A 144,179-nucleotide genomic window follows, 5' to 3' on the forward strand; every position below is an offset into this window, starting at 1 on the left:
CTTGAATGTGATTGTATGAATTCTGAGAAGTATTTATTTCAACTGTAGTCAGCAGCCATATCACCCTGCAACTCACAACTGGCAACCCACTGAAGCCCAGCAGGTGTGAGCCTGGCCAGTACCTGGATGGGAGACCTCATGGGAGAAACTAAGGTTGCTGCTGGAAGAGGTGTTAGTGGGACCAGCAGGGAGTGCTCACCCTGCAGTCTGTGTGGGTCCTAATGCCCCAGTATAGTGACAGGGACACTATACTTTAAACAGGCCCCATCCTTCGTATGAGATGTAAAACTGAGGTCCTGGCTCTCTGTGGTCATTAAAAATCCCAGGGAGTTTCTTGAAAAGCATAGAGGTGTAACCCCGATGTCCTGGCAAAATTTCCCATTGGCCTTTACCAGTCATGGCCTCCTAATAACCCCTTCTCTGAACTGGCTACATTACTCTACTCTCTTCCCCACTGAGAGCTGGTGTGTGGGGAGCGTTCTGGCGCACTATGGCTGCCGTCGCATCATCCAGGTGGGGCTGCACACTGGTGGTGTTGGAGGGGATCCCCATTACCTGTAAAGCGCTTCGAGTGGAGTGTCCAGAAAAGCACTATATACAGTACAGTAAGTGTAAGCTATTATTATAATTCCCTCAGCTGTTTAGATGAACATAAATGAGATGTGGGGGTATTTCTAGAAGGGCTAATGCTCTTCTTTAACACCAAATTAATATATTTTGAAAATGATATATACAGTATATAGTCTATTTCTGGCATCCCTTAATTTGCCAAATTTCTTTTAGTCTGTGGTGTAGTAAAAGATATTGGCTGATTGAGTCATAAACAGCAGGGGCAATACCAGAAAAATATATTAAAATATAATTGAGAACTCTATAAAACTTAAATTCATGTGTACTTGTGCTTCTTTGATACACACAATTAAAACCACAGACATATTTAATCATTAAAAAAATAAGGAATGTTGTGTGGAAAAAGATACACGAACATTTATTGTGGACTGTATAACTGTAGACTTTATGTACCAAACATCTCACTTGAAGTTAATCTTCTTTATGTATAAACAGCCATTCAGCACCTAAGGGAACACGGCCTATTTCAGTGAGCTGCAAGGCTAGGGGGTGATCAAGTTGCAGCAGTGCGAGGTTCTACAGGAAACAATAACAAACCAAATTAGAATTTGTAATTTTAATTAAGTAATGTTATCACATTCATTTTACAATTGAACTGCTTTCAAAACACATACTGTAAAGTGCTGATGACGGTCTGGTCAAGAGATTGAATTCACTTTGTTCACACAAAAAAAACTAACAACAACAAAGGCGTTTCCATGTGTGACTGTGCTGCCATCTAGCAGATGTGTGACGGCTGAGCTTTGCCAGGGGAAAGACTGTATTTTATACATTAGAACCAACCTAAGACCCAGGCTGGTCTCCTAGCAACCCCACAGAAGTCGGCCTGCCCAGGGGGGATGGGTAGGCCACATCACAGGCCTTCTCCAGGCCCAGACAACGAGCGGAGGCCTTCTCCTTAACCAAGAACATCCTGACACTCTCCCAGTCCGAGCACCTAGCCATGTCTCCGAACACCGTGCGCGAAGCAAGATCAGCTTTTCATATCTTTACAGGTTTACTGCAGTGCTCGTGTCCTCACGAAATGGCATCAGAGCAGATCCAGTAAGATTTTTTAAATTGCTGTAATGTGGAATGTAAGTCCTGTATATGTTGCATGATTGCACAGACTGACACGAAGATGGCACGCAAGCTCAATTTTGTTTTGCTACTCGGATACAAAAGTGAGACAGAAGGGTATCTAAACTGACAGCAGCCGCTTTATGCAATGGATGTTTGACCTTTTCCTCAGATTGTGTTTCAAACTGAAGGTGCAGAGACTGCCGATGTATGCTGACGCAGCAAAACAAGGGTTTCTGTTAGAGTGACGCATGCTTTAACAGGAGGCGTGGTCCTAGTAGAGGATCGACGTCTTGAGAAATCAGAAAGCAAACCAGGATAAATCTGCCTTCTCGAGAAGGGTCAGATCCAGCCACAGGCTGGCAGGGCTCAGCTTTCACCAAAGAGGCCTTTTCTCTGGCACAGCGTAAGCACTTGCCTGTTGCTGTCCGGACCCCACTTTAACATCTCATCAGACGGCCGCTTCTACAGCACAGTGTCCCTGACCACCGGACTTGGGCTTCGATTTGGAAAACCTGGTCCAGAGGGAACAGTGACTCCTTTGGTCCAGTTCATCTTTGGCCCAGACTTACTTAGCAGATAGTATCAGCCCACGAGATAGAACCACCGCTGTCAGAATTGACGTATAATAAAAATCTCACACACGCGTTCTTTTCAATTCAGCTCTGGTGTTCAATAATGTTCCAACCTGGCCATGTAGAAAATTTTAACTGCAGACTCTTGCAATAGGAGAGCAAGATGTGAGGTTTATTCGGTGCATTTGTGTGCCCTCTAGTGAATAATTAAGGATACAACACATTAAATCCTGAAGTCAGTGCAGTTGTGAGGACTGTATACGCAGTTACAGTGCGTGACGGAACAGACGGGCTCTGTCTCTTCTCGGCCATGGCTGCTATAATTCCCTAATGACTTCTTGATCTTCAACACCACGGACAGACTGCATTCTGAGAACACGTGCTCGGGGAAAATATTTGCACAAACCCACTTCAGAGGCATTCGTTGACCACTACAGCCCTTCCAAGCCAGGTGTTAAAATAAAGGCCGGACGTGTTAAAACTGAGGACTTTGTTCTCTTCTCTCTTTCTCACCAGACTGTAGATGAACAAGAGGAAAGTGAACAACATTATATACCAGCGAAACCAGCCAAACAGGACATCCGTCAGTTTTACTGCAGCAACAGTGATAAATAAACACAAAAATGACAAATTTTGGACCTTTTGTACTACCAGTCAAGGATGGCAAAAGGCAAATTCAGTTTGCCTGTGAGCCGTTACCTTCAGAAGACTTGAATGAAGATTGGCCAACATTTCAACTTTGTCCCAGTTGGGTAGAAAAATTACTCCTTGTGCTCCAGCCCTAGATTGCTCAACATTTCTTCGTAAACCATTTCAAAAGACTTCTAGAAATAACCTCACATTTTGCACTCTTCCCAGTTTCTGCCAATGTATTCTGGCCCTATTGAACAATGACTTTGGCTCTAATTTCCCAGCTAACATATTTATCATACATAATTTTAGCATAAATGGAATAATGCTTTAAAAGTGTGCAAATGAGTTTTTTTTATGTTTTATCATTAACATTTCAGTGTCTTTAAGTGTACTTCACTAAGCAAAAGACATCTAGTCTAGACATCTAGAGTAGTATACTACTTTAATGGTATTAAATACTGAAATAAATAAAAAGCACAGTTATGTTCTCTTTGTATAGGTTTTGTTCTCTATTATTTTTTAAAGACATTTAAAGTCACCTCTATTAATAAGATGAGGGAAAACAAAACTTCTAAGCCGGAAAACACAGTAGACCATGAATAAATACTAAAAACCTTTTTGTTTTATGAAAAAGAAAAGGAAATGATAAAAGTTTAAATACTGTATTTATTTACAGGTCATTTACACAATACAATTGAGGAACAAAGGAACAGCAACAGTCTGATTTGTGTACAGAGACGGCAAAATGAACAGTGTTCAACAGTACAGGGATAAAAAAGATCTTTAAATCTGGAAGTTAATGTTAAGTAAACAATATAAGCAGGTTACAAGATTATAATAACTGCATAAAATTGCTTGGCTTCAAAACAATAAGCCTAATTTAATAGACAGCGTATATTTCCACAGAACAAACCTCAGTGTATACAACAATACAAAAATAGTGGTAAAAATCATTTTCACAGGGCAGCCGCCTGCCTTCTGTTTAGCATTTTGGAGACACTTTTTGCTAAATTATTGTTAACAGCATATTAAAAGAAACTTTAAAAACTTGATTTGAATTATTCATACCAAGCACAAAAGCCAACATGCTGTCCTGTGATAATATTCAAATATTTGAACATGGTAAAAAAATGTTTTTACAATATATAGGTTAAAGAAATATTGGACCTGTCACCTACAAGTTCTTCAGTTGTATCCTTTTGCATAAATCTGTACCGCATCCCTGATCCTCACATCGTATAGGCCTTGTTATGACAATATCTTTCAAACCTTCCCAAGATCAGCACCAGAAAAATGTGCAAATAAGTGGCATTTTAAGCAACCAAATGGATCTATGGACATAAGTCAAATCGGAGCCGAAAACGGCTTTAGATGGGCAACTTCTAGAAACGTCTGCTGCAACTCGTCTTTGATCAACCACAACGATACGAGACGCCACACCTAGGAAGACAACACTCCCCATTCCATACGTCTTGTTTCCACTCCTGGGAAGGGTTGTGGAAAGGGTTGCGACTGCCCCCTTGCTCGCCTCTGAAAACGCGCAAGAGCCTTGCTCACCGAGAGCAGCAGCTCCTACCGGGGGGGATAAGACAATGTAAATGACTCACTGATAGTTGCTTAACAAATGAGGTAGATTTTAAATCTGATTCAAAATGTTGGCAATATAATACCAGTGGAACTGTCGGAGGCAGCACTTTTCCCATTTCAATTTGAACTAAAAATGGAAATAGGCTCCTGAATGGTCCTATGATCTTCTGACAAGAAGTAAATATGGTGGCCAAAGCAGAAATTGGACCATTTACTGTTTCACACAGCCATTTGCAGAAACAAGACATGGAGTAGCTCGATCTAGGCAATCCCTTCAATGGTCTTATGAAGCAGTAAATACGGTTTATTATCTACTGCTATAGTCACCCATACTATTGGCACAAACAGAAAAACGTTAAAACCAAATCTTAGATTTTGCGAAATACCTTATACAGCCTTGTTAAGGATTTAAGTGCTAATTTATCATCTATAACCTCAGAACGTCAGATCTAGATCAAAGTAAAATATATTAAAATATTTTCTATGCAATTTGTATTTGTATACACAATATAAAACAACATATTTACAAAACACCTTCTAAAATGTTGGGTAATTGTGACTAACTGGACAACTCCTACAGTTTGAAAAATGTTGAAGTCATTACCTCACGTAAATACATTATCATACAAAGATAAAGATAAAGCTGTTTAATGTGGAAAAATATGAACTCTCTGAATTCTTTTTGTTTCTTTAAATAGACCTATGCTTACATAAATATTGCATTGAAAATTGGGACAAAAGCCCCAGAAAAAATAATCTAGAAATATTTATTTGCCTGTTTCCACACATCTTTTCTAACCTTGCTTTACCCCGAAGCAAACGGGTTTCATAGGCAAGACATTAGAGAGACATATAATACAACTGTAATGCAACATTTTAGATACGGCATATTAAAACCCCTCCAGCATTAAACTGGAGCCCCGTATGTGTTTGACAAAAGTGGTCTGCTAAGTAGTTTGTACCAAGGGACCAGCTACGTAAACGTTTAAAAAACAAAACTATAGTGACTTGAAGACAAGCAAGAGTGTTGTGGTTTCAGAGAGAGATGGAGTTTACAGGAACAACTTCAGCTCTGATCAATCACCCATTAAGTGTTTTTTATCCATCTTCTACCACGTAATTTATTATTCTGACTCAGGATTATAAAGAAAATATTGGGTTGCAAAGAACTACTGAGCTCTGACATATGACATTGCGATTCTCTGCTTGACACACACATACGTCAAGCAATGCTATACTTACTAAGGTTATTTAATCATAATTTTAAAACAGCCTAAATATAAATATCTCTCAACAAAACGGTAAGTATTATTTGAGGAGGAATACGTAGCAGTGAACCAATAAGGGCTGAAAGTTAATAATGCATTATATTCGGATTATCAATATTGTGGTCCATGATATACAAAGTGTACATGATATAACACTTCCTTTTTTCATCACAACATAGCAGTAAAAATGGAGTAAGCATACCTTATAAATAAGAATTAACTAATGAACTAATGGCTTCACGGGCAGCCCATTATGATTGTATATACTGCAAACTTATATATATAATTTCTAGAATTACTACAAAATTCTAGCAGAAGCTTTAGGAAACTCAACAGACTATAGTGTCATCTTTAAGTCTCCCTACCTACCTACTCTCCAGTCTTAACTTATAAAACAATATTTCCTTATTTCAAGTTGAATAAAAATTCCCAAATCTACCCGTCATAATTGCATGCTCACAGAATAAATAAAGTACTGTACAACAAAGGCACTATCCAGACAGGCGTCCGTGTCGGGCTCTCTGGTAAGAGTGCAATGCGTGGGGGATATGGGATATTGGAAGAGTTAAATTTTCTCTAGCGGCTCATGTCCCAGGGAGTGTCTTTAACAGGCAGACGCGGACGAGTTAGTCTTGAAAAGGGACGATTATTGCTGGGTGCCGCAGCGGAGCAGCCTCCTTCAGTCCAAAGCGCTGCAGATTTGTAGGACTTTCTGATTGAAATCCTCGGACTGATCGGCGTAGACGTAGTGCCCTGCCCCCCGTACGGCCTGCGAGAGGGAAGAACAGAGGAATGGAAAACAGGAGCCCTTCACGAACCTCCTCGCAAGATTTTCAGAGGTGTTTCAGCTTTAGAAAACACGGCACGATGTGATTCGCCCCAGACAGGTAACGGGGACACCAACAGACCTTCTCTTAGTGATTATTGCTACTACTTTTTTTGTGATCATATTCTTTGTTTCTGGGTAATGGCAAAAAGTACAACAAACCAAAATCCCTCCCTTTTCCCCCCAAAACAGTAGTTGTAGAGGCCCACCCCCAAATATTCTTACTATCATTTTGTCAAGCTTGGAAAAATGATTTCTTACAGTTCTCCCCACAACATCACAATGCACAATGTTTTAATCACTGAAGGCTGTCAGGCAGACTGTATATAACTGGCACATCTTTACATGTGCGGTTAAGTTCATTTTACCAGCCCCCCTAGAACTCTGACCACTTACGATCGTCTCCACGTGCGAGTTCGGCCTCATCTCTTTAACCGTGCTGCCGGAGTTGCCGTCTATACAAGAGCGAGCCCCGTAGATCACCGCGATGGGGATGTCGTCTCGGATCAGGCCGACCCGCTGCAACATGGGCCGCTTGGCCCACCCATATGGGACGGTCATGTTCTTAAAGGCCGTTTCTCCGCTACGAAAAAGACAGAACCACATTTCAACTCACAGCAGCATGCTCACATGCATTACGGAAAGAATAACAGGTTCCCTCTCAACAACACAAACGACTTCCCCAAAACAGCTCAAGTGTTCTTGAACACAATATCCAGAAACTACTTTCCTTTTATCAATGACCACCATGCCACACGTGCTATGTAACAAGTCTGTTGCAAACTAAAAACTTCAGGCTTTTAGACTACTTTCCCAAACACTTAAAGCAAACACTACTAACTACTGAGAGAGACATCCTCATATACAGCCCACTTGACCCATATGAAAATGTGTAGTGAATGATTAGTCTTTGAAGCTCTATTAGGCGCACTCTAGTGGCAAGCCAATGGAAATGCATTCACACACTAACCCATGACGTGCTAAGGTCACTTCTAACAAGCATAACACAGCATAACAGAATTTCACTTTCACTGATGAGAACGTGTTAAAAAATTGAAGGAGCAGGGATCATAAGACGACAGCTTTCCTTCACTTCAATTCTGGCAACATTCAAAGATCAATTTCTGCAAATCAGAAAATCCCGATGACACAGAGAATAAAGGGCACCTTGAATGTTTGTGTCCTTGAATGCATTTTATTTACATCTACTGAAGTACACGAGTACTTCATTCTTTATACACGAGTCCTAGTTCATTTCTTCATAAAAAGGAACTGATTTTGCTCAGGTATCACTTAAGAACCGCAACAAAGTGGAGCAGAAAAACTCACCTAGGAGTCTGAACGTTACAGTGATAAATATATTCTGTCACTGTGTTGTCATCAAACAAGGAGGCGTATTTCCTTTTGAAGTCCGGTCTCAGTCTCTGAACCAGCATCGGACCTGATTAGAAACCAGCAACACACACAAGTGAGAAGACTTCCAGCAGGGTTTCAAAATGTGTAAACATTTTAACGTTTAACGTTTTAATCCTTACTGACCTAGGATCCAGTCTGCAGATTGAGCACAGAAAAAATCCAAGAATAATAATAATAATAATAATAATAATAATATCTGTGGCTTTACTTTTGGTCTTGATCTTCTGCATTTTTATTTCTTGCATGTGATTTGATTTTTTTTAAATGACCATAAACCTCTCTGACTGATCAATTGCAAATTAAACAAGAATACTCATTGTCGTTTAAACCGGATGAAAGAGTGCTCTTAAATTTGTGGATACATTACCTGATAGCAGGAAGGACAAAAACGAAAGAAGGAAACTGTGATTAGATAAGAGGAGGGGCTATGGACACTGGACATACCACACACATTAGTCTTAAATTCTTTAGTCCTAAAAACTTTAGTCCTAAATTCATGTAATTGTCGGTCTTGATAATCATGGAGGCAGAGAGAGACAGTGCAGGCATCCACTAGATGCAAAGGAGGGATTCATGTTGTTTATTTTAGCTGATCAATTTTATTTTAAATGCCTTCAAGCCAATGTGTTGGTAGTTTAATTATACTTGTGTCTTGCCACCACGCATACTATATGCCGAAGTGTTCTGTGCCACGGTATACTGGTGGGCCTGGAAACGTGAATTTATCTGCAGCAGTTCCCTGTACCCAACCCTCGTGGGTAAACAGGAAAGACACTCTTCACCAAACCACCACTCACCCAAAGGGCCTGCCAGCCTAAGCCCCGCCAGTGGGTTAAAGGGGCTCAGCATTGCTCCCAGTGCTTTGATCCAGACTGGAATCGGCCTGTCCTGCTCGGGACTGTTAGGCCTCTCGGGAAACCCCCACGGCTCCACCAGTATCAGGTGCTTTACCCTGAAAGACAGCACAACTGCCACCCTCAGCCCAGTGCCCTCCAGGTTCATCCGTACCCCCCAAGACATAAGAACACAAATATCAGAGAACGACTGAGTAATGGACTAGTTTCCTGATTGCAATAAAAAACAAGAAACTGTATCGTAATCATAATAGAATTGCAGAGAGTAAATGTACATTTTTAATAAAAAACTGAATTCAGGAGAGCAGGAAGGGTTACATTTATTCACTCCTCTAAGTAGTCTTTAAATTACATAATAAAATCAAAATTTACAGTAACATTTAACTCTTTGGATGTGCAATGGAACCAAAAAAATGCAGCCAACAGTTTCCCGGGGCAATGAAAGGAGGTGACGCACAGAAGGCATTCAGTAACCATATCTTTATAGTCCAGCTCAGACAGCACTCTGACAACCGCCGGTGAACTGTGCCCCAAAGGTCAAAAAGATCAATCTACCACTTATTATTTCATATTATGCTCTTTATACAAGGATTGAGTTCCTATTTTATTAAGGGTATGAATATATCCTGAGGGCACTAAATTTAATCAGCACAACAATAGCCATGAAAGCAATATTTGCACAAAACACTTTTATGCATGTAGCAGGTGATCCCACTACAGTTTAAATTTACATTTTTTAAAACCAAGAGGTGATTGAAAGCATACAAAAGAAACTAGACCTACTCAATGTCCAGACAAGACATGGTGAACGATCAGTTTATCTTTCCACAGTATGATATCATGTGAATGTTTCTGTGAAGGACTGTTTGGTCATCCTTCAAAAGCAAAACTGCAGTAAAAGGCCAAAACTCCAGAGCGACAGTGTTACTCCAGAAATTAAACCTCATTAAGATGCCAGGGCTCTACACACAATACTCTTCCTGTTCTCAATTAGTGACCATTAACTAGTAGGAAAACGCAGAGCTTGTTTTCCCTACTTAAACCTCAATAGCCATGAAAGCATTTCAAATTCGTAAATGTCATTAATCCGTTAAATTAAAAAAAAGTTAATAATGCACATGTTTGCCCTAGAGATATAAAAGTTTCTGTGCGTGAATAGAGTGTAGCGGGAAACTGATTACGTCATCCATCATTTCTCACAACACTGTTCTTGGGGAGATGGAAAAGATTTCCACACACCAGAATAAGGTTGTTATTAAGTGCTAATTCTGCGGTTATGTTTGGTCCTCTGTTTAAAACACAAGACACTAGTCAGTAAAGTCTACGACATGTACTTACACACAAGACTTATTAAAAAAAAAGTTAAATTTTAAATCTTAAAAATCAACAGCAGAGGAGATGACATCAGGTTTACTTCAGCCCATCCCATTAAACAAGCAGGTACTGAGATGTGTTTTACTGGGCAAGGGGTAAACCAATGTCATCACACTTTGAAAACAAGGTAGAAAACGGTTTTGATTAGAAGGAAAAAGGAACGGAATGTTTCCACCTTGTGGCAGAATTCATGATTCGGGTCTTTTTTTTTGTGTTACTCCTGACATTAATTTGACCTTTTGATGCAAAGTCTAATTTTTTACTTTACTGCTTACTTTCCTACAACAAGTTGGGAACAAATGACATAGGAAAAACAAAACAAACTTCACCATACCTGTTTATTCAAGGTTATTAATTAATTTTTATGATTTTGCGCAACTATGCATTCGAAAACTGAAATGTTTGTCTGACTGCCTGGTGGGTGGTGAACAGTGTGGAACATGCCTGTGTCCTGTGCCCATCCAGACATGTAAACCGCAGAGCTAGTTTCTGTCCTTTTACTCTCAGTGACGCTTTCAAACGCCACAAACGAGTCTCCTAAGCAGCATTACAAATTATTTTGTCCTTACTTAGGTTTATAGGTGATTATGATTTCCTGAATGTTTCAATTACTTTATTTATACCAGAGGAATTAATGATTTTTAAAAAATTTAACGAAGAATTTGTTTTTTAAATATTTTGAATTGACAAATTCTTCGCAATTTTCATTTTTCACACAATACTTTAATTTATAATTTTATTGATTCCGTTTTAGATTTGATACAAGACAAGTTTGAGGACTAAGACCAAGACATCTTCAGGACTGATCTACAAGCATGAGACGATGGGACACGAAAGAAGCAGGCAGAGACGTTCAAGCTCCTCTCTTCGTCTCTGGGCAGACTGCGCTGTGCACTGGCTCAAACACTCTGACAATTTCCCTATTGCTGGCTTCTCCAAAGCACGTTAAAGGGAAAAGTAATTTGTTCAAATCAGTTGTAGTATATACGTTATTGAAACACATTAAACCAAAACCATGCAAATTGAAAACTACCTGAATCTGCATATCGCTGCCATCTAGTGGGCCGATATAAAAATAAATCAAATTGGCCATCGTGCACAATCTGGTGCGAAAAATGTCGATTTGGACAGTGATAATGTATTGACCACGCATTCAAGAACTATCAGATTATCACAAATTACTGACAGTTCTGACCATGTGGTATTATCAGACGCCATGTAAAGTACACAACAGAATATTTAAAAAAAGAAACCTTTGGTTACAAACGCGTTAACAGATAGATTTACCTGTAGTGCTTGATCTGTGCCGCTGCAAAGAATTTCACATTTCGCAAAAAAGGCAGAAATGCTTAGAATGAAATCCCAACTGAGTTCAGATAAAGTCAAGAGCTTGAGGTGGGTTAAGAAGATGAAACGGGTACATGAATTATGTAAAAAAACGGCAATATGAGACGCAGCAGTACAGCGAGGATTAGTGCAGACTCACTGACAGCAGTATACTAACCTTGATGGGTATCTCAGTGTATAAGCAGCTGCCAAATATCCGCCAAGATTGTGTCCCAGCAAAATCACTGTCTCCACACCCACCTTTGCCCTCCACTCCTCTATCGAGTCCACAAACTGGTTTTCCGCCTCCTCTGCATCGCTGCTGAATTCCGGCCGACTGCTCCTCCCAAAGCCCAGCAGATCGAAAGCATAGACAGTGCGCTGCTGGCACAGAGCGTCCAGGTTCAGCACCCACAACCCCACACCTCCTCCAAACCCGTGGATGAGAACGAGGGGGGTCTTCTCGGGGACGCCCTCGTTGAACGTAAGGGTCCACACAACGTTCCCATTGGATATCGAAACATACTGTTTCACGAACTTGCTTGTAATCGCTGCGGGGGAAGGAAATGGAGAAATCGAACTTAGTCCCCGAGGAGTGGGGGAAGTTAGTAAAAAAGGCAAAGTATTGTTGTAGCATGGAAATCAGTACAGCCACACCTCAACTGTTTCAGTGCACCTTCTGATGAAATTATTTGGGAAATGTTTTGCTATGGAACAACCTGGGTGCTCGACATTCAAATTTCCCCATCATTAGAAACAATGCAATTTAATCGGAAGTCCGCTCTCCAGCACTTACTCATTTCTGTTTACTGCGGGATTGAGTGATGGTTCACAACTACTGTATATCTGGCCATGTGCATGGAAAGAGCTTGTGAAATTGTCCCACTTTAGGATGCAATCTGTGTAAAAGAACACTACAGAAAACCTGACTTTTCAGACATCTTATGAAACATCAATTTTTATGCACAGGAAGGGATTTTTGTCACTGCTGCTGGTCTGATAGTTTCTACATCTAAAACAATCACTTGGGCAATGGATCTACAGCAGAACTGATTTCAAGAGTAACAGTGTTCATGTTTCAGTTCTGTCAGGATGTCGTTTTGGGTTTGGAGAAGGAAAGGGGAAAAAGGCAGGAAACAAGAGCAGAGCCTTACATTGTAGCATCTTATCTTCTGCATCCTTGAGATGTGACAATGACGTTGGGCACCAAGACGGCAGCCAGCTGGTAATCCACCAGGACCTGGAACACAAAGCTCCGATAAAGTGGATGAAGAGAAAAAGAAAGACCTAGCTCACGGACAAAGAGCTGCATTCTTTGGTTGGCATTTAGCACATTTCTCGCTTGCAAGGATCTATAATCCATTTACTCTAATATTAACTAGAAAAAACAGCATTATAACTCGAGAAGCGACTGGTGCATGCATACAGCAACTCCTTTGGTCAGCCATCATGTACAGTAACTGCTTGGGAAAGGCAGAACTGGAACAGTATGGCGATCTGGGAATCTCAAGAGACTTCTGCACAGAAGAGAGTGCTTCCTTAGCTGAACAAATTAAACATTTTTTAGATATATAACCAATGCAGGACCATCCCACTCAACCGATTTAGATAAACACACAAGGAAAGATTTTCATTTCTATAATAGATACCCTACCTCCCAGGGTCAGCAGTACTACAGGTGCTGTTCTAGTGACATACAAGCAGGTGTACAATTGCTTGGCTCCATATGTACTACACAATATCAATGGAAATTATTGTTCTGATCAGCAGGCTTAAGACATCTGTATAACAGCAATTCAGGTAACGATCACACTGTGCCTCATAACTGTAAATTCAAAACGTTGTGATAGAGCATGACAGCCTTTGACCAACAATGAGTCTCACATTTTGCTGTCTGCACGTGGAAGCTCTCTGTTACTGTAATGAGCAAATATACTGCATGTTTTCCTGTACGAGCCTATGTTGTGGCCGTGACAAAAAGTACATTTTATCATAAAAGTGACAAGAAAATTGTCATAACATAGGCCAGCCGATGAATTGGACACTCCTATTCAAATCTCAAATTCAATGCACTCCTACTGCAACATGAAATGAAGCAAAGATTCAGACCACAAGGGATTGAGAAGCCATGTAAATTTGCCTAAATGCACAGTAACCCTGAATAGTAGCAGTTCTTTCCTGGAAAAGTAGATCATTCTGTTCCAGTTTTATCTATAGTACACAGAAAAGCACGACAGGGAGGGATCATGTGTGTAGTGGCGATTACATAATCTTCTTTTAGACTACATGAGAGGAAATTTGAAGGTGGTTTTTAAATTGTTTCCAGTTAAGAAAAAAAAAGTAACATCTGATGAAGCAGACTTCCAAAGAAGAAAACCTTAAAACAAACATTTTCCAGAAAGCTATTAGCATTCGTACCAGAATTAAATTAAATACAAACCTCAAGTTAACTTCAAACCAGCTGTACCTCTTTGGATACGAACAATAAGCCACCACCAAATACTGGGGTTTTAACGTGTCTGCTGAGCTGACTGAAGCTTTATTTTACTCCAGACTTCAGCTCCATAAAAGAGATGGGAGTTACTTCCTTTTTGCAACTCGAAAGGAAGTGCTGGGGGGGGGGGGAGGATGTGAACAACTTTATCTGATAATACTTAATAGGATCAAATCCAATGTTTTCTGATTGTGTTTTCAAAGTGTTGGGAAAAGGTTTCTCGTTCTTAGCTGTGGTCTAAAGTACACTGAAATGCAATCACACCTTCTATTGAAGTCCTAAGAGACAAACGCATTAAAAATATCAGAACAAAATCATGAAGCAGCTGAGCCCACCAGAACAATTTCCCTCATTTGTTCTAAAAGTAACCTGAAACAGGCTGTGTTCTAATGTAGCAGTGGTGTCTCATTAACCCCGGAGGGGGAACTTCAAGTCACTTCATTTTATATCCGCAAAGCTGGAACCGTCTTGTATGAAGGCCAAAATGTAAAACTAGCAGACATTCAAAACTGGTTTCAATAGGTTGCAAATGAATTTGAAAGGCTAACGAGAGACTTTTAATAAGGTCTGAAGCCCTTGCTCCAGTCTATAGATTTTGCATTTTAAAGTGGAAGGAGTTTTCCTTTTTTCTACAAAGTCAATTCTTTCCATTCATCGGCGATGGTAACATATCATCTAAATTGCGATGACCTATTTTTTATTTTACCGTTTTATTCTCAGAAAGGAGTCTCATCTAGTACCTGATACTTCCAACAGATGACATGAGGCGGCGCGTATTGATTTTTCTTTTTCAATCAATCACACCAGACGTGCCGAGACAGGCAGGAGATTACCTGCTGCCTCCGCAGTCAATCCTGCCTCCAGACAGGGCTGGCAGGAGATGCCAGTGTCTCCAGCAGGGCTTGTCCTTATCCAAGCTAATTTTATTATGCAACGGGACAAGAAAAGGTTAATGCCACTCTGAAAGTCAGAAAGATGAAACCAGCGTTTCTGAAAGGTTGTGCTCCCTCTATGTACGTTTCAGAGTCGAATTAATCTTTACTTGGCTTTTGCAGACAGGGCACGCCGACGCCGAGAGCAGCTCCCCTCGCAGACCCCTGTGCCTAATTTGATTAGGAGTTTGGCTGTTATTTCTACCCAAAGCGGCTCTCTCCCCTTTCCCCCTGGAAGTCACAGAAAACACGCTCACAAACATGCAAAATATGCATCTGAAATGGGGAACAGGAGGCACGTTCTTCACACAAAGAGCTGTGTAAGTCTGCAACAAGCTGCTGTGTTCTAGTCAAGAAGAAGAGAAGGACAAGGTATCACCACCTTAGTGCAAGACACTGTATGGCAAGAGTAGGAGCAGCTGTGAGAGAACCAAAGCACCGTGGTTCAAATCGAACTATCGCTATAAAAACCATGAAGAATTTGTTGTTTGTACGAGGTAATATCAGTTGCTTAATCTTTGCATCTTTATACGGTTACATCTCAAAATTTGGGCCCACTATTGTATCTCAAGGGGTTAAAACATATTGGCATTTGACCAAAGAGCAAGGCTGGGGGTAGGGGAATGTGCTCATTACGCAGAATTAGTCTGTCCAGCACCGCGACTCGGCCCGAGCTCCGTTTCACTGCATTCCACAATCACTTTCCTAACACGCTAAGGGACAACAAAAAAGGCAACAGATGAGTACTGCAACAGCAATTTGCTGCATTTTCCTCTCACTAAATTTAAATATATACAGCACAGAGGAAACAAAATAATAAGAATCCACTTTTCTTACGCACCACTGAGAGCATAAAACATGTTTTATGCAACTTTCCTCTCTCCCCATTTTATGTTACTTTTGATAATTTAGTAAATCAACAGGTGTTCTTTCAAATTTCTCCTGAACATTTTTTTGAAAACAAAACAGATAGGCAGACAGTAAGATATATCATTATCATATCTTATCTTTAGGAATATTAGGATAATTATGTGATTCATACAGGGACAATTTACTACCGATCACCTGAGTGTCACACAAAACGCATGCGTAATACCTTGAAGAAAAAGCAAAGTCCAATCAAAATAATTACCACACCACACACGATTGGACTTTGGTCAATGAGTCACAGAATAAAAAAGACTCAAATTCCACGCCTGTATTCGCATGACAATCCAGGCCAATAAACACTAGATTGCTTAACATTAGTGAGGTAATCAACTCCAATTGCTTGATATGTCAGCTGAACAGAATCCAGGTTAAAAGTGATATAGTAAAAATATTGTGCAGAGTGCCTTAAATAACATAAATCCCCTTTGACAAGCTAATAGTCTTAAAAATTAGAAATTTAGCATTAACAATTAAGATGTTCAAAACTAATTTGAAACATAAAAACTGTCCCAGTGTCTCTGGTCTCTTTATTGAAAAGTTAATAGGTAATGGACATCTTGCTTTTTCTCATTAAAGAATTAGTCCAAATTATGTTTTGGCTCAGTTGTGGTCTCCAATTTCACTGCAACATATTTAAAAAATGAAACAAATACCTTAGGTTATCCTATCCTTAGTTCCAGAACTAAAATTATGTTATTTAAGATTCCCCAGGGCCTCTGAAAGAAAATACTAAGAACATAATCCTTCTTAGGGGGAGTAGTGAATTCAGTTTCACTTACAAGGATTTGCCAATACTATCAAACAGCAACACATCTGACATTGAAATCCAAGAGTTGTACTTCTCGCTCTCGCTTGTTGTGACACTGAGAGTGTAACAAAGGTGCAAGCCATCAGCTGGGGATGTACAGGGGTAACGCACTCGCCACCACTCAGAAGAATGAGGTCCCAGCGCTCACATCATGGCAACCATGACCTACATTCCGAAACAGAAGTGCAAAGCTTCACGATAATCAGAGTCCTACTTACTGCCATTCTTTCCCAATCAATGCCGTTATGAAAAAGGAACTGCCACGTTAAAATATATTCAGAAAATGCTAATGAAGTGCTACTGTACGTTATACCACAGAAAGATGTCGATTGCCTTCAGGAATTCACATGTGTTTTAAAGAATGTGAATTCTTAAGAAATCTCAGAGATGACAAGAAACCAATCACCCCAACTACAGTCAGCACAGATCTCTGCGACTCCACACACTGTACGTCCTAAGCTGCACCTAGCTATTTTGAATTGTTTATGAAAACAGATTGCAGGATAAAATATCTAAAAAAAAGGAATCAGTAATGCGGAAAGTAATTTTAATTTCAAGGTCTCAAGCTGTTTTCTAGCTTGTTTAATAAGAGAGTAAGCAAAGCTAAGTAAGACGAGGAACTATCTCTGTTCTTTCTTATCTACACACGGCTAGAGACGATATGCTGAGGAAGAGCTGAAACTTTGTATTTTACCCTTTACTTTTCGGCGTGGAATTAACTTCTTGTTCCCTTACAACTCTCAGCTCCCCACTCTCACCTCTTCATTGGTAAGGTGATCAAATCCATATCAATTGCTGGAGGTGATACAGTGTGAGCAGCTGCTTAAATGGCAGACAGTGGCACAGTATGCAGGGCAGACACTGATAACAGGTGCTATAGGGATACATCACAGAGAGCTTTTGATTCACAGTAGTCAAGTACACTGCACGTGTTCAGGAAGTGGTTCTTCAGAAGACATTTCTGGGGGTTACAGGACCAGCTGCATGGTTTGTTTAACAGCACATGTAATTTCGAAATATTTTATGACAAAACATGTATTTAAAAATACATCTTCCTGCCATACCTTGTGGCTGTGCAAATAAGCCATAAAACAAAAAGTGCTTCCTTTTTTTAGTTTTGCTTTTGACTCCATCTATTCCCCATTCAGATCAGTCTAAAGTGGAGACCATGGTGTAAAACCCTACTGTCACAGGCCTTTGTTGGCTCTTCTGGAACCTTCCAGGTAAATGTTTGTCCCATAAAACTGCTGGGTCTTTTCAAAAGGGAAGCAATTGAGTTTCTAAATCAACTGCCGTCAGACCCTTCACCTTGGAACAGAAATGCAGAGGCTCGGAGCAAAACAACATTGATTATCGCTCAAAACCTCAGAGAGGTATGTTTACTTTGCACTGTCTTGTTGCAGTCCAGTGACCTGTGACTAATTGATTCTTGCCTATTTATCGTGTCTTCCTCAAATAGTTCTGAACAGCAGGATGTCCCTCATAAAGATTTTGATACAATGCAGCAGACATTTCTAACAGATTTTTCACTTGAGTGTAATCTATGTATTGAAAGTACAGATGGTCACAGGAAGGGAAAACACAAACACAACTGCCGTTTAGGTAAGCTCTTCAACACACATTAACCTCTTCACCTCACTGTGCCTTCACATTAAAACAACAGACTGTTCATAACACATGCTTTACCCACATACATTACAATACCTTAACAACAGTGCAAGAAGCTCTTGAGATTTCTTTAACAATGCAGTGAAATTGCCACTTTCCAAACGTGGGACACAAACAGAAGTGACAGGAGAGAAAAGGCTCATTTTCAACCTGACTGATGCAAACTGTCTGTACTTTTATAAAAGTGCAACTCTTTTTCCACACATGACATAAATCAATTAAAGTGAATGAGCAACTTAAAAAAAGAGGTTGCACACTAAGCCTGTATGTGTTACTCTGCCATAATAAGATGGCAATGGCAGTGAACTGAACCCACAGTAAAGAGAGAAGCCTATATCTACTAAAGAACTGAATATCAAATTGGGTTCCATGGGCAGTTAAGGTTGAGTGATAAGCCAGTTTAACTGATTGTTTTTTTTCTCTCAGTCAATTAATGTAAAGTGGTTTGTGAATTTACTTATAAATGGCAGCAATCGCTGTGCCATGAGATATAAACCTTGTCTTGATATAATGTCACGCTGTGAAATGGCCAGGCAGAGTTTGTCACAATGAATGCAGTCAGTTATTCTCTTTATTAGTAGTATTAATCACAAGCCAGAAATCATGCAATACGGTAGGTGAGTTTGTTACCTTGAGGTAGATTCCAGGAACCTCAAGAATTTGTAGTACAGAATATGAATACCAAGATTCATCACAACTCGATGGGCAGTTCTGAAGTAAAAGAAAAAGATGTCTTTCATTCATTTGAACACAATATTGTGCCCTGAATTTTGTCACTGTTAAAGACGAATCCCAGTACAACATTTATGTAGATTTTTTATGCCCGGTGAACTTGTCATACATTTTATATTCACATGATAACACCTTTTTACCTACAAGTGCTCGCAAACACAAGAGGAATGAGCCTCTTATTCTGCTTGTGCAGTACTATTCTGCACTTGATGGCCAACAGCATGGGACACACACAGGTAAAGAACACAAACTGAGACTGTGGGGGAACACGAATTTCAGCCATGTGTTTGGGATTTCAAGACAGAAGCACAGTTACTATCAGCATCTGTGCAACATATTAAGAATCTCAACTATTAAACAACTGAAGGCCAGGAGTAGTTAACCCTAACCCTGGGGAGCCACTTAACATCAGATGTATATGGATTACCCTTAAATCACCAATTTCTGAGATCTTGGGTCAATTTTCTTGTTAACCCTTACATCACATTCTGCAAGTAAATGATTAAATGAAGGAGTTTAGCATGGAGCAGAAAATGAAAATGCCATCATCATGAAGCTCTGAAGGATCAGAATTGGCAACTCTTGGTTTAACTGAATTCATTCACTTACAACATCAAGACTCACACATCCCTATACTTTCCAGAGGGAGCTGTGCTGGACTCTTGAATGTGATGTCAGGTAGTTGACATTTTTAAGAATGACTTGTGCGCAGCAGGGAATGCAGACACTGTTCGTGAAAACACTGCATTGATTTCAAAACAACAAAAACCTTCTGGTGATCTTATAACTGCAGATATAGTATTCTGCTGCTTCCCCTCAAGACAGGAAAGCAAACACAGTGAAAAGTCCTGATTTTGTGTTGCACTTTTCGTATCATTTTTCTCACAAATTACACTCAACCGTTAAAGATCCTCTAATTCCAAGAAAACACAGCAAATAAATGCAGGCACGTGTGTCCCCCTTGAACCATTCAATAATTGCAATAAAGGATTTTTAATGCTTTTGAAAATGTGTAGTGTAACGCTGTAACTATAACTTGACCTAACCCAGCATGGCCAGTATATATCCAATTAATTAACGGTTACAAATGCACTAAAACGTAGCTACTTATACAGTTACTTACATTGTAACTTGCCATACATAAACCTGAATATAATGTAATTCACAAGTATTTAACTACAGACTCTCTCAGATGAATTTAACCAGTTAATACTCCTGACTTCTAATTAAAATCATCCACAGTGGAATTTATACACTACTCACACCTGCTTGCAGTGTAAAAGAAAAACGCCCCAACATGAAGTCCCTTTTACTCCAACAGCTAATTTGCAGAGCAGTAGTACTAACACTTCATGATTTCCAAACCTTTGTACAGCTACTTCATTTTCTGAACGGGGCTGAGACAAGATCAAAATAAATGTGTTGAATGAAGCGTGTGGTGTCTTCCAAAAGTATGTTTCCAAACATGTGACCGATCGACAGTCCAGCAATCTGTACCTGTGATAGTGAGGCAGGTCCAGAGATAGCCACTCACTACCTACCCAGGCCGGGACATTCCCCGATCCTCACGCCCGAATCCGATCGGATGAACAGACACACGCATGGCCACCTCTGGAAGTGCCTCTCGACTGTGTTAAGGAAGTAACGCTGGCAGTAGCACTGTTTTCTGCAGCCTACGAAACATTGTCTGCTTACGTAGCGAAAAAGTTTCCATTCCAGGGGATAGCACTTCACCAGGCGGTTTCATAACGTCCCAAAACATATGGTCAACAACCAAGGCAGAGCTCAGTGGGTTGCAGACTCCATGTAGTTATTCCCTCAACATCATACTGCCTTTTCCACTCTGAAGTCTACCCACAGGGATTGTGCCCTAATGCTTCGGATCACTGATACTGGGATTTGCTGTCCCAGTATTTTTTTATGAGATTCTGATATGGAAAAGGGGAATACCATATGTCATTTTAATTAGGCACTGATTTCAAAAATTAGGTGCAGTCGACTTCATGTTCTGAAAAAAATGATTTTTTCCAATTAACTTTGTGCAAATGTGACTGAAATATACAACGGGGGTCTCTATCATGACTGTATAATGTGATTGGGCTACAACGTCGCACAACAATACAGGAAATGTAATTTTTGAAAGCACTGACCACAGCATTTGGTAAAAAGTGACTACTTAACCTCATACAACTAGCAGCTGTGTGGGTCTGTGCAGGAAACGTGTTTGGTAACAGCGGGCGGCTGCTGAGAGCTCTTGCTTAATTTCCAGGCTCTAATGCAGCCCAGCAGGCGAACTTCACAAAGCCAGACACGGAGAGCCCGTTCCGATACCACGACCTATGATCCTGTTCAATATACCTCTCTTGAATACAGACATTAAAACAGCATATAAACGGTCAGTAGTGTCACCCATCACTTAGTTCAGACATCAGTGCAACTGGCAGAGTAGGGACACACACATACCGCATCAGGCTAGTAACACAGCAGCGGGTGAATACAAACCGCAAGTAAACATGCACCCAGTTAGCTCCACTTCTCGTTAGTCAAAGCATTGATACACTGACACGTGAAGATGTACAGTAAGTTTGCTGCTGTTATTGCACGCTGTCAAGTTTCACAACCCAAGGTCCCGGAGATGAACAGTCCCAATACGCATCACAGAAGCGGCAAGCGATTCGACATCCCAAACAGTTCTCGCTTTCACCCGCTGTTGGTTAAGTTCGAGATTCTGAAACACCCGAAAGGGCCATCGCACTCAAAAGTGAAGGCTCCCGAATTGTTAACCAAAATAAACACACCGCACTCACCCTCTCTCCACTGACATCGCCTCTTCGGCCATCTTTCCCAGCGCCGACCTGCAGTGACGTCACCTCGCCGCGTCACAGCGGGGGGCGGGGCCAGGGAGGGGGCGGGGGCGGCGCGTACGCTCTCCGGGAGAGCAGGCGAGGGGTGACCTGCCATCTAGCCGGGCGTCTTTCGTGCGGTTGGGCGGGACGCTCCCCAGCCTGGCCCTCCTCTCCCCATCAGAGCAATGCAGACTCAGCACAGAAGCAGGATGATCACGCAGCCTTGTCTTCCGTGCTTGCGGAAGCGGGAGGACCCGCTGCGACCGCCCCTCACAGGGGTGTACGTGAATAAACATAAGCATTGGTTTGTTTGTTATTTTCCCTTTTTTAAAAAATCTTTTTTATTGCAATAACAAACGAAACAAGAAAAATACACACAACACAAGCCAGAGTACATATAAAGATCATCAGGGGTACTCAACACAGGTGCATTGTGCGAAAAAAAGAAAAGACGAGTTGAGGTAAATCAAGATGGGGCGCGCCCAGCCTTCACGTTCCTGCGTTCAGAAAGCGTGAGGCCAGTGAAGGCCAGGGACCTAGATGTCTGCCTCAGGTTTCTCGTTCCATTTTCAATGCTGCTGCAGTGATGTTATGTCGCCTTTCGCCAGTACATGACTCTTTTCGGTCAGTACTAATCCGGTTGGAATACTGTAGTATTCAGTGAAAGGGAATATCCAAATAAATAGTGACTGTCCTGTCCAAATTGCATCTTTCTATGGAATATAGTTCTAGTTCAGGAAATCGCGCAAACCAGTTTTAAAAACTCACAATAACACGAACTTGCACTAAGAAAAGGTGATTGCACTTTCTGCTTATTACTATGAGTGATTTTGTCTCTCTTACCTTAGTGTCTGAATATTGAGATGTTTTGGTGATGAGGAAAGAGGGACGAAGCAAATAAGCAGAAGGTGTGCTATTTTGTTGATTATAAATCCTCACATGCCATGTTCACAGGCTCATATTAAAAATTCAGTGAAATTCCCTGAAGTTCAGGATTTTGAAAGTCAGTTACATTGTCTCTCACACCTTGGTGTCAGCTTTGTGAAACGAGTTTATAATCAGGAGGGAGGGCCACAGCGAGACAGCAGAAAATGCAATCACCATTTGCCCATCCATTCTCTCATGCCATGTTCAGAGGGTCTTATTTAAAAAACGGAACAGTAACATTTCCTGAAGTTCAGGATTTTTGAATGTCTGTTCCATTGTTTCTCACATCTGAGTTTCAGAATTTGGAGACGTGTTTATAACCAGGAGGTAGGTTCATAGCAATAAGCAGAAAGTGCGATCCCCCTTTGCTCGTCCTGGGTTAACCGTATATTCTCATATGCCATGTTCTAAATATCCCATTTAAAACGGCCATATTCAAATTTCTTGTAAAATGCAAGATTTTGAGACTAATAATGATCAGAAGGCAAGGTCGTGGTAAATATGCAGAAAGTGACAGCGAATTCACGTTTTGCCTTTGCCTTATTAACTCGTTGTCTAACACGCCAGTTTGTGTTATTGTGAGTTTTGAACGTTGGTTTTCGATTTTCTGACATGTGTTTCACACAAAAATGCAATTTGGACAGTCACCGTTTACTTACATATTGCCCTTTACTGAGGATATGTACAGTAGTCCATCCGGATTAGTATTTAAAAATGACCGAAGAGAGCCATCTACAGGCGAAAGGCGGCATAACGTCACTGCAGCAGCATTTAAGGTGGAACAACTCTCATCGCCGCAGAACGGACAGGACGGACAAGTGCACTTAAATATACAGGATAAAGGCAGTGACCAGGTCCCACATGGTCTTTGTAGCTATATATGGGTTCAAAGGGGGGGAGTATATTCTGTGTATAGTACAGTATCCAAAGTACTGTATACTTTATATATTAATATGAAATAATATGAAACGTTTATCCTCAGATGGAAAATAGGAACAGAAAATCCGGTTACATTGGCAGTGGGATCCTTGTCTGCAGGCTGCTCTAGGTTTAGAACGCAGTATGTTTATTTACTAAACACAGAAGAACTAGGAACACACAAAATACTACCCCACTATACCGTTCCCTACAACCCTACTGTAGAGTCGGTGCTAATTATGCATAATGAGCATTTATGTCATTAGCCTCCGCTGAAATTGTGAAAACGATGTTTTTTGCAGGTTTTGTTTCAGAAATAGAGTATAATGTGTTGGTAAAACTGATGGAAAAAGTCAGATTGAAATAAAAAAATCTAGTTTTACATTTATAGAAATATTTTGGCTTCAGAATATTACTTCTCTGCTCCATGATTGAGAACAAACATTTCTTAAAATTGTTCTACACTGCTCACTGCCAATGGCTACCTTAACACTGCAATACAGCTACGGAGATTTCAATAAATCACTGTTCACCCAGACCACAAAAACATGTCTTGTGAGCGGGCATTACATCTAGATAAATCCATTGAGCAACGTATTTCCAGTTATGAAATAATGTCGATGTTTCAGACCCGTTTTACAACAACACCCTCACATGACTGCAGGATGAGCCAGGGCAGGCGGTCTGGACTTTTTAAAGAGAGAAATTGACTCTCTCTTTAACCGAAGAAGAAACAAAAACTCTCCCAACACAGGAATGCAAGGTAAAGAAGAAGATCACATGATGTTATTTTTGCTATACTTGTAAACTGCAGGCATTATTTTTCTTTTTTATTACAAAAAAAAACTGAAATAAAATGTGTACAACTTTCCAGGACAGACTCTTAAACCAGCTTCAGTTCTTGGCAGGTAGATAAAGTTGTCTTAGTCCAGTCTTGCCAGAAAATATGCAAACCCAGTTCATCTTTCACAAACATGAACAATCCTCTTTAAAACGCTTTTAGAACGAATTCCTGACCCCCAAACAGAGCCAGCGTTGGCCCGCCTTATTATTCACATACGGGGACATTACTCTGCAACCACCTTCAGCACGTTTTCGGAAAGGAAGTCACTAGCGTGTCAACTGCGGTGCAGGATTTCCCTCCGAGCTGCTGAGCTGCTGAGCTGCGGTCCGGGCGCTGCAGGCAGGCTGGGTGGATGTGTGTGTGTGTGAGTGACTGGACCAGCTCTTCTGCTGCGCCTCCGCCCGGCTCGGCGCACGGTGACGTGGAGAAGCAGCAGGGCGCACCACCAAGCAGAGCTCGGTAAGAGCCGAGCACAACAGCCGGGAAGTAGCCCGTCCGTCTCATTGTAACAAACACTGATACAGTGGTCACATTTTATTACTCTGTAATCATTTCCTTATCGCAGACCTGGAAGAAAAATCTGGGAACGGGTAAGTCTTCTCAAGCAATGACAGCTGACATTTACTCAAACACGGGGCCTACGTCTCGACATTGAGTGTTTACGTGCTATAATGGGGTCAGGACGCAAAGAAGGTTTGTGGCTGTCAGTAACTATCTAGGCTTGATATCTTCTGAATGTTTTACACATATGTGTCTCTACGGCAAGTTATAAGGTACAATTTAGGAAAACTCCGCCCTGAAACAAGTCCATGCAGTTACTAGCAGCAGATTCGGGTATCTTGCATGTCCCCCGTATTGTGAGTTGATTAATAAACAGCGCTTTGTATAATATTGAATTATTAAAATATAATGTTTGGTCTCAATTTAAAATATCAAGATGTAAAGGCATGACAGTCTTCATTTGAAACTACACTGAGAGTTTCACGCAGTTTATTTCTTCAGTGCTTATTTTTATTTGGAGAATTGTGATAAGCATAACCTCGGTTACTAATCTAGTTTTAGATCGAGAGTTGTTGATATATTTCATTTCATATATAAACGCAAAGAAGCCTTTTTATTGCACAAAGACATAGAACAAAACATAATGTACTGAATATGATATGAACAGTGTTGCACTAGGAAAAGGCTTTAAGTGTATCTTTTTTCAAAATTCAGGTTCCAATTGTTACTTAATTTTGAGGATCAGTAAATTAAAAAATCAATGGCCCTGTTTTTAAACGGCTAACTAGGGAAAGAGCAGTCTAAAATTCAATATTAATCTTAGAGGACACAAACCTATCCAGTAGTGTTCGGTAAAAAATAACTTTACTGAGATATTACGATTCTAGCTAATTACAGAGACAGAAGGAAACATCCAAAATGGTTACAATGCTGTTGAAGAGCATATTAGTTTATAATAATACCCTGCCGACTACAGCCCAGTGTTAATTCCCTCTCCCTATGATCCCGGATGTCCAATATTCAAAGGGACTCAATCTACCTGATTTAAAACCCATCACCAAATCAAGAACAGAACAAGGTCCACTCCCCTACTGCCTCTGTTTCCGTCTGTGAATTCCCTCTTCCTTTCTCCATTTCTGCTCTGTGACCTTTCTCTCCCCCGTGTCATTTTGTGTCTTTTTTTATGTGTCTCTCTGTGAGTCAGACGTCTGTTCTTCAGTTGTGATTGACCAGAGAAGAAGATGTCTTTCGACCCCCTGTCCCCCGCAGCCCGCCCACACCTCGGGAAACAGCTAGATTTCTACCTCGTTTTCAATTCTGTGACCTCTTCAAATCGTGACGATATTGTCAAATATATCCTGACAAATTAAATGACGAAAGCATCTTTTAGGCATTCTGTCGCACGCACATGCCAGTTATAAAAAAGAAAAGTTCATCACTATACTGGTCACGTACAGCCAAGGTTCAACAGCACTCAAAGGTTCTCGCTCTCTGGATTATAATCCTGAAAGACGCTCTCCTGGGATCTCCCTGGCTCCATGGCTGTGACACAGGCCCCTTCGCTGGGCAGTCACGACGCGCTGAAACTGAAGTTCATATCTAACAGTCTTGTAAGTGCGTTTGAGTCATTAGGTAACACTCAGAAATCCCTTACGCACCTATATTGAAATAAATATATCGTCTTTTTTTATTTGTCTCTTTGAGTTTTTAATTAAAAAAAATGTTTTTAAACTATTTTACTCGATGCTCTCGGCGACTGCCTACAGTAGTTCGTCTGTTTGGGCGTGCCGGCCTGCATGTACAGATTGGGGCGGCTTGTCACCCCGCGGCGTGATTGGGCGCAGAATGGCAGGCAGGAGAAGTAGCTCCAGCCTCACTTGGGATTGTTGCCCTTCAGGAGAACAGGGGGAAGAGCTAGTCCTGGAGAGAGAGAGCGAGAGATTGAGGGATTCACTCAAGGGCCATGAGGATACAGAGGAAGAGCGCTTCTCTGTTCATCAGACAGTCCTGTGATACTGCCGGTCTTAGGTTGTGATGCGATTTGAGCTCGAAAGTCTTCTCTCACCCAAGGCAGGGGTGACCAGTAAGGTCAGGAGAAGTCACAAGACAGTGGTTAAACTGGCATCAAGGTACAACACATGTGCTCTGTATACTGTGTGTAAGTTAGAAATCTCCAAGTGCAGTTTGGAATAGCTCATTTTGTTTAGGGAGGAGCAGCTATCTGGAAACAGTTCTTATTCAAATGTGTTCGCCCTCCCTTTGGTCACTGGGACTCCCCCAGCTCTTGTTCTTGGGGTGACCACCCCATAAGTAAGACCCCCCTAATGGTATCAATTTAACAATTTAACAGTCCTGCCAAGTCTCCCAGACCAAACCACCTGTCTTGCCGGCAGTTTGTGTGAGTTTCCCCTGTTGTGTTGTTCAGGAAGCCTGGAAATGAAAAGAGGCTTGTCGAATTCTCCCAGTGATGGCGTCTCATTCACTCCATTGGTGGTCCTTGAACTGGTCGAGGACACCAAAGAAGAAGCTGTGACTTGGCTACTTGAGAAGATACGGGACAAGCAGGAGAATGGAGGTAAGAAGTGCAGACACTGGTGTTCATGTCTTCCTCTTCTCTATCCTGTGGAAGCTTCCAATTACACAGGGAGCCAGTCATGTGCTGTTTCTGTCTCAGTCGGTTGTTATGCTTTCTGGGGTTATGTTTTTAGCTGACAAACTTATCTTTTGGCCTGACCTGTTTTCGCCCGTTTCTGGGATCGGCCTGTACTGGACAGGAGTGCCGCGTGGACGCGTCTCTCTGCGTGTCGGGGCCCGCCATTTGTTCGGTGTCGGTCGCCGGCTGGGCCCGCGCTGGCTGACAGTGATTCTCTCGAAGGGGCGGAGCTGCTGGTGGGGCGGCTGCCGAAGGATGGCTGGGGCGACGGCGGAGGGAACCCCAACGTGTTTGTCGTGGGGGCCTCCAGAGACAGGCTGCTGAGTGGCGCCGAGGACGTCGGCCTGGTGAAGGAAAGCAACGACGGGTCGATGCGAGGATTTACGTTTGTTAACAGGAACAATTTTAAAGATTTCAAGGGTAAGGGCATCGGCGCACATCAGTGTGATTGAGGACGGTATTTCAGATAAGTGGACTAGTTCGACAGTTAGGTTAGAGCAGTCACGGTGTTGTTCAATATTATGTTCAAACTAAATATCGGTAGTCTTCAGCCGATAGGTCTGCGACAGGACCTGATCCGGGTTTTCAGAATCACTGAACGAGGTTCCAGTGGGCGTCTTCAGAATCAATAGTGAAACTGCAGAACACAAGTCCCCAGGTGGAGACTGAGAACAGGAGGCATTTCTTAATGCCAGGCAGTCTTGTTATTAAACACAGGCAATAACGCAGCTGGATGAGACCCTTGGATTCCAAAAGGGCTAGATCAACCAAATAGCCTTTTTATGTTGTCTAAAATCAAATGTTGTCTTTGTATGCACGGATTCTATACTTGTAGACGTTAAAGACTGTCGTTGTTTTTCTGCAGGTGACAGTGATGAGTTCCTCAGTGTGGCGGAGTGTCAGTACATTATTAAGCATGAGCTGGATACTCTGAGAGCCAAGGAAGAGAACAGTGTCCCAGGCTATGCGAAAGTGAAGCTGTACCCAGGAAAGTCAATCTGTAAGTGCTAGTCACAGAGCTCTTTGTCTTCTTTAGAGATGTGGGGGGAGTGCTTAATAATATTCCTTGCACTTGTTTAGTGCTTTTCGCCCCAGAATATCGCACAGTGTTTTACATGTCTGGGAGGAGACACTTCTTGTGCCACTGAAGTACAGCACCTGCTGGGTGGAGCCCTTCTGCACCAGCAGCTTCACCGCACAACACACCAGTAGAGAACTGAGGAATGACTTGGAAAACCAGGGAGGACACAGTGCAAACCCCACGCAAACAGCACACCAGGGCTAGCACCTCCACTTGTACCCTTCAGTCTTTCATGATCAGTGACAAGTAGTCAAGACTCTGGCTTAATGCCTCATCTGAAGGGAAGCTCTTCCTATGATGTTGTTTTTGGTCACCAAACTGAGGTACTGGCTTGGGAATCCTGATCCTGAGGAACAAGATTCACCTACTGGTCCACACAAGCATCTCTTGCAGCTGCATTTCACGTCCAGTTTGTGTCTTTCCATCTGTGCTTTAAACTTGAGCAGTTCCAAGATTGTTTGAAACTGGCTAGATTGCCATTAAGTTTTCAGCCAAACATTTTGTTGGACACTACAAAATCCAGCATTCATATAAAATATGGAGAATAATGTCAGCCTCTTTGACTCAGTCATAAGCGTGTAGTTGCCAGCTCTGTTAACAAAGCAAACTGAAAAATTCCATCAAATTCTAAAGAAAACAGCCATGATTTATAGGAAATACTGGCAGTTAAAAATTCGGTTTAAAAAAAAACTAAAAGAGCAGAACACAATCTCCTAAACTGATCTAAAAAATGCATTGGCTACTGTTTCATACAGAACATGATTTGGGCACTTACATGAGAGGAAGTTACAGTATGTGAGCCCGAGTTAGGGTTAGCGTCTGAGTAACACCTAGAGATTTTGTGATGCGTGTGCTGTGCTTTAGGATGTGTTTGAAATGCAGGAGAAGCGTTGTTTGGTTGTTTTCTTGAGAAAAATAATTGTCCCAATTTTGCAGTTTTTGGTAGTCAGCACGCGCCTGTCAATCAAAAACGGTCAAAAATGAAAAATTTCCTATCACACTTTCTACATGCTAAACTCTCGTTTTTTTGCCTTTTTAAAGCAAATAAAATGATATGTTTAACACTGTCTTCCAGCAGTGTCTGTTCCAGTCTTTAACAGAAATTATCTTCTTTTTTATGAAGTGCGTAGACTGCTGTCCAAAGGGATTTTGGTCCAAGTTTTTCCGCTACATGACAAAGAAGAACTGAAAAAACTTTCTCATTCATGGTATGGGAAGCTTAGGCTTAAATATCAACCTCTAGGTAAGTGTCCTGAAAAGTCATGGTGGAGAGTCATACATTGTTTCAGTTGAATTGTCTTCTTGTACTAAATGCCATTATAAACATAGTTCAGAAAATATAGAATATGCAAAAATTGGAATCTATCACAGTGACCAGCGTCGGTATTCAGGCCCAATAAGAAAGCAAAAGGTTTCTTATAGAAAGTTAATCGTCTGAGTTCCTGTAAGTACTGGTGTCATGAATGAAACGAGCACTGCCTGTGCTTTAATTCTCATCGATCAAAAGCGCTGCTGCCTCTGTCGCTGATGCGTCATGTGAATTCATACAACCATGTAAGCACCTCCGTCTCGTGACGGTGTTGATGGCTGGAGAAACTCTTTAGGCTCACGTGGAGAATACGGGAATTGTTTTGGTCCTTTTCTGGGCGGTGCTGTTTAACTCTGAGTTGTTCCCACGCAGATGAAATCCGCCGGTACTTTGGGGAGTCTCTGGCCCTGTATTTTGGGTTCCTGGAGTATTTCACGTTCGCCTTAGTGCCTATGGCCCTCATCGGAGTCCCTTATTACCTGTTCGCCTGGGAGGACTACGACAAGTACGTGCTCCTGGCCCTGTTCAACCTGGTGTGGTCCACGGTCGTCCTGGAGGTGTGGAAGCGGTGCTGCGCCTCGCTGGCCTACCGCTGGGGCACCCTCTGCCGCAAGAAGGCCTTCGAGGAGCCGCGGCCGGGCTTCCACGGCGTGCTGGGCTACAACCCGGTCACGGGCCGGCAGGAGCCCACCTTCTCCAGCCTGAGGCGGCAGCTGCGCGTCTACCTGGTGTCTGTGCCCTTCGTCCTGCTGTGCCTCTGCGGCTCCCTCTACGTCATGATGATCTACTTCTCCATGGAGGAGTGGGCTCTGAGGCTGCACGAGGAGGAGCAGTCCGTGTGGAGCAGCGCAGGGCTGTTTGTGCCCAGCATCATATACGCCATCGTCATCGAAGTCCTGAACAGGCTGTACCGCTACGCGGCAGAGTTCCTGACTGAGTGGGGTGAGCGCTTCTCTGGCTGCCTTGGCACCTGCAGTCCTGTCACCTGAGGTTCTTCACTGGGAAGTGCGTTAAATCTGAGCTTTTTGTTTAGCCTGAACAATCTTTTCTTCCTTAATTCTCAGTGCGTCGTCTTGAATTAAGCCCATTGGCGCTCGACGTGCCGGGTTTTCATTACCTTGGTTAGTAATGGAATTGAAGTCGTTGACGGATTTTGATGAGTTCTAGGACAAGCCTAGTTCAAGAGCCTAGTTTTTTTTCCCAAGTTGGAGACAGAGGGGAATGACCATGGTTCCTAAAAAATGTCATTTCTTTATGTGGTTAAAAAGCCAGGGCTGTGTGTTATAATATGTGGATCTTTGACAGGTATGTCGTTTCACTTACCAGATATCTGTGATTAGTGTCATGGAAGTATTCATTTTCAAGGAAGCCACAAGAGAGAGTTCTCACCTGAGTAAGGTCTTTATTTCAGTATTGCAATATTGGGAGCCCTGTTGCCACCCTGCAAAGTGCATCAGAGACTCAATTTGTTACAAGCAGGACAGGGTTTTTATAAGATGTTGCGCTGTAAGAGAAATCTCAGCACTTTGTCCCTTCTAACACTTCCCCTTTCCCTAAGACAAAACAGATTACATCATAAAACGAAAGGAGAAGCACCACTAGATTTGTTTTTCAAAGCTTATCAGTTACTTTCGCCTAATCTAATGACCGAGACAGCATATATTGTTTTGGTACATTTTCTTCTAAAGTAACCTAAACAGGGCATACTTTGTTGACGCACTGTTTTCTAAAATTCTGCCCATAGCACATCCTTGAAATATATTTTCTAAAAGCACCAATATATATTTTTTGCAAAGCTCTCTACATTTTAAGATTCAATTTACTTATTAGATTTCCATTTCAATTCTCTGATGCACTTTGCAGAGTGGCAACAGGGCTCCAAATATTGCAATATTGAAATAAAGACCTTACTCAGGTGAGAACTCTCTCTCGTGGCTTCCTTGAAAATTAATATTTCCATGACATTAGCAACCGAGACTGATTGCTGCCAAGCATTACATTCTGAATTGATACACTTTTATGCACTTGTATAGTTCACCTCTCATTCCTACATGCTCTTTATCCAGAATAGTGTGTGTGTGTGGAGTCAACAATGCGGTAGACTTGTAGAATGTAGCCTTTCAATTAATAAATTAAACAACTAGTGACCCTATATTTTTTCACCTAGAAAACCATAGATTGGAGTCATCATACCAAAACCATTTGATCCTGAAGGTTTTAGTGGTGAGTACTTGGATCTTCACCTTTCCTCATCAGTGTGGTGCTCTTTTTAACACCTGTAGTTTTAGGCTGTGTAATGGCTGAAGTCCTATAGTTACCTGCCATTAATATGACACCCTGCCCGTCTCGTGTATTTCTTCTAGAAAATAAATTTTGTCTAGAATTTGTTTTGTTTTTCAGATTTCAAAAGCAGAATTTCATTAATTGTCCATCACAGTTCAGACTGTATGCTGTGACTGTTTCAGTCCTGTTCTTAATCTCTTTTTGGAGAATTCCAGTTGGTGGAGAGTTAGTCTATTTTAATATGCTGTATGTATGTTGTATTTTTAGAACCATTACAGTTTGAAACACCTTTATTATTTTTACCTGGGGCATCTCATATGAATCACACTGTCTCAGTGTATATGTACAGGGACCTACTGTACAGTATAAATTATGGAAATGCTATTGCACTTGTCTTCCCTATTAATTTTGTTTCTGTTCTTTTGCAGTTCAACTTTTTGAATTGCTTTGCATCTCTGTTCTACATTGCGTTTGTGCTTCATGACATGAAGCTCTTGAGACAGGTGAGGAGCAGTCACTGATGCCACATGAGCAGCAGAAACCAGCAGCAGCTCAGTAGGTGCTGGAAGGCTTGACATGCATGTCCTGGTGACACTTTGAGATTTTCCAGCTGCCTTTTAACTGAAACCTGTTAATTAGTAACTGTCATTGCACCTTTGCAGAGTTAAGAACTGGTGATTTAGTGTTTATGTATAATATATATTGTTCCAGTGAGCTGTTCACTGTTTGCACACTACAAAATAGATTAGACCTCACATGCAGCTGAAAGACAGTAATGCTCCTGACTCCTTGTTTGACTTGTCCTGATGACCTTGCGGCGTCTTTCTTCCGGTTTCAGAGTCTCGCGACGCTTCTCATAACATCCCAAATACTCAATCAGATGGTGGAGGCCTTCCTTCCTTTCTGGCTCCAGAAGAGACGCAACACGAAGGTGCAAAAGCAAGTGAGGAGAGCCCCGGTGGAGCTGCCCTGGACCGAGCAGGTGAAGCTGGAAGTGGACATGAGCACGTACTTGGTGAGTTCAGGGGTCACGATGTGGGGTACAGTATGCAGAGTCACCCTTCCTCAAGAGTGTCTCTTGAAGCATTGCTGGTAAGGACGGCTTGTCTGTCATTGTTATACCATAGGTTAAGTTTGGAATTGTCTGTGAAATTAGAACCTACTGTACAAATTAAAATGTGCGCACTTCACTTCCGACTGATTTTATTTTGCCTGTTTCTCATTTCTAGGGAACGTTTGATGATTACTTGGAGCTCTTCCTGCAGTTTGGCTACGTCAGCCTTTTCTCCTGCGTCTTCCCTCTTGCAGCTGTGCTGGCAGTTTTGAATAATTTCACAGAAATGTATTCGGATGCTTTGAAAATGTGTCAAGTCTTCAAAAGACCCTTTTCGGAGCCTGCAGCCAATATGGGAGTTTGGCAGGTAATGATGCCACATTCACGATCCATCTACCCGTGCATTTCATCAAGTACTGAACACGAAGTCTGTGTGAATGTGAATCATGACCTTTTGCACTCTGCTATATGGATTTAGAAATAAGAATGATAAATGTTTCATCTTCCCCGTTCAACATGTGATAATCAACAGAATTGGGTCGTGAATGCTTCTGTCCTCTGGCTCCTCTGCTGTGTTTGTATATCACACAGTGTTTCCTTGAATTAATAGCACCTGACATATTAAGAACTTAAGATAAACGTATTTATCTTAAGATTTATTTTGATACCAGTTGCTAATTGGTCTGAGGCTCTTCTGGAAGGAAGCCGGTGTGTCAGCTTCTAGAACATGACTGTGTAGCTTGTTCCAGTCTCCCGCAAGCCCTTGTGTGAAACCTGCCTCCCGTTCTCCATTTTCAATGCATTTTGCAATTATTTCTTTTTAACAAACATTAGTACTTTTTCCCACGACTGTAGCTGTGAATTACCGTTTGTGAAAGTAAATCTCCGTTTTGAAATCAGGTCACTGATGAAAGAATTTACATGTGATGTGGCCGAGAACAGAAGGAGCTTCTTTACATCAAGGCTAAGGCCATGTTGTCTGCACCAGTAGCCTAGCTTTCATTAACACTTGGATAGCTGAGATCTCTGGAGGAATGAGCTGCTAACAACCACACAGGCTTAGTGAATCTAATGGCCTCTTCTTCATTTATTACCTTTTAGTTTCAAGGACAGTCATGTACCAGGAGAACCAGACATTTTGCTGAATTAAAGCATTTCAGGGTGTAATTCTTTTTAGAAGTAATTGTAACATTTACTGAACCATTATTATAAAAAGGTTTCTGTTTGCATTTTAATTCGATAGAAGAAATGTGTTCATGCTATATTTACTGTTTTGAGTATCAGACACTAATGTAAGCTCATTATTTCTGTGGGAATCCCTGGTCAAGAACACCAACCTTAGCTAAACGTTGCTTCTGCTTTATTTAAATATAAATATTTTAGGTTTTAATCTTACTGTTTTTAAGAAGTGCATCCACAAGAGTTTAAGAAGATTCTGAAGTTTTTAAAAGTGGTTCAGAATAGGAACCTTAACTAGGTGACATGGTGTACAACATTATTGTATGAGGCAACAAATCCTTATTGCATTTTCAAAGTCATCTTTTGATGACTGGACCTTAAGTTCTCTTAAAGGATTTAATGGAGATGTAATGCCATTCGTGTTCTGTGTGCTTTGCCATTACCTTTTGAATTATAGTATTTGACCTAGTAACAAAGACATGATGAGATGTTTATTTGCTTCCTCTGTATGTTTCCTGGCAATAAGCTTTAAGAAACTTTCCAGAAACTGTTTTTGCTTGAATATTAAATTAGTGTGAAATTCATTTAAACAGGATCAACAGCATGGAAGCCATTTAGAAATTATTGGAAATTTCTAATGATCTAATCAGCTCTTTAAGATAAATGAACTACTCATCTATAGGAAGAGGAAATATTTTATTTCTTCTGGACATTTACTGACATGAAATATAGCAGATTTAAAAAGGCAACTTTGCAGTACTCAGTTTTATAGGAAAGCAGAGTAATTTGTTATGCAGGAATTTGAGAGAGTATACTGTCAGAAAATATAGAATTTGGTTCTGCTGTGAATGTATAGCCTGTACAACTACTAGAGTGAATGAAAGTTTGACCTGCTGCTCTTCTTTAGTGTTTTTTCCTTTGGAAAAAAAAATAGTTTTATTTTCCTACACACCAATGTATTTCTTTTGATAAATGTTTGCTGTGGGAAATAAATCTCAGTGGCTTATCAATGTCTCTGTCTAAAAAAACTGCAGTCGTTCGAACTATAATAACTGGTACATAGTTATAATAGCTAAAGAAGTTATTATCCAGCAGTGCAGATGACTTCTGGTATGTCTTGCACCCCGCAGCTGGCGTTCGAAACGATGAGTGTCATTGCGGTCATCACCAACTGCGCCCTCATTGGAATGTCTCCTCAAGTGAAGTCATGTTTCCCGGACTCGGAGACACAGCTCATCCTGATCGTGGTGGCAGCAGAGGTAGGTATGGTCGTTTCCTGAAGCGTTCAGAACACAGTGCAGTGGTGTGAACTCCTCTTTTTACGGTCGGGATATAGGTTGGTGCTTTGGAAATCTTCAATTGTTGTTTATTTATGCCCACCTCATAAACCCAGTTGTGCGTTTTTTTGTATGGCTTTGAACCCTGCAGCTGCACACAGGGGAGGTTGAGGAAGTTCAGGAAGACTCCTCCTACCCGCCCAGCTTTGAGCCAGCACGTCATTTCACACATCACAGGCAGCGCAGCTCCTTTCTGGAGGTATATATCGCTGATGGGATAAGAGGCTCATTCCCCACAGACAAATCCACATGTCTGCAAGCCCGCGGGAAGCCAGCAGGGTCAGTGTTTGCCAAGAGCTGGGAGATCTGGCTGCCGGATCTCGGCCTGCTCCTGGAGGCAGTCATGCAAGCCCGCTCTGAGAGTCCAATCCACAGCTGGCTTTTCATTAGCCGAGCCATTCACGAGGCCCAGAAGTCTCCTAACTGTAGAGAAACATACGTTCGGTCCGCTCAGATTTGAGGAGTAGAACGTTGTGAAATGAGCGAACATATCCATCTCGCATAGTGATGGTGATTTTACAGTTGTGCCTTATGAAAAGTGAGAAGAGAGAAGCTCTTTAGGATCTTATTTTGCCAGCTTAATTGTTCTACAGTGTGGTGAGCTGGTGATAAAGGAGAATTGAGTAAACCAAGGCTTTTGTGGTAGTATAGTACTCAACCCCTGGCTTCTGTCAAGGAAAGAGGTGGATGAGATTTGCAGATCAATTTGCTATTGAAAACACAAATGAGCGAGATGGGGTACATGTCGCTCTCTCCCTTGTGAACACTTATGTTCTTATGTTGTTTACTCCCACTTGTAAATGTTTTTAATGTTTTTTTTAAAGCCAGTTGGTAGTGTTGCATTTTCAGTAGATCTTCAGGAGTATTGGTGTCACAATCTGTAATAAAGAATGTGTACAGTAGATAAGGTGTGATACTGTCTTGATAGATTCATGTACGAAGTCTAAAGAAAATCAGTGACTAAACAGGACATTGATTATATTTTAACAGTTAAATTTTTAAATGGGCACTATTATATTGAAAACATCTTAATCTGATACATGGCAGATTTTAATTATTTATGAAGTGTTCAGTGTAGTGAGCTAACTAATAACATCCATTGCTTCATGAGGTTATCACATAACCATTTTATGTCTACCCTGGTTTATAACTCATTACTTCTTCTTAAATTAGATTGTGCTGTAAGCTGTGAAACAAAAAACATATCACTGCAGATGTACAGTATCTAGACTCTCTAATTTTCATGTATAAGCACCATCCTGTAGTTCCCCTGTAGAAGAAAAGGGCTGAGAAAATTGGAGTGTGACATCCTTGAGGAAAGATGAAATTGAATGGCTGCTTTGAAATTCCTCCAAGCACTTTTCTTAAAGGACTAGTAATCTGGAAAAAGAAGTTGAATAACTGCAGACGACAGCTGCCACAAGATTCTCCCGCTGTGTGTTTTCTAGGAATAATGATATTCCAGCATTGGTTTTAGGTCTTTGTGTGTTTTCACAGGGCTTATTTTTTATTGTGCGTAGGTGCAGTTTTCAATATGTGCCTTACAGTTGTCTGATTATGACATGTGTGCATTACTGTTTGTGAAGAGCCGTGTTTGCTTTTGCTTTATTGTATTATCCATTGTTAATTTTAGAGGATGTCTCTGTGAAGGTTTTAATTCAAGCATTCTTTTTTAAACAGGGAAAGTAAAGGCGCTGCATAAGGCCTGTTTTGTAGATCTGCGTTCATGACTGAAACATGTCAACATAAACGGTGATTTTTATTTATTTTTTTTGTATGTCATCATTTAAGAAGTAGCGGTTCTTCATCTTATTCACGAGAGGCTAAAATACCACATCTTATAAAGGTGACTTAGTTCCTCAAGTAAACCTTTATTTTGTTTTATTTGGTGGGGCAGTTTAATCTTTTGGACACTGTGTGTTTATCCTAATTGTACTGAAGAGATCTTCAGGCGCGGGTAGCAGATGCCAGTTTGGTTAAGGAGAGCAGTGGCCCATTAGTTCAAGTTTATTTGTCATTCCAGCCATATATATACAAAAATCGTTCCTCCTGGTCCACGGTGCAATTATATACATGACACTGACATAGTCAGGACTAATGATACTAATATGAATAAATAAGATCGTGCAAACTACGACGGAACAGAGGCAGTGTACACAGGATATATACATAGTGCAATTAACCGTTACAGAATAGTACTAAAAAGTCATCACGCAATATACACTAAACACTGGGGGAGGTGAGACCCTGCTTCTGGAATTGGAGTGGGTGCCAGTAGGCACCAGGGTGTTGAGAAGCTGTTCCAGAATCTGGTGGAGCCCCTACACTGCCGTGTCTTTTTCCGGGTGGTTTTGTCCATTGTTTGTCCTGGTATTTGTCCTGCATGCAAGAGAGAAGCCTGGGAGATGTTCGACAGAGGATCTTGAATAGATGTGATCATCTGTTGTGTAGATGTATATCCTGCCGGATACATTGCCATTGTCATCTCATTGCTTTTTGTGTATCTTGTTGTCATGGGATTTGTTTTAATTGATTTTGAGCCGATGAGGGAGGAAGCAGGAGAACGGTTTGTCATGTAGATTTTGTACAGAATACACTGAACCATGATTTTCCCTAAAGTATTTTAATTCCTTTTTTTAAGCTTGATCATTTATGGTAAAAACATTTTTTTGGTCATGAGAACCTTTCTGTTCAGAGCCGGGCCTGGACATATTTTATATCCAGCAGGTGGGGCAAGAGCATCACTTGCAATATTTGAGATCTGTCTTTCCTGGGATGGGAAATGTTTGTACGACAAACTGTAAGAGCCTTGTTTTTTCTTAGAAAAATACAAATAAAGTGTCAGAGAAAAGCTGTAGTGTAATAATCAGCTCTCACAGGACAGAGTGCTGTCAGTCTGTGTTGGTATCAGAATTATTTGTTTCAGCCAGTGTGCACGAAATATTCACTTTGCCCCAGAACGACAAGATAAAGCTTTTCTCCCTGGCATTCTTTGGTATGTGGCTTGACGTAACGTTTAAGAACAGGTATCACTGTTGATGAGAGTTATTGAATTAATAGTCTTAGCGATCTTGTGAAGAATTGTACCTGTTTCGCCAGCATTCCTTAATTGTGCAAGTCATTATATAAATATCCGTGCGTGTTATTTTTAAATGATGCTCTTGCCCTTGCGATGCTTCTTTGAAGCTTTATCTTTTAAATATATTGTACACACATTAAAAACCTATTGTTGCACATCATATATCCCACAAGAGATAATCCTTTCTTTCACAGATATTAGATATTCACTCATGAGAAATAGGGCCAAAGATAGGCCTTCTACAGCCAAAACGTTTTTTCTTTCTTCTTTTTTCAGCATGGAATAAACTTATTACTTGTTCCTTTGCGGCCTATGCATGCTGACGCAGCTCCCCACCTGAACTATAAGGACAGTCTAGTTGAGTTTTATAGCAGGCCTTTTTTTTTATAGATATATTTTTAATGTCATAATCAGGACTAATATTTTTACACTACAATTAGGTGTTTTTTGATTAAATCATTTTGGAGTTGAATTGAACCTTTCCATTGTTAATTAGTAACACAACTTAATACCATTGTCGTGGTGTTCTTGAATTAACAGATTAAGGGACTGTAAAATGTGAGAAGTTCCTTTGTTTACTGTCACCTCAGAAAGTCTGAGCTCACTTCCTGATTAGACTATGTAAAATGAGCATCACTGATACCCCTCTGATATTCATTGACATAACATGCATATTTTGTTCCACTGTCACTGAGCCGCTTTTTGTTTTTTTTAGAAAAAAGGATTACATTATAGACTTCACTGAGTCACAATTTTAGAAAAGCCATATTCAAAAATAAAATCTGTAGTGTACATTTCTCAGTGTAAGAAGCATTTTCAGTTATACAGTACGCATACAGTATATAATAACTGCTGCAAATCTAAAATGTGTGAGAGGTTGGGTTCTGTTATGAAATGACTCCAGAAATATCTCTTTTTGCAAGCTTAAAAAAATCTGCTAATCAAGTTTATCAAAAGTAGAAAAGCACATGATTTGTGTCTTTGTCTGTCTTATTCCACAACAATAGATCTTCAGATCCCAGAGTGCCTGAGGCACTTTGTAATTGTATCTTAACAGCATAATGTTGCGTCTGTATCAGTGCTCTGGGCTCATAATAATCATGATTGTTTTGATGTTGCCAGAGCAGAGACAGAATGAGGTCTGATTGGAGATGCACGTTCATCATTACTACTGTGATCGATGGAGACAGATACTGTACGGATAGCAAAACCTACAGTGCATTGTATAGTAATGACTATATATCTAAAGACAGCATTTTTAATCACAATAGTATTATTTTTTCATTAAACATGAAGGTTTTTATTGTATATGAGATTAGTAGCAACATGGTGGCAGAGGTAACTTCTGGATGACCTCTGTGTGTTTTGGTAGTCGTATTCGTGAGAGATGCTTACATGACCTGTGCTGTGCCTCTCTTGCTTGTCACAGTGCTGTACGTGACTGTGGGCTCAGGGCTTAATTACCAGGAAGCAACCCAAGATGCTCACATTTCCAGAGGACACTTTATTCACTGTGGGCAGGAGCTGGCTGCCTGGTTTCTTCCCGCTGAATACACCACATTGGGCTGGTGTTAAGTGTAACAGGTGTGTGCAACGCTCACGAACCTCCCAAAAATAACTTGCTTACCAGCAGTCTCTAATTGTTATTGCACTCTCATTGTATTTCGTATTTTGAATTGTTGAAGAGTCATGTCATTAGGGCGCTCTGTGCACATGGTTTTCAATAATACAGACCATTTTTCGCATATACGGATTATTTTAGAGTAAACATTTTCAGTATGTCACATATAAGCCGTACTGAATGAGAAATGTTTAGCTGAAAAGATCAATTAACCATTTGATATTGATGTTTACTGTTACAGTGCATCTGTGCTATGCTAACAGGCATTTACAGTCGTGTTGTGTTATTGGACTAAGATGCTACCCATAATCCTCAGCTGGTGTATGGCACTCAGGTAATTACATTATGGAGAGCTTCAGAGAGCAGTAACCAAGCAACAGGGTAGTCACGGAGACTGAAGAAGTCTTAGGAACCTGAGTAATAGCACTTGATGTCACTCACTCTGGCCATGGCCCGCCTGACAACAGCCATATTTCCGCTTAAAACACCTGCCATGTGCTACTGAGTGCCATAACATTTATTAACTGTTATTAAATGTAGTTACATATGCTGGTATATTTAGAGTCTAGCGCAGCTAGTGTATTTCAGGACAGTGAAATACTGGGAAAAATGTACTTCTTTTTGTGAATTTCATTTGTCACTATGTATGTTTTACATTTTTGTTGCCCAGTATTCTCAGTTTGCACCATGTCATGCAGCCCTGTGATTTATGCATGTGCCACACACTCTGATTTCTTAAGTACACACATCAGTCTGTACGTGAAATTGGAAGGTTTTAGATAAGCTACAACTAACATTGTAGAGCTTCAGATATTGAAATGGTAATTAGAAATCCTCTATGGTTTAGTGTTCCAGTTTGCATTTAACAATGGAATTATGGTTTTGAAAGTCTTCTTTCTTGAATGTTTTGAAATTTTGTTTTCAGGAGAGGTATCCCCTGATTTTTAGTTAGGGAAGAATATAGTTAGAGTAAGTTCTCCTTTGTAGTTACAGGAGGTTGAAGTTCTAAGAAAATATCCTTTGTTGCAGAATGCAATTTTATTGTATCAAATTCATGCCTGAGATAATTGTTTACACTGTAGGCATACAAAGTAAATAGCTGTTGAGGCTGATGCACAGCATGTTGTCAACGTTTTGTATTTTTATTTCCCTGCACTGTATATTTTTTTCTCAATTCTAAATTGCAGTTTTCTGCATGCGCTTTAACTTTCACGTGGTTATTTGGAATGTGCTTTAGCATTAGAATATGTTCTCTGATCTCTCCTCTCCGGATGCGGTCAATACATTAGCTTACAGCCTTGCAAATTGCCATGAAAAAAAGGGACACTGAGCAGGAGAATAACAATGTTTCTCTAAATATTTGTGGGTCAGTGTGTCTGCCTGAGCTATTGTATTAGCAAGTGCTGTGTGCGAAAATGAGGCCTGTCATGGGTTCAGTGTGCCTCGAGTATAAATGAACCTGCGTGCATGAATCATTATAATCCCCTTAGACGTGTTTGTAAATGAGTCCTGGATTAGCTGCCTTTTATTCTCAGACCCCTTGTCCAGCTGTTGCCTGCTGTGCCTGCTGTAACCTGGTGTTGTATTAAACATCAGGGAAAATTTGGGACACTCTCCTTCATTTTTGTAACTTCAAATAATTGCCTTGCTTTTGGAACACTTGAAGGTTTTTAGAACCGTCACAAGACTAAGTGCTACATTCGCCTGTAGCTTCTGTGTTCCAGTTTTTGCCAGAAAGCTGAGAATGTAAGTTGCACCCCTCCCCCCATTCCTGGTGTGTCACATGCATACAGATATAAAAATGGATATCTTTAAACATCCCCCAAAGAACCCTGCGAAAACTGATAAACTGCCTTCTTGCTATTGACATTCAGACATTTTGACTTTTTTCATTGTCTTTTTTTCCACTTAGCTTTTTTGGAAGTATTGGAGCCAGGAGTTATGGTGTAGGGGCAATGTAGTGTACAGATCTGATCAAAGTTTGCTTCTATCGAAATAAAGTCTGTAGCAGTGTGAATAAACACAAGGTGCCTGGAACCCAGAAGCTGCGTGTACAGATCAGTGTGGTAACTGGGAGGTATCTGTCATTTTCAATGACACCTTCTGATTTCTTTTAACACGTAGTACAGAATATGATTGAATGACTTTCGCAAGATAAAGTTTAACTTAACTGTATGGGAATTTTAAAGGTTGCTGTTAAAACATAAGATTTATATATCCTGTTTTGTTCAATGCTGTGTGGTGAGGTCTACATGTGCATTGAGTCTTGCCCTACTTGTTCATAATGTGGTGTTTTGATCATTTGTGCTCATTAAATTATTTTCTCAGGGCGCTATTTTGGGTATTTGTGCCTGCCATTGTGATTTTTGCAGTCACTTCTTTTCTTTTATTGGTCCTGGCAGTCTGACCTTATAAAATTGTGCTTCTGTTTCAGTGAAGTGGAAAGTGGACAAACTAGTCTGGAAGCAATCATTAGGTAACCATGTTACAGGTGTTATTTTTATCCTTTAGGGTTGGGCCCTGTGCAATATTTGGCATATTTAAGTGACATTTTGGGTACATGCTAAGGGGTTGGCCTAGAAAAACAAGGTCAAGATGCTGACCTTAAGAGGGCCCTCAGAGATTTAAAGACCTCATTCACACATGCTCCTTGTGCAGTAACTTGTTCAGCCAAAGCACTGTGTTGACAAACATGGTAAGATGCATTTAATAGCACAGGGCATACAGCTGCCCACTTCTTGAAGCTGAAACAATATCTTGAATAGCTTGGACTGAATATCCAGATGACATGAAAAGAGAACACTAATGAAGATATCCACATGGTATTCATTCACAGAAGCTTTTCAGCCATAAGACACATCTGATCAGGCTGTGCTGGTAGCCTTGATGGAGAGCAGGTGTTACAAGCTGAGTGCTGTCTCCTATAAAGATGCCATTCAGCACGAGTGTTTGATCTCATCTTACTCCTGGCGACATTGTTAATGGAGAGAGGAAGAAAGATTCAGAGCCCAAACGGTAATGACACCCAGAAATATTTAGGGAACGGCATACTTGGTTCGTTAAGAGAAGGAATCCTTACTAGATACTAGAATGAATGTCTTTCATTTAAAGACCTGACTGCCTGTTTCTTAGCTACGAAGACTCATCTGTCTGATGCACAGTAAAGCAGGTTTTTTTCAGGCATCTTAATTTATCTAATGGCATTCAGGGCGTGTGTGTGTGTGTGGCAAGAAATCTCATGAAATATATTGAAAAAAAAAGTTTTTTGTAGGTGTTTACAGGATTTAATCTCCAAGACAAGACTGCTTCCAGGGAGGGAACGAGTCAGTAGGGATAGGTAGAGAGCAGATAAATTGTATCTGACATTTGTTTTCCCTGCCATCTGCAAGCGTGGAGCAGCAGGTATTTGGGGGAAGGACGGCCGAGTTTCAATCTGTGGTCACCCCGGTTCTACTCTTTTCCACATGTCCTCTTGCCTTGAAGTTAGTGTAAGACACGCCCAGTCTTCAGCACATTTTGTACGCAGAGTACAAAATTTGAAAAAAAAAACATAAAGAAGACTTTTAAACAGGGGTTCTTTTGAATGTGATTTGCAATTGCTGTATTAAGTAAGCAGATGAGTGGCCACAATTGTAAGTAACGTTTCAGCTTCCCGTGTGCATTATCATGTCTTACTTGTGTAAATACACAAGGCAGTCTCCTTCCGTAACCCGAGGGCTTCATGCAACCCGCTGAGAGAAAATATCCATCTTCTATGAAAGTTACATTTCCCACCGACAGTCTAATCTCTAGAACGAGGCTTCAAAAAGATATGTTACTTTTAAGAGCATGACTTGTTTAATTCATTCTGTATTTCATTTAGAACCTAGAAGGGTCAATCAAGGTAACATTGCAAGTTTTTTTTTCCCTTGAGTGCATTTTAGGTTCTCTGTTTTCAAAGAAGTGTGTATGAAAATACATTAATAATACAAAATTAATTTTCTGAATGCTGTAGGCATGCTGTACAATTAATTTTTGTTCAGTTTTGAGGTTTTAATCTCTTATAAACTTGAATTTATGAAACTATTATGAGACAATCTGAGATGGTTGTAAAGAGGGGACTATTGAAAATATACCAGTAAATTATAGTCCATGAAAACCCATGATGGCTGATGTAGAATGTGAAACTTTTGTATCACACACTGCAGAGTCCTTTAAGAAACTTCGTCTGGTGTTTGAGGTTTTGTTATCTTCAGTGTCCTTTTGTTAGTCTTTTTTTTTTGTTAGTATTTAGTGTCATTTTGTTAGTACAAATTGTTTTTATCTTGAACAATTTCACACTTTTTTTTAAATCACATTTTCAAGGCCCAGACTTTGTATAGAATGCTGTAAGAATTAGATTGGTTGGGAAGAAACATAATTTACCTTTAGCCGTGTGATATATCTTTCACATTATTTTAAACGGAAGGAGTGTTTTAGGCTGATTAGAAGTTGAATGAAATTGAGCATGTCACATTATTCTCTCGTTAAATGCAGTAGATTTCCTTCTGCCTCAGATTCATTATCCGGTTCCTTAATTCATTTATACAGACTTATTTTCTTTCATTCACAGGCCATTAGGCTATTTGAAAAATGTCAAATGAGCAAAATTATAAAATAATGCCGGAGGGGTTGGCATTGCTGCCTCATAGTTCAGGGGTCCTGGGTTCAGTTCCTGGGCTGCTGTCTGCATGGAGTTTACATGTTCTCCCCATGTTCACATGGGTTTCGTCCCAGCGCTCTGGCTTCCTCCCACAGTCAGAAAACACACTGGTAGGTTAACTAGCTTCTGGGCCCAGGCGTGAGTGTATCTGTGTACCTTCCCTGCGATGGACTGTTGTCCCATCCAGGATGTAGCCTGCCTTGTGTCAGTTGCTTGCAAGGATAAACTCTGGCTCCGCCACAACCCTGATCACAAGAATCAGTTAGAAAATAAACAGATGGATGAAAATACTCCTCTGTGTCTTTCTGATATTGAACTACTTTTTCAGATTGCATACATATGATCTCACACTACAGTTTTGTAAAACCAGAGTTTATTTTCAGTGCTCAGGTTGTTCACTAACTCTAATGGACCTCTACAGGATAATGTACAGGAAGTAATTGTAAGGGAACGTCAATATCAATTGTTAGTGAAACCTCCTGTAAGAGTTTTGAGGCTACCTTTTGACTCTATTTCTGATAAGTATTTGCCAGGATCGCACAGCACAGTGTAGGCAGAACTGTGTGCAACACTCCAGAAGTTTGGGGCTGTGCAGAGTTGCCATTTGTAAAGCTGCTCTTCAAACCTTGTTTTTATGTTTTTAGTTTTTTTTATAATCTTGAGGACCAGGTTGCATGCAAGAATAGGTTGTATGAATTCAAACTTCCTTAATTCCTTGGATGTCTCTTCATTCATTACTTGGATGTCCTGTTAGAATAGCCGCACTTGCTGTGATCTTTGACAATGAATGCTGTGCACTATTTTGAAAGTCTTTTATATTCAGACCTATAAATAATTCTGAAATGATTGGTATGATATGGAATGAATACGAAATTCTGGTAAATTCGTTTTCATTAAAACAAGGGTGTGTAAATCAGGAATTAGCAAAGCAAATTTCCACATTGCGTTTGTTTTCTTCCACTGATTTTATTCCTGCAGCAAGGCAGCTTGATTTCTGATGAACACCGTCATGATGAGTCTCTGTAAGATTTTTGTATTCAAGTCTCATATTGTAATCCATCTGCTTTATTGATCAAACTCAATTTTTCTGAAATGTATGACCGAAGTGTTGCCTAGTTGTGGCCACCTACCTTCTAATTTCTAATGGATAATGAAGTCATTTTATTTTTGCTAGGGTAGACAAGAAAATTAAAATTCCCTCAACAGATGGATTAGCTTTTTGAGAATGACGAATGAAGGCTTCAACACATCTCAGTTTTAATGTACTATGAAAAATGATGTACAATCTTTTTAAAACTGTAGCGCTGCCCATATTCTTTCAAACGCACACGAATAGCGAATCTGCAATGATACCACAGCAATCGGCACTCTGTAGTGCTTCTTATTAATCAGAGTGTCGGGCGCAGTCCACAGCCAGACCTCCCTCCACCTTTTAGTCTGAATCTGTTTCTCAGCATGGTGGCAGCTTCACTCTTCATTAGCCCTGGCATCGGCTCCTTCTGAACCTGGCCCGTCTTCCCCGGCTGTCAATTACAAGACGCCCTCGTGACGGGAGAGGGGAACGACTGTACCGCTGGAGCCGCCTGGATCGCAGGCTTCCTTCTCACTCTGTCTTCCTGGTGTGAGGGTCTTCGTTTGGTTTGGGGAAAATGCATAATGATATAAAGAGAATTAAAAATGACATAGTCATGAATGTTTTCTTATTAATCAATAAATAAGTGACGCATACAGTACCTTTACTGTCAACATCACTCAGCTGTCTCGGTGTTGTTAAGCAATGATTATCTTGCATGAATAGAAGCTATTAATAATTATCATTTGTTTAAAGGCACGTTTTTTTACTTCCCCTCTATTATGAACGAATTTAAAGGGAAGGGATCAGTCCAAAGGGCTTCAGAGAAGTATTGCTTCGACATCTCAGTTTCACGCATTCCCATCTTACAGTTATTTTAACATACTATAACTATTTTTGTCTCTAGAAAATCAAACATTTAAAAACAAAAATGTCCCATGTAGAAAGACATTTGCAACTACCTTTGCACTTAATAATTAATAATTGCTTACACTTATATAGCGCTTTTCTGGACACTCCACTCAAATCGCTTTACAGGTAATGGGGATCCCCTCCACCACCACCAATGTGCAGCATCCACTTGTATGCAATCCTGATGACTAATGTCTTAAATAATAATAAATTCTATAATATAATCAGATTTTCTTGTGGTGATCTGATTCAGCAGAATTGTACTATACAGACATCTTAAGAAGCCAGATCAGATTTGAGACACGATGGGTGGAGATGTTTATTTTGGCTGGTCCCCCATTTATTTTTCACTTCACTGTTCTTTGTTTTCAGGTTTTAGTTATCTTCTTGTTTTGGCATCTTTTTTTTCTCTCCATATTTCCAACACCAACACGACTGTCCTGTGGGTAGGTTACACAAGGCGTGGGAGGTGTCTGGAAGTGAGCTGTGTCTGTTTGAACCGAACTGAAGTGGGAGAGACTTTCACTCACTGGTGCCAGCTCAGGTCAGGGGCGAAGTGGGTGGAACAGGACTGGTGATTTCAAGCTCCCAGTGAAAAGCAGCTCCACATTCACAATTAGGCACCACTGGAGTGAGTTGAGTGTCGAGGGATGTGGATCCAAGTCTTTGTGGAAACAGATGATCTGTCATCTGTTGCCAAAGCAGTGTGGGTAATATCAAACTACGGTTTTCGATATGACACAGAGCAGATTTTTTCAATCAGCAGACACCTTGGTTTTGGTACTATCTATACATTAGCTTACAAAAATAAGCACAAAAGCTTAAAAATCAAATGTTAAACTAGAAATGATGCATGTTTGTAATCTGGTTTAAATATCACTACGCTTTCAATACTAGGGATGTTTTTTTTGTCTAGTGCAGCATAGCAGTGCCTTTGGCATAGATTACTGAGCTGCCTGAAATAGTAAATCGAATCGTGATTCCATATAGATATTTTTGTTTTTGGAATGAGTTATGACAACTGGAAATTTTCCAGAGTTCCATGTGAATCAAACTCTCTACTAATGGTGAACGAACTATGCAGCAATGTTTTTCAGATACAGATTTCTTCTCATCCCTTATTTAAATAATCAGCAACTGGGAGCCTCTGTTTACATTTCCCAGTGGTCTCATTTCTGTCATGATGGTACATTTTCATGTGTTTGATGTGAAATGCCTGGTGCTTTTCTTATGTATCAAAAACAAAGCCCTGTTTTTGTATGGTAAGGATCAGATCCTGACATTTCTTATCCCTTCTCCTCTCTTTCTAAAGAGGGGGGAAGGTTTTTAAGCAAACATTTTATTGGTCCACATGGTTTCAACAAACTGATGTCCCTCTTTAAATGAGTGTTGCTGTAGGGAGGTATTATGCTAACCTGATCAATATAACCACCTTATATTCATTGCATGCTTCTTGACATTTAATTAAACATAGTGCACTGGTGTGCTGCCTGCTGAGATCCTCAGGGATTCAGTTTACAGACTTTGAGAGGGCAAATTTTTTTTCTTGTGCAGTATGCAGAAACACGGGAGATAAGTGTGTCCGTTTTACTGGGAGGCTCTCGTGGTCTTGGGTCTGGGAGAGTGCAGCAATTGGGCAGCCCGTGGTTGAGCGGCATTACCCCTCTCTGCCTTTATGAACAGGGGCCCCTGGATAGTCACAGCTGCTGTCTAGCTGGTTCCAAAACTTGAGTTAACAGAATGTAAAATCTGTGCCCGACTTTTTAAAGAAATTTCTTTATGATTTCTGACTAAGTAGCTCTTAAAAGGTGATCGGTTTATGAGGAACGGACACAGGTGGGAAAGACAAATATTCCCACGCAAGTACTTGGCTCTCCAGCAGGAAAAAAAATGAGGGAAGCTGTCAAACTCAGAAACTGGTAAAAGGCTGATGCCAAATACAAATCCCATGCAATGTTTTAAAAGCTACTGTGCATTTAAAAATATCCATCAGAAATGTAATTGAAATCAATTAGTTTGTAATTAGGAAAACAAACTAGAAGTTACAGGATACCCCCAGGACCAGGACTGGAAACCACCACTGTCCTAAAGAATAAGAAGCCTCTGTCACGCTGTTGGGTCATTGGTTTGGGATTTCTAGTTATGAGGGAAGAGTACTGTATGGCCTACTGGTCTACACATACAGTAACACTTCTGCATTTCAGGTTCCTTTGCGGTCACAGATCTCTGTTCTGCTCACCACACAGGACTCCCTCCCACTGTTAAACTAGCTTTTGAGACCACATGCGTCATCTTGAGATCCTACTGTACCTCCTGTGCTAATCTCTCACTGAGTCACGATTATTGATCCAGGTAAAGTTATAAAGAGGTTGTGGTCACACAATGAGATTGGAATTCATTGATCGGTGCTATTTCGGTCCTTTCCCCCCTCCTTCCAATGAGAGTTGCAAGCGGTGAGATGAAATTGTAGTTGAGAATTATTAATAGAGTACAAAATATAGATCAGTGCAATTAATTGTTACAAAAGTACTGTACTGTACCTCTTTTTTCTTGCATAGCTGCCTGAACACTTTACAGAGAAGTGACTGAGATTTGTGGACAAATGCTTCTAAATTTCTGCAGGTACACAAAGCAAACCTAATCAAAATGAATGACCTTTAAACTTTTTAAACTGCCTAAAGTTATTTGTACATTTGAGCACACCATGTCTTAGTTAGTTCTCTAGTACAGACTGTGCCATTTTCATCTGAGTGTAATTGTGTTTTCCAATTATTTGAAGCCCCTTAAAAAATCTTGGAATATTGTATTTTGTTTTGTTCAACAAACTGCAAGATCTAAAACTGCAACACAAAGCAGAGAGACCCGACTAATTCTTGGTCAGAAGAGAATCTCATACAAAGACACAGTAAGGGACACGAAACCTTTATTGTGTTCTTGTGTTCATTTAATACACATGCAATTTAAGGTTTCTAAATTATTGTAATAAATTAATTTGAATATATTTTTATTCTTCATTTGCACTGTTATTTCCTTTCTAGCCACAATAGATGAAAATGAAGGGATTAGCGCTGTGTGTAACAGTACATCTTTCAGGGCTCTTGCATTTCAGACATTCAGCATTTTACTGTTGTTTTCTGTTCATTATGTATGTCATTTGCTTAGTATGTTTTGTCATCTCAGACAGCTGACCTTTGCAGTGGTTTGAGCAGTGTAGTTATCCTCAAAGATATCCACTTTGCTTATACACAATGCCCTGTCAAATGCTTTTAGTGAGCAAAGGCTTTTAAAGCCCCGACGATGTAGCATTCCTTATGCAGATTCTATTAATTTTGACTCATTTCTTTCAAGAGCTTGAAACTGCTTTGAACAGCATAAAACGCAAATTTTGCATAGCAAGGTTATCAGTTCAATCGGAAATAAATCATCGTGCACTATATTGGTGATCTCAGCTGGACTGCACTCCTCAAAACTAAATATATAAATTGTGGTGCTTCCAGTGAATTCCATTGTAGGATTTTGTCACAAATGGAGTGTTAATTGTTTATTAAAATGGTAATTATGCTAAAAGAATAAATAGTTATGTGTGCTGAAGACTTACACTCAGTATCTTCCACTTGTGCTGCTATTCCTCTCCTAGGACACACTGTTCTGTAAATGGTTGTACTGCAGCTGTGCTGAAACATTGTTGATTGGCATGTATTAAGTCCAACCTGTTCCATCAGATTTCTGAGCTAATCAACCAGCAACATGACACTAAGGCTCCTTCACTTTTTTTTTTCCTTCCACTGGGTGACTGAAGAGTGAACAGCAGGTGAGAGGTTGAGATTCAGGAAGCAGAGCTAAAGTAAGCGCCTGGATATATTGGGTTACTGTGACTCATCAGTCACAATTTCCATGTTCCAGTGTGAACCGACTCATTTTGCTCAGTCTGAGATTTTTCTGGTTACATGTATGTTACAAGCATTTGGTGTAAATTTAATACCTGCAAATTCACTCACATAAAATACTGAAACATTGCTTTTTTTCCAGTGCAAATAATTTGTAACACAGTTTAAGGATGCCCATTTAAACAAAAATGGTGAGTCAAACATTATAAAGATGTCAAACATCTGTTGCCCTGGAAACCTGTTACTTAAGGATTCACAACTTATTTGGCTGCAGGGAAAAAGAAGGGTTTGGTCAGATCTGTGTCAGATGAAAAAGGTTGGTAAATAAGAGCTCAGGAAATGTATTGCTCAGAAACTAGATTACTAAAACAATCGTGAAAACATTCAGTCATTATAATTTTGTATATATTTTCCCTTTTTCTTTAATTTTTTGTTGTGGTAAGTGAACATGTCAGTGGCTCTTTCTCTTGGGAAACTGTCTGGTGATCTAACTGTGCTGCACTGATCGCTCTGATTTGAGACAAGACCTTAGAAACAAGGTCAGGGATAACTGGTTAGATTTCCACACTTGTTTGTCCAGCATAAAGGCAAGAAAGCAACAACACAGTGCAGTTGCTTCTGTTCTGAAATAATCAGAATCACTACAGTTGAACATACAGTAGGTGGAGGCTAATTATCTTGCAGTGAGATTTCAAAGGCAATAGGTTACACCACAGCTACTTTATGTGCTGTTACCAAGGGCTGTGTGAACACTAATTTTTCTAGGTGTCTTGATTTCTGACTGTTAGGCTCAAAATGTGTTACTTGGGAGTGTAGGCTTTCTTTAAGTGTCTCGATCAGGTCTCGAGTTATACATACCTTATTTTTATTATTTATTAGGTATCATTTTCAATTGGTTTTTTTTTGGACCTCAATTGCATGAGAAAAGTAAAAAGTCATGAGTGGAACACAGTTTTTATGTGTGTCTCACCTCTTCCTGGTGAATGTTTAGTGTTCAGTTGTTGTTATACTCCACCCTTGTCGAAGCACAGGGTCACAGAATGTTTTCTTTGTAAAAATAATTGGGGATGGCATATCTTCCTTTTAAAACAGACAGACCCACAAGCCAGGTGCACAGTAACCAGGGATGGCATGTGCTGATGAGACACCTGGGCCAGTGTGACCCCAGGACTGATACACAACTGTGAAGAACCACACATTTGCAGAGTACAACAGAAGTCCCAAAAAAGAACAAAAACAAAATTCTTTAAAACTTTCTTACATTTTCTTTGCCAGGATTGCTATGATTGCAGTTGAACCTTGTGTTAATTTTCAGTGTTTTTTATTTTTTGTGCTAGATGTGTTAATGACCATATTCTAGGAGCAGAGAGATGGAGAGTGTTGAGGCTCTTGATGTTTGTGCCAGACACTGATTTTAAAAAGTGTCTGGAAATGCGTGAAACATCTTACCCAGAATTATAGTTAGAAATTATTGTTAAGATAAATCACAGCATCCCATGGGAATGTGATAGAAATTATTACAGGGCATTTAAGGAGTTTTCTATAACTCTATGCCCTGTTATTAGAAGAATGGCAATTTCATTTTAGTTGCACTGCATTAATTTAAAAAATATGTAGCTTTTGTCTTTAGGGGACCACAATTTTATCCTCTTCTTCTTAACTTGTTTTTTGTTGGTACATTGCTTTTCCTCCACACATGGGTTGTGAGTTTCCAACAGAATTGTGTACCACTTTATAGAATACAAGGAGATTGTTTCCATATTTCTGTAATGGTGTTCCTTTATGTCACACGGCATGTCTGCGGAGTTATGTATAAACTGTGAACAAACTCAGCAGTGTAATTGAGCACCGTTTTACTTCAATCACTTTGCTAGAGAGAACTGAAAGAATGCATCCAATCAGCATCTGCTTCATTTGGATTTTTTTATATGCCTTCAGCAATTCAAACTCCGCCATCTTCTTGAGTGTGAGGCTTGTTGTCTTAGATTAGCTCTCCTTTAGTTTTCTGATTGTCCTGCGGTTTAATACTATTCTGGACTTGAGCACAGGCCTGACAGACCTGGAGGAGCAAATCTTAGGAGGTCTGGGAAGGTTTAGGCTAACTACAGCTCTACCTTTTCAGGTTCTTTGGCCATGTAGGCATTGTTTTAGGAGTTTGCATTCATAATCCTTAGAATCAGAACCAAAACCATTTTTTCCATCTCATAAACCTGCCATTCTGCAAATACAAATTTCTGATACAAATTACTATACAAAACCTACAGTGTTTCATATGAAAGATGTGCAGTATATGTATATAAAAGGCATGTATATGTACAGTATATAAAATACATTTATATGTCATTTGAAATCCCACAGGGCTGCTCCTGTGGTGAAGAAGCAGGTCTGAGTTGTGCAGAGTTGTTTCATTCTGCTCACCTTGCACACTTGCAGAAGAGTCTCTCGAGCTGAGGTGTGAAGATCAGTGTCATGGAGGCTCACACAGGCTAGGGTTTAGTCTCGCTTTGTTCTCTGTGCTTCTGGGTGGACTCTTGGTTGTCATGAACCTTACCAGGAATCAGATGTATGGAAATATATTAACAACGGCATAAAGTTTGTAAAATTGCTTGGGGGTCCATATTGTTTTAAAGGTCAAGTGCTTAGTCATTTGCAACATAAATATGAAAAAAGCATCTTACAGATTCTCATGAATGAAAATTCTATGAACAGTCATTCTCAGGAAGGGGGTAAAAGAAACTTGTTTTCATTTTTTTCTAAATATTTATTAAATGAGTATTATTCGCAGGCGCTTTGAGACAAGGTCACTCCTGGAACTGTGTTTCCAAGAACACTCTGGCGTAGTGTGCCCCAGCGGGTCTTTATAATTGACTGGCCTGTCTGGTAGACAGTAAACGAAAGACACAGAGCAATGACCAGGCTTTGTCAGTTTCAGCTCAACATGAACAAGATCTCATTGTAGTTTTCAAGCTTTGCATACCTGTTAGGTAGGTATGCATATCTATTACCTATTAGCTGTTCTCTTAGGAAATGTTAACGTTTTCTGAGCGTTGTCGCATGGTGGGGCGGTGGTTACCATTTCAGCACCCTGGGTTCGATTCCTGGAGTCGCTATGTCTCCCCGGGTTTCTGCCAGGTCCTCCAGTTTCCACTCACAATCACAGTCAGGTGGAGACATCCCGGCAGGTTGAAAAGAAACTGGCCCTGGAGTGCGTGTGCATGTCTGTGTGTCTGGACTGGTGTCCCACCCAGGGCGTACACTGCCGGGGGACCATTGCTGGGTGGGGTAGGCTCCAGCTCCCCCTCATTTTCATTTCTCCACCCGAGTGGAGTTTCCATGTTCTCCATGTGTCTCCGTTTTCCACCCACCTTTCAAAGATGCACTTGCGACAGTCGGATAGCTGGTGTGTGTGACCCGGCCCTGAGTGTGTGCGAACCCTGTAATGGGCTGGCCTCCCCATGGTCCCTCCTTGCGCACTCTGCTCCAAGAATGGGCCAGGAGCTGTCTCAGCCCTTACCAGCACTCCTTCTGATAACGAGGGGATGGCGCTGATCAGATTTCTTCAGACGAGCTTCTCGATCTGTTCTGCGCCTTCTGACTCGCTAGTCTGAACCGATTCGTTCTGGTGCCACAAAATAAAGAACATTTGGAGGTTGTTGTGAGAGCAGACTTGTAGGGATTGAAAACGTTGGTTTACTGCTGAACATTTGGTTTTATTTTTCTTTGCCTATTGCAGCACGTTCTGTTGGCCTTCAAGTTCATCCTGGCTTTTGTCATTCCTGATATTCCCAAAGAAATCCAACTTAAACTTGCTAGACTGGAGTTTGAATCCATGGAAGCGCTCAAGAAAAAAGTAAGTACCTTGCTTCTTATCAGATTTGCTCTTTAGTACTCCTTGTTTTTTGTACTCCTAGATTGCTCACATCTGTCTCCTGCTTAATCTATTCTTTTCTAAGTATAATCAATATAAAAGTGAGAGCTGACCAGGTGTTCAAACATCTGGTACATTTAAATACTTTGATTCTGACGTACATTTTCAGTCTTTTTTTTTAATTTGCATCTTCGTGATTGGGCAGATATAATTATATTTTGGTTTAAACACAAAGTAAGCCTCAGAAAGGTGATATTGCACAGTGTCACGAGCTTCTTTAACACACAAGGTGACATATCTGCACATTGGGAAATCTTGTGCTTTTGGCAGAAGTTTATGGTGTTGATTCAATTCGTTCTTCATACTTATAAGCAGAATTAGGTCACCCTTTCACAACATGCAGTATGGTGGAAACTCACCTGACATTGACTGTTTTGTCATGAAAAACAGTGGCTGTATAGAAGATAATGAATCCATGTTTACATTCAGTGGTTTCAGAATAAGACAATGTGTCTGCAGTTCTGAAACAACCCTTTGCAATTAATGGGGTAATATGTGTATTTGTATCCATGCAATAATATTATATATATAATCGTAGTATTTGATATATACACACATACAGTTTCTCTTTTGTTCCTGCTGAAATTCTGGACTTTTTCAACCCAGCTTAAAACAAGTCTGAAACTCAATCAGTAAGAAATGAGCTACAATGATAGCAGGTGAGAACAATATCTTTCCTTAAATGCCTCATTTTAGAGATCAAGTATTGCTGTTCCAAAATCCATTAGCCTTTATTATTATTATTTTATTTCTAAGAAATGTGTTTTCACTGAACTTTTAATTACGCTGCTTCTTTAATGCAAACTTTAGAAAGGTATGTCAGTAATTCCTTCTTCATTTTATCTATTGTTACTTGGTAATGAGTATTTCAGTTCTGTGACTAACGAAAGTACATATTTTTTAAGGAAGGTTAGTCAGTGAAGATCAGTTGGCGGTTACCTGTTATTATCGGTGGTAGTCCAGGTTTAGGGAAGGTGATAGATATCAGCTTTGTCGTTGGCTGGTGTTGGATAGAAAACTGCCCAGACTTCCAATTCTAGAAAGGTTAATGATACACACATTAAAACAAACCACATATATAAAAAAGAACAGCTAATTTTTGAGACTGTGCTTAAGAAATTATGTTTTCATGCTTTCTCGTTTATGTGGTTCTTATCCATTAACATTTAAATGCCAGAAATGTGCTTATGTTCCCAAAAAAATCAACTTTAAAGATTGATGCTACAAAATCTCTCTCTTGTTCCTTTTGAGGAAAGAAAATATTATGCTAAAAATTGTATTTAAATGAGAAAATGCATCACCACCATGTCTTACGACTGTACACGTACTGTATTCAGTGGAGTCTGGATCATCTACATCTGTTGGCTGTAGGTAAATTTTCGTTTGTGTCTCAGTTATGTAAATAATTCCTGGATTTTTACATAAAGGCTGTTTTTGTACTTGCAGCCATATTTCCATACTCATCTTTATCATTGGCCATGAGCAGACAACGTTATTCCTGGTAATATTTAAAAGTGCAATTTACAACAAACTTTTGACGGAAGTTTATCTGAGAACATTAGTACTGTGGGTCATGCAAAGGGTTTCTCAACAAACAAGGTATTCAGATCTCCCAAGAAAATAAATCTAGCTATAAATATAGCCAATCACAAAGTCTTGGTATTCATTAAATTTCTAGAAACCCCTTGGGCCTGGTTAGAGATGTGTCCCACCATGAGCAAAGTAGAAATCTTTCAGGCTTCCATCACTGCCAGCTGACTCCATGGCTTGGAGGTTGTTTCTTTAAGGAACTGGAGTGATGGATATAGCTAGGTGTTTCTCCAGGGCTATGAGGTGGCTGACCCAGCACCTCTCCCATGTGACCCTGTAAACACTTGTGAGTGCAAAATTGCCAAATTTAAAACTTTACAGTCTCTAAGGAGTCTTTTCAATGCTGAGCCACCAGTATATTGTGGTAAATAGTACAGCATACAATTCTTGGTAAGATCACTTTGTAGTTACCTGGGCTAGCTAAATCTACAGCTTGTTTTTCATAGATCAGTTTCAAACAGGTAGAACTGATGATCAGGTTTTAAGGGTCTTGTGATTAATTTCCACTTCTAATGTCCTTAAGGAGTCTTTGAGTCTGGAAGTTAGTCAAGAATAGTCTGTTACTGGCAAGTTCTGTGTGGGAAGAAATTCAATTCACAGTGGAATTTGAGTGGCAGATGGAAGAAAAGAGAATGTGCAGGTTGTTTTGCAGCTTTATGAGAGCTGAAAGCTTTGTCCTGATGGAAAAAAAACGTCTTCTTTATAGTTTTTGAATACAAAATATAAACATGCTATATTGACGTGTATTTTTGACAAGTAACAATGCATAAATGATCAGATGCACACTTCAACACCAGACATTCTAAAGCATGTGTAAATCTCATTCTTTGGTAATGTGAAGAAAAAATATATTAAAAACAGAACTCTGCCCGAAGTGCACCTGATAAGTGAGTATTTATCATGAAAATATGAATAACATTAATCTCAGCTGGTGCATTATAAACAGTTTGGAACATTTTTTAATGTTTCTATAAAGGCTGGTATATCAGATTGACTGACAGATAAGTGACATGAAATAACTGCATAAAAGCATGTTTTGAGCATGTCACAGCCTCTCGGTTCCAAAACTAAGCATTTTGCAAAACTTCGAGCAAGACTGGTTTTAATAAAGAAACATCATAATTGTAAGAGTCTGTTCTAGAGAACATCTTTCAGCTTGTCATTGAGCATTACCTTCTTTAGCTCTTCAGCTAGAAACATCTGTCCAGCAGAGTCAGTGCGCCCCATTCTGTTGTTGCACAGGGATATGTCTTTGGACAGTTTGCTAGCTTGTACTAAAGGGACCGTGGTAATGAACTTTCTAGATAAACCTGATGTGCTGTATTTAACCGCCAAATTCAGGTGGAGTCATTCATCCCCGAGATCTCCGTTATTCCAGCAGTGTGTCAGAAACTGATGACTGGGCACTTTAAGCATCTGACCCCATCAATCAAGTTGCACTCCTAGGGTCAGGACCGGCGTTAAGCCGCCACCAAAATAAAAAGAGGAGCTCTCCTCAGTAAAAAACATCAAGCTCAGTTTCCTAAATCGGGCAGCCAACTCCACAGGCGGGTGGTAACAGCCATTCATTGATGGAAACTCCCCTGTCATCACGTCTGGCTCCCCCATCGGTCGGCATTTAAGTGCCAGGTTCAGGAATTCGTTCTCAGCTGTGACAGAACGTGCACCTTCTGGAGAAGAGATCTTTCATCCTGGGATGGGAGCTATGAGATTCGCTTTGATCATGCAGCGGAAAAGTGGGAGGGTGTGACTGATCTGCTTAATTGTAACGTGTGGTTGTAACTCCCTTGTCAGCAGAGTCACTGGAACCTCCTGTGGAGATGATCGCAGGGGGTTGTTCATATGACGGAACGCGCAAAGAGGATTATGTGTAAGAGCATGGGGTCGCTTAGACAGTCATTAAATTGATCGTGTGCTCCGAGACTCCTGCGGGTGTGTACAGTGGGAACTGAAGTGGTTTGGGCCCTTTGTGAGCTGAGATTGAAATGTAGTGCACATACAGCTGGCCACCCTTCCTTTATCTCCCCGTGGCAGAACTGGGTCACCCTCCAGCTTCCCTTTTGTGACAGATTAAAGCTGCGCTCCGCTCTCTGCAGCGATAAACTTTCATCCACCAAGGTTTTTTTTTCTTTCTGCAGAGAGTGTAAAAGAAAAGAAACGCACGAATATTTCTTTAAAAGAGTCGCTTTTCAGTTGCAGGGGGTCTGATTTAATCTAGTTATTGTCTATGAAATTAAAAGGTTTGTCCATTGTTTTGTACTTCGCATTATGTGATGCTCTGTTAATATTGCTATAATGAAACTGGTTTCAGTTAACTTTTTTTACTGAAATATTCCGTTTTACAACTTAGACCTTCTTTTAGACCTGTAATGTGTTATATGATTTTTTTTAAAAAGAATAGAAAGAAAATAAAAGCTTACTTTGTGATCACCTGATGTACTGTAGTTATCAGTTCAGATGTCTTTCTGCGCATTAAAAGAATCTGTATTTAAATATGAGTTACTGTCTGTTTAGTATGACTGAACAAAATCTGAAAAAATACCCAGAGATCCTAATATCCTGTGATGATTTTGAAATCATAAGATTACACGATGGTTTGTTTCCCTCCTCTGTTATCAGTTATTAATACTTAGAGCTTTATCAATCACCTCACAGTGATTGTTTTTATTTTCTGCCACTGTTTCACTGTTTCCACTTCCCTTACACAGAATACTGCCCTTTCTTCAACTATTGAATAATGAAATACATAAATAAAAGGTATGGTAGTTTTCAACACTGCATAATCTGAATTGAGGATCATTCTTGTATCCATATATAGAACCACGAGAAGACATGGCAGTAATTTGTGAAAGATGATAACCAATCTCAGTCGGGAGTGTCCATTCTCCAGAGATGCAGTATAAATGAAACATGGTTTGTTGCAAATTCAGATACAGGATTATTCCAACTGAGCCAACTCAGGCGTGCCAGTGAGCTGTTCCATTTTGTTCCCTTTAAATTTGAAAATCACAGAACGCACTGTGGTTTTCCTCAGCTGCGGACTTGCCTAGTGTGGTCTTTTGAAAGGCCTTTTTCTCCTGCTTCTCTGTGGCTTCGGCTGGTTAGGCCTCTTCTTCTGCACAGGGGTTTAAATGATCTGTCAGCGGACAGCTGTTACATTCTGTACCTCAATACTCTGGATAAATGTTGTAAAAAACTCCTCAGCAAGAATATGAAAACAGAAATTCTTAACATCACCAAATCAGGGATTTTTCTCAAATATGGCTGTCTGCCTTCACTGTTAAAAGATTCCACTGAAGATATTTGATCAAACATTGCACAGAATTTAAATATGTATTTTTCTGATTTTTGACAATATACGGTCGTGATTGTAATCTTACATGACAGGGGAAGGTATATTAAATATCATGGTGGTGTTGGACTGAGAATCACTAAACATTCTCTTGCACAGGTCTGACAGTAGCAGGTGTGTTGCAGATGTTGGTTAGCTGCAGGGTAGGGGATACATTGATTTGACAGATTTTTTTACCGAAATACAGATGAAATGAGAAATCTAATTTTGACGGTGTTGAGAGACACTAAGTGCTTGGGCCCTGGGTGCAGGTCCTGTGGTGCTCCAGATACTCTCGGAGTACTCCAGTTTCTTCTGTTTTATCTAGGTTCTTCCCCCAGTCCAAAGACATGCTGGTGGGTTAATTGGCTTCTGTAAATGTGGCCCGGGTGTGTGTGAGTGTGTCTACCCTGCGATGGACTGGCGTCACATCCAGGGTGTACCCTGCCTTGTGCTCGCTGCTTGCCTGGACAGGCTCCAGCTCCCCAGCGACAGAAAATGGATGGATAAGAGATACCTGCTATGCATTACATAATTTAGTTAGGAGGATTTCTAAATTGTATTTGTTTGAACTGCATGGCTGATAAAGTGTCTTATATTGTATATTGCCAATTCCGAGATTCACAGTGAAATATGTAACACTTGGAATGTAATATATAATACTACAGTATGTGATGTTTCTCTGTGACCAGGCCATAGGCAAACTGCCAGCTCCATAAGAAATTAATAATTTGGACATTTTTCAACAGGGACAGTAAGGACCAGAATCCTTTAATACCGATCTCTAAGTTGGTTTAATATTGTACTTTTGCTGTAGTCTCTGTTGATCATTTGCCAGCTGACAAACATATTTTTAATGCAGAAAGAAAAACTCTGGTGAAATAGCAGTCTGGAAACTATCTGAGAACGGAGTTCTTCTGCTGAGGATGCATTCATGTGAAAGTTCATTTTGACAAAACTGCTGCTGACAGCTGTCTCCCTGAACATTATCTGTTCTTCTTCAAAGCTGCCACCAGCATGTGCAACAGGGACAGACGTGTCTGTGGAAGGTTTTGACATGTTTTACGCACTGTGAGTGCAAGGGCTCTACCTGATAATGTGCTGGAATGTTCATTTTCATTCACCTCGTCGGCTGTAACCTCAGCTTAAAATACAGTGTTACAAATGACAGCAAATGGGAAATATAATTAAAATAATGACGTAAACCTGAATACCGAAGTGGTAGGTAAAATTTGAGACGCATTAGTTCTGGCACATGAGTTCTTTATATTCTCTGGTGATTCAGTAAGAAATTGGAGACAAAATTTAGACAGACAAATATTTATTGACAATAAAAAACAATGCAGCCAGGCGGCGCGGTGCTGAGCATTGCTGCCCTGCAGCTCTGGGGCCCTGGGTTCGATTCCAGACGTGGCGGGTTGTCCGTGCGATTGTACGTATTGCTCGTGTTCATGTGGGATCCCTCTGTGCACTCCAGTTTCCTTCCACAGTCCAAAGACATGCTGGTGGGTGAATTGTCTTTCTGCGAAAACTGGCCCTGGTGTGAGTGTGTGTGTCTGTGTGTCTGCCCTGCGGTGGACTGGTGTCTGATGCTCGCCGGGACAGGTTAGGCTCCCCTGCAGGCTGTGTTGGATGAAGTGGTTGGAACTTATCTTGGATGAATGGATGGGAAATAATTACCCAACTAAACAATCTATACAGCCTGTAATCTGACGTCCTAAGGAGCACCTTATAAAGGAAATCAGAATTTCCTAAAAAAAATGGAGGAGTCCTACATTGTGTACATTTGTCTTGTGTTTTCCTTTTCCAGTTCACAGTTTCTACAGTATGTTGCATTTAGTAGGGAAGTCCTGAGTTATACATTTCTGCTGCTCAGATTATAGCACATTTAAGAATAATTGTCTGTCGGCTCACATAAATGGACATCAACACTTGCCTGTAATTTAATTTTTGATTTTAGGAATGGATCAGCTCTGAAATTGAATGGATCGCCTTTTACATTTAATGCTGGAAAGCCAAATAGCAAATAGTTATTGTGGAGCAGCAATACGACCACTGGCCATATTGAGGAACAAAATACTGATGACGATCATCAGATAAACTTGGAGAGGACTAGTGCTTTTCTTCTCCAGCCCTGGTTATGTTCTTAATCATTGGAATTACGCTATCAACTGTAGATCATATCCTTACCTTTAGAAGTTTAGATCGTATTTTGCCATGTAGGTTGTAAACTGATATGCTCCTTTTTATAACTGAATGCAGAATTATGTATTAATAATGAGAAACTGGATCTGGATCTGCATTGTTTTTATTGGTTCTGGACTAGCACACTGGTATGCATGTACCTTTGAATTTTGAGCTTGAGGTGGATTCGATTCTTACTGAGCTTAGGAACCTTATTTGGATAGAAAAAAATATTTTTATCATGTTGCTCCTTTTTAGAAGAATTTTTAATATCTATAACAGACATTGAGTAGTAATAAGAAATTTGCATTGGTTTGTTAAAGAACTGGATTTCTCCGACTTGATTACCATCTGGAGTCTGAGGTGTGCTTTTAATATGAAATGTCAAATAAAAATGTACTATGCAAAAAGAAATTTGAAGAGCCGGTTGAAATCTCCGCTTTAAATTGGTCATTGCCTCTTCTTCTCTCCTTATGATCCTTTTAAGAGCCACAGATGTTCCAGGAATTATAAAATGACATTTTCCACTGGACTGTGTGCATACGGAATAAGGGAAATATTTCAACATACCTATAAAATATTTGTAGTCTATGAAAATTAGGGTATAGGTGCACTGACTCGACTTGCATTTTTATGTTTTCACGTTTTTTTCTTGTATTGCTGCTCTCATGCTTTTCTTTTACCACTCTATATCACATGAATCAGTTAAAAGGGAATATGAAGTGGTGGTACCCAATAGCCAAAACATTTTTACCTGAATGAAACACTGATTGTAACAATGTACAACATTGTTTTTATATTGTCCAGTATAATGCTTTTCATGTAATGTCACCGAAAGTTGTCCGTCTCTGATCAACAGTATATAGCGTGTGTAAATATCCATGTATAACCACCTTGTAGCTTGATCTTCTCCCAGCATGGATCAGTACTGTGACAGCAGACCTGTAAGGAATAGCTGCTTGCTGCCATAAGTGGTGTCTCTTGACCAGCAGGTGGCGTCCTCCCTCAGACCCAAGATTTCCAGACCTCTGCCCCTGTGAGGTGACAGTGAGCTGTAGGAGGTGCCACCCCTTGGGTGACATTTAACTAAGGCCCTGCTTATTTGGCAATTACCGATCCCACGGCTCTGTTTGTAACAGTAGGGGTGTTAACTGCATTGTCCTGGCTACATTCTTCTCAGGCTTTCTCAGTCTGGCCCACCTCAGTCTTTCCCCATAATGGGGGAAGAAATTTTCCCCTGCTTTACCGTATCTGCCCCATGGCACCCAGGTGGGGTCAGTACTTCACCTAGGGGTGACTCTCCAGCTCAGCTGATAAGAGAACTAGGGAGACAGGTGGCTAGTTTGCGCTGGGTGTTTGTCGTGATGAGGTCTGCTCCGCCGTCTGCAGCCTGTGTGTTTAACACTCGACACAACAGCACAGGGGAGGTCTCCCTGGTTATCTGCAGAGACCGCGGTGAAACGCTCATGTCTGGGTCTTCCTTTGTCATAGAGCTGGGAAGCTAGACCACAATAGGTCCGAAAAACAAAAATAACTAAATACAAGGACACTAAATACGTTTCAATGAAAATAAAGCACAGCCTTTAACCCAGAAACCACCCCTTGATAATGGTGATGTCTTCTCTTTTCCAGAAAATGCAGGACACTAAGAAGTTGGAGAAGCAGGACAACTAGTGAAGAGAAGAGGAAGTGAGGCCACAGAGCTTGAAGGAATCTCCTCAAAAGAAAGAGTTCTCACTGCAGAAAAAAGCGTATTGATCTTTACCTCCTTTCTGTCCATTGTATGTTCTTTCTAAACAGCAGATGGTTTTGCATTATTCTTCTAAATTACCACACAGCCTTACACCAGTCTCGTCTTGCTAGGTGTCCAGCCTGCCGAATGGAAATGGCTTTAGTTTGCAGACTGCGAGTGTTTCCTGGAATGTTATGTTGTGCATGCTTCATTATGTTCTCATTGACCCAGGGAGGAGTGCATGGGGAAGAAGTAACAGAAGATCTCATTTCATTACAAATTCTTTTCTGTGACCAAGGCTATAAGGCACGGCCATTGTAAAAACACTAATACCGGCACTGTAACATTAAAATGGGTTGTGTTTTGTATACAGCTGTGTGGGTGTTTTAGATGGTTGGATCCTTTGCATTGAAGTGGTATTTTCTGCTGCAAACCAAAAAAAAAAAAGCTTGGGTACTTGGTAAATGAGAATCTTGTAAATCCCTCGTGTTACAGATTGCGAGAGTCTCACTCTGGTGGAACTGAAATTGCATAGAATGTTTTCATGAAAGGGCTTTCCATTGTTTCTCCTTTTGTACAAAAAAATTTAAATATATTAATTTTAAAATTTTGAGTAAAACATCAAATATAATCGGTTACCTTATCTGAAAAATAAATTAATTCAACTACTATCTCAAAACAGTGTTAAAGCTATTAGCAAAAGTTATACTTACAATAACCAAAGTACATGTGACACCTAAAACAATGAGGATCTGTTATATCTGTGTTTTTCTCTGGAAACAAGTTATAAAAAGCCTTTGAAAATGTCAGTTTACTGTAAAAATATGCTCTTTTGGAAATGAGGTATGCAACAGTAGGACATTATTATTTTTTTTTTTTTAATTTTGTGTTATATTTATTCTGACAATTTTGGAGCAGGTAACTAGGTCCCTCATAACAGGTGTTGCATAAAATAAATTGTATTTCTAAACTGCAACATAAGATCAGGGTTGGTGGATCAATATATTATATACAGTATCTCCACTAAGAAGACTGCCTTTAATTTTTATGCAGCACTTTATTAACACTCCAAATCAGACTATTGCCTATGAATCCCAACAAAACGTATTGGATTTTGTCGGTATTATACATTGTGTCATTACAGTACATTCAGCCACGGTTCTCTGTGCTTCGAATGATAAAAAAGCAAATCTGTAACTGTTTTTCACATAATGTAAGTAAAGGAATATTACAAGAACTCCTTTTATGTCTAGTAAAAATGCATTAATTTTATTCTTTTTCTTTTTACAAGCACCACTTACAGTATATAGGGTCAAGATCTGTACTTAATGTTGCTGTATTTTCTAAAGCCTTCTTGGTAAACTCAGTGTACAGTAATTGTTTAGGAACAAGTTACTTTGTTGCTTAGAAACAATATCGGTGATGTTTACCTTGATGACATACTGTACCTCTGAAACATTTATGAAATGTTTTTCTTACATTTGGGGAAAAAGTACAAATATTTACAAAATGCTATGAAGGCGGGCCGGGATTGTTATACTTTGCACTTTCAGCTGCAAACCGAAGTCATGAAATCTCTCTCTGCCTGAACCTTGACATTCATAAATATTGAAATAAAACTGCTTATGTCCTTAGCTTCTCCGGTGCAGTCCTTGGATTAAAAACGCTGGTCATCAGGAATTCCTAGTAACGGAAATCAAATTGTTTTATTTTTTGAGTTAAAATATCCTATTTTAAGTAAACATTTTTTTTGCCACATAAATAATTTCAGCCACAGCTGCATGTCACAGAAAGTTCCTCCTCTTCCGACGGGTAATGACAGCAGATACAGAACAGAGCTAAATTACTTGAAACAAGCCCCGTTTAGCTCCCCCAACTGAGACAGCTGCTTCCTTATTTAGGCTCTTCCAAATTAAATAATGGCCTCGCAGTGAAGCCTGCTTGTCCGTGAGCTGCCACAGAACCAGCAACGACCAATCCCCGCGTTCTTCAGCTGTCACCGAGTCCTTATTAAACCTGAGCTTGACAAGTGCATTTCCATGCAGCTGGGGTCTTCGATTCAGGTTTTGGCCACAGAAGGTGACAGCTGTGTCATATAACTCCCACTGCTGCTCACTGGAAGGCTAAAGCTCCCTTCGTTTTCATACAACGAGCCTGGGTGACACTGCGGTGACTGCGTCACCCCTCCAGTTTTTAAAAGATCCGCACAGTGATATCTCGCCCAAAAGATCGAGTGCAGCTCAGGCCAGGGTTACTGAAAATACCAAAGCAAGTGCTTGTTACAGACAGGAGTCTCTTCTGCGGTTTTAATCAGCGGATGCCGTTCTTTCATCGGAGCGGAATTTATCGAGCCGAGATGAAATCCACAGGAATCATCACCATTTAGCTGGACGCCGATTCTTTTTCCCCCACCTCCAGCCAAACGTCTTTATTCCTCAGTTCTTCGTGCGTTGTTAAAGAACCAGTTTGAGGTGGAAATCGTGCACGTAACATGCTGACGACAAAGGTAAAGAGACTATAGCACCAGGAACCCAGAGCAACTAGTCTAGGCCCATGTGCTCAAGTCCTGGGTCTTCACCTCCTGCTTTTGCCACCGTTTGATCCTTAGCTGATAGCATGCCAGCAGGACAGACCCCGTTAGCAGCAGGCCTCTTCCAAGACCAGGATGCGACAGGAAGGCTGTGGATGTCCCACATGCCTGTTGAACACTTGTGGGACAAGCTGGAACACGTATGGCTCAGAAAACTGCGAACAGACCGGCGCTTGTCCAGGCTGTGCGCTTGGAGAGACGACAGAAGCCCACAAGATGGCATCTGCAACCAGCAACCTGGCATACAGCACTACAGCACTACCTGTACTGCTGCCACACACTGCTGGCTCGGTCGATCGTCCCTGGCGACAGCCGAAGTTCACAAGTGTGCCGATTCTACCCATCACGTCCAGCAGAACGTCCGTGCACCTGCTGCAAAAATTCACTTGTAGTTAGAAGATGATTCTTATGGCACTTAGTGTATTTAGGCTATATACCGTGTAGAAAAAAAGCGGGCATCGTTAATTGTCTAAAAAATACAATTTTAATATATTTTAGCTTTTGAAAATGCATGGCATTGTTACATAATATACAATACGGAGACTTTTATATCAATGGAGATAGTTTGGGATCGTTTTAGTGTTGAAACGAATGAATTCTATTACAGCTATCATACATTTAATTTATACTTACAGCACAGCTGGCAAATCAACTCAGAAACATGCCGAACCACAGAATTTCATAAAAAGAGTAACAGACAGTATATCGTGTTTAAATCCTGTGTATAATAGCTGTAATGACTTGTCTGACTTCAGAATTTGTTTTAATAAGGTCTAGCAGTTCAGGTTATCATATCCAGTAATGGAAAATCTTAAGGCTTTGCAACTTCCTCCACAGTGCAGAAATTCACAGACCACAAATATACTTTTCCTACAACACCACTAAGCCCTTTTAAGTCACTTAAAACCAGAAACTGCACTTGCTTTATTCAAATAACGTTCCCACCTACTGATGCACTTATTCCACACGCTTTATGGTACAATTTTTTTTTTTAGAGTTTAAGTTTTTTCTACGCAGAAAAAAAGATTTTGGTTTGTGTGCAGGTACACTGCATACATTAAACCCCCGACCTCTGAGTTTCGATAGTAATAGTTCTGGAAGTTATGGATGCTTCTTGGGAATCTGACGTAAACTTCAGTAAAGATATCTTACAGACCAGCTGTGAGAATCGGGGAGTGGGAAAGGCTGAGCAGAGCCAAAGATCAAGGTGACATTCTGCTGAGAACTTTTTGCATGTATATTTGTACATTAAATGAAAAAGGGTTTTAGAATCTTTAAGTCTTTAACCATATGTTAATAAACTGTTACCATTAACTGGAGAAAAATGTTGGTAGGACGAGGGAGGCACATGAAAAGCTCCGACATGGCTCTAAACTGACAGTGAAACCAGCACCTGCAAACTCATTCTCTCAGATGCCCTTCGTTCAGACAGACCTACTGTGCAACAGCACCCGCATAACAGGAAGTGGAAAAAAACAGGCACAGCTAACAAAGGCTTTTTTCACAACTTTTAATTTTGGACATTACCATAGCTATATGTAACTTTGACGACAGGTATAGGTACAGAATAAAACATTATTCTGTTGATTTTTTTTTTTAAGCCAGTACATTGTTTGGTCCAATAACATCTTTTAAAGTAGTGGTTGTTCTCTCCCTTACTGTACCTATATTGATAATGTAAAACATACAACACATGCACAGTCATTCACCTGTTAACATCTGAGTAAGACAGTCAGACAGACCAACATCATTTTTGTACACTCTTAACTAATAAGGCTATATTACAGCTATGCACCAAATGGTCAACACTGCTGTCCTAAATGTAAAGCACCATATATACATCTGTATTTACAGAACTTTGTTTTTGAAAACAAAAATACACAAGGAGTTTTTGTTTTTTTGTTAAAGGTGCCAGTCGAAGGCTGTACATGTTGAAATATAAAACAAAAAATATATATTTACAAGTAGCTGCAACATATAGCTTATTGCCAATGCCCTTTAAATGTTTACTCCCTATTTTTAAATTGACAGTTAATGAAAGCTGAGTCACCCATCCTGCTTGCCTAGCTGAAGACAAGTTTTTCCATGAAAAAGCTGTTTGATTACAAAATGATCCTTTACACCAAACTCTCAAATTTGTCGGCTAGTTTGCCATTGAAGCATGTTGTAGTTAACGAGACCAATTGAATGACGTCGAAACGATACTACAACGACTAACTCACTTCAGTACAAAACAGGTGGCGTCCTACACTACTCAAGAGTCCAACCAAACAGAGCATTACACAGCAGTCCTCACAAAACAAAGTACGGCTGGAAATTATTCTCGAGAAGTTATCTACATAGCGACACACCTAAAAACTATTTCAGAAATACTGTATTATAAAACCCAAGTACAAAGACGAAAAGGTGCAACTGACTTGAACTTGAATTAAAAGGCCACAGGGGGGGTTGGGGTTAAAACTTTAATGCAACAGAGACAAAAAACATAAATATTCCAATGTTCTAAGAGCACACTGAATATAGCGGCTACAAACTGCACACAGGGTACAGTCAAGTCTGTTTGGTTTTGAGTGCATGTCAAGAGGGATCCTGGAGAAGCACAGCCCACCTCTTGAAACAGGTGTGCTCCACCATCACACTCCGTCCGTCTCGGACCCGGGACTGGGCACATCCGGGAGCCAGCGGCGCCGTGAAGAGAACGCAGACGAACGCGTTGCAGCTCGGCAGCGGAACGAGTCATATTTTTTCCCCTCAACGAGGGTGAAGTGCTCGCTCTGAGAAACTCACGTGGTGTTCCTGAGATAAATGAATAAGTTCTAATAGCGCCATACCCAGCCTACGCTCACCAAGAGCAATTAACCCCTCTCCCTCGATTTACACAAGTGCTTTGGGAGATTTATCATCACTGACCTCGTTCTTGCCTGAAAATGTGCTCAGGCCTCGTCCCCGTCCTTAACCAGACTTGTCCCCAAGAACTCTGGAGACCCCCACCCTGCGGAGCAGGTCAGGTCCAGGTAACGGTGCAGTGAAGGTGACAGTATTTACAGCAGTCACTAAGCCAGTGTGGAGGTTAGCTAGGATCACTGAGTAGACACCGGCAGACCAAAGGCCTCTCCCAGCCTCCTCTCCTCCAGCAGAGGGCTCTCTCAGAGACAACAGCCAAAAATCTGTCTGGACAATGTGGAGTGGTGTCTCGTGGGATTAATATTTCACGAATAGTTTGAATAAAATTGTATTATTTAATTTAAATCTGACATTTAAAAAATAAATAAAAGTATAGACCCGTACAGTTATACTGGAGCTACTAGTTTTGTGTGACGCGTTCCTTTAGAAACACAAGAAATACCACCACTGAATTGCAGCCCTGAGCAGTGTGCTTGAAGAACAGTCTCACCAGGGTACAGAATTCACAGTGGCTTAAAGAACACTTGCCTTTTAAAGACAGAACAGAAGAAAAAATAGATCAACTTTGTTTTTATGCTTCATTCATATTTGTAAGACTAAAAGACAAATTAAATATTCCAAAATAGATTACATCCTTCTCATTAGCTGTTGTCTCTTACAAGTCAGTGGCACTTTACATACAGTGAATGGGTTAGATATCATAAAGAGCCATGAGTACAGAGCAGACTAGCCTGTTCAATAGGCTATAATTACACTATGCATGTCTGTACTGCATTCTTATTAGAAAATCAGTAGCTCCTAGCTCTGGCTACTAGCTTAAGATTTAAAACAGTGCAATGTTCAGACCATTAGGGTCTACAATTTTTAGAATGACTGACTTTTAAAGCAAAAGAAAATACAAATCTGCCCTACTTAAAAAAACAAACCTCACTGCTAAAGTTTATTACTGATGGGGAAAAAAAAACAAATGAACGTGCCTTTGTATTTCTGAGAAATCATATGGATGCCTTCCACTACGCACGTTTTCTCATGTGCAGGTTTTGACTCGGCTCTCCCATATGAACTATTGGCTCCAACATGTCAGTAATAATGCTCCTCCATAAAACAAAAAGCAGATGTTGGTACAGAAGGCGTGAACTAAACAAGAAGTAACTACCTCTTAGTAGGCTTGGTGTACTGTATCAAGATTTAACACCTTAACATTTAATCAGTGCAATAAGGAGAACAATTTTGTTTTCCTTTGGGGAGGGATGAGGGCGTGACGACATGAGGAGATTTATCTGCAGTAAGATTTAAAGCAAGATTGTCTGCCTGCAATTTCTTTCAAGTAACAGCACTTTTTCAAACTTTAGTCTCATCCTCCACAGTAAAACGCAGAATTTCAAAAAACGCATACATTTTTCAAAGTAATGTTTTATACATACATTGGTCATTTGTGACAAAAAAAGTTAATTTAAGACTAAACAGTGTGGGGCTCAATTCCAAGATTAAGAGGACTTTCAGTGCATTTGTCTGCCTGGGAATATTGGAGGCCCTTCTACAGGCCCTGTCCAAGGTCACTCTTTTATTGCTTTGGCTCTCCATCATAATACACTCCTATCAAATACATTCCACAGCTACTGAATAGCAATACCAGGGCTCCATCCGATCATCATTGTTGTAAGCCTAAGTGCTCATCAAGAAGAAAACAAGCGCCTCTCCTGTCTTCCTGGCCTGGACGTGTTTGGTCTTTTGTTTTGTTTTCAGAATTTAAGTCCAAACCCAGTTTACATCCTTCCCGATGTCCTGCGCAGTTATAGAGGGACAAGCGTAAAACTAGAAATAAAAAGCAGAAAAAAGGGGGCAGGAGAGGTCTTATGCTTAAAAGAGGTGGTGTAACCTAAAAAGAGCTAGCAGCATGCACCTCTTCATGCATTGTCAATCTACAGAGGAAACTTAAAATTCGCAATAGATAAGTCAAAAGCGTCTAGAAAATATTAAGACAAAAGAAAAAAAGGATATATACACAGAAAACGGGTATATACAAAGGTCATTCACAGCTACTGGAAGAATGGTGTGGTCAAGTAAGAGGATGCTACAGCTGGGACAGGGCAGCAACCATCAAATGACCTGACAGCAGCTGGTCTGGCTGGTGCAGAGCAGCCCGTCCTTGGGGTTCCGCTGAATATTCACAGAGATGGTCTTTTCACAGAGAGGTAGCTGCAGGACATTGTTCTTCCAGTTCATGTTGTTCTCCTTGGCCAGGTCCAGCTCGTTGAAGGTGGCCGCCTGGTCAGCGTAAGACCTGGGCCCCCCCAGGCCAGAGCCCAGCACCAGGCCCCCGGGCAGCGAGGCCCTGTCCAGGCTGCCGTTCGAGCCGATGCACATCTTCCAGGCGGACTTCTCCTGCACCTTGACGCTGGAGAAGCTCAGGTTGTTCTGGGGGTCGATGATGTACTTGCCGCCCCCGCCGCCTCCGCCGCCGCCGAGGTGGAACTGGGAGCTGAGGCAGAGGCTCATGAGCTTCAGGCTCTCCACCAGCTCGCCGGCTGTCTTGGCGGACGGGGAGGAGTGCGCGCAGCTGCGGGACGAGCCCGAGGTGTTGTTGGTGCTGCCGCTGGAGCAGCTGGAAGGGCTGCCTTCTCCTTTGCTGCCGCCCCCTCCGCCGCCGCCGCCGCCGCCTCCTCCGCCCCCTCCTCCCCCCCCGCCGGGGGGGCTGCCCCTGTCCGGCCCGGGATTGCCCTCTCCGGGGGGCCGGCTCTGCCCACTGCCCCCGCTGCCCCCTCCGTTCCCGCCAGGGTTGCCCGGGGGCCCCTCGCTGCTGTCCCTGCGGTTCCAGGAGTAGGCGAAACCCGAGTCCGTGTCCAGGCGACGGCGGTGGCTCTCCGAGTCGTCGTCGCTGGTCTCGGAGCTGCTGCAGCTGGAGCCACGCCCCTGGCTCTTCCTGCGGTGGTATCGCTTGTGCACGGTGCCCGGCGAGGCGATGTTCATCTTCAGGCGGCTCAGCTTGGGGGGCAGGCTCTCGCCCATGTCGAAGTCGTCGTCCGACTCGCCCTCCTCCTCGAAGATCTGGTTGAGCACGGGGGCGCTCTTGCGCGACGTGAGCCGGTTGGTGATGGAGGGCTTGCGCCGCAGCACAACCTGCGTGGGGGGGGCCGCGGCTCTCTGCTCTTCCTCCTCCTCTTCCTCATCCTCCTCCACTCTGAACAGACAGGTGCGGCTCTTGCTGGCGGCAGCGGCCCCGGCTCCTGGTTTCAGAGAGCCAGTGGCCGTGATGGAAGGAGGCAGCAGCGAGGAGCAGCTGGGGGAGGCCAGCGACAGCAGGGAGGGATCGGTCAGCTCCTCCCGTCTCCCCAGGTCCATCAGCCCTTTGCTCCGATGGCCGTTGAGCAGGTTCTCCGCGCTGCGGGCCGGAGACTGAGGCCCACCAGCGTGGGAGATGGAGGAGGCTGCCAGGCTGTCCTCAATGTCCTGGTGCATGTCGATCTTCGTGGGCCACGACTGCCTGCAGAAGCACACAAACAAGGCAGCCGGAGTCATTTAAGGGCAACATACACCAAGTGTTTGCCCCCTTACAAGAGCCAGCAGACGTTTGATTTCCCCATGACGACTTTTTCCCCCGATGTAATACAGTTTACACTTTAAAGGGGCATGCACAGCAAAACCTCGAGATTCACAAGTTCAGTATTCAAGAGTTCGCCCACTCCGCAAAAGGGTTATGGACCGCACTTTCCACCTCAATGAGCCAAACTCGCCTACCTGCGGGCGGCGCAGGAGCAGAACGACGCGCGGAGCTGCGTCTCCCGACCTGCATCGGCCTCCGTACTAAAGGCGGATCTCGGCTAACAGAGCTAGCGTTTATGTTGCAGTCCAACATGGGTTTTGCTGTTATTGGTTTCCCTCAGGAAAGCAATAGATGTGTGTTGTGTGTAGACCTGTCATCAGAGTAATGCCTGTGTGCGAGTCAGTGTAGTGCAGTGAAATGAATGTTAAATTTAAAAACAAAAGTGGTCACATTTCAAAGTCATAGTTCTGGCGTGTGTCACGGAAAAGGATAAGAAGTTGTCAGAAAAAGAATTAGACAAATCGCAGGAGCAGGAGTGAAGGGGTTAAGTGGGAAGGGAGTGACAACACCATTTGCATTCTTGTCAGGTATGACCGTGCTGTAATAAACTATTTGTTACTGTATTTGTAATAGTAATACAAACAAGATAAAAGCAAAGAAAATATGCTCTAAGACTGGAGAAAAAAACAAACTAATACAGGGTAAACTATAATACCATAACAGTGGTCTAATGTTCTATCATTTAAAATGCTACGATAATAAATTGTTTAATTTTTTTATATATTTGTAAATGTTTTGCGAGCTACGAAACCATGCCGTTTTCCCCATAAGATTATTATACCGATCATCACAAATACCACGGTTTTGCTGTACACTGTTACACAACCAGGACCGCGGAGTGATTAAACTGCTACATAAGAAAGCCTTTGAAGGAAATTCTGTACTTTAATGAGAAACGTCCACAGCCACAGAGAAGAGCAAACAACACATTGAGCTCAGTACCATTTTATTTAAAAGCAGGAAAAGCCTGAACTGTGATTGGCATTTGAAATAACCTAGCCAAAATATTACTAAACCTCGACTAATTTAAAAAATGCTCATTACCAATTTCTAATTTCGTGAGCATATTAGTGAGAAATGAACTCATTCAGATTACTTGAGAAGGACTAAAACCAAACGTGACAATAGATTGTTAGGAAGTGATGTGTTGTTTCTGAACAGAGACCAATGTAAAAGGACAATTTCTGATGGCATTATTAAACAAAAGTGGGTCATCTATATAAAGAGTCCATGAAATTACTAACCATTTTTATTCATTCTAAACATTTCAGAATTATGAGAGCTTGTGATACGCCTGTAGAAAACTAGAGCTCGCATCGCCATTTTGCTTTTGTTACAGTATGTTCTGAATACAGAATGATAGAGGTGTGCAACATTTGAGATATGAGAAGCTATGGTTTTGCATTGTGAGCATGCACTCATAGAGGATAATCTTCAGGTTTTGTCAAACTACAACAATATATAGCTCAGTAGAAGACAGAGGGAACTGTTATGGGAATATTAGCAAGAATTTCACTGTCACCAAGGAATTCAGAGTCCTATCATCCACCATCACTACCCCAGAACAACACTGCCAAATGACACCAAAGACTGACATAGATCAAGTCAACAATGCATCAGAACCCAGTAATAGGGTTCTCAAATCTAGACCTACCCACCTAAAACATCTACAGCACTATAGCTACATTTGCAAACAAGAAAAAAAGGCTGTCTTAGAAGATCAACATACACAATAATAGATAAAGAAACCCTATAGTGGCAACACTGACTCAGTGACATCAGGCTGTACAATAGCCATCAAATCATTTAACGACATCGACTACTGGCATAATGGCAAAGATCTGTGCTTTTGGATGAAGCTAGTGCCAAATCAGAAAAACGTTGGAGTTTTAATATATAAATGTTGCACTGGTAATTTTAAAATGCACACTTACTATATAGCACTTAATGCATTGTGCATGAATGTCACATCACAGTCTAGACTGGCAGCACGTAACGATAACTGGAAAAAAAATCTGCCTTGTTTATCAAAATTTGATTTGTAGTAGAAACTACTCCGGAACAGCTATGAATAGAACAAAACTCAGAGCAGTTGTTGGTGTGGTATCATGGAAATAAATAAATCAGGAGATTCTCATTCATTCAGCTCTGCGCAAGCAGCCTGAAACATAATGGCACAGCTGACTGAATTAATCTGCCACTTCTATCATGGCCATCCATTTTCTCTTTCCAGGACAATAGCCGTCACATTGTCAGCTTTGTGCTGCTCCTATCCAAATTAATTCAGTCAGACTTTACAGCTTAGTAGCTTGCGCGTTTTGAACAAAACACCCATAAAAGCGTGACAAAATCTCTTTTCTACACATATCCTGTCGAATCCCTAAAAGATCCACTTCTGGGGCCCACAAATACATGAATTAAAGATAAATTACACTGAGAACAAAACATCGGTAAGAGCAGAATCACCGTCTACTTCTTATTAAAAGAAAGCTTTTAGTATAACATATTAAGGGAAACCTGTAGTGTTACAGTACTCTCAGTGCTGGCCAGTTTTTGCCTTTAAGAGCCTCAGTATGATGGATATAGGTTTTAAGCCAATATGCCCGTCTATAAATATAACTCCGGAAGCTCCAATGCTTCCACATAGTGTCCAGCATGTATTTTGGAAGGTTGACTGTTTAAATTCCTATGCCAGTGTCTTGGAAATATTAATAAATCAGTTAATTCAACTATGTTGCCAAGGCAGCCTCTGACAAACCCACAGAAGTAAATAATAAATGTCCTATAAACTTGAGAGAATAGGTTCCTCAGCTCCATTCTAAAGGCTTCTGGAGAACTGCCACAATGTTGATAAGTGCAATTCTGTTAACCTGTAGGTCAGCAGCTGCTGTACCTCATCTTTGGGCCAAACGGACCTCCAGAAATGACTGTGTTCACAGGAAGTTTCTTTCTGCTTCAAGTCTAGCCTTAGAATGAACAGTTTGAGATAAAAAAATTTTCATAAGATCTACAGTATCTTCTCAGATAGTCTATTCAGAGCATGCAAACAGACTGGTGGTGTTTGACAACTAACATTTTTGAGAAACTTCCATCTCCATGACTATAACACATGCAGCATTGTAACAATTCCAGGTTCAATGGGTGTTTAGGTTTGGGCAATGCAATGAGCACCCAACACTTAACTTTCGATGTTTGGTCTATTAACATAATAATACAAATGGTTCTGAAAAGATCATTCTTTTTATTGCAGTTGTCTGTTCGCTAGCTTCCTCACTGTAAAAAACATTGTGTTAAGATCCGTTTCAGCACCTAATGATCAGGTAACACTGGCTACACGGTCCACCTGAGGAATAGAATGGGTTAAAGAGCTGCAGCACATACTAGACTGCTGGCTCCTACGTCAAATGCTGTTTTGAAAACCTGTGAATCTTCAGGAATCGTGTTCAGAGTTATGCAGATACAATCAGCAACGAGCTCTCCAGGTACCTATGTACTTCCGAACAGAAATGCACTCTTTCTTGCTCAGTCAGTTGTGAAAGTGCTTGAGCACACAGCAAAACAACTGAAAACACAAAGTCCCTGATCTGCAAGTCTATTCCCAAAATAAACCAACCAAGAGGCTTATGATATTTCAGAGTATTGCATCTCGAACCTTTTATAGCAAAGGCTAAATGTCAGTTCTTCCACTGCTGTTTCTTTTTAAAGTTAGTGTTAAAATAATCCATTCTGCTGCTCTGCCAGTTTCCCGAACAGTCTGAGAATCCCTGTGGACTCCATTTTACTCTGCAAAATGACACCGTGTGAACACAGTATTCCTTCATGAATCAATTTTGCTTTTTTTTCCTTTCATGAAAGTCACAGCTATTGGAAAAAGTGCAAAGTTGGGACTTTGTGTAAAAATAAAACAAAAACTTTGGACTAACTCATTCATTTGAAGAAATTAAATGACAGCAGAAATATCATTCCTTAATAATTTATAAACACCATGATTATGTCTTGAGGTGAGACTTTTGTGCTCATTACACAATTACTTATACAGGTACTGTGTCAGTTGTGTGTATCTGCATACATAGGGTTTACAAGCAGAAGCCAAAGGCAGGGTTCTCCTTATCCTCTTGAAAAAAACACTGGTAGTCAAGTATTGTCTGCAAACACATTATGGAACCAGCTGATTCAAAGTGAAGCGCGCGGCAGATCGAGCCCCACGTACAGACCCGGCAGGCCGGCCCGTCACAAACAGAGAGCAGCTCTACCTGAACTGGGCCTTGATGTTGCTGGGGCTAGAGGAGCGATTCTGGATCTCCTTCTCCTGCTTCTCCCTCAGGATCCTCTCAGCCAGCAGGAAGTACGTAGCAGTGATGTGGTTGTACTTGTTAGTTTCCAGAGCCCTCAGGAGTGGAGAGAGAAGACGAGAGCCGTTAAGGGATGGCAGCAGAGCTCTGAACAAGCAGGGATGCCAGGCCTCGCGTGGCTCTGTGCTCCTCCTGCAAACTGGCTTGCCCACCTGACAGCTGCTCATCAGCACTAAACAAACCCAGCAATGCAACATCTACGAAGGCAAACGCCCAACACCCACATGACAAACCTCACGCAGGCATCAATGAACAGACAGAAAACTAAGTCAAGTACCAAGGGCTGCTTCACCAAAAAGAAAAAATCCCGTGAAGTCACAAATCTTTAAGTAAATTCTCGGGCCCATGACGAGACAGCTGTCCTGCTGCTATTCTGTTATCAGTTCTACCTCTCAAGCTTTCATTATGATGGCCAGGCTTGTTAGAGCAACAGCATCTTCCTCAGAACACACTGCATTTACTGTAGAATAGCCTTGCCTCGATAGCCAATCATACAGGAAATGTGGTCTATTTATATTAATTTTGCAATCATCTGGCTTATTTCTGACCATGGCCTGTAAATTTCAAAAGCTTTTAAAAACAAACAGTTTGCAGTAAGTACTTGACAAATGTAGCCCCAGGAGATGTTTACACCCAGCACGTCTCCAGCATGTAGACCCATTCCCCAGTCTAACCAGTAGCACTGCAAAGCGATAAAAAGGCAGGGAAAGGAGAGCGTGTAACAAAGTGACAACTGTCAACCCAGCTGGAGAGGAGTTGGCGTCGAACTGTTCACACAGCTGGACTTACTCGATGATGGCCTCGCGGTCCGCGATGTCCCCCAGCACCATGCGCTGGATGATGCCGTTGTGCTCCTCCTCCGACAGGTTCTTGTGGGACACCAGGGGGATGTTGTACTTGGTGGCGGGCGAGGGGTCCACGCCCTGCAGCCAGGCGTGGCTCTCGATCTCGTCCAGCGAGGCGCGGCGCTTGGGGTCGCGCTGCAGCATGCGGTCGATGAGGCTGGAAGGGGGAGGGGGGAGAGACGCGGCTCAGTCTCGTGTTCGCAGCTTGTCTGCAGGGGCCTCCAGGGCTCCAGGAGGTCATGCATGTAAAGCCAACGGCAGCTCTGCTACCCACCACACATCAACACACAGGAGGGCACCACAGAAACAAGTTCTACTTGTGAACGAAGCCGACAAACACCTTCAGCCTTCGACGTACAGATGCCTGAGCACCCTGGAGCCTTCCACAGCGAAGGTACAGCTCATGTCCTTCAGCAACCACTTCAGATGATACACCTTCAACTATGAATAGGTTTGCTTTAAGCAAAATAATCAAACAGCCCAAATCAGTTTTAAATTCTCAAAAACTCTTTCAATACAGTGTCACATCTTCCTTAAGGTTTGATTTCTTTTCACACTGACAGCTTTGCGAGACTGTACGACCTATACTGTCATACTCTTACTAACGAAACACTTGGGACACCCTGGAAGCCTGGTCAAAAGTAAAATCCTAAAATCACAGTGATGGTGAAGAAGCCAAAAAGAGCCCCAAGAGCAGATCTACCAGAGGAAGATGGTACCACAGTGACGAAGTGGGTATGCTGTGCCAAGGAGGCCATGCTGATATGTGAAATGCATCCAGACAAGGAAGTCAAAGTGTGGAAAACACTCAATGACAATTGAATCTAGAAAAGTTCAATGGACAACTGCAGCAAGCTGATCCAACTTCTTTGCAAAGCCTAATTCTTGCCACGGTAATTAAGGATTGTCCTTGAAATTCAGAGAGCTTCTAGTGGAGGATACAGACATTTTATCAGTACAACTTTCAATAATTGGATTACCTCAAAATATACTGCACAATCAGTGCTATCAGGTAGCTGTACATTTTTCTCTCAAAGCTAAATAAGAACATTTTACATTTGCAAAAGTTAGTGTATCAGGTGTTGCAAGATTACTCCAACTACAACAGTACTGACTTCAATCGCAGTGGTGCATTTATGTCATACTGCACACACTGCAAAACTAAAGATCTTTAATTGAATTTACCTTTTCGGTGTTAAATTATATACTGTACATTTTTTTCAGAAAAAAACTAATAAGCTTGGCGGATAAATTACATACCGTCTATATACCAGTTGCAAATAAAAATCTAAACGAGTAGTCGGACAATGTATACACAGGTATGGTAAAGAGACCAGCCTGCACCAAAAAACAAAAAGCACAATATCCGTTGCAAATGTGCATAATAGCAATAACAAAAAACACAGCTGGACATCCTTTTGCTACTGAACTGGCAGTGGCTGACTTCCTTTTCTCCTTCTGTGATGAATGTGCGATTCAACAGCAGACGCATAGATCCTCAGCCCCACATACAAAGGTCAAAATATAGCAATGAAAGTCACCACAGACAGACTGCACTGCAGAGGAGAAACCTAACGGCTTCTTTCGGCCACTTGTGGAGCGCCCACTCTCTGGTCAGCGAGTGGGGGTGAGGGCCGATGGCCGCTGTCCTCAAGCCTATCCAGGGCTGAGAACACACCTTCTTCTCACCCCTCGGCAGCCCCCTTCTCCTCTCCAGAAGTCTTCCCCTGTTGGCGAGCGCACTGTTTTCCCTTATTTACTCCAATGTAGCACAACGCCTCGTTAATCTCTACTTGTACTTGTCTTGCAATGAACACCTTCTGGTCAAGGCACCAGTTTTAGTGTGCTACAGATATTCTGGACCTCAACCCAGTGTGTGTGGTTTGCTGGAGTTGAGCGCGAGTATCTATATTCGGAGTGCTTTGGAAAATTGCATACCCCTGTGGAAAAAAAGCAATGGAGACAAATGGTATGAGATAAAACAAGCTAATAGCGTCCTCATTATGTAAAAATCTCTAAACAGAGCCCTTACCGTACTTCAGTGGTTTCCACAAACGTGGCCAATTTGTGTTACATAATTATCCTCTAGTCTGTCCCTTTGCAGAATTGTCAGGAAAAGAAGCCCAAGAGGAATTGAATTTCATGCATATCTACAGAATGGCAGGGGCTGATAAGAATTTGCTGCATTTTTTAAGAACGATGCAGTCATCTCAAATTACTTCCAATTGTTAGAGAGGAGGAACAAGCTAAAAATGCATTTGAAAAAAACACAGAAACGATTTTCTAGTTTTTACTGATTACGAAAGGTGAAAAGAACCTAAGAATAAACACGCAGCAGATATCACAAACTTACACTGGCAAGGTTAGAGTGGGGGAACTGTGTCAGCAACTCAAGTCATATTTATATTTAATTTACACTAGATAATTTTTTATTCAGTTCAATGGTTAAGAAATGCCATTCTCGTATTCAATGTGATTTTTATTTAACACCACCAGCTCGGTGTTTCAGCAGTTATATAGGCGATTAAGATGCACACGGCAGGTCTTTCTCTGCCTCTCCTTCAATTTAAGCTTGCCTCATGGCCAACAGTGAGCATGGCAGACAAATAGAGGTTAATACCGGGCCGAAACGAAGAACACAAACAAGGTTGAGTTGTGGCTGCTGGGTATGTGAATTCAGATACAGATGTTGTCGTCTTATCAGCACAAGACTATTGCAAGAGTACGACGCACGCCCCTCCTCTACCCACCTGGCACAACACACATCTGCCGACTGTTTCCAATCAGGCAGGCCTCCATTTCAGAAATCGGGGAGGCACGGATTATAGCAAACACGTGATTTCAGATGAACACGAGTTAAACGCAGGTCACACCCTATCCCCTGCCACAGACAGCGAGGGGAGGTACTGTACATCACAGCTCTAGTAAAGAGGAAGCTTATGCAAGGAATGTGGATGAGGCACTGCTCAATAAGGAAACAAGTCCCAATTCTCTCCATTTCCAAAGCAATACCAAGCCCCTGTGGCTTTCACAAAAACACGTACAGCAATCTCAGCCTAAGCAGCCTTTTGGCCATTTTTCTTTGGTTTCACACATGTGCACCAGGTTACATGCACTCACTGACTTAGTCAGCGCCAGTGTTTCATCTGAACAGACAAATAACTAAAGTCACTTACGTTTATGGAACGAAACAGAAAAGCAATCACCAGGACTACACCCTTTTAAAATCCCACTAACAAATGCTTTATATTCAAAGCAATCTCATAAACATGTACATGCATAATAAATGCATGCCAACCAGCCCAACTCTGTCAAAAAGCTTTTTTTTTTTAATCTGAAACTTGATGGCAGTATAATTTGCATGTAATTACACAGAAGCAGAAACTGGCTTTCAAAAAATAATGAAAGTCATTTTTCTGACCCAGGGAAAATGTGCACTTTGGGAAAATCAGAAAGGTGGTTCTTTCTGAACCCTTGCTATTCGAAGGCGAATCACTGAAAAACCTGTCTGCTAAAATGCTTTCTGCAAAACAGCTCATTTACGCTCACGGGGTTTGGTGCTACAGTACTGACGACTCCTTGACCAGCAGCTGTTTAAATCGGTTTAGTTTTCAAGAACCTGGTGCTTTGTGCCTTCAATCAGTCTCGCATGCAGGGCTTTCTGCGCTTCACATGTTGAACAGCAGGGCAAGAAAAATGTTTTGGTTGTCCATCTAAAAAGAAATCATTTCAGACAGGAGCCTTTGTGGAAGTGCCGTTGTTTCGAAGAAAAGGGCTGTGGCAGTGGACTGGATAGCTAGTTCCCAGGAGGGCGAAGTTCATACCCAGCTCCTCCAGAGAAATGGCAGGTTCAGACCCGTACTACTCCTGGCTACTAACAACCAAACACGCTCGCTGAGCCGATCCCCCCCCCGGTCGTGACCTTTTGGAGGTGCTCCTGCTTTTGCCTCACTTGTTCAACAAAGTTCATTTTAACTCATTCAAACTCCAGGCCAGGGGATATTCCAGAGCATGTTTCAGCCAATTTACTGCACACAGAAATCACTGCAGGCCTTTTCTTCTTCAGGTCATGTCACTTTCACCTTCTGTGGTCTTATTTTCAGTATCATTGTTTGCCTGGACCCAACACTCCCTAGAACAGAAGGGATCTGGATGCTAGGATTTCTCCACCAGATGAGTTAAGTTACAATTTTATTCATCTCGAGTTCTATATTTCTATCACTTTCGTCTTGTCAGCCATTTACTACTCACAGTCGTGTCACTGAAACACGAGGAGGACAGTACTGGGGCCTACGTGGAAGCACATTCAACACTGGGAACAGGAGGCTCTCTACTTAAAGGTTTTCAACAAACCACCAGTTCTCCAACCTTTGGCGAAAAGCACATTTACACCGCCATTTTCATTCATGACACAATGTTTGTGATCCTGCATTACTGCAGTTATACATTCCTCTAGCCAGACCAGCTCCGAGCCACCCTGTGGGCACGGTCTGAGCAGAAACGGGACTCATGCAAGTACAGCATGCATACCTCACACTGCTGAAGCATGCAGCACAGAAGGGGAATGGTATTTGTAAACTACCAGACGAATAAATAAAGTGGTATCAGAGGCTAGCTACACGATACAGCCCTGACAGGAGCTCAGAACATTGCAAAAGGAACTGCAGAAAGATTCTCCATAGAACTGCTGAACCCTCTAAGAATGCACACTGACATTTTGCACTGCACAATTCGAACATTTTTATAAAGCAATAACAAAGCTAATTTACAAATGTCCCAGGGAATTCACTAAAAATACATTATATATTCTTTTGGATTATTAAGCTTTGAAAGTAAATCCATTTGAATAAAGAGCGTGTGTAGTGAAAATGATTAGCATATTATAACAAGGAAATGTAAATTTATAATCTCAACAGCTGTGCCTCAGAGCTGAAGACTGTAAATTCGGAATTATCTAGACAAGACATAAAAAGATGTTTCAGAAAATGCTGCGCATAATTAACTTTAGTTAAGTACTGAAAAATATCAGTTGCTCAGGTATACACACCACTCACATCGCCAATATCCCATTCATTTGTATGCCTTGTTCACTTGGATACACGTGATATACAGCCCTCTGTGAATGTGATCATAATTACAGGGCAAGAGAAACCTGTCCCATTGCATCTGGACTCTGTACCCTCAAGGCAATGCTCTCCGACTGCTGCTTTACCACAGATTAAAGGATTTCCTGTGTGGTACATCATGTTTGACAAATGTAGGACACGGAGACAAAATGCAACACCATTCAAATATAGAATCTATATCTTTATTCCCTTGGGTAACTACCTTTAGCAGAAATCAGAAAATGGTACATTTAGTTTCCTCAGGCAATACCGTTGTGTGTTGGTGGGAGGTAGACTACTAGGGTGTAAATAATTCTGCATAAAATGTGCCCACAAAGATAGTGACACCAGGCCAGACTATATTGGGAGCCTCAAATTGGAAAGTAATTTTTTCATTGAAACCTCATTGCATCATCTTTTAAATTTAAACGTTTGGGTTAACTTTCACACCATTTAGTTTCATTTAAGTAATTATCACCTTGTTATAAAAATAAGGCAGTTATTGCTTTATCATCAAACACCTATACATTTGAGAGGATGTTGCAAGTTTTAATTAATTTGATATCTGTTTTAATATTCAGTAACTCTGGCGCACTGGGCACAAAATACTTATTTAATTTCTAAATGTCTTGTTGGAAAAAATAAATTGCTGGTGCAGTAATGGCCTAGAAACAGAAAGGGGTCTCTTCCTCCAGTTACAGCGCTGTAGCAGCAAAGAATCAACTGCTAAAAATATTTTCAAGGCCTCTACAAAGAAAGTAACAAATATAGAGAACAGATAACGTGATCCTAGGAACGTTCATCACTAATGCTCTTGCGCACTTACTAAACACAACAGCCTCTGTTGTTCTCAAACATTCAATGTACTGTGCATGAGGTAAAGCCAAGATGAAAGTCGATGCAGGTCTTAAATTTTCTGTGAGCTGGGAGCACCTATTTAATTTAAGATTAATATCTTCCAACCTATATTGTTTGGGGAAAATATACACACAAATGCGGCAGCAATTTGAATCATGTGCTGTCCTTTAGGAAATGACTTCCTTTGCTGGCCATTCAGTTAACACTGAAAGAAAAAGATGCACATCATAATCAAGGCAGACATTTCCATTTCTCTGGCTGTTTTTACAGCACCACAAACTACTTACTTCCATGTTGATTCTACAATGCCCAGGACAGACAGTTGACATTAGACAGGCCAAAATAAAAGTTTTTTTCCATCAAATTCCACATATTCTCTCTGCCAGAAAATGAGTTGGATTGAAAATAACCCACACAGAATGGAAAAAAAAAAACATAATAGCCTGCTGTCCACAACCTGTAGCAGTTTAACCAGAAAGCTGCACCCCGCAAGAGCTCACACTGTGCAAAGCTGCATGGCCTTGTCAGGAACATGTCTATCGCATCAGCTGCAGATCACACCACAGCCGGTCACACCTGCTACATCCCTCACACGCTACAGACGGATACAAACTCCAGCCCACCTTACCCTCGTTTCAGTAAATTTTGTGTTCATCCTAATCCCTAATGATGATTAAGGCAAGGATACCTTCAGCAGCATTTAAAACAAGTAGAAAATTCTTCTCTGTTCTGCTATAAAGAGCCTAAAGCTACACATTCAAACATTCCCACCTTCACAAAAAAGGCTACCCCATGTGTGGCTCTTACATAAATCTCAGCTTTTCAATAAAACCTCAAAATCAGAAACATTTTACACTACTTAAGACTCGTACAGCCACTGTATCTTTAAATGTCCGAGATGTTGATGTGGGGTTATCGGAAAGCTCCAGAAATAACTACAATGAGCAATGCTAACATCTCCCTAACATATAAATCTTGGCAATCAAGGAGGTCAATTGTGAGATATACGTTTACCACATAGTAGTCACTTGTTCTGGAAGCAATCACCCTTTGTTCTTTTCTGCTTCTCCATCAGCTGAATTGGATCCACCTCGATTATAAATATCCAAGAAGTAAGCTACTGGTCGGGGTGGCTCTAAAGGGCAGCTGGAACGAATTCAATGTAAACAAAGGCTTGATGGCTGCCCTCCAGTCCTAAACAGACCTGCTCGGTGACACCAGGTTTGGAGAGGAGAAAGAGAGAGATGCTGGTTTTGGATTTTCCTGCTGCGCCTCCATGTGATGCTCCTATCTGCGAGTCTTCAGAACTCCTCCACCTCTACTTTGGCTCGCAAGCACAGGTCAGCTTACAACACAACGCCTCTCTACTCGCGCTAAAACGGCTCTTTCACAGTCCGGAGGGCAATCCTAATAAACATGCCAGAAATGGCCTGATGAATCACGGAGATGCACTCGGAAGGTTGCTATGGACTGTCTGGCTTGTCATTTCCATCACAATCCCTTCAGTGGCAATAACATGCAGAGGCAGTTAGCTTGTGTTGTGTAATAATTGTATTTTTACCACAACTATTAACTACTTGGCTCATAAATCTCACCCATTCAGCAGAAGTTGAAAAGAGAAAGCAAACGGAAACTGCAGAATGAGCCATTCATAATGTGCTGTTTGGCTGAATGTTTTTCACAGTTAATGGCTGTAACATGTAATCACCCCCATGTTCTACCTGCTGAAGTTATAGTCACAAGCGCAGGCTGAAACACGTTTTTAAAACAGACAGCTGCTTTTGTGGATATGTTTCTTGTTCAGAAAATAATGGCCAGAACATTTGGGCGGCTTAAAGATGCATAATATCTGTACCATATAAATTGACAGATCCTTATAATGTTCAAGGCTGTCATGATTCAAGTTCGGTGGGGGGTCATTTTGTAACACGGCCCTCTAATACTGGCAGCTTGCGTCTGGCTTTCAATACCACTTTCAGAGGGGAAAAAGGTTATAAACTCTCAATGGCAGCCAATGATACAGCTACAGCAGTAACAAAACGCAGAAACTTCAAAGAACAGTATAATTTAAAGAAAAAGGTCTGCTGTATGTACAGGTGACAAATGGTCTCAATGCTTCTGTTTTCTATAATAGTCTGCATTTCTGCTTCTAATTAAATACCACCTACGCCACACTATTGCATGAATTATTACTAACTTATTTCAATAAACTCAAATATAGGGTTTTGTAATCTAAAAACCTGTGATAATAAATATTTAAAAGGGTTACTGAAATCCCAAATCTTATTTAACTGCTGCATTTTAAGGTTGAAACCCCATCCCATCTTCCTTTAAAACCCCAAACAGGCAAAGCACAATCTGCTGCTTTACTCCTGGGCAACAAGAGGGCGGGCATGAGCATGAGGAGAGCACTTACTCCTTGCAGTCGTGGGACACGTGCGATGGTACTGTGTACTTGCAGTCCATGATCATGGTCAGAGTCTCGCTGTCATTTGCTTCCTGGAATGGAGGCTGCCCACATACTAACATGAAAAGAATCACTCCCAAGCTCCAGATATCTGCAGAAAGACAAGAAGAAAACATGTCATCCCATGGCTCTCCAACGTTCAGGGTCAGGATTCTGAGCCATCCAGCTACTGCTTTCAAGTCTGTACATGGCGATTCATTCTTAAAGTGCACATAGAAAAGAAAAGAAATTGTTTGTTTATATAAATTGAAGCGGAGACAAGAAGTAGCTGATGACATTAGTTCTGGTTCCTTCAGAGCTGGAATTAAGCGACGACGATGAGCTATTTATAAAGGGCAGAAGGAAAAGAAACCCTACAGCATGGTTTTAAAAACAACCTTTTTAAAGAGTCTGATCTAAAAGGAAAGCATATTAAAACTCAATGTCAACAGAGAAAACAGTCAATGTGTTAGAGCAATGTGTCAACTTCAAAGCCAACCAGAACCATTCTAAGTACATAATTATTCCTTATGTTTCTGTAATGTTTTTCATTCCAAAGTCTCCCCAAGTGCTTGACACGTTGGACACTGCACCAGCAGCCCACGACACAACAGGTCTCCCTCTCCACTGAACAGTCAAACATTTTATTTACTGACAAGGCTTCACACTTTGGAGATGCATTACAGTGCAGATGATTTGAGTTTGGCCTTGAAAATAGGAAGCAGAGAAACCATTCATTTATTGCTTTAAAACTAAAACCTGAAGACAAACCGTGCCAAACGTGAAGAGACTCAGTGGGTGGTCTGTTTTGTGAACCAGACCGCCATATCTTAACAAATCGCCTAATTATAAAATCAATTTAAAGGTTTGAAACGTGTTTGTAGAAAATACATCTAAGCTAAACTTCCGATCTAAAACTTTTTTGTACACCTGCCCTGAGAGTATCTTCCAGAATGTACTGGAATCACCTGCATCTTTTCCCACTGAGAGCCTGCAGCACGAAGAGTCGGACTGTGGACCGATCCAGTTCTCGTTTAACATTAACTCGTTTAATAATTAATAAAAAATTCTGAAACTGCATAAATGGTCAGAGTGTTAGCTATGATTTACCGAATCCAGCTGTGTACTGTGCACACTTTATTTATATGTCATGTCATTCGCCAAACCGCTTTATACCATATGGTGTCGTGGGAAGCCGGGGCGCAAGGCAGGGGACACCCTGGAGGGGGCGCCAGTCCATCGCAGGGCCAGTGCAAGCCAGTCACACATGGGGACAATTTGGAAGCCACTGTAAAGTCCGAGGGGGGAATTTGGCCCGGACACTGGGATAACTCCCTACTCTTCTCGAGAATTGCCTGACCACTGAGAGTCTGGACCTCAGATTAGTGTCTCATTGGAAAGACAGACTTGATTTATATGATTGAGAACAATTAAATCCCTTAACACTTCATGTGTGTTTTAATTACAACATGCATGTATAGCACTGATGTGGTCAAAACAGATTAAAAAAATCCTTGAACAGAAGAATAACTAAGAATGAGGATAACAGACGTTGAAAGATCAAGTGCCTTTCTTTCTACTACTAGAGAGGAGTTTGGTTTTTACTCCACCCCATGCAGTTGCATTAGAAATCTTCCCTGCAGACTCCAGCTAATGCCGGCTCCCTATCTCGCGCAGGCAGGACACTTTACTCATCAGGAGGCAAGCTTCAATCTCAGCTCTGCAGCTGCTGCCGGACTACCAATGTGTCAAGCTGCCTGCTGGGAAAAGCCACAGCATGGAGAAGGAACACACAGGGTGGGTGCTTTTTCCTCTCCATTATATCAAAGCCAGAGGCAAAGGGAGAGAGAAACAGGTCCAGTATGCTTCACCATGCAGCAGGAGTTCCTATGGAGCAAGACTCCCCAAGGAAACAGCATTCTTTTTCCTTTTGTACTTCAGCACACCTGCTGTGCAGTAGAATGCAATCCATCTGCAAACTAATTATTTTAATAAACTGATAAACCCTTAAGGTGCCCAGTATGTTTCCTCTCCCCCACCAATCAAAAGCTCGGAAACTAAAATTCCCCAAGCAAGGTTTTCCAGCTTAGCGATATCATAGCTTCTGCAGTTGCACCACAGAACAGTCAGGAATTGTAACTAGGACACTGTAAAGAAGGGGTCACAAATGTAGTCATTTTAGTGTCTGGTCTTCACTACTTTTACTTTTTCGCTTATCTTCACCAAATTCATGCCAAAGCAAAGCTGCAAACAGATCTCAGTATAGGAAGGAAAACAGCAATACCCTACAATGAACAACACGTATTCGCAAAGGAGTTTGCAAGCCCTTTAAAAAGGGCTGCTATGCAGTTCGCGCACTGGGTCCAGTTTTAACACCTGCCTCTGTAAAAACACATACTTTCTAAATCAAGAATAAAAGAATCCAGTGTCTATTTGCTACTTTGCGCAGTGAAACAAAACCTATTTCTCCCCAGCAGCTAGAAAGGATAACAGCAACTGTACATGCAACTCAAAATGGTACCTTTTAGTGTCAGCACAGAGAACAAACTGAAGAAAAAGGCTACAGAATAGCTAGCTAGACATTTTAAAATTAGTAAAACGTAAAACAAACTGTGCACGGCTACAAAAGAACTGCGATGTGATTTTTGCTGGTCTTTTCACGGCCTGTCTAGTGAATGGCCCACTGTACTGCTTCTCTCCCCCATGACAGACTCTCCGACCAGCTATGACCAATGGACTGGTGTACAATACTGATCCGCCCTGACGACCTGCTCTTAAACATCTTAAAACATGGCTAACTTGAAATCTGAAAGGACTTACTATGCATGTTTGAAGTTTGAAGACCCTTAGCAAACAATGAGATCATTTACAAACTGATCCTTCTGTCTAAAAACATTAAGGGCCTAATAAAAGGGAAGATTGTCAAGAAATGTGTACAGGTATTAGACACAAAAATGGATAATGCATTTACACTACAGACTTCATAAAATGCATGTTTTCCACCCATGCTCTGTTTTGGAGCATTTGGCAAAAAATACTTTCAATATTGCCTATAATATCAATAAACTCTATCCCCTTTTGTGCTGCTGCACTAACAACTATACAGGTCTTTTGCAATGACTGCATTCATCCCCAGGCTGAATAAGGACAAATGAGGATTGACTACAATGCTCTGAACAGAGCATGGAGCAATTACCTGATTAAAGCTTATAACTCAGCTCTGCAACCCTAGTTTTTCCACCCGTGCTAGAGAGATAGCGCCTCTGAAAGCACGACACTATCGGCAGTGTGAGCAAGTGTCAACCACAGCACACCTTGTACCTTTGAGCAAAGAATATCACTGAGATTGCGCCAACGACCCGCTGCATAAAACAATGGGAAACAACGGTTGAAATAAAGGTTAGAACTGCAAACTAGGATACAATTTGCAAAACACAAAACAAAATTGACATGAATGTCATGGTTCTGTTTATGTTCTACGAAGCTGTCCTGCACCGGGAACGGTCTTCCCTTCGGACAGCGTGTCTCTGATTAATGCCGGGACACTGGGCTGCAAGCAACGCTCGGCCATTCAGGATGTGGAAGAACAGAGCTGCCAGCCCTGGTGCTCTGGCTAAGCTCAACCCCCCGGCGAGGCAACGCTCTGCCTGTCCACCTGCCCTGCGGGGGAGTGGGAGTGCACGGCGCCTTCCTGAAGGCTGGCTGGGGGGGAAAGAGTATGCATTTCTGCAGCCATACTGGAACGAAACACCCTTTTCATCCTGACAACACCGTCAGCTGCAGGGGACTGTTCAAGTGGTATTTATTCCTCAGCAACAATTGCCCCGAGTCACTTACTGACCACATTCGCTCACCATCTGATCTCAAGCACCGGGGCCTTATGACAGCAAGTGGCGGAGACATCAATTCCAGATGCTTGCCGGCCACATGCCCTCAATCCAAGTTCTTGTGCTCCGAAGTACACTTTCAAAAGGTCACACTCATTTAAAGACTGAACCAACCCCCCCCCCCCCCACTCCAAGATAAGCAGCAATTTAAAGATGGTTAAAGAGCTAACCATCAATCTGCACTCCCAAAGACAACCCAAAAACCCATCCAATCAGGACCACTGTCTGCCAAGACTGCCTCGGCCGGACTGCCCATGGTCCCAAAGGTGTGTCCTCACTTCATGTCCATAAAGCAGCTAATAAACAGCTGAACTCTGTAGGACAAATTTGACTCTGTAGTTGGACTGCTATTGTATCCTACTGTCTACTTATTCTTATCATGCAATTAAATGTAAAACAAAGGAAAAGGCAGCATTCTTCAAACTGTTAACCTCTACAGCAGATTTTTCTATGGATATAAACAGAACAATTACAGTAGCAACAATGTTGAGCGATATATTTCACCAGGAAGTGGACGATAAGTTATTGCTCTCACAAAAACTGTAAAGCAGTAGTATGTACAGTAGTACAGTAGGATGAGTTCTTTGAAAATAAAACTGTACACTGAGTGAAAACATATATAACAAAAAAACAGATGCAACACCTTGCTCCTCAAAGCCAGGATGTAAAAGACGCGTTAATGCAAAATGATTCATATCGGGAGATATGTAACAACATTCATGTGACCCCTACTGGGAGAGATGACTGATTAATTATTGAACACTGTGGAAAATGAGAGCACGTTCAAAGCCAATTTAATCACATGAAGCAGGAAGGCAGAGGACTTCTGGTAACAAGGATTACACACATGGGACTGAGTGACAGGGGTAACGAACCTATCGCCTGAAACCTGACAGAAGACTGAAGAAATTAAACAGTTTCCTTCACCTTCTCTTCAGATTCATCGCTTCTAAAGGCATAATAGCACAAAGTATAAACACAGACGCACTACCGTCTCAGAAGTGCAAATGAGACACATCGCCTCTTTTTGCAAACAAACCACAGACCCCAGTGCCTCCTCAGAGATGTTTTGCAGGTTCTGTGATATTACATCTTCTCACATCTTTTCATCTGAAAGTCAGTGGAAACAAAACCAAGACAGGACTTGCAGAAGGCAATTCTGATAATGTTGTACCACACAACGAAGTAAAGAGGAGAAAAATCAGGGTGAGCCGCCAATCTGTAAAACTCATTTATCCAGATATACTATCTAAACCCCTGCTGTAAGCACTGCATGTGTACACAGCACCAACAAAGCAAAGGAAGGTTATGCATATTAATGATGTGGTACATCAGAAAGACTATGCTGTAACTAATACAGATTAATGTTTATGTGCAATTAATGAGTCACTTCAAAATGTAAAATATAGGTCCACTTCAATGCGTTGGTTAAGTGGTTAAGTCATTGATTGCTGATATATTTGTACATTAAATAAAATATCCAGCTCTAAAAGACGGGGCAAGATAAGTACAAACACGGTGAAAGGACATCAAAAGGGTCAACTGAGCTCTGCAACGCTAGCGTAGACATCAAGCTTGACTGTCACAAGAAACCTTCAGCTGACATGTCCTGACAACCCACCATTAACAACAAAGGCTATGTAGGATGTGGGAACACCAGAAAGATCCTTAATATTTCACAGGCACCACAAGAGTTGAGGTACCGTTCCAAAATCTGGGAAAAACAGGAGTCTCGCTAACGTCACTGAGGGATGGCTAAACAAATGGCATTAGAGCAATATTAAAATGTGAATCATGGCTAAAAAAACCACCTCCCACAAGACAGTCCAAGTGATGGCCAACACGGAGGCACGGCGTTATTTCTGGAAGCGGAGTGGTGGTGGGAGGGAAATGTTTCTTGCGACTCTACAATGCACTTCACACGGGACTGCCTGTTCCAGAAGAAAATTCTTCTCCATGACAAGACCCTCGGCGGAGACGAAAGGACAGTGTTCACCGCAGTCCTGCTCGTCTGCTTGACTGTTAGACATCATCACCGGTGAAGCTAAGAGAGCTCCTCCACAGCGGACGGCACGGGACGCAGGTGCCTGTTGAGCAGCGCAGCACAGGTCTGCAACCGGGCTGGTCTGTTAGTGCGGGTCCCTAAGCCAGGAACGGCCAGACCAGCCCTTCACGGCCCCTCTGGACAAGGGAGATGAACTATTCCTCTGTTCTGGATTAGGAAGCAGCTCTTATCTGCAGTATGTCTGTTTTTTCTCCATCTTTACGGCCGTGGCCAAAACGTTGTGTTTTCTTTCTTCTTTTTTTCAGCATGGAATAAACCTATTACTTGTTCCTTTGCAGCCTACGCATGCTGACGCAGCTCCCCACCTGAACTACTAAACTACAAATGCCACTTTTGTATAATCTTAAGATTTCTAAACCAGAACTACTCATTTTAAAACTAGCTCCAACAAAGAAAGCAGAAGGAATGTAACTTAACTCGTTGAGAACATCGATCTGATTCCTGCAAAGATAATCGAGATTGAAAAACAACCTGCTTGCTTTATGACTAATTATTCCTCACACAACTCACACCACGGTGATTTAACTGGTGAGCAGCCAAGAGGAAGAGTAGCTTTGCACGCTGTCAAAAGCTTTGAAAAGTTAAATCCAGGCTCTTCCTAGAGTGTGCACCGTCTCTTTCCTTTCTTTCAGCAATTATCTTGATGCCGACACTCAAGAAAAAAAGATATATCCTAATCCATAATCATCTTAATTTCACTAAATAAAGCCTTCACAGTTGCCAACAAATTAAGGATGGGACTTAGCTGTCTGTAGGAACTTGATAACCGAGTATATTTAGTCAGGTTTGTAAAAATGCTTATTCATTTCAGGTACATAGACTCAGATTTTGAGAGGAAGAGCTCTTAAAAAGACACCTTTACTCACCAGTCTCGTCCCTAACTATACCCACATTAAATACACGTGGCTGATTGAGGTTTGTGGAACAATACACACACAAGGATTCTGCAAGAAGTCTTCATCTTTCCAGATACCAATTCTGAAAATGCAGGTTAGAATGAGCAACAATTCTAGAGGTGAACTTGTTCCATCCCTGTTAGAATTAAAACTGCACAGTACAAGACGCTCAATGCTCAAACTGCTCGATGTGCAGCCCCACACACTGGGTGTGCTGCGGGATCTGCTGTTTCTACCAGAGACAAGCTCAAACAGGCTTTCACACATCAAGTCATCATGATCATCAGATCATCTGAAGTCCAGCATCCCCATCAAACAGCTTGTTCACAGTATAGTTCTCATCAGATTCTCCCACAATACCCCACACCCACTTTAAGATAAATTACCCTGGCTATTCAACACTCTTTACAACTATATGAAATTTCATAAATTAGTTTAAATTAGTCAAGATTAAAGTGAAGGGCGAAATGAAACGCTAATGTCCTAAGATTTCCCTAATGGACAAGTTCTATTGACGTTTTCCACAAAGAAACACTGCAGGCAGACTTTCTCATTTCTTTGTTTTAAAAGCTATATTTTTTTTCCCAGAATTTCCAGAAATTATATAACCTCCCTCCCTGAAGTTATTAAGCATTTAAATTAAGGGAAACCTCACAAATATGAAAAAATGACCACTCGAGCACAAAATATCATAGCGCTCCCAGCCTAATGATTCAGTACAGGGCTGTTTATCCTCAGATAGCCCTGCTTTTTCATTCTCCAATCATTTTCTGAAGCACAAAACAAACAATTCTGTTTCTCTCAATTGCTAAGACATCAGCCCATTTGTCAAGCCTATGAAAAAAGTCAAGCCATCTTACTAATTCTACCTTCAGCATGACGAGACTGAGCTGCTTTACTGACATTTCAGCTTTGGAAGACATCAGGAGTGTAATTCCACAGCTGCCAAGACTTGATTTTCAATTGACAGAAGGCTTTGCCTCACTCAGTGCATCATGCATTTCCCCTGGCTCACTGCGAATCCCTGCGCATTGACTGATTCCAGCAACTGATGTTTACCTCTTCCCGTTCCTGGCACTGGGGAAACATGCACGCCTGGCTGGAAGCACTGGCCTACAGGTACAGCTGCTGCATTGTGTTTAAACAGCAAGCACTGAAAACGGCAGAGCCCCTGTGCAGAGTCAATGGACCACCCCGATTTAAAAGATCTATAGCTGCATGGAAATAGTGTTTGCTGGCGAAGCTTTCAAAGAACGTGGTGGCATTTTTAAAGCTTTTTACCACTAACATAAATCTGGGGAAATAAGGTGCTTTCGAATGCATAAAGGATATCTTATTAAATTTAAAATGTAAAAAAATGTTGCAGAAACGTGATGGGACATGTGCAGCTTGTCAAACCAAAAAGGAAAAATGAAATATTCCTGGCCTGATCTAGCTACATGCCAGATCACAGCACTGGACATATGGCATACTCTTCCTTCAATGCAGTAAAAGGGGATCTCTAAGGACCCAGCTCTATTACAACTGCACTCGCTTTTGGAATTTCCTGCTGAGTTAAAAAGAAATAAAACAGTATTAGATGGCCCGCTGTTATTTTATTTAATAATTAACAGCAAACCAATTGCACATAATTTTAAAAACAATGAGATGAGGAAAACCTTTTCTATTTTTAAGCCTTTTGGTGTCTTTTCCAATTTCATACTGTAGAGATCTAGTCCCTTAATATATTTTTAAGTCAGCTCAGATTAGTACATTATACTTGCAGGAACGTTACACTTCATTAAAGTAGCTTAATCATCTCACAACTTTATTATTTCTTAATACGACTCCATCATAATCTTTAAGAAATTTTATATGTAGCTTCTATAAGCAGAATTTGTTTGAACTGTAACTACTTCTTTGTAATGACTTGAATTATTAGTTATAACTAGACAAGCAATGGCACAACTCATGCACTATTTTTAGAGTAGCTGTAGCATAGCAACAAGGATCCAACCTTTCATTTTCTTTAGGAAAAACGATTAACCTCCCTAATGCTGCCAGACAGGACAAAGAGCAGTTCCTTACAGCAAATGGCATGTCTGCAAACAGCTGGCAGATGCCAACCGCATATGAGTAAATATTCCAAGTGTTGTAACGAGACACATTTGTGAGGTACGAGACTCAGAGAGGGATTAATACTGTAGGGTGACACTGCAGTGGCCAGCAGTGGCTCATGAAATGGCTGTGAAGAAGAGATTTCATCTGAAGGCCGGCCCCATTCCTTTCCCATGCACGAGATTAAAATAATCCAGAGGGCTCCAGGCTTTTGATTGTCTGCTCAAGTGAGTCATTTCAGGATACATCTTCTCCCTAAAGTCACTGAGATAATCTTGTGGCACTTTTTAAAAACAGTGAAAAATCTTGTTTTACCAGTACAGCTTCTCTCCATAAAAATGACCCTCAATAATCTCCACTGGGTATCAGATTACCTGTGGCAGATCCTGTACCAGGTCTAAGACTGTAAACACTACAAGAATGATACAGCAACCTCTCTTCAGGGCTAAAACCCAGCAGGCATTGCGAATAATATCATAGCACACACGGGTATCAGCATGCGTAGACTGCAAGGAGATTGTTCAGATTCTGATGTTTTCAGTATTTTAAATATCCTTCTCTGTAACCAAGTGACCATGCAGTAGCAATCTGTCCAGGATTCACTGACTCATCTCCCTGCTTTTAACTACGAACGGGATAATTACAGAAATTCTGTAAGTAAAACGAGTCAATTCCAGTTTCTTACTATGGTGACCAACTGCATATCAAAGGCCAGAATTAACTTGAAAATAATTCTGCAGGAAGCTGTGTTTAATAGATGGGGAATCATCAGAAGCTGCAGCTTTCAATACCCAACACCTGCCCTGCTGACGACTCAACAGGTAATCTCATCAAGCGCTGGAGGGGCATCGTGGCAGCTTACACAAAGCCGGGTCAGAGGAAGCCTCAGACGTGGGGTGACAAGAAACGTGGGGCAAGAATTAGAACGAAAACGGAGGGCGTCTGTAGTTCACACACAGTTACAACAGTCATTCACAGTGGGCTTAGAAAATCCGGCCAGAGGTTATCCTGAAATCTGTTCGTTGGCTGAGGCATCTGATCTCTGAACAGCCCTGCAGCTCGTCCACACTGTAACACAGAGGTATCATCAGGCTTTATGAGAACAGCAAGCACAGTTAAGCTTCTATTGCCACACAGAACACTGCTTTCTCTCCCTCGATAATCCTGCTGACAGCCTGCATTTTGTTCTGATACTAAATTAAAAGACAGTGCTCTAAATAAGGACTCCTATTTCAGTAGCGAGGCAAACATTATATGAAAAGAACAAACCCTGAATTGTGGAAGGTAAGGACGAGATCTCACCCATCCACTGGAGGGAAAACCTGTGCCAGGAAGAGCTGTTCCATTCCGCTGTGCAACAGCATACGTATCTCAGCAGTGGGTTAATTAGTGTTTCTGGGATTTGTCACTTGGCAACTTTGCTACTGTACAGTACAACAGCAGAGTCACCAAGAGCGCCAGCGTGCGACTCACTTTAAAATTAACCTTATTTCATGCTGGGTGAAAAATACCTAAGCAACAAAAATATGAAGGGCACGTTTCTTGAGGCCAGCACTTCAGAATGGACAGAGAAAAATGAATTCAGGGTTTGTAAAGAAATCAAACCTCTTATATGGTACAGTTTGATAAATCCATGTGTAACATCTGATAAAAATGCAGACTACAATATAAAAACAAATGTTTTTCCCCTGACTCCCAGTCACTAAGGACAGTTCACCAGCAGTGTATACAACTTCCTTACATAACGCTTGTCACCATAGCAACAAAACTGCGTCACTACTTCTGTAATAAACAAAGGTATAAATAACCGCTGCCCATTCAGAATAAAATTTGGAATATTTATAGCATAGCTATGTATGAAACATTGATATTTTTTGCTCCGTGAACTGAAGACTAATCTTATAGTGTTCAAAGAAGAAACAATACAATGACAATTTATTTTTCTTCCTTATTCCAGTGATAACCCATTCTAGAAGAAACATGATGTGATTATCAATTACAGTTATAACCCATCTTTCAATACTCTATCAATACAGTTTTTGTTCTTTCATTTACAAATACAGGTCTACATCTTGAACCTGCTTGTTTTGAATGCCATTTTGAAATTTAGACTGTCAAACTGAAATAAGTGATGTTATTCACTAGAAAAACTGTTCTATAGAGCTTTGACTGTAGGTTCATTCCATAAATTTAATTTATTAATTAATTGGGCATTTGTAAAATATCGATGATTCACAGAAGAAGGCATTTTCCTGGATTACATTTAGTAACATTTCAGTTTAGAGAAGGAAGTACTCTTCCTTTGAAACAAGGCTTACTAGCATCACTATTTTTTGTTATTCCATGAAAACATCCAACAGCAATGTACAATAAGAACATATTTAAACAATATGAACCTGATGCGTTTTTGCATTTTATGTTGGGGTCATTTCAGTGTCTGATCAGAGAATTTGTTTAGTTTGATTCAACAGTCCAGGCTAAGACATGGACAAAGCTATGTTCTTGTAAAATCATGATCACGATCAACCTAAATGCTCTGTAACCAAGTAACTGTGCAGTAGAAATCTTTCCAGTACTCACTTCCTCTCATCTTCCTGTTCAGATGTTTTTTTAACCAAGAATGTGATCATTTCATAAATTCACCTGGGGCTCAAGTCAGTTGTTTGCTCACTGTAAACCTAGTGTGTTTCATCTATAAAAGCTTAATGAAGCAATTTTAATAATTAGGATACTGTTGCATGAAATGAAAAGTATATTCCTGTTATCAATTAATCAATTAAGCGTAGGTATGGATCTAAATTTCAGCAAACCTAAATGTTATGAGAAACTAAAGAGAATTGCAAGGACAATTTTGGCTGTTGGCAAAAGTCCAAAATGAAGTGGTACACACAGTGGACTACACTGACAGTGTTCTAGGTGGTGGTAAACTCTCTGACAGCATATTTACAAATATCAAAATTCATAAGAACTTTACTATTTTAAAATAAAGATAATAACTGCTTTAAGATATATTATGCCTTTGTAAAGGCTTTACTGAGAGATAAAAGGGAAAAAAACTGAAACACAGAAAATGAAACACTGGCCACCGTAAGAGGACAACAGCAGAGAGTCAAGACAGATATCCACAATAAGACAAGTCAATCTTGTAGGCAAAGCTGCATTTAACCTGTCTGGAGGTTACCACTAAGCTGTCTAGTACTACAACACAAGCCTAGTTTCTTATTTCTTGACAAATATTAAAATAATTCCATTAATTTCAGACTGGAGAAATGTTTTATTTCTTTTTAATCTGACCATTGCTCCAGAGTGGAAAGTTGCAATTTTTTGCTGCCGTAAAAGCACACGAAGGTTTCTGTACTGACTGGTGGTCTTATTCTCACAACCAAGAGCCTGTAACAGCTTATTTATTTTCTTATCTCTGTCTAGTACAGGGAGAGAGCAGAGCTGTCAAGATGGCATGTGGAAAACAGATAGATTATGGCTTTGTCTGTGGGCCAGTTGTATTAACTGAAATTACTTCTCCTCAGATGTCCTGTTGTGTGCACCAAGAAAAGAAATGCTTCTTCAGCCAAGTGTGCACTTTTCCCAAGTCGAACTGTGACAGGGGCTCTTGCATGAGCAGATAATCACTATAACATTATAGGTAATGCCAGGGAATGCTGAAATGGGGCTAGAAATTGATGCTTGCCTGCTCACCATTTGCAGCAGAAAATAACTTTCAGGGTTCAGAGTATGAATTTGGAAGGCATGACAAATGTGTTTATATAAACCATATCACTGTGTTACTGAGAATATTGAACAATGGATACAATTTCAGATGTACATTGTGCTTTGTTCTGAAGCATTCTGAAGAAAAAATTATTAATTTTTCTGGTGCTTTCATGTCAAGAAGCAGCTCTACTGTTAAAAATAATCACAGTAATAATTCCATACAATTACATAGCGCTTTTCTGGACACTCCACTCAAAGCGCTTTACAGGTAATGGGGACCCCCTCCACCACTGCCAGCGTGCAGCAACACCTGAATGATGCGACAGCAGCCAGAGTCTGACCACGGCCCAGCTCTCAGAGGGGAGGAGAGCAGAGTAATGCTGTTGGTATGTCCCACAAGCTTTGGCGCTATTGGTAACATCAATGTAATACAGGATCAGGCAATGTCATCCCCTGCCAGGTTTCTGCATTAACACCTGATGACGATTTGGCAAACAAAGGTGATTGGACTTCTTATCCACTTAATTAATTCAACCAGGTCACTACCTCGTGCTGGAATGAAAGTGGATAACCGTGACACTCCAGCACTGCAGTTGGCTACTGCATATCGGTTGTGGCTGTTAAGTCATTAATAAATAGTTCAGGGTTATAAAAATGGCGTTTGTGTTGACAGTGTTGCCAAAGTGTTTGCCAAATGCTGGTGGTTTCCAGTGAAAAATGGACCATTTTCTCTTCTTAAAACTAAGACTTGATTAGAGATTTCACCTAGCAGGAGTATGTCTGAACTAGCCAGTTGTTGGTCAAACAATTCTACATTTCAAAAAGGTTTTGGAGTCCAGATACCAAATGAGGTTTCCAGCAGTAACTAGTTCAGCATATTTCTATGTACAACATTAAGGAAGAAAGTAATACTACAGTGCTGGACTTTTCCCAAAACAAGCCACACCGGATAAAAACAGCTGAAAAGGCAGAGTCAGAGTTGCTGGATGTAAAAAGCCAGATTCCGTTCTGTCCTCCTGCGCAGACAATTAAAATCTGCAACTTCTGCACACTAGAGAGCTTTTCGATTAAAATAAACAGAACACAATTAAAAGCTTAAAAATATAAGGATGGAAAAAATTAACATACGGCATGACTGCAACTTTAGAGTAAAATAAAGGCCTCATGATTAAACAGCAGCTGTTTCATGTTGGGCAAACACAGTGCAAATCCAAGCACAACAAATGATGTAAAGGATAACAAATAAGAATGATAACACAGAAAAAGACTACTCTGTAATGAGTGTGCATCTCTTTTTCTGAAACTCTTAACTGTAATTGCAGGCACCCTCTTCAGGTAAGGCAGGCTAGGATAGGACAGGCAGTTGAAACTGATTGATTCTGAAAGAGTCTAAGTCATACAGTGTTCATAAATGTTTATTTACAACATTCATACAACACAGAAATGTCACTTCCAGCAGGATCTGAGCCTTGAGTTGTCTGCGGGAGAAGAGCAGACCACAGCAGGAAAGCTCTTTAAAATCACAGATGCTTCCGACCAAAATACCACAGGCCTTTTTAACCCAGCCCCCCAAACCAAGTTTTTTATTTGTTCGAAAAGGGTTCTTCTCTTCTGATCTTCCCTTTCAGGAGTGTATGAAGGCCATGAATCCTGACGGGCTGTCCCTGGCTCACTGTGCATGAAAACTGGCCCAGCAAGAGACATCATCGGTATGCAGCAAGGCTGTGCCATACGTGACAGTATACGTTAGCCAGGGTCAGAGGAACCAGAGGAATTCTCCACTCCAGGTGCATGCACAGGCCTGGAGCTCTTACAAGCATTAGAAGTGTGAACAATGTCAAAACGTGTTCTCACTGGCCTGTTTGTAGGGCTCTAATCTCAGTAAGTGTCAGACATTTCGATTATGGGATTAGAAGATATTTGCAATAAAATGAAACATGTTTTAGAATACACACTGTGGTGAAATCTCTGAAATGAGGAGTGCAAATGATTAAGAACAAGAGAAAATACAGTTCTGAGCCCCCTGTCCTGTCCCCAAACTCATTTAATTATTTTCTAACAGCTTCATCCAAAACAGGACCGAGGGGGAGCCGGAGCAACTGCAGATTAACTATAACACACTGAATGAATGTTCGGTGTATAAAGTTGCATTGTGGTTCCAAGATTACCAAGACACATCTCAACTGATCCTCCTGTACTAAAGTAGGGCTGCAGAGAACAGCTTGTCTGTAGGGCGCAGGTTGAACTAGGACAATTTTTCTCTGACTGACACAACAGCCATTGGCGAATGGGGACGATTCCTACATCCATCCAGCAGAAGAGCTAACAGCTGGATTTGCAGCACGGGTGGTGTGGCGGGTCTGGGGGGCACTGAGGAGTCTCTTCCGCCATCCGTATCTTCCCTCCATTTCCCATGACCTCTTGTGTTCAACGGAAATTAACCCCACAGACCCAAGCAGTCCAGCTGCCCAGGCAACGAGAAACCAGGCTTTCTGTCCTGTTGTGCATTTCTGTCTTACAATGAAGGTGAATATGTGAATGTTCTAAAGACAATAGTCTTACTCAGCCCATCTTGACATCCTGAACATTGTACTGTCCTTGCAAGAGCCACAAAATGATATCCTAACAGGATATCCTCTGCTATAAAACAGCACTGTTAATGTAAGAAAAAAAGAGCTCAATGGAGAAATTTGTTTTAAAACATTTTAATGCTGTTCTGCCAAAGGAGAGTGATAAGGGATGATGTACAAATAAGTACAAATTACCTACTGAATACCTTCATCATTCACATAAAACAACAGGACTGTAGGCAGAGCATGTAGCAAAACGTAAGTCAAAAAGCTCTGAGTCTCAAACAGTTGTTGCAGAGGAATACACAAGATAGAAAAGAAAGATAAGAGACTATTCGAATGTTACGCAAGTAGGGAACAAAGTCTCTTGTACTGCAGCAGCTGAGCTTGTTTACGATAAACTATAGTCTAAAACTGCATTAACACAACAAACAACAAGGTCATGCTTCTCCTCAGCCATTATCCTAAATGAATGCAGATATACTGTAGTAACACTACCGTTTCTTGTGCGGTTGAAGTGGCCATCATTTCACATACGTACATAATATAAAAAACATCCACTTTCACACAGCAGTCACTTAGAACTACAATTCAAGAATATATCTTACTTTTTAGAATTGTGTATTAAAGGAACAGCACTAACTGTATGTACATCAGATACGTTCACCTCAGTATTCATACCAGAGATCAAGTCTCCATTTATGGTAAGAGCCAAGCCCTAGAAGTCACATCTTTTCCTGATGTTTCATCAAACAGCCAGTTAGTTACCTGCCAACACAACACAACAGATGACACCGCCCTTCCTTCACTGTTGGTATGTACACATTTATTGCAAAACCTCCTTCAGGGTGTAAAATGTAATATGTTGGAAGACAAATACCTGAGGAAGTAACACCAGCACCTTATACAAATTCCAGAGCTTGTGTTCCTGACAAGCCCTGCAAAACATTCTTGCCCACTTTGTCTCACGCATAGTCAACTCGGAGCCCTCACAGCATTTCTGTCGTGAGTGGATGTCTTCAGGAAGAAAACCCAGAATTGTTTTAATTCCATAGATAGCTCTCATTCATTTACCACATAGCTGAATTACACACATTTCTCTAAACACCACTATTCCACCACAGCCCAAGTGTTACAATTAACTAGTCTGCAAGACCCAGAGAATGTTGTTTGATGAATCGAACTACAATCAGTACATTCAAAAGCTAGAAAACCACCTCGTTAGAGTCTGCCTGACTACATACCGAAATAAAAAAATAGCAGTAACAGGGTTGTAATGAAGAACTACTGGAAAATGATTAAGTGCATCCCCCCAGAGCACAAAACTGTCAATATAATTTTACTTTTTTAAAGCAAGTGGAACTGTTTATAATTAGCTACCGTAAAATAAAATTTGTGTTTAGAAGGTGGGGGATTAAGCTATTAGTCTAGAATAAAAAAATGTCATGATGACTTTTACGATTCACAACTTGCTGGCCCTGGATATCTTAAGCTTGTCGAAAACAAATACTGGGTGCCCTGGTTAAAATATTCATGGCACTATTTGCTGATTTTAGGTATTGTGCAAAAGATGAATCTACTTCCATGAGTCCTGTGGGTTGGTGCTAAGCTGAACCCTGACTCCAGGGTTTGCAGCAGCTGAAGAACAGATCTTGTGCTCCATCACCATCTTCATCGAAGCCCCAGCAAACAGAATTTGAGAACTATAGTCTGCTACTTCTGTGGACTTCCAAGGTTCCATTACACAAAGTGCACTTATTTAAATTCCTACTGTCTGGGGCTACTTGAGGGCAGCTCGTCTGAGCAATGGCTGAGCCCTGCAGCCCAAGCGTCGCGGGTTCGAGCCTTGGTCGCGTCACTAGCTGAGTGTGATCAGCAGATATAGACGGTCTTGACAGTGAGGTCAGCTGGCCTGGAAAGTCAGTCAAAGTCAAAGAGCTTCCTTATTCTCGCCAGCGTGCGGACGGGCTGAAGCAAATATTAGGCAATTAAAAAAAAGAAGAACAGTCTGAACTAACATTTGTAATTTGATATGCAAAGCGTCTCAAATACACACTACTAAAAAAGTATCTGTAACACACTGGGGTTTTGGAAATCTTTGGCATCTACAAACTCTTAGAAAAACAAAGGTCAGTAAATTTTATAATATATTAAAGGTGTTCAAAAAGCGAAATGTGCTATCAGCCTGTTTCAGAGGATGACCATTTTAGACCTCTCACGTCCTGACACTTCTGTCTCTCTAAAAGACACTCCGATTACATCACGCTCGCTCACAGACAATTAGAAACTTCAAGAGCAGTCCACCCTGATGAAGCCTGTCATTATGAGCAACACAGGGTGCCACTACACTCAGTCCCAACCAACACTCAGCGATGCTTGAAACACACGACACTGAACACAAAAGAGTGATCTTTTCTGAGAATTAACTAAAAAGAGCAACGAGTCTGCCCTCACTCATGAGACCTCCAGTAGTACACAAGGGCACTAAAAATAAAAGGACAGCATTACTGTGAGCCACATTTGCAGCAAGTACATCCTCCAACAAAAACACTATTTTATACTATAAAATACATAGAAGATATTCACTTTTAAGAGCAAAAAGTGGAAAAATCCCTTTCCATTCTGTATTATTCATCTAACCAGCACGTGTTATATAGTCCTTGTTTATAGAATGCGCGCTCACAAACAGGTTACCAGCAGCTGATGTGAAGAAACTCCACTTCACCTTGAGTGACTATTTTTACATAAAAGTTCTGAAGTGGTGTATAATTGTAAGAAAAGCTGCCAGGCTGCTTCACTCTACAACTAGAACAGCAACACAAAATAACTTCTCTGCTGATCTGCCGACAAAGTCTATAGGATTTTTAAAAAAAAACAGTAATAAAAAACCTCCACAATCAACTGCTCAGGTGCATGTCAGCTCAATTTCCTTTACTTACCACAAGTCCTCGCAGGTCTCACAACAGAAACATGCTTTCCATTCCCTCAAGTACCCACACAACATGCATTAACACGACCAGCATTTATTTGACCTGAGCCTTTTCTTCATATTCGTTTAGTGGATTCCGTGCTCGTGAACGAGACCGATAATGAGCTCAGCACCCTTTGACCTTTCCTGGCAGACGAATGCTTACTGGAACACCTCCAGCTGCGGTCCACTGTCAGCCCCTAACCAAAGGAAATGCCAAGGGGTGCGACTCTTTCTTTCTAAACCTAAGCGCATAACAAATGAAGTATATCCAGTTGACAGCTGTTTGCTTTAAAATGCAAGCATGAGCCGTTTTAAAAAATGGCTGCAAACCAACCCTACCGAACCCAAAAGACTTCTTGCCCTGAGCTAGAGAACTGCAGGTCATAAAGATTCAGTGTCTGAGCAACGGACAGGCCTGTAAGAAATATCTTCCGCGCGCTGAAGCGAGGGAACCGTGAGCAAGGTGCAAAGAGAAAACGAATGAAAAAGGACACAGAAACACAGGGGTTCGATTCACCCGCTCAAAGGTCAAAGGCCTTCAACGAGGCACTTACCAACCGCCGGAGCGTCGTACTCGTCGCCCAGCAGGATCTCGGGGGCGGAGTACGCAAGCGAGCCGCAGCTGGTGGTCAGCTTTTTGCCGGGTTGAAACTTATTACTGAAGCCGAAGTCCGTGAGCTTGACCAGCCCCTGTTTCTCAAAGAAGACCACGTTTTCGGGCTTCAGGTCCCTGTGCACCACGTGCAGCCGGTGGCAGTAAGAGATGGCGTGGACGATCTGGGCAAAGTACTTCTTGGCCACCTCCTCGCTGAGCCCCTCCTCGTGTTTCATGATGTAGTCGAACATGTCGCCGCCGTCGCCCAGCTCCAGGATCAGGTAGAGCTTGGTCTGCGTGTCGATGACCTCGTAGAGCCGCACGATGTTGGGGTGCTGCACCAGCTTCATGCAGCGCACCTCCTGGAAGAGGTGGCCCGTGGCCACCGTGTCCAGCTTGGTCTTGTCGATGACCTTCACGGCCACCTTCTCTCCGGTGAAGACGTGGCGGGCCAGCTTGACCACGGCGAAGTGGCCGCGGCCCAGCGTTTTATCCAGGTCGTACAGCCCGGCGATCTTCCCATCGTACCCCCGCTTGAAGCCTGCCATGGCGGCCCCCGCTGCGAGCGATCGGGCGGAGAGACTGGGGAACTGGTTGTGGGGTCCGAAGTCTCCGGTTTACTTCAGCACTGGCGCCGCCCGCGACGAGCCCATGACGCCAGCGTTTAAACGGCCCTGAAACAAGAGCGAGGAGGGGGACAGAATAAGGCCCATATCCCCCAAGAATACACAAAGCACCGCGCAGGGGTTCTGTACATAAAGCACATTTCCCCTTCGCCCCACGAACGGAAAAACCGCCAGATGAGAAGAGGAAGAATGATACGTGTATTTAAATGTCTTGTCTCTCTCCCATAGATGCATCTTCCATTTTTCAACTCAGTGTTTCCCCCATACATGCCACACAAGGTTATTTCAAACAATAGCAAAGTCATTTCACTTAATGGACAGGCAAGTAACACACAACAGTAATTGGCCACGCTTCCGATCGGACTTCCCCAGCTGGAGGCCTCAAGAGGAAGACAGCAGCGACCACAAATTAGTTAACCTCACTTCAACCAGTTCTGTGCTCATTCTAGAAAATTCTGAGTACCAGCATTAACGCCATTTCTTTCAAGGTTTTCATTCTCTCTATACTGAAAGGAACAAAGAACAAGAAAGAAGCAACGCCAAACCTCACTTAAAAAACAAAACAATGTCGTACACCTTACTGTACAAGAAACAAATCTCTGACATATAATTCTGTTTGTTCAGCTCTTGCACTCCTCACACCTTCAGAGTCAAAATCACGTCCGGAAACAGTCACATTTATGCCAGACGGACACGGTGTCATCGTCTAGGACTCTCCCAACCCAAGGAATTGCACAGGTGCGGACTTGTAAACAGCATGCTACAGCACAGCATGCTGTAGCACAGCACAGCAACTGGGAAACTGAACAGAATCCTGACCGAGTGGGGAAAAAAAATCATCGTGAAGGAATTCAGTCCACCCCACAGCTTTGTGGTTCTGAGCAAAAAAACTCTGCAACTAAGCAACAGATGTCAATGATTTTGTTGCTTTATTTACACCAAGTAAACCTGTACCATTATGACAATGCCTCAGCCCAGGCTGCTACAGGTACACAATTTTATATTCCCAACAAAGAAAAATGATTGCACTGAAATTATACACAAAAATTCTAATTTTAAAATACTGAAAATAGAATAAAAAAAGAGCTATAATAATATAAAAATTGTAACATTAATTTACATAACCTGAAGTGTTCTGCCGCAAGTATGCATTCACACAGAACAAAATAAAAACCATTATGTCAAGGCCTCTTAGAAGAAAAGTACCTTTTCAGACTATCTTAAGATGGATCCTACAATGAGGCTAAATAAAGTTTACAACCCTCAGTGCCGTGATGAGACAGTCAGTTGGCGATTTGCTTTCGATACAAAGTCAGTTTCTGCTTCCTCTTTGACATTTAGTCAGATTATATTTAAATGCAGGTCAACACAATCTACATGCACTCACGTGGCTGCTGGACAGACGAATAGGTGCAGCTTCATTTACATAGCGAGCCATCTTTGAGCTACTTTTCAACATATATTTAAAACCTTCTAACCAGATGAAACATGGAGGTTTACCAACTCTGAGCAGTCAAGCACAGTCGAGCACCTGAATACACTCAGGGAATACAGACAAACCTTTCTGCCCCAGTTTTGCAGGGAATCCAGGTCAAAAGCAGCCATGCTGCACGGCAGGCCTCACGAAGGACTGCGCGACGCGCTGACGGGTTTAGATACCCCTTGCAGCCGTTTATCCCAGACCACCGCTGTCAATTCAACAAACGGGTTACCACCGAGCTCGGATTTGGGTGAAAATTGCCACAGTGTTAGAAAAGGTGATTTTTTTTTTTGCAAGACCTCAGTGGTCAACTCCAAAGAGTACAGGAGATACGAGCGGGTGTCACCTGTTTTTCAGTTCTGAAAAAACAGTGCTTTCAAAAACGAACTGAAACAGGCAGGCGTCGAACTTCCCATACAGTTTTTTGCCACAGAAATTAATTGCAAAAACCTACTTTTCACGGTTAAAAAAGGCTCACAAGATAAGATCACTTTATTAGCCATATACAGTTTCTTGCATTAGGAATTTATCTTTTCGCATACCCCAGCTTGCTCTCCATGAGAAACACTGACGGTGAGAGAGAAGCTTGGGGTCAGAGCACAGGGTCAGCTATTGTACAGCGCTCCTGGAGCAGCTGGGGTTAAGGGCCTTGCTCAGGGGCCCAACGGAGTAGGATTCCTCTGCCGGCCGCGGGATTTGAACCAGCAACCTTCCAGCCACAGGCGCCTTCCTTAGCCACAGTGCCACTCCTCCGTTTAACACAGGGTGTTCACCTTGAAGGGCTTGAATCGGCTCAGCTTCTGACTACATCAGTGACCTGCTCAGCTCATGCACACCTACACGGCCTCAGTGCTCTTCGGACTCTGGCTTTCTGTCAGTTTCCCACACAAGACTCCGAACACTGGGAGGCTGCGGTGTTGCTCTCAGCACATATTAGATCTCACAAGTCAGCACTTCCAGGTCCCGTCTTAAGACTTAACTTCTAGACGCTGGCTCTCAATTGTATAATTTATGGTTTTAATTTCTGTATCTCATTTATGTGACCGTTCTATTTCACAGGGCCTGGAGATGACGTATCATGAAAGGCAATATATATGATGCAAAGGTTGTTCCAAGTCAGATGGGCAATAAAAAGGTGATATAGGCAGTCCAACAACATCCACAAAGCTGCTTCCTCATGGCAGCCTGGGTCCTGTTGCAGAAGCAATGTGCAAGACAGAACTACACCCTAGACAGGACACACACAGATATGAGTGCACAGGGACAATTTAAAGATGCTAATCAACGTCGTCAGCATGTCTTTCAGGAGATAAGAGGAACCTAGAGCACTCAGAAACAAAACTACAAGGACATGGAATAGAGCATTGAAACTCCTCACAGAAGCACCGCAGTCTGGAATCAAACATCCTAGTATTGAGCTGAAATCCACACACAAGGTAGTCACAACGTAGGCACAGTCCAGACATTTTTCATGAAGAGGAGAAACACAAGCATTAAGAAAAACTAGAAAGTTTCACTTGTTTGATAAAGATTCTACTTGTAAAGAACATTGATTTAGTCATGTTAGTTACTGCAGGACTCCAGTAACTTGCAAATTTATTATATCACAATTGTTATAACACATTTACCAAAGTTAAGATATCTAGGACAGCATCCCAACTGACACTTTCATGCCACTGTGATAAATTTCTCAAGGCCTAAGTTTTGTTTAAGAAAAGCTCTTTTACCACCTCAAAGAAAAAGAATTAAGCAAAAATCCCATGCTTTCATATGTCCTATATAAAGTAAAATGTAGGGTATCTTGCAGTTTGGTTTTAGAGAAAAAAGGCGTATCACTCTAAACAAAAAAAAAGTGCAATTCTTAATGGCTAGTTTAATGGTTTGCGCATCCAACACATCAATTATAACAATTTCTCCTGTCCTTGAAAGGATGCGATAGGACTTTCAAAACACATCACATTATCTCTGATTGACCAGCTCAAGCTACATTTGGGTAACATGCATCAGCCTTACAATGTAGCACAGTTGTCTGAATCTGTATTGATTTTCCTGTGTGAGTGAATTAAACAAAGCTATGGACCAGACGTTGCAGTAAAAGCAAGGGAAGGAGGCCCATTACCTAGAAAGTTTAATTCTGTCTTAATAATACAAAAGTACACGACTGAAGTAGTAACTTAATTGCTGCATGACAGGTTTGTTCTACATTGTACATGAAATTCCTCGAAGAAACCTAGCAACAATTCCTGCTACAAAATTCTAACAGCTTGTGAAGGGTATGTAAATAATTAAGTCCCGATTCTAGATTGACAAGGAGTCATAGTTCTAGGTGTGGACTCTTGTATTTTAATTTAATTAACTTTCACAAAAACCATTTACATAGGTTGATCAAGTTATTTAGACTAAGAACTGATGACAATAACCAGCTCACACAGCTGTTTACTGTGGTACATTACATCTGGCACCCTTATCTCCCCTGCTACCAATACAACATAAACCTTTAGGCCTAAAATATAAGCTGAGTGAGTCAGGAGCTGGCTGCCATCTAACCAGGGGCACTAATTCTTTCGCCCAACAGACATTCAATACAAAACTGTCAAAGCAAAGCACTTCAAACGACCATATAACTCCTGAAAAAGAACACGTCATGCCATTTCACTTTGTTTTTGAGACATACTCTGAATGCAAAACTTGCAAAACTTCCCAGACCAAGTTGAACATTTCACAATCCAGAATACATTGAGAACAGTAATTTTAAGCATAATGTAAAATATCCCTTTTTAGGATATTACAGTTCAACATTTAGAACATTGACTCCAGAAGCTATCATTTTACAGGATCTCCTTGCAAACTAAGTGACATAGTAGGAAACAGGGTTTCATGCAGAAGGGCATGCAACATTCTCCTGCACTTGCAGTCGCCGATGCCGTTGTCAACGTGCTGACATTACAAGCTGCTGAAATGTTGTTGATTTACTTAGCCGTAAAAAGTCATCATGAGCTGAAGAACAAAACTGTATTCCTGAGACAATTCCTTTCCTTACCAAAGAATAAAGCCTTCACAGTACTGAAATTACAACTACTGTAGGCCCTAAATTGCTTAATGACTTGCCTAATTAAAACAAGTTTTACAGCTTTCACAACTCTCTGGCTGCCACTTGTTCAAAGTTGAAAGATTCTACTTACAATTTGTTCTGTCCTGCTGTCGTACAGAACAAACACACTGCACCAACACCGACTCCTCATAAGGAGTGCAGCAGAAAATGTTATTTCCAGTAACAGGTCCAGCACCGTCCCCGTTCTCAGTCTATGCTTGGTATTCACGAGCCCCAAGGACACAGTGTTAAGAACAGGAACACACAAGGAGCCAGCGCACAAAAAACATCTCCTCTCTTCTGCACCCCCCCAGTTTCCTCAGCAGACTCACAGAACAACACTGTTCAGGTTCGACAACCCTACTGACATCCTGAGACGATTCTGTGCAACAATCCCACTGAAGAAACAGGGCTTTTTCAAACTTCTCAATGTTCCCTTAGAATGCCAAGTGTTACCTGTTCTAACACCAAGACATACAATTCACTTAGCCTCTTTAAAACACATCACTTGCACATTAATACATCAGTAATGTAACCTCCTCCTATCACTGAAAGGATGTGGTAACTTTTACTGAGGTGGCAGATATCACTTGGTCAATACGCTGCAACAGAGACTACTGTTCAGGTTCAACAAATATACACCAGGAGGTTATTTCATGCAAGGATGCCACTGAAGAAAACATTACGGTGTTCATTTAGAATGACAAATGACTTCTGCACGAAAGGCAAAACTATTTTGTAGCCCCGGCTTCCTCAAGGCAAGTCCGAACACTGACAACCGGGCCTGCAGGCAGATCAGGGACTGTAAATTCACACACTCTCCAAGATCCTGAAGAGGCACCAGAGCGGGGATGTTGGTAAATTATTCAGAGGGCTGGGCTCTTGCTGTACAGTTCCATTTTGAGATGTGCAGTGGGATGCTAAGACACTATGGGTTTTCAGCATCTACCGCTGTGACGCTATCAGTTACAATATAAAAACACCGAATGCACCCAGACCTCTGTAAAAACGCTTTGCTTGCAGTCCTGCGCGCATTACTCAACACCTGCGGCTTTCCTGGGCTCCACGGGCCCCCACGACACTCAAGGCAGCGTGATCCTAACGAGCCCGCAAACCGGTCCTACACGCTCCGAGAGAAATACCAGCCCTCGACAGCCGTCATCACGGGCTCCTACGTTTTGGTCGCGTAGCACGCTAGAGGGGATTTGACGCACGCTTGCCCCGAGTATCTGTTGCACACCCCTCGCCCTCGGCCGGAGCAAGGCTGCGAGGGGTACATCTCACCCCAGCTCTCTCCTGCTCCGCCTCGGCACGGCGAAACGGCCCCCTCTCATTTTCACGACTGCCGGACCACACTGCGCGCCGGGCGTGTGGATCCACCGTGCAACTTTGTCACACTTCCCAGAACAGAGGTGCCCCACGCCGGCTCACCCCGGACCCCCGGTCTTCCGGGCTCCCGGGATCAGCGCTTACTGGCCAAGGGGCACAAGAGCCAGCGGCTCCTGAGCCGGGGAAGCCCGCCCAGCGCTGGTGTCCGGCCGGGTCCGGCTCCCACGACCGAGCACATGGTGCAGCTCAGCCCGCATCTCCTCTCGCCCACAGCACGGAGTGGGTTTCAGGTGCCCGACGGTACTACGGACCACGAATTTCCGAGGCGCCTCATGTCCACTCTAATATCGCAACGGCCACTGAAATCGGGAGTGCTTACTGCTCGTTTAATTTCCTCCAGTTCTAAAGTAACCGACATCGCCTACCTGGCGTGAGCCATTTACGAAGCTTAGAGGTTTTGGTTGGAGGTTTTTAAATTCTCCCCCCCTATTTTTTTTTTTTGGTTGAAGTCGCCAGCTGGATCCCGGGTCCGATTTCGGCAGGTCTGGAGATCAGCTGCACAGCCGTCCTCAAAGACGGAGGCGAACGCAATGATCAGAATTTAAAAATAAAAACCTTTTCGAGCCCGAAAGGAAACACCACTTGGTCGCTGCCCCTCCGGTGTGCCACATCCATAAAAACAACAACAACAACAACAAAGCTTCACGTTACTTGTGGCTCTTGGAGTTTCGCATCGACACGAACAAAGCAGCCGACGCCGACGCCAGGTGCGCTCCTCCCCGGCCCGGAGGCTCTGGGAAGTACCGCCGGAGCGGCGCCCCTGGCCGTGGGGACGGGGCACAGCCGAGGCCCGGCCCGGCAGCTCCGAGCGGCGGCCGGCTGACAAAGGGCAACGCAGACCCGCCGCTTCGGGAGCCAGATCAACACTCGGCCAGACGGGGAGGGAGGGAGGTGGTAATAACTCACCCCTTGCTCCAGAAACGCCAACATTGAAGCCTCTTCAGGGACGCGCAGGTGAGGTCTCGGCAGGACCGACGCCGTGTGCGCTCGGACGCGGCGCTGTCGTGCGGCTCCACTGGCAGCGCGGCGCTGGAACTGCGGCGCTCGGCGCAAAGGCCCTCCTCCCAGGCGCCACCGCGGCTGCGCGCCGCTCGCCAGGCGCGTCACCGCCGACGTCGGCCAGCGCAGGCGGGGTCGCCACTCACGCTGCAGGCGGAGCACGGGCAGGGGCGTCTCTCCGCCACTGCAGGGTCTGCGTGCATAAGCGTGCATGTACATGGACAGGCTTACCTGCTCGTGATCCGGGCCAGGCGGCAACCCCCCCTCTTGCATTTCGAAGTGCGCACGATGAGCCCGCGTCCCTTGCGTGTTGAAACGGAGGCGAGGCGAGGCAGTTGTCTGGCCCCGGCAGCCTCTCCCGTGCGGCTGTGGAGGCTTAGTTTCCAGGCGGGCTGGGACCAGTGAGGCCCGCCACAGCCTGGGCGAGGCGTGGAGCCGCTTAAGTCCCGAGAGCTGGCCGGGCCGCCCACTCGCGGAGCTGCAGAAACAGAACCCGGACTCGGCACTCGAGTCAATTAAATCTGCACCGTCTCTAATAAAACAGCTGCTAAAGGAAAACCTGGGTGTTCAATGTGTCTTCATTGTGTTGGTTTGCTTTTGCACTAGCAATTGTGACAATAAGACATGGAAAAGTTTGTCCTGCACCTTCTGCTTCTGCCACTCACTTTTGAATGTTGGGGTTCTGTGTCTGTGCTTTGCCAAGTATTGCCATTATTTCTATGTTCAGTATTTTGAATACACGTCCTGCAGTGTGATGGCCCTTTATATTCGAGATCCCTTGTGCAGGAGACAATCATGGCCTCCTAATAATCCCCATCTCTGAACTCGCTTCATCACTCTGCTCTCCTCCCCACTGAGAGCTGATGTGTGGGGAGCGTTCTGGCGCACTATGGCTGCTGTCGCATCATCCAGGTGGGGCTCCACACTGGTGGTGGTGGAGGGGATCCCCATTACCTGGAAAGCGCTTTGAGTGGAGTGTCCAGAAAAGCGCTGTATAAGTGTAAGCAATTATTATTATTATTATTATTATTATTATTATTTGAGCTCGCCTCAAGTGGACTGTTTTCCTTCCTTAACACCAAAGTGAAAATGGGCTGATGGGAAGGAGCTTGTGTGCGCTCACACCCATGACAGTGAAATGTCCACTAGAAGTGGAAGAACTGCTCGTTGGTGTGGCGTGAATGAGCCCTTTACCTGTTCCTTTGCTAACTACTGGATTCTCCACTTCCCCTAGTCGAAGGTTGACATTACTAGGTGACTAAATCAATTTAAAGTCACACATATGTACAAATGCTTATTAATAAAGCCTGGTTTCTCCTTGTATAAAAATGTTTCGCAGACAGAGAGGTTTTGTGACTGTGACGTTCCATTGGTCATTTAAACGCATCATGTCAGTTCACTTAAACTTTTACTGGGGTAATCATCATGTCCAGAATAATTAGATCAATTTAAACTTATAAACAGACTTAATTCAATCACATTGTACCTCATAATAAGGAAGTTGCTGGCTAGCATGTGATAGTACAAGAGATTTCTACAAATTGCCATTCTATTGTTGTTCATTGGATGGTGATAATAAAAAAGGTGGTCACTCAATGTCAACTCAGTTAGAGATTACATTATAAATATAATTTTTAGATCTTCAAAGTCATTCCAAAACAAAGTTCCAAGTACAACTACCCACTATACTGTACACAGAAAACAGGGGTCTGTCATCCTGGAGGTTAACATCTGGCCTTGTTCTGAACTCCATGCTCCACTACACACAGCAGAAGGAAAATAAAGGCCAGGATTGTGCTGGATTTTAGTAGCCTTTGCACAGATTGACCAAGATTATGTTTTTTCATACTCAATCTATGTAATTTGAGTAGAGATGATGAAGGCAGTATTTGCAACTGCTTCCTAAAGTGGGTTAAATGATGCACATAGTTGGGAAAAGAATCAATCAGAAAGTCATTGTTTTCACAGAGAGATAAGGAGTCATTCTGAGTGAAACATTAAATCCGTCAAGCAGATCCAACCAAATTTACATAGATAATTTAGGAGCTCTTCATTTTCAAAATATCATTTTTTTCCAGATTATTAGCTGTGTAAGGCATTGCTATGGATTTAAAAACATCTTAAAGAGTAGAAAATGCATCTGAGAATATTTAATGTAGAAGCAATTTTCTCTGCTTTATTTTTAGATTGGATAGAAACTATTCATTTAACACCCTGTTAGTCCATAATACATTGATTACATAAATGGCCACAGGCTTGCCTTCCATGTCCTTTTATATTGTAGTTACTATAGATTATATAGTATTTTAAGTAGTATATTAGTAACTAAGGTATTCCTACACCTGGGTTCTCACAATGTCTCACTGGACGTTTAACAGCAAACCCACTCTCTGCATCTTTCCTGTATTCGCAATAGATACCAGTGAATCACATCCCCAACTTTCCATCCTGCTGCCCTTGGCGCTGCTGTGTGACTCATGATTATTTTGGTATCAGGCGTAGCTAAAGGTCTGCTGTCTGAAGCTGAATGTTATCATCACAAGACGATCGCCACAAGAGGAATCTTTCTTCCTTCAGTAACAATATTGTAAAGAGGAGTTTTTCTCAAAACATGTTCATTTATTAACAGAGATGCAATCAAAACCTGTCAGCAGAGCAACAACAAAAGACATGTACTGTATCTGATGTGGTGCAATTCAGTTTCTTCCTACATTAGTAAGGTAAATTTGAACTTGAGTAAATACAGCGCTGAAGGGAGATTCAATGGCTGAATTGACACAGCCACACACAAAAGCTCAAAGCTGAACTGACCACTAACAATTATGAATGCAGTGGTAACAATAAATAGAGAAGCCATAAAAAAAAAGAAATCACTTCATAAAATGATTAAAAACAGAGGATCCAGTTAAAGAAAAGGGCTGTGATGCACATACAAAAAAAGGATATCAGAAAAGCCAAGAGATGAAAAGGAATATTGCAATAGAGGCAAAGTAAAGGACAGAAAGGTTCTTTCAGTACTACAGTAGCAAGTGAAATGTACAAAGTACCTTGGGCAATAATGGGAAATGCTTGGACAATGAAAGGGAAATGGCCTTTGTATTAAATGAGTACTTCACTCAGGTGTTCACTAAGGAAGAAGGCAGCACTGTGCCCCAGGCAGCGGAAGCACAACAGTCTTTAATAAATAGTATTAACATAGAAGAGGCAGAAGTGTCTCAGGTTCTAGAAGGCCTCAAGATTAATACATCTCCAGGGCCTCATAGTATCATACTAGTTGTACTCAAGACAAAAGTTACTCATAAGCTTAAATTAGACAGTAGTAGTACCCATGGACTGGGGAATGTCTCATGCAGTGCTCACCCATAAAAAAAGGTAACAAAATGGATCCAGTTAATGACAGATTAATAAACCTGACATCTGTTACATGTAAAGTTATGGAAGCACTTATCAGGTCTGAGATAAATTACAACTTATATAGAAGAGGCAGGGGACAGTCAACATGGATTTAGAAAAGATAGGTCTGGCTTAATTACATTTGTTGTTGAAAAAGCAACAACCTTAATGGGTACATTAGATCTGTACTTGGCCAACCAATCTTATCATTTCTGGACATAAACTTAGCTATGTAAGAACATTATATAATACTTCAAACTTTAAAAACATTTTCTCACTCATAACTTGGTATACTAAACAGTTTTTTTTATTTAATTGGTTGTAAGTTGATATTACACAAATCATTATTCTTTCTACATTTTATTCACAGATATCTGTAGCATCTTTCCTAAATATGACTTACTGTTGGAGCCTCATCAGCTGTAAAATCAGAAAAATCCACAGACAAAATAAAAAATCCATTAGCATACTTTCAGAAATATTTATGAGTTTAATCCCCTTACAGGCAGGATCACAGCTGAAACACTGGATTGAAACCTGCTATATTTTATGTTGCTGTGGATGCGTATTGAAAAATGATTGCGTATTTTTGTAAATCTGCTGTTTAACCAAATGTTTAACCCTGTATTTGAGAAAGCCTTCTTTGAACAGCAAGGCATGTGGTAGGATTACAAACACTTATGCCACTTCAGAATAATATATAGGTTTGTAAAAGCACAGAAGAAAACCTTAAGGGAACAGAGCATAGCATCAGCAATGAAACAGAGTGGTTTTCAATTTCAGCTTGTGTTTTCAGGTAAACAATGAAACTATTTCAATAAAATCTGATAATCCGCCCTGCCCTTTGAGGAATGCCTTTCTTTATTTCTTTTTAAGGGTCTTTTTACATTTGTATTTTTACGGTTTGACCATAGTCACCGACAAAGAGAATCAGAAGTACGGGTTGGAAGTAAAATCTGGACATTCCTGGCCTTGTTTGTATGCACGAGTTTCTGTGTTTTCACGGACAGGAGAGCATACTTCGTTAAATGAGGCCCTCTAGTGACAGGCCGTGGAAGCACGGCGTGTAGTTACTGTTTTGGATGAGGATGAAAATGGCGTCCATCCAATTTGTCTTCAGTCATCTCTTATTAGCATATCGAACTGTGTCAAGTCACACACAGTGTACTTGCCAGGCTGTAATTCCTTATTTTTAGGCCAATTTAGAGCTGCCTGGTCTCAGTGGAGACTGCTTTGGTATAATATGAAGGCAAAATGCAGAGTTTAATAATATGCAACAAAATGAAAGTACTTAACCAAGCTCAGTCATTGACACAAAAGTAGACCAAAATAGGATTTTGTCACAAAATTAGGTCATGCATCAATGTTCTGATTTTCTACATATTGTATGCGGTATCTGCTGTAATATGCTATATGTATTGTGTATATTCTCACTGAAATCAAATGAAAGAAAATGCCCACGCAAAAAAACTAAATAAATTCTTCATGGATTTTTTATTCTTATAATGGAAATTTTCTAAATATTTTTCCAAGTTGTTTACAGACCCAACATGGAAATGGTGTTCTGTTTCAACATGTGTTGTTCTTGAATTACAGTGCTCTAAAAAAGGATTCAGACCCTTTCTAACTGCGGTGTTCCATTTTGTGAAATGACAAACTGCTGCATACACATTTTTAAATTAAAAGAAAAAACTGTTTTATTCAAAACTTTAAGGCTCTGACTGAAGGCTTCTAAGGATAAGATTAGTTACAGTAAATGTCAGCAAAAAAAACTAAAAAGAAAAAATGAATGCATTGGATTGCATTTGTATTCCAGCCCTGTGATCTCAATATTTCAGCGGAAAGAGCTTTGGAAGCAATTACAACAGCAAGGCTACTCAGATGAGTGTCTACCAGCATTGCACACAGGCCTGTTTCAGATTTCGCCCATTCATCTTGGCATGTTTGTCCACGTTCTCTAGAGTTGCTTGGGGGTCATTTAGGGACAGCAATTTTCAATTCTTTCCACAGACACTCAATGGGATTCAAGTCAGGACTTTGAATGGGCCACTCAAGGTCATTTGCTCTGGCCTTGAGCTGAAAGACTGCACTGGTTTTAAGTCTTTAGCAGACTGAAACAGTTTTTCATTTCCTATATGCCTGCACTTTGCTACTACTGTAAACATCCATTTTTCCTTCAGCCCTACCAAGCTTAAGGAGAGGTCGGCTGTGGAGAAGCATCATCAAGGCATGATATTTTTCCTTTTTGTCCTATTCTGTGTTGTTCAATTACTTTAACCCAGACTTACTTTGAAAGCTCTTCGGTCTTCAGTCTTGTTGTTGCCTCTTTGCTTAAAATTCACTAGCTGACAAAACAACCTCACAGAGAATGGTATTTTTATTCAGGAATTATGAGAACTACTGTTATTACACACAGACAGAGGCCACTCAATGAATTGCATGGCTCATTAAGATTATATTGTGCATCTTAATTAATTTAGATTTTCCACAGTAAAGGGTTTGAATATTTATGCAATCATGAAGAATCCATTTCCTCTCATATTATTAATCTATTTACTTATTTCTTTTGTATTTTGCTTTGAATGTGTGGAGTAGGTTGTGTATATAACAAATATTAATTGCTACTTCAAAGTGCTATGACTGCAAGGTTTAAAGTAACAAAACCTGGGTCTGAATACTCATGCACAGCACTGTATGTATAATGTACTATCATTTAGTACCTCCAAACAACTTCACCAACGGGTCCTACCAACAAGATTAATTTCCCAAATATGTGAGCTTTAGTGCTATTTGACTGGATTTTAATGTGAGCAAATAAAATTGCATATATACTGTGGCGTTTTGTTAAAAGACTTTCATCAGCCTTTTTCATGTGCTTACCATTTTAAATAAATGCTTAAATGTAAGCTAAATATAAGAGTAAACCATGCAGATAATATATGGAGAAAGTCCAGTATGTCAGAAATACATATTCGGCCCTGAAGCCCAAGGATGTACTGTACAGTATCTGGCCACTCTGCTGTGGGTGTGAGCTATTATATAGACATTTAATTCTTATCTTACGAGCACAGTACTAAAAAAATGTGTAAGCGATCTGTTTTTGTGATTTAGAAAAAAATGTGACAAACGTTCATTTGAAGCACGCGCTCTTTGTGAATCTTTCTCTTTTCCTTAGTGCATATGTAAATAAATAAAATGATTGTTCAAAGCAAAACGTTTCATTGCAGTTGATCTGCAACAAAACACTTCCTTATTTGAACTCACGGGGGTACTGTTGCATGTTTTTTCATCGTCCCTTTAACCTGAAGCCAGGTAAGTTCTGGAGTGAAAGGCTTGATGATATCTGCATAGTCACACAACCTCCTAGAAATACAAATGGGTCAAAAACAGGTGTACAGAAGTATTAGAGGTGGGAATTGTATCCAACATTTTTCTCCACACTAAATATTTGGATTGTCAAAAAAAACGGCATTTCAGGAATTGTTAGAGAAAACATGGGTTTTCGACAAAACCAATACAACAGACCATTTTGTAGTCAACATCAGACGGTTCAGAAACAAACAACACAAAACACGTGAAAAGGGCAACAGACATGAAATGCGTTTTCACAGGAGCAGGTAAGGATCACACAGAAACCAGATGAACCGCGACCATGCAGCCCGGAGACCAGGCCCAGAGCTCTCGCGTAGTTTGGAGCCCGGGTGGGTGGGGACAGTGAAGCAAGCTTGCCTGAATTTCGCACAACAGACGAGATGAAAGCGGTTATATCGGAGCAATAAGCACGTACGAAAGACCAAAAAAAAAACGCCGACCTTGGTAAATACCTGATGCATGAATGCTATTTTTTTTTATTTTGTTCACACGCACTACTGCTCCGTACCCTGCAGGAGTGGTCGTTAGATGCGGGTTGTAGAAACGCTGGGAAAAGTAACGTTTTGTATTGCTGCAATTATCGCCTGCTTGAAGAAAATGCTGTAACAATTCAGCTGCAGTGTGATAAGGGGGAGATCCTGTAATAGTGAAATACTAGGTAAGAACAGCTTGTCTGCGCTTTGCCTACATACAAACGTGCTTTGTCTTGTACTGTTTTGCTTTGTCGGTAAGTTTTCGCACGCTTTTTTTAGCAGGTTTTAAGCAGTATTTTGAGAAATAATAACCGAAGGTTAACGTGTTAAGTAGTTGTGACGACGTATCGTTGGTGAGGTAAAGTTGGCTTGACGTTTGATATGTATTTTTTGTTGAACTCTTTTTTTTGGTTTGCGGTGTGGTTTATATATTTTCAAACTTGCGTCCCTGCAGTTGTTCATATCTGCAGTTTAGGAACTGTGTGTCCATCGTGCTGAAAACGGCGTTTGCCAGAGCTGTGTGAGGCACGGTGCTGCCACATTGCACAGCCGGCTGGCGTCGTCACTTACCGGTGCTTTAAATGCAAATATACATTTACCTCCTCATTGCTTGAAACGGATTGTTTCATTCATGCTGACGAGAGTTATGTTTAATTTGGATGTTTGGTGTAGTTTTTCGTTGCAGAGCTTTGAACCGAGGTGTCAATGATACGTTGTGTCACTGACTTGTTGCTGTTTGGTCGTTTTCTGATTCCTGATGAAGTAGGCGTAAATTAATACTGCGGCGTGATGTCGGTAAGGCTTATATAGCCTGCTGAAGATTGCATTTTATCTCTATAGTACCTGTTCATTTTATTTATCGTGAAAAGGGCAGCACCATTCTTTTGGGGTACAAGATTATGGGTCATGTGTCTATAGTTTATAAACTGCTGTTGATTTTGTGATCGCTTTACATCTGATGGATTTGCTTGAAGATACATGGGATCTATTTATGAAATCTGAGCTACCGTAATTAATCTCCCGTTTCTAGACAATTATTAAGTATGACTCCCACAGAATTAAGTTTTCTGTGATCTGTGAAGCAGTGAAGTACTATCTTCTGGCACATTACAGTTTATTAATGAATGGGTCTGAAATGATAGCCCTTCAATCAAATAGTTCAACTTATTTTTACGGTTCGTGTCCAGACAATGCTAGTTGCAGTTGACCTTTACAGGAAAAGCAATATAACAAGTCTTGGAAATGGGCAAAAAAAAGTTTTAAAATAATCCTGAAGGGGGTATTCTTTGTAAAATTCCCCTTTTCGGAAGAGGTTTCTAGTTGGAGAGACTTTTGATCTTGGATAGCCAGTGTATGTCTTGACATGGATGGAGCAGATAGTTCCCTATACTGTATGTCAAAGAACATTTTATAAACTCCATTGTGTAAAAAGACAGGTAGGTGATTACCTTGGCTCTTGTGTTCCCTCCTCTTTTTTTAGGAAATTCATAGTTTCCCGATTCTAAATAAATTGATTTGATCCGCGTAAGGTTAAATCGGTGAAATATTTTAGGGACTTAATCCTCCAAGTGAATTGGCATAGAAATTGAGGTTCCCTTGCATGTAGTTCTGTTTTCATCAGCTGTAACTGAGACTCTGAGAGGAAGCAGAATGCTCTGTACTGGAATGCAGGTTCTTGTTTTAATCCAGTTCCAGATTAGCAAAGAGTTTTGTTTGATCAACAGATATTCTAAATGATACTACAGTAGCAAAATGTGAAGCTCAAAGTATAGCAGACACTAGCCCATCCTTATTTGTCCAGATCCTCGCGTGTGAAAGTACCATTAGAAGGCTGTGAGGAAATGTATGTGAACATAACAGATCTCTGTTTTTGTGCTCCTTTTCATCTAATTTTAACTGCGGGGGTTGTATATACGCCTTTACAACTCCATGTTTTGTCTCTGGTGTGTTTAGTTTTAAACATTTTGTTCCTTCTTCCTACCTTGTTGGCATATAACTCAGTTTTCGTTTTCCAGGTGGAACAGAAAGATTGTTTTATAGAAGGAACACGTGTTTCCAGCCTGTTTCCTGGCTGATCCGTCCCGTCCTGCGCTTTCACGTTCTTGGGGGTCTCCTGGGCCCAGCTGGCTGGGGGCATAATCTGCCCCGCAGTCTGGATCTGATCATAGCAGTTAAACTGAGAAGAGGCAGTCTGCTCCATCAGGCCCGTTTCATCACATCTCGTTTGCAAGCATTCTGATGTTCAGTGTGTCAGGATGGCAGACGGTTCATCGTCGCCGCTCTGACAGTGTAGCCAGAGAGAGGCAGTGTAATAATTAACATTGTAGAAACCTAATTCTATCAAACATTCTATGTTTGTGTATTCAGCTCAGTTTAAGGGTTTTAAAATGGTGTGAAAGGCCCACACTGGCCAGAAAGGAAACATGAAATTCACATACAACTGTAGATTGATTTTTTTTTTCTGTTTTTCTTTTATTGATCTGCATTGGTAGAGCACTTTAAAGCAGAAATGATAAACATGGTTAATTTAATGTCTACAGGAGGAGAGAAGGAGTGCATTTGTGTTATGTAGTGGAGTATTTTGACCAACTATGTAGAAGTTGGAGCTTAATCTGTTTGGCAGTTATTGGGACATCTGCCCACCACCTGTTTCTCTGTCTTACTAAGCGATACAGAGGAGGAATTATTTCCTTATTTTGTGGGTTGAGATTAGGATAATCATTTCCCCCCTTGATTATCTAAATTGGATCCACTATCATCAATATTGCTTACCAAATGAAACAGTCTGTCAGTTCAAACATCCGTACAGTGCTTAGTCGAAGGGCTGAGATCAATGCTGTCCTTTCAGAAATACCTGCTCAGCCATTTTTCTGCCAGTACTACAATAAAGATCTTCGAACTGTGGAGTACTATATCGAATAATAAATAAAATAAAACAATATTTAGCTTTGTTGGTAAGTTTATATTTTGCCTAGTATGCATCTTCTAAATTGCTAGTTGGAAATTGTTACACTAGTGCACGAGGATGGCGTTTTTGCCAAAAATAATAAAATGTATATGATATATGTATGTTATGTAATTGTCTAACATTTTTGAATAATAGGAAGTTGTAAAAACTTGGTATAAGGTTTGTATACCATTGCTTGCAAGTAAAAGGATGAATAGAGCCATCTTGAAAATGGCTTCATTTGGGCTTAAATCTAATAAGACTCTAGTGGTGATTTAGGTTTATATACTTTCTGGAAGAAAAGGCATTTGTCTAGTTCACTTGTATGTGTTAGAATGAATGTAACATTTTATTACCAGATTTGGACATTTAATGTATTGTGCTTAGTAAGTTGACCTCTTCTCATTTGCAAGCTTTGTGATCTTATACTGTATACATTGTGTGATCAGCTGTATTTGGAACTGAAGTTGCTTCCTCTTGCATGTGAGAAGATCTTCTCAGTAGATCAGGTCCGGTTTCAGGCTGGGTGAAAAGAGAAAATCAAAAAGCAAATCAGTACACAGTCTGATGCTGTCCAGGTATTTTAAATCAGTGACAAGAATTCATTACTATTTCCAGGGAAGGAGAAAAATATCTGCAAAACTTATAACTATTTCATTAAGATATTGACTGTATTGCTAAAACAAATCACAAGAGAACTGTCGAAAAAAAAACGATAGGGAGAAAAACAATCTATTCAGATCAAATCGCAAAAAGCTCAATAGATGATGTTTGCAGATTATCCGTATTAGGTTATACATTAGAAGCAACGGCCACTGGAGGCTGTTAAGGCGTCTATTTATAACTTCACACCACGGGTGGTGATTAGTAAATAGGATTATTGGTGGTGGTGAAGTCCACATTCTCACCCGGGGTGTAATTAGTCATGTTTGGGGCTTCCACACAGTCGGTGGTCGGGAGGTGGATAGCAGTCTGGGGAGGAGTGCTTTGGTTATAAAACTAACAAGATCTCTGCAATAAAGCCTCCTACACGTGTAACTCCTGTACATCATGTGTTTTTAATGTGCTCAGATCTCCGTGATGGGTTCTAGCTCAGGTGGTGGGGGAAGTCCAGGGTGGGTTAAAGCCATCTTTGTCATCCCTTGTGAGTCCTCTTATATTGCAATGTGTTCAACTGATCTAGGATACTCCCTTGCTCTTTTTGTTTCCAACAGCCACCTACAGCCTTTTCCAGTATGGTCACATTAAATTGGGTGCCTGAGCTTGGCTAAGGTGCCTGTGCTCTGAAGTTACCATCTGTGGGATTATGGCCAAACGCCTCTACGTCTGTGGTTACTCTTTAAAATGAGCAGCAACGTGCATCTAAAAACATTGCTGTTTTGTTAACAGCATTTCTGTTTCTTTTAATTGCTTATTTTTTAGATAATCCTGCTGCAGTGGCCTTGAAGTGAAGCAAGGCTTTAAAGATCTGCCCGCGAAATTCTGAAACTGGATTAGCTGTCTAACGTTTGTCAGTATTGTTTATATGTACAGTGATGTGAAACAGAAATTACATCCTCTTAAGATTCTGTGGTTTTATATTTTAAGACGTTCACTATATGACCTTCACCAAGTCCTCACAACAGATAAATCTAACCTCATGTGACGGATAACGCACACAAATTTTACTTTGTCATTATTTATTGAACAAAGAAATCAGCCAATATTCAGTAGTGTTACGGGAAAAAGTAAGTGCGCCGCATGATTCATAACGTGTAACCCCCTTTAGCAACATATCGTCTGGTAGGAATTCTGCCCAAGTATTCTGCACAGTACTTTAAAGTGAATGGAGTAATTAACTGTCATAACCATGCAGTTGTGTTCTTTATACACTTTGGTACACTTAAGGTAATAGGAATATTAGGTGAACTCCCACAACTCCCAGGTGAGTTACGAGCTCATTCTGGACAGCATGGGGACCCTCTGGTCACCTGAGAACTGCGCTTTGCTGCTGTTTTCCAGAACAACGCTCTTGCTCATCACATGGCGATCCTTCAGCTCCCTTACTGGCAGCAGGGCCACGCTGTTCTGACAGAAGACAGATGCGCTCCGCCACACCATCGCTCTGGTGCCCGTGAAGGCAGCTTGATGAGCAGCACTGTTGGGGCTGGTGGGCAGGGAAGGAGCTCTGCTTCAGTCTCGGAGGACCCAGTGTAATTATTTCCCTATGCAAAAACTAGAAATATTCCAAACCCCACGATCTAGAGCTTAGCCAATGTGCAAATTCAATACTAAAGAAGTAAAAAAAAATACTTAGCCCATGAACTCCCTTTGCTGGTCCTGGAGAACCACAGTCCAGCAGGCCTTATACTTAACCCTTCAGATCATCAGTGTGTGAAAACTAATCATTTTGATTGGTTTGTCCCAGGTGATCGTTTGGTTCAGTTTAGTCAGCATTAGAGAGGTGTGGTCACAGGGGGTTGATAATTTAATGTCAAATGGTTTCTTAACTAAGCAAATCGCTTCTTGTGTGGTCAAAACGAAATTGTCCCAAGTGTTAGAAATTGATGATTTAATGTTAATATAACCCTCAGATTTAGCGTCTTCCTTCTTGTATCAATAGCTGATTGATTTCTGACCGGAGAGTCTCTGTTTGCAATGGGTAGGAGAGCCAGATGACTGCCTGGGAGAGGGACATGAGCTTCAGTACTTGAACCAGCCTGCGTTGCTCAGCTCCGAGGCGAGGCGCGGGGATCTCTGATCGAACCTGACAGGAAACAATTGCGGCAGAAATTAAAATAACATTATGGGGGACACTTAATGAGAAAGTGATGAGCTTGGCAATAAAATGCGTTGAATTGGACAGCATATAAAGTACCTCGTCATAACGAATGACTTTCTTGCTGAGAAATGATTCGATGAGGCTCAGCGCGCCGTGGCGAAGACCGGACTAGCTGGGATGTGAGCGGAATAGCGTGCAGCCAGATTTTCAGCCTGATTAATATGCATTAAAATTTCAAGCTCTCTAATGTGTTGCACATTTATGGAGTGCTAATCATCTGCGGAGGATTCCCAAAGTGCACCGTATCCTAGCTGGAGCCCTGAGCTCCGTACTGGAGTGCAGGGAGGGCGGCTGCAGCGCGGCACTCCGTCACCAGAGGGCGTCGCACCCGGAGGAAAACCTGCGTTCTGCCAGCAGCTCCCAGCAGCCTCAGCCACAGCAGCTCGTGTCCCTGCTGGGAGCTTGAGAGCGTGAGCCAGACGTGCCTGAATTTGCACTGTGCTTCCTACCTCCAGTCAGACAGCAGCGCATATGCAACACACGCCCTCCGTAAAGAAAGATCTGATACAGCCATCCCATCGTTTTATGAACATCTAGTTTGTGAGTTTGGGCTGTGACAAAGCATGCATTTTCATTCCTATTTTTCATAGTTGTGAAGAGAGTTTCCCTGCTGTTAAGGTGCATGCTTTGTAGCCGAACTGAAGATGCCTTCCTTACGGCCGGACCTCCCACCATACAGGTCCTCAGTATGTGTGCGTTCCTAGCGGTTAACAAGATAAAAAACCCTGTACGGGGGCAAATAGGGTGATTGTAAAGCAACAACAGTGCTCTTGGTCTTAGTCTGATGATTCAGGGTGCTGTTAGGGTAAAAGCAAGTAATGCTGGGGGATTTTCTAAACCTTCCGAACGAATTCGGAGGTTCAACACGTTAAGGAAGGAGAATTTCATTTTCCTTTTTCCCTCTTAACGGACGTTTTTTGAGGAAGGGATTCCGTTTGTAAGTCAAGGGAGAGGTGTGATGAGACGGTTACCCCAGTGGGGCAGCTGAAATCCAGGGAGGATGGGAAAGGCCAGGTGTCGGTCCAGGGTGCCTAATGTGTGCTTTACATCACGCCGCCTTTTTAAACAACTCTCACGTCAGCTCAATTAATATTATTTCTCTGCCTCATAGGTATTTCAGTATTATTGATGCTCTAAAGTGAGTATAAAACACAGCTTGTTATTTCTTACACATCAGAATGGTAAGTGCCTGACTGAAGGTATAGTGTGGTGTTTAAACCCTAACGATATCCTGTGTACTGCTGATGCTTTGTCAAGTCCCCAGAAGAGGTGAAACAGCTGATGTATGCACACATAGGCTCATTTCATTTGTTACTTTAAAAACAAACATTTTCCACTGTTTCTTTTTGATGTATGTTTATTTGTATTCATATGGCTTGGTTAGCTCAAATCGTTAAAATCTTGGCATTAAGGCTGCAAAACATTTTTAGGCTGTTGAGCACTGTTAATTTATTTAATAGCCACTAGGTGGCAATATATTTAGCACATTCTGTTTTTTCTCTGAACAGCTACAGTACATCTAAGGTTATACAGAAGGGTAGTTAGAAATAAAACAATAATTAGATGTTATCTTGAAAGCAAACATTATACACCTTAATGTTATTTAATTTTGACTGCCTATATATATATATTTATGTAGTGATACACAATTTGGAATTTGGAACAATTGGACATCTTGCAAAAATAGTCCTACAGTAAGTACTGAGATGCGCAGTAGTATTTAATGGAAACCTCTGCTTACAGACTGTTTGCAGTTAATGCTGTACATGCCTTGGGCAATCTGTCTTATAACGTCAGTAACTTGTCTTACGTATTTGCCAGCATACATACTCGTCTCTCGGTCTGTGTGATTGCAGTCACCCTTTCTCTTCTGTGCAGCTCGTTTCATGTCATGTGGACTGAAGGCCAGTGAAAAATTTCATTTAAATGTTCATTTAAAATAAATGGCTCTTCTTCTCATGAGGAGTAGTTAAATACATTAATTTCTCCAAATGCAATGTCATTTATTGTCATATGACAGGATGCATCCTATGATAATGCATAACTCATTCAAAATGGGGATTCAAAATGGGCTCTTGTGAAGAAATCTTAATTTTCAGTATTTTCCCTTTGTGTAGGGACATTATTCTGTTGAAAACATATCTTATCAACCACAATTTTTCTTTTTGAGAGCATTACAGAAGGTTAGGAACAGAAATTGGAAACAGTACAGAAAAGATCATATTCTTTTGGGAAATGTACTTTGAATGTACTCTGTGTATTTTGTGTGCTCCCCAGCGAGATGATTCCAAACATTCACATATTTAAGTGTACTGTAGGCAAGCACCACTTTGTACTGTTACTCTGTCCTAGATTATATTTTAGATTTTATTTTATTTAACATTCTTCTCAAGTGCGCTTTTTGGTCAACTATTTTGCTTTAGTACCCAGTCATGGCATTTTACTCCCTTAAAGAAACAGAATCTGGTTGTGAAGCCAGTTACCTCACTTGGTTCTCCTGTCCTGGGTCTTGTTCATGTTGCCTGCAGTCTTCAGTTTGTGAGGGCGAATGTACAGTACACTGTGTTACAAGGAGGAAGAGTAAAATACTGGTAGAAACTGGCACCCATGTTTTGCAAAAATATTTTATTTACATTTCTTTTCTTTCTAAGATTTCACAGATATTCACAGGAGTCCAAGTAATTTTGAATGCTAATTTGTCTGTGTAGATGTTTAGATGTATAGTCTTCAGAATTTCAGGAACACTATCACATGGTGGCAGTGCTTTGTGAAAGCAGCTCTCTTCATCTGGCAATCAAGATATTTTTGCACTGGGCTTTTGGGTTTAACAGTGTAGCCTTTGAACGTATTAAGTAATGTCATTTTTTCAGCTTTGTAACTGATGTATGATCTTCAGTGTTTGATTGCTTTACAGTGCGTAATAAATTATTGAAGAACCTTTTGCTTTTTATTCAATAACATGGCGCTGTGATAGTGCCACAGTTTGTAAGCTTATCTTACCGATGCATTAGCAACTCAAGTAAAGTCAAGTAAAGTGCCTTAGAAATCTGATGACATCTGGCCTTTTTTATTATTTTATTTGACCACTTTTATTTTGATCACTTTACTCTCAAGAAGTTCTCACATTTTGAGACGTAGTACAATTGTGCATACACACCTTTTTCTAGGGTGAAATGAAATCCTTTTTACTGTGGAAGAAAGCAGTAGGTGATGAGCACTAGGTGTATGAAAAATTAAAAAGCACAGGTTTTTTTGTTTTGGAATATCATGTTCCTTTTCAATAAAGTCGGCTTTGTTGCCTGACCTTTTGTCTTTTCAGTGTCCGTTGAACCATGAACACAATTAAACGAAAAGTAAAATAACTGCAACATGAAGGCTGGGTATTTCCTAAGGTAAAGCTCTCAGGTGTGGTACTCTGAATCAATTTGTGGTTGTGAGGTTTCTTTTTGCTGTAGAATTTATTTGTTTTTGTGTTCTCTAAAGGCATTTACTTTAGTCAGCACTCTTTTTCGTTATTTATAGTCAATGTAGCAGACTGCAGAAAAATTGTGAGAATGGTATAGAGCAGGAGACCTGACTTTAGACTGGTGGGTGGAACTCAAGGGAGGAAAAATTAATACTGGTGGATTGTTAATTGCAGCTTACTTAAATTTACATACTGCAACTTTCAAATTATCTAAACATTTCAGTCCTTTGCTAATTTTAGCGAGCATCTTTTGTCATTGATTTTTGTGTGTTTAAGATTTGGAAGTAAGAAAAACATCACTAAATATATTCATATCCAACAGTAGTGGGACAGCAAAGTCAAAAGTGATATTTTTACTTTATGGTTTATTTACTTAAATTATTTTAGTTTCAGTTATGTTTTGTTTCATGCAAAAATAAAAAGATGTATGTTCTGCTTATCTTATTAATATCATGAACACCAAAACAAATTGCTTGGCTGTAAAGAAAAAGTTTTGAATTTGCGGTCCCATCATTTTTTGAGGGCTGTGTATCTCCACTTAAAAATTTGGAAGAGTTGGAGAAGAGCTTCTTAATACTTGTGATACTTGTTTAAGTGTGTGTGTGCCTGGCTGCATCAGTGTGCACTACCTGCAGAAGAGGATTGTAGGTTAATTCCACAGTAAAAGTTAGGAAAATTACTTTTCGGCTTTTGACACCTGAAAAAGGCTCAACAGTTTCTTTCTGCGTTTCACAGAGGGGTTAACCTTTATTTGTTCCTTCAGTGTGTAAATAATTCCTCTGTTACGTAATATGGTTCAAAATCAGCCTTTTCAATTACAATACTTAAAAAAAATGGAATATTTACATTGTTTTCCGTTTCTCTTAGGGGGGAAAAAAAGCTGCATTTTATTTTGGAGAAACACAAGGTAAGATTTAGAGACAGTTTCTACACTGTTGGGCAATTCTTAAACGACAAAAGACATTAGTAAAACCTCAACATACTATACATTTGTAGTCGATTCTTAAAGGAGTATTATACTTCTTTAGGTAGATCCCGCAAATTCTGTAACCCTGTGTGTCAGTGTGATGTACAGTTATGGTAGTGACCTTTCCTGTTACGTTTGTGTACATCCGTACTGCAGTCAGTGAGCCACTCCCAGCCTGGGTGTGACACTTACAATATCTTCTTTGCTCATCACAGAATTCTTACAATGATATACTATTTATGAGATAAAACATTTTTCACTCTAGGATACATCTGGTTTGGAAAAGCATGTTTGTCTTGTTTAATGCCGTGATGAATGTTTTACATGGATCTTAGGTGCAGGCACACCTTCTAGTGACTAGCATTGTTCAAGTACCTCCTCAACCATGTCTTTAATGATACTACAGCAGCTCTCTTCCATAAGCTAGGACTTTGCCTCAGGAAACATCAAGGAACTGATGTCTCCAATCCCCTCAGGCTGTAGCAGATCTCATCACAGGATATGGGCTGTTCTTCACTTTTGTTAGCAAGTTTGTGATGACTTGGTTAGCAATACCTGCCCCAGAAGCAGTTGCTTATCAAAGGACATTTGATTTAGCAGAGGAATCCACACATCTCCCTTCATTTTTTTATGATTTGTCATCTGTTTAGCAATCTGTGCTGCCATTAAAGGCATGGGGGTATAAGAGATCTGTCAGGAATGACCCACTCAGACTGAATTCACTCTTTCTAAAGTATAAATTTAACCACCGCTAATTCCAGTGGTGCAGAATATATTACATGGCATGATGGACATATTTCTTTGTGAACTGGGTTCACGTGTAACATCTTTTTGCACAAATTATTAGGAAGAGACTGAAAGTTCCACATATTCTCCTTGAGTCAATATTTTTGTACATTTGTGTAGTGATGTTGATTTATTCAAGAACATACGATTGTATTCCAGTTAATTATTGCATGGTAGAAAAGAAGGTCAGGCAATACTGGGCTTAAAACTTCAAAAGACGTTTTTGTATCATTGCTGTTGTGACTCTTCTAGAATATTGAATGCTGTTCAGAAGGTCATGAAGATGATCATGAAACAGAGGTTTTAGATCATAATCTGCTATAATCTCGGTACATCGGAGTTTACTCTGTGCATTTTCTAACCACTTTACCTGAATCGGTTTTAAAAAAAATAAGGTAATATGTTGTTGAAAGGAGCTGAGATGTCAACTAGGTGACATATAGAGAAAAAATCTTTAATTTACAAAATAAAATGATAAAATAATACCAGTCGTGTCCCGTAATGAAAATCTGCACTGTAGCTGCCTTCCTTCTTAAAGAGGCTTCTGAGGGGTAAAATTACTGTCAAGAAATCTGGATCTGTGATGGATTCTTAGACCCCTGCCAGGGTTGTAGTTTGGGTCACTGGAGCGCAGAGAATTAACAGAGTCGCAGCAGCTAGAGCTTTATAGTTCATTCTGGAAGGGAAGAATTGTTTCACTTTCCTGTGTGCAGATTTATCCGTCTTAATGTTTCAATAAATCAGTTTTCCCAATGAAGTGCTTTTTAAAAAAATATATAAACTCTAACAATTTAAGCTTACCTTCATGTATTTATCAACCAAAAAGCTATAGTGTTTTTCTTAGTTTTTTTGCGCCCTACATCTGTTCACATGTGATAAAGGTGTTAATCTAAATGCTAATGAGCTCGCTTCTAAAGCATTCAAACGGTGAACTTAAATATAAAATATACTGTGATTGTGCCACGTGTGCTGTCAGTCAGAGTGATTAATTAAAGGTACTTAAGAACCGAGCTGTTCCGATGCGATATTTAATCACTAGCTAATGTTCTTTGTTTATTGTGACACAGCTGCTGAGTGGTTTTATCCTTGTTTACTGTAACAGATTTCCATGCCTCTCCACATGAAAAAGGAATTGGGCTTTGAATATTTAACATTTTCGCATAAAATTACATTGCGAAATTAAAAATAAATTAAATTAAAGAGGCTGCTTTTTGCCGTTCAAAGACCCCGTTCTGAACGTATGTTGCCAAGTCACAGGGTTCAGCAGCCCTGCTGCCAGGCTCTCGGGTGGACCTAGCGGCTCCTCTCGCAGAGCCGGGAGAGAGACGGACGCCGTCGTGTGGGCTGTAACCTGCCGGCTCCCGTTGGGTGGCGGCTGCAGCGAGAGGGCACTGTGGCCGGTCGGCCCACAAGTAAGCTGGCGGACTGAGACGAGGCAGCCGGGGCGCCAGGACTGCCGTGACCAGCGAGCACGATCTGAGCGCTGCAGGGGGAGGGGGAGGCAGAGAAGGATCTGGCAGTGCAGGCTGCGCCTGAGCGCTCTCCTTCACTCACCTTGGGTTTAGCGGAACCGAATCAGTCTGGTCCAGCTGTGCAGAGGGCTGGACTGGAGCCCAGCCGCTCGGAGCTGTGCAGCACAGCCTGCAGTAGATGCGTTGTGTGTGAACAGGCTCCGGGAGCTTGCAGGCTGCACACAAATGGGCAGATGCTCTTGATTAACATGCTGCTCTGGTGAGTATTTTTATTTGTAGTTCGTCGCACGTGTGGCTATGGGTGTGTGCGTTTTTCATTTCACCTTAAAATTGCTTTTTTAAAAAATGTGTTTCCAGAAGTAGACTTCATTTTGCAGTGTTCCCTCTGTAAACTGACGGCACCTCTTGCTTGCCATGTTAAAGTCTGAAGACCGTTTTCCTCATTTTAATGCTTTTGCGGTTTTGGCACTTAAATTTGTTTATGCTTTGTTAGTCTGGGTAAGTTTGGTATCATTGTGGACATTCTAATAGGTTGTGATATTGTGTGTTTTTCTCCAGACAAAACTCTCTGATTGGCAGAGAAATGAAGATTTCAAGATTTAAATAAGACTCAGTATGGGTCCTAAATAGTCCTGTAAATAGTAATGATATATTTGGATCAATAAGGTTTGCTAAATAAAATAATTCAGAGAAGGTGTGCTTTTATACAATATATTGAAATATAAGCAGTACCCCTTTCTCACAAATCAGTTTTTTCCCCCTGAGTAGAATATGAATGTCGGAAATATTCCCAGTGTCACAGAGGAGATGTCTCAAACCTTTGTATCTGAAAGAGTTGCATCAGTCTTACAACTGAAATTAATCTCTCAGATTGGTTTTAGAGAGATGCAATTTCAAAGAAAGCATGCAAACAGATAGTACAATATACTAAAACAAAATATTTTTTTCCAACGTATCTCATTTTCCCCAGGACTACGTGCACAGACGCAAACCATTATGCTTGTTTTTCACACCCATATGATCAATTTAAAGAACAAAAAAAGTTGTTGTTTTTTAGTTGATGAACCTGTTAATATTTTTTTGTTTTTCAAAGAAAGCACTCTCCTATGTACTCTGACCATATATAAAGTCTGCATTTCCACAGAGAGGTTTGTACTCGGTAGCGTTAGGATTCCCTGCAGAGCAGGGCGGACCACACAACACTTTCCTATGCAGTGCATCTCATTCCACCTCAAGCTCATTGGATTTGAATTTGTATTCTGGCTCAGCTTGGGGATTCCCAGGCCTTTACCAGGCTGGCCCTGAATGTGGCTCCAAAACATCAGAGTGGCGATTGCATTTTTAAAGATTCTGATTAATGTGAATCAGATCGTGCTGAATAACAAGCTGGGTTGGTTCTTGCCTTTGATAAATAATATTGTCTTCCATGCGTTGTGTTCTGTAGATTCAATTTATCTGCTATCTCCAAACAGTTTCAGCATTCATTTGTGCGTTAATTATCCGTGACATCTTAGAAAGGCATTTGCAACAACTTAGATGGCATGCTGATTCTGTTACTGTTGGAAACCTCTTTGCTTGTTCAGGAAATTAAGATGATTAATTAAGTCATTGCTAAAATGAGAGGCTGCTCAGAGTGTAGATTTGTTCAAAGGTGCCTTTTAACGTAGAAGATGTGGCCAAGACGCAGGCCATTCTGCCACCTTTTCATTACCAAGGATCTAACACCTTTACACCCTTTGTTGAATGTATTTTAACAGATACTTTTTCACCTTTTCCTTTTCTTTTTTTGTGATTGTTGTTATAGTTATTTGCAGTGTTGCGTCCTTCACATATAGAGCACCAAAAGAAACATCACTAATAAATTCACAAGGTTGTCCAAAAAATGAGAATCTTTTTTTTTTTTCTAGAAACATTTTGTTGCACAGACATAAGGTAGATGAACACACGAAGCTCAGAAATGTTTGTTTCCAGCTCGGCTGGGGTTGATGAACAGAGCCCCTGTAGTCACGAGCTAGTGCTGTCTGTGGCTGCCACTGGAAGCGATCCCAGCTGCACGTCTGCAGTTCATACTTTGCACCAGGTTGAAGATTAAGGGGGGAAAAATGAGTGGACAGTCGTGTGAAGCAGGGAAAAACTCCAGTAACCCCTTTATTTATCGACGGTCAACAATCGTGTTCTGTTTCTTTGGTTAATTGTTCTTCTCAAGGAGATGCCTGCTGAATCGGTCTCTCAAAGAGTTTTAGCTGCTCGGGGTGTCTTTCTAAATCTGTTCTCCGTTCTGTGCGACAGGCCTGGCGATCGGCTGAAAGGATGAGCGTGCCGCCCCTGGAGCTGTCCGCCAGCTGGCTGTGATGCGCGGGCCGGGCTGCAGGATGAACGTGGCGGCGGTGCTGAACGGGCTGCTGGTGTCGGTCCTGGCGGCGGTGCTGTGGAAGTACGCCAGGCTGCGAGAGCACGCGGCCGTGGTGGAGGAGGAGCTGCAGCTGAGCCGCCAGTCCCAGGAGCTCTCCCAGGCCCGGATCGACTACCACGCGGCGCTGCGGGCCCTGCAGGAGGACGGCACCCGCATGGTGTGCTCGGGCAAGATGCACACCGACCGTCTGTGCCGCTTCGACTACCTCTGCTACTCCACGGAGGCGGAGGAGTTCGTCTTCTTCCACAGTAACGCCTCCGTTATGCTTCCAAACCTGGGCTCAAGGAGGTTCCAGCCTGCCCTCCTGGACCTCTCTTCTGTGGAAGATCACAACACCCAGTATTTTAACTTCCTTGAGCTGCCAGCAGCTGCCCTCAAGTTCATGCCCAAGCCGGTGTTTGTTCCTGACGTGGCGCTAATCCTGAACCGCTTCAACCCGGACAACTTGATGCACATCTTCCACGACGACCTGCTTCCCATCTTCTACACCATGAGTCAGTACTCCGATCTGGACGATGAAGCCCGTTTAGTTTTCATGGAGGGCTGGAATGAAGGAACGCATTTTGACCTGTACCGGCTGCTGAGCAATAAGCAGCCTCTTCTGAAGGAGCAACTGAAGAACTTCGGCAAACTCCTGTGCTTCACTAAGTCCTATGTAGGATTGTCAAAAATAACCACCTGGTACCAGTATGGCTTTGTTCAACCTCAGGGCCCCAAAGCAAATATATTAGTGTCAGGAACAGAGATCCGACAGTTCACCAGGTTTTTTATGGATAAACTCAACATTACTAGGGAAGAAGTCTCTGAAAATGAGGAGTACATTGTGGTGTTTAGCCGTACCATCAATAGACTTATCATTAATGAGGCAGAACTCATTTTAACTTTTGCCCAGGAGTTTCAAATGAAGACGATCGTAGTGTCTTTAGACGAGCACTCCTTTGCAGATATAGTGCAGATAATTAGTCGAGCATCCATGCTTATCAGTATTCATGGTGCCCAACTAGTGACCTCGCTCTTTCTGCCCCGCGGCGCTGTAGTGGTCGAGCTCTTCCCTTACGCTGTGAACCCAGAGCACTACACGCCCTATAAAACTCTAGCATCCTTGCCAGGCATGGATCTTCAGTATGTGGCCTGGCAGAACACCAAAGAAGAGAATTCAGTTGCTTTTCCAGACAGGCCGTGGGACCAAGGTGGCATAGCTCACCTGGAACAAGAAGAGCAGGAGCGCATCCTGAAAAGCAAGGAAGTGCCTCGCCACCTGTGCTGCCGCAACCCGGAGTGGCTGTTCCGAATATACCAGGACACGAAGGTGGACATCCCTTCGCTCCTGGAAGTCCTAAGGCAGACCGTCAAGTCTAAACCTGCTCTGAAGAAAGCGAAGCCAGCCAGCACTGTTCATCCTGGTAGAGTGAGGGAACCCCGGTGTCAGGCATCTGTTCAAGGATCCAACGAGGCCAAGCTGACGGTGTCCTGGCAGATTCCCTGGAATCTCAAATACCTGAAGGTCAGGGAGGTCCAATACGAAGTGTGGATACAGGAGCAAGGGGAAAACACGTATATGCCTTACATTCTTCCACACCAGAATTATACATTTTCCGAGAACATAAAGCCTTTTACCACATATTTAGTGTGGATACGCTGCATTTTCAACAAAACTCTTTTAGGCCCATTTGCAGATGTCTTGGCATGTAGAACCTGATGTGAGTTTACAGAGGTTGACGAGAGGAAAGTGCCCGCCTCTTCCTGACAATCAGCGATGCCGGCAGAAAACGGCCCATTATGAAGTTGGAGATGCTGCCATCTGATTTTGTTGTCCTGGTTTAGCTGGCTCAAAACATGTTTCCTTGTTCCCAAGAAATAATTTCTTGTTGTTGTGATAGTGACATTTTTATGCCCAAAATGCTGTGTAATTCAGTTCTATTTTCTAGGGCTTGGTTCAGTGGAATGAAACCAAAATGAGGAGGAACAATTTAAAGGGAAGAGAAAAGTATATAGTTAAGTTCATGCTGAATATATAGTAGATGCTACACTTGAAGACACCGTTCATTGCAGTAGACTCTTTTAAAAGTGCTAACAAATCTAAGGTTCTCCTTAATTAATATTAAATATTTTACAAGGAATTAATTTATTAAAAATGTATGTGTATATGACTCCATAATGTTTAGTTTAATTACTAACTGTTCTAGATACTAAATAAGTTATTTTTTAAAGGTGCATTGTGTCAATGTAATGCATTTTCCTGTAAATCAGTTTTAATGTGGTCAAAGTACAACATATTTTCTGTGTTGTGTGATTTATTATATCTGTATTATAGTATGAAATTTCCATTAATGATCACCGTGCAAGTGTATACTAAGCTTTGGAACCAGTAATTTTTAGAAACTGCTGTATCATAGTTTTGTTAATCATATTTCCTTCATTCCTTCAGACAGGTACATATGTAACATTTTATAGTACTTCAAAAGACATAGCCAAAACCATGATGGAAAACCAAAGTGTGTATTAAAACTACTGTTGATTATACTGTTCAAACATCACCTCTGTGTTTTTAACTCAAATTGCTCTTTGTGTCTTTACCCTCTCTAAGCTGTTGTCATTGTTTAATCTTATTTGCACTAGGTTCTTGATTGTGGTCTTCTAAAGAAATGTGATTTTTTTTAAATTAAAGGTTGTATTACGAAAATAGATCTAAAGAAAGTTTCTTGTTCTTAAAAGGTTATGCTTAAAGATTTGGAACAGTTAAATCTCATTAGTGCTTGAAGATGGACACGAAGTCACTGGAGATCCCTTTCTGTCACAGTATCGTCAGAGTAGCGTTTCCTGAAAAGAGAAGAGGAGGCAGGAATGGAACAGAAAGGTCAGTAAGAGTTTCATAACTCACATTTGTCTCCATGGAGTAAGAAAAAGAAAAGTAATCAGAAAAATGCTTAATTGTGACTGATAATTTTTCGTTTCTATCGCTGTTCTGGGTGCTAAAGGAAACTGAATGTTTGTTTTGCCTCTCAAATACATACGCAGACCAGTAAAGCTGACCAGTAAAGGAAGCTGCTGACATATCACTAGAGCAGGAACTCCTGTCACGCTTCCTAATGTACAATAAGATGTCACACATGGAAGTGTGGGAACCAGAATTTAAATGCTTGTAAACAACAATAATGTATGTTGTTAGAATCTTTTCACCAGTGAATGTTGGCTTAAAACAACCAGCAATTGTACGAACCCCCACCACAGTTTTACTGAGCTCTGATATGTCACAGTTACAGGAGGGTGTGTCCAGAGGGAGTATGTGGATGATAGAGGGAGCTCAACATGGAAACGAACCACCGCATTGCTGTTACAGGGGCTGTAGTCCTCAAAACATCCGTGACGTACAGGATTTTTTAACGTTTTAAAATGTCTGTGGCAGGTAGTACTGGTATTTTTGTCAGTTGAAAGATTGGTGGATTCTGCACCTGTTCATCGTAAGTGTCGACGTGTACTGGCATGCTCTATGAGGTGTATCGAGTCATTTCTGTGCGTCCTGTAAGATTGTCTTCAGTCTGAGTAATGTTGAATTTTAATGTTTACCTATGAATTGAAGGCCGATGGAGGTTTTTTCTTCATTAATCAAACGGATTGGAAACAGTTTTAGTCTGGAAGAACAGGGCTCAAAAGACATTTGCCCTTAATTACAGGTTAAGTAATATGATCTGCAAGGAGACCTTATGCAAACAGTTGCAAATGTATTTTCTTTAGTACCAGTGTGAACGCTCACATAGTGTTTGCAGTACAAGGAGAAGGAGGCTAAATAAACATCAGATACTTGCTGAAGTATCGTTCTGCATGTAAGTGCAGCCTTATTTTGAAATCAGAATATTTAATTCCCATAGTTCGCATCCTTACAAGAGAGATTTTATCTTTTTTTATTATTTTTGAATTGAGTTATTCATTGGAATCTCCATGCACACATTAGGTTTTTGTGATACAATCATTATAGCTACTTAAAATTACATTCATTTGTAATTCCCCAAACCAAGCTCAGAGGAGTGCTATCATAATGCGTGCATTTCTAATTTGGAAAATGGCAAAGATTTAATATGCCCTACATTACAGTGCAGATGATGAAATTCTTGAAGCTTTATGTGGTTTACATTTACTGCAGGATGACCTAATTCTGAGGGTTTTCTCAAGTCTTGTTTTCATGTGCCTTGCTTCATTTTCAGTGCATTAAATGCCTTCCTAGACGATATGCAGTTTAGCAGTAGATACTGTATTAATGTGGGTTATTCTTTGTGAATAAGTACAAGAAGATGCCTACAGTTCTCCATACGTGGAGTAATAATGCTGTGCTGGCGTCCATTTCAAAGCGTGATGGATTGTTTTGATTCCCTGGACTGTGAAGAACTTGTACTGGACTTCAGTTGAGTTACTCGGGAGCAGCAGAATTTCTCATTACTTGGTGAAGATGCATATGATGTCTTGTTTTATCTGTTATTTCACTGTTTTCTGTTAATCATTATTGCCAAAACACCACACACAGAAGTAATATATTCCAACTAATCATATGACTAATTAGAAAAATGCTTCTGTGTGAATCCAAACTATATACCTCCTAGCCCTTAATTCCCATTTAACTGCTGGTTTCTACATTACAACAATTTTCTATAATGTGTTTTTTCAGAAGCACAGCTATTGCGTTAGAGCAGAGATGGCTGTACTTCCAAGAGGCTCAACCAGAGGCGTGTTCCAGGTCTCTCCGAGCAGGCTGGCAAGTTCGCGCCTGGCTCGATTCCCCAGACTGCTGTCAGGCTGGGATCGGTCAGTTAGAGCTGGGCTGTGTCTGGTTGCCGAAATCATTGCAACGTCCCCCAGTGCGCTTAGGCTTCAGGATGACATCCGAGAGGCTCAGAAGCTCCTGTACACGTCTGGGTGTGTGAGAGGATGTGGCTCAATGAGCTGGCAGGTTGGAGGAGCGTTACTGTGTTGTATTCCCCTGTCTGGGCATAGTTGTGATCACTGTCAGCCAAAAGGTAAAGAGACAATTAGCGGGTCTAAATTGGGTGGGTGTATAATTGGGAAATAATTGGCGATTCTGAAGAGAAGGATTCTGTGGATTATGGAAGGCACCAATATGAAAAATACATTTGGACGAAGATAAGCTCGATGGGGTTTTACTGAAGGGAGATAAAGAGGAGTGATCTTAGCCAGTCCATCCCTGGGCGCACATACACACAAGCACAGAGGGGCAAATTACAGTTCCCAGTCAACCAGCACGTCTTTGGGTTGTGGACTGAATGTGAAGCCCTAGAGGAAACTCTGGACACTGGGAGAATGAGCAAACTGGCCCAAGCACTGAAAATCAAAGGTTGAAGGTACTGATGTTCATGCAAGTTTAATAATGTGAAAATGTTTGGCTTTTTAAATAAAACAGCTTTATAGCAAAATGTCACTGGAAAGCCTACAAATAGCAAATATTGGAAAAAGGTTATTACGTTAAAGATAATATACACGTGTTAGTTATTTATATATCTTGATTATATGGTCAGCATAAGAGATTGAGGTTGTTTTATATTATTCATTTTCTTGGAAAGGTCACTACATAACACAAACATTTTTTAATTGGATTTAATTTTTTTTGTTTTCACTTCAGGTATGATTTTCATAGTTATTTCTTGTACAATACAGTGTAACGCTGCTGTACTGTAAACACCTAAGACACAGGGCAGGAAAGTTTTCACACATAAAACATTGTTGGTTTCTCTTTTGAGCTTGGAAAAAACAAACCGTAAATAGAAGTGTACATACAATACAAGCATGTTGTCATGAATTATGCATGCATGGAACATAACATTTTTTTAAAACTTACTATTTATCTGGAATTCTGTGGGCTTTTTGAAAGTTTTAGCTTTTCAATTAAACATGATACTCTTTCTTGGCAAAGCTGCACAGTTACGTTAATGGTATTCTTGTGCTTACAGTGATGGAGAATTCTGTATCTTCCTACTTCAGTGCATTTCTTCTTCAGGGAAAATGTCTGATATAGATTAGTTTTAGGGTAAAGCAATACAGTTTTACAAATCTGTAGATGTCTTAATTAAACCTTGCCTTGATTTAAAAAAAAAAAGGTAAACCCACATTCACAATATCGGAAACACAATTTTGGGTGTCCTTCTTCCAGTCTTAATTTATTGTTTCTAGGCAATTTAATACTGAATTTCTCAGTCCTCATGTGCATTCATAATTGAATCAGGAATTAAATTTTAGATTTGGGTTGATATGTTCTTTACAAATTTCCTTTCCATTCAATCAGAATATCTTATCTACGAGGCAACTGCTCTGTTATGTCCATTAGGTATCAAACTTATTATTTAAACTTATTAAAGTACTTACATCAGTGATGTATAAACGTTCTTATACATTACTTACACACCTCCATGAGTAATGTAATATGTATTTTGATGACTGTTCTATAAATGGTCATTTCAAAACGGTAAAAAAAAGCAAACTTGAGGTTAAACAGGAGCTTGCAGCCCTGAAGATTAAAAAGGTTGGAAAGAATTCTCAGTTTCAAACATCTTGCCCCGGCGTCCCTCAGTCCCCACAGGCTCGTCAGTCCTTGCTCAGAGGGCTGTTTTCTGCAAGGTTAGCTCTGAAGATGGGATCCTGGCTGACAGCCCCAGCTGGGCTTGAACCACAGTAATTAATGGGATGTCTCTTCCCATGCGGAAATGGTGCCGGAGCCATGTCAGCTCCTTTTCCCTGGAGCCGCCGGGCCTGCGACACGCGTGACGACAGCGAGTGCCCGTCTTCCCCGTCCTCTTGCAGCCTCAACACGCCGGCCGCGCGCCCTCACTTACCACAGGAGACCCCTTTCCTTTCAGCGCACGCTGGGAACACAAGCCTTTGGTTCCAGAAGTGCCCCTGAACGCTTTTCCCGCACGTGATATACGAGTAAATTTGACCTGAAGTGAATTTCAGCATTTACTGAAACAGGATTGGAGACATCACTAAAATGAAGATCTGGTTTGCACGTATGCAGTGGTACAATTTCTATATAAGTAAAAAAACAGAAAACCGTGAGACACAGAACTAACAACATTCAAAAAAAGGTTTAAAGTCAGCTGCAAGTAGCAATAATATGGCAAAATTGCAGGGTTTTGGATGTCCCGTAATGTCAAATAACACCACTGAAAAATGTCCTGGGAAATTAGTGTCAGTAAATTGCCAAACAAATTCATCAAGTCAGACTTTGTCAAGAGACAGCATTCATGTCCTCTAAGGCAATTCCTCCACTCAGCATTCATTGATTTAAACACACCACTAGACAACCCAGGGTATGAGTGTTTCATCTGACAAACTCTATAGAGGGAATATGAAAACCTATCTTTATGAAATCCCAGTAACAAGCAAATCCTTTCCACTACATGAGAGAATTTATTTTCTGTCAATACGATTTAAATCATGGAACTAGTTTAGCTGAATTATTTGTGCTTTAACTGGCACATGAGGGCTCCTGAAACCCCTTGAATTGCTGACACAGACACTCACTCTGTCTTCATGGTGTACTTGTCTGTATTACATTTCAGTCGTATTTTTTTAGCCACTGCCTGAGATTTTTTAGGCAATCCTTTACATGTGCCATAAAAAGGGATGCCTTTAACTACAATTAAAAAATGAATCCAGAAATCTATTGTTGGATTTATTGCCTTATACAAGCATGTTTTTAGACTATCTCAGGTAATAAAGCATCAAGGAAGTTTTCATTTTATGTAACAATTTTATTTTTCTATTTCACAGTTATATCTGGGTTCTATGTTTTGAAAGCACATTTTGTGAGCAGAACAGTTTAAAAGAACGTTTGATTCAGAAACTAAAAATCTTCAGTGTAATGAGGGAACCATGTTTTTAATTTGAATTTGCTGGAAGTTCAATTTTTGTGATAAAAACATCCATCTATTTTCTAACCACTTCTTCCACCCATCAAGCACTGGGTGTGTCCTGTCCTCTGCCCGGGACGGGCCAGCGTCTGTCACAGGGCAAACACAGACTCTCACTCTTACCAGGGCCAGCAAGTTGTATGTGTTTTTCAAGGCAGGCTGGTCGTTCATTTTAGGCTAGTTCTGCACATCCTACTTTTAGCTCCAGTAGTTCTCCGTCTGCATCAATGGAATCATCTCCCCCCTCTAACCCTGCTCTGCAGGAGTCCGAATGTCATCCCTGCCCCCCCTTTCCTTGATCTAATTATAGCCACTCTCGTGTGTTCTGGTTAAGCGCCTTGTCATTGATCTGCCTGCTTCACAGCTCCCTGGCTCCATTAACAAGCTGATGCCCTGCTTCCACCTTTTCTCTGTCCTGCGCAGTCACTCCAGTCGTGCTGGGCCTGTTCAAAGAAGTAGGGTGAAACCCTCAGGTCGTGGCAACCTTTGCGAATGTCAGCAAATTTCTGCCCGTTATCCCTACACCTCAGGCACCTCATAGCGTGCAGTGCCAATGTCAATGCTGTTTCAGTGCAGTCGGTCGTGCTTCTGACTGCTGCACCAGCCCCAAGCTTTCCAGCTCTTGTAGAGGAACTCAGCTGGATCTTTCTTCACCTCCCCTTCACCAATGCCACCCCCCTCCCTCCCCCAGCTAGAGCTCTTTTGCCCTTGGCTGGGTTTTCTCGGATGTGTGAGTGGCCTTCAGCACAGAGGAAACAGCTTTCCTGGTCTGGGTCTCAGTTCTAACCGCTTTGGAGCCTTCAGGCAAGCTTGGCTGCTTTCAGACGATCCTCACAACCTCTTTCCACTCGTAGTCAACACGAGTCCTTAAACCTCTTCTGCTACGCACATCGTTCGGGGAGGTCCAAGGAGTGGTGCTTCATCTCCATCTTTATCTGGGTCTGACTGAATAAAAGCTCACTTTCTCCTACCTGCTGTATGTAGAAATGTCTCACTTCCTGCTTGCTGACT

At 41.3% G+C, this 144,179-nt stretch overlaps 4 protein-coding genes across 13 annotated transcripts; 2 read left to right on the forward strand and 2 right to left on the reverse strand.

Moving 5' to 3' along the window:
- Nucleotides 1-3,545: 3,545 nt before the first annotated feature.
- abhd5a (abhydrolase domain containing 5a) lies at nt 3,546-21,989 on the reverse strand. Of its 2 annotated transcripts, XM_015357049.2 has the most exons (8): nt 21,920-21,989; nt 19,011-19,091; nt 12,703-12,788; nt 11,727-12,099; nt 8,792-8,946; nt 7,908-8,019; nt 6,975-7,161; nt 3,546-6,521 (listed from the first exon to the last, which is right to left on the reverse strand). In XM_015357049.2, exons 1-8 carry the CDS (start codon nt 21,949-21,951, stop codon nt 6,432-6,434), a joined length of 1,116 nt encoding a protein of 371 aa, XP_015212535.2. In that variant the 5' UTR covers nt 21,952-21,989; the 3' UTR covers nt 3,546-6,431. The 2 variants fall into 2 exon arrangements, with proteins under 2 accessions (XP_015212535.2, XP_015212536.2); XM_015357050.2 differs by lacking the exon at nt 19,011-19,091 and having other exon boundaries at nt 21,920-21,978.
- A 2,427-nt stretch (nt 21,990-24,416) lies between these two features.
- On the forward strand, nt 24,417-64,431 carry ano10a (anoctamin 10a). Of its 5 annotated transcripts, none has more exons than XM_015357075.2 (13): nt 24,417-24,566; nt 27,574-27,723; nt 28,024-28,221; nt 28,667-28,801; nt 30,006-30,125; nt 30,564-31,133; nt 32,359-32,414; nt 32,903-32,977; nt 33,313-33,489; nt 33,704-33,895; nt 35,838-35,966; nt 55,030-55,146; nt 63,962-64,431. In XM_015357075.2, the coding sequence occupies exons 1-13, from the start codon at nt 24,560-24,562 to the stop codon at nt 64,001-64,003; spliced, it is 1,968 nt and encodes a 655-aa protein (XP_015212561.2). In that variant the 5' UTR covers nt 24,417-24,559; the 3' UTR covers nt 64,004-64,431. The 5 variants fall into 5 exon arrangements, with proteins under 5 accessions (XP_015212561.2, XP_006635652.3, XP_015212562.2 ...); XM_006635589.3 differs by lacking the exon at nt 24,417-24,566 and adding an exon at nt 24,682-25,106 and having other exon boundaries at nt 27,578-27,723; XM_015357076.2 differs by lacking the exon at nt 24,417-24,566 and adding an exon at nt 25,023-25,106.
- A 5,439-nt stretch (nt 64,432-69,870) lies between these two features.
- snrka (SNF related kinase a) lies at nt 69,871-113,242 on the reverse strand. The gene is made up of 6 exons (XM_006635523.3): nt 113,050-113,242; nt 105,517-106,231; nt 86,736-86,877; nt 78,301-78,513; nt 77,413-77,547; nt 69,871-73,039 (listed from the first exon to the last, which is right to left on the reverse strand). Exons 2-6 carry the CDS (start codon nt 106,103-106,105, stop codon nt 71,656-71,658), a joined length of 2,463 nt encoding a protein of 820 aa, XP_006635586.2. The 5' UTR covers nt 106,106-106,231; nt 113,050-113,242; the 3' UTR covers nt 69,871-71,655.
- Nucleotides 113,243-120,004: 6,762 nt separating this feature from the next.
- On the forward strand, nt 120,005-137,937 carry pomgnt2 (protein O-linked mannose N-acetylglucosaminyltransferase 2 (beta 1,4-)). 5 transcript variants are annotated; one of them, XM_015356808.2, is made up of 2 exons: nt 120,005-120,152; nt 135,129-137,937. In XM_015356808.2, the coding sequence occupies exon 2, from the start codon at nt 135,191-135,193 to the stop codon at nt 136,949-136,951; it is 1,761 nt and encodes a 586-aa protein (XP_015212294.1). In that variant the 5' UTR covers nt 120,005-120,152; nt 135,129-135,190; the 3' UTR covers nt 136,952-137,937. The 5 variants fall into 5 exon arrangements, with proteins under 5 accessions (XP_015212294.1, XP_006635585.1, XP_069051358.1 ...); XM_006635522.3 differs by lacking the exon at nt 120,005-120,152 and adding an exon at nt 120,205-120,565; XM_069195257.1 differs by lacking the exon at nt 120,005-120,152 and adding an exon at nt 120,205-120,351.
- Nucleotides 137,938-144,179: the final 6,242 nt, after the last annotated feature.

This window comes from Lepisosteus oculatus, chromosome 10 (genome assembly GCF_040954835.1).
Source record: "Lepisosteus oculatus isolate fLepOcu1 chromosome 10, fLepOcu1.hap2, whole genome shotgun sequence".
Taxonomy (NCBI): domain Eukaryota; kingdom Metazoa; phylum Chordata; class Actinopteri; order Semionotiformes; family Lepisosteidae; genus Lepisosteus; species Lepisosteus oculatus.

Excerpts from the sequence above, each read along its gene's own strand:
- abhd5a (XM_015357049.2), bottom strand. The coding sequence starts at position 21,951 with ATGGCCGAAGAGGCGATGTCAGTGGAGAGAGG. Across the intron at positions 7,162-7,907 it reads TGTAACGTTCAGACTCCTAG|CGGAGAAACGGCCTTTAAGA; the intron begins GTGAGTTTTTCT and ends TCTTTTTCGTAG. Across the intron at positions 6,522-6,974 it reads ACTCGCACGTGGAGACGATC|GCCGTACGGGGGGCAGGGCA; the intron begins GTAAGTGGTCAG and ends TCCCTCTCGCAG.
- pomgnt2 (XM_015356808.2), top strand. The coding sequence starts at position 135,191 with ATGCGCGGGCCGGGCTGCAGGATGAACGTGGCGGCGGTGCTGAACGGG.
- snrka (XM_006635523.3), bottom strand. The coding sequence starts at position 106,105 with ATGGCAGGCTTCAAGCGGGGGTACGATGGGAAGATCGCCGGGCTGTAC. Across the intron at positions 77,548-78,300 it reads GACCGCGAGGCCATCATCGA|GGCTCTGGAAACTAACAAGT; the intron begins GTAAGTCCAGCT and ends TCCACTCCTGAG. Across the intron at positions 73,040-77,412 it reads AACATCAAGGCCCAGTTCAG|GCAGTCGTGGCCCACGAAGA; the intron begins GTAGAGCTGCTC and ends GTGCTTCTGCAG.
- ano10a (XM_006635589.3), top strand. The coding sequence starts at position 25,000 with ATGTGTGTGTGTGTGAGTGACTGGACCAGCTCTTCTGCTGCGCCTCCG. Across the intron at positions 27,724-28,023 it reads GGACAAGCAGGAGAATGGAG|GGGCGGAGCTGCTGGTGGGG; the intron begins GTAAGAAGTGCA and ends ATTCTCTCGAAG. Across the intron at positions 55,147-63,961 it reads TGGAAGCGCTCAAGAAAAAA|AAAATGCAGGACACTAAGAA; the intron begins GTAAGTACCTTG and ends TCTCTTTTCCAG.